Raw genomic sequence first — 144,179 nt, 5'->3', positions numbered from 1 at the left:
CTTACTTATGCCGACTCCTGATTGGTTAGTTATTTTTTCGAGTCAAGAAATAAAGCAATCTTTTAAAACCAGTTTGTTTAATCTGAAGAGAGTAATGGATGGCACATGAACACATTGTTTGTTTAGTTTTTAAGTTGTCTGATTATTAAAGGCGGATCATGGCTGCTTCTCTCAGTTTAATGGAAGTCGCCTCTGAAACAGCTGATCACTGGGTATCACGATCCTTCAGAGGATAAAAGTTTTCTGGGATGATGGAACTGTGACATTTGTATCACAGAGTCGCTCTACTTTATGTATGGACGTGCAGATATGCTTCTGTAGTTTGGAACAATAAACATCAAACCTGTTCTGTGTCCTTCCTTTTTTCATTTCTGCCCAAGCCGTGGTCGTTATGGCCTGCAGAGTTTGGGAGCGCTCGGGTGTAAGACTGTGAATCATTCCTCCTGTTAAAATCAAGAAGGTGGCACTTCCATCTCATCTGAAACTAGAGATCACATCTCTGCCTGCCTTCTTACAACATTAAGTCTTTGTCTTGATATTTCATAGACCCTTAGATAGAAAGCCGGGCCCACAAAGAAGCTGTTGATTAAAAAGAAAAAAAGTCAGTGCTCCCCTTCAAGATTTAGCCTGCGATGAGTTTCAGTTTTTAAGTGACTTTATGTTAAATTGGATTTATGGTGATTCTCGGTGCTACAGCAGAGCCGTCTGTGTGGAATAAGTAACAGCGTATGAAGGTGAGGGCATGTCACTGCATTCCTAATGTTCTGTCTGTCTGTTTGGTGGCTCCTCTGGGTCACTGTAACCTTCTTTCTTATTCAGAGTTTGATGAATCTATGTGGAAGTTGTTGGTTTGCCACGTTCCTTTGTCCAGTTCCTCTTCCTGTAAGACATAATCAGTAACCACTGAAGAACAACGTGCTTTCATTAAAACAACAGAGAAGAATATTGACCAGGCTCTTGACTGCTTGGAGCTCTTATCTCGACATGATCTCCACAGCCTCATTTCTCATACTGCCACTGTTTTTGTCTTTTGGCCTCTTCCTAATAAAAAAGCCACTTTTGTCTGTGTTGGTGATAATTTATTCATTTTCTCAATCAACTCTCCAACTAAGGTGCTGGTTCGATAAGCTGTAGATGCCATGAACATGTTTCATGTCCTGGTGGCCATCGATGGCATCTTCTTATTAATTAAGATAAGGCCTGCCCCTCGTTAGCCTGAATGAATTACCCAGACACTGCCCATTACAAACCATGGTGCTGACTGGCAACGACCGACCACAAGGATTTTGTAATCCGATTATTAAGTGATGACGTGACGAATCCTAAAGTAGTCTGCGTTTAATATGGCTTTTGTGTTGTTAACATGTTTAATGTTTTGTATTTTCTTCTATTTAATCTCAAAAAGCTCCTAAAAAAACTCAGTGATCACTGTTGACCTCCCTCGGCTTTTATTACCGCTAATCATTTATTTAAGCTCAGTTTTTAAAACCTTAGGATGTAACTACAGCCCAGCCCATGCAGCAGTATATGAATGACTAACCTCGTATTGTGGATGGATTATCTCAGTTGTTCTCCTGGCTGAAGTTTGGTCCTTTTACAGCATCCTGCCATGCGATTACATTTGTTCCTGACCACCGAGAACACTCACGTTAACTTTTATCAAGTGGAAAAAAAGTTAGCTTGTTTATATTATGCTAACATAGCTGTGTCGCTAGCGGTCACGTAGCACATCATTATATACCAGCTAGCCAAACTTCAGTAACCCTACAAACGTCACTGCTGTTTAGTTTTCTGTCTTCATTTATGCTGGAAGTGATAACAGAGCTGTACGTTTGAATTTGTTTCCAAAACCCCGCAGTCAGGACATGCTATATTGTATTTAGATAGAAGGTAGCGAGCTAACTTCCTGCTAACTTCTAACTCCGTTAAATGTCATAAATTCTGTTTTCATGGATGCCTGGATGTTAAACTCAATTGTTACACCTGGTAGAGCAGAAGGCTGATCATTTTAAGATGAAAGACTTAAGACAGTGTTTTAACTCTCAGTAATGCCATAGTGATTGTTTGATATATGGACCTGCAGCAGAGTTTAGGCCCAGACACGGCTAGTGACGTCAGACTGAACGATCGGATATATCATTTCCAGGATTAATAGCATCAGTACATCCTCTCCTAAGATGTTCAATAAAATAATATAGCGGTGTTGATAATGGCAGTATTTTTTGGTTTACAAGTGACCCTGTGGTAGTAATACTACTGATGAGTTACATTTTATTCTAATGGTAATATGGAGGCAGGTCGTGACATCAGTAAAACCCGTCCGGCTCTACAGACTGCCTTCGTTAACCATTTCCTGGCATTAACTCTTCTTTGGCTTCCAAAGTTTGGCATCACTGAGCATTAGAAAAATATTTGGGGTCTAGAAAAGCTGAGCCCGCGGACTGAAGTCACATCATGAGCTTTTAAAAATTGAACTTAATTTGTTGCTACAAGCTGCTAACTGCTTTAGATGCTAGTGTGTTGCCTTGGTCAGTACTTTGCAGTGAAGGTGCCGACTTTGCTGCAGACACTTGCAAACTCCTCACCAAGTGGTAGTTAAACTGTCAAAAAATGTGCCTTCAAAGTAACAGTTGTGCATTTTAAAATCTGGTGGTTTCAGCACCAAGGTGCAACTTTCACCTGGCCAGAGGTTGCTATGGTGCTCACCAACCAGTCTCTGGAGGCCTAATGCAATATTTTTGTTAAACCCTGGAAATAAAGCTGTAAGACTGCACTTCAACCTCATATTGATCGTCCAACTTAAAGGGGAAAAAATAGAAAAACTGTGTCCTTGTCCAAATACTCGCAGGCCTAACTTTTCCTAAACAGACACACTCACTCGTTGTGTTTGATGTCAGCATTTTTCTCGTGCAATCATGGCTGGACTTCCTAGACTGGAGGCTGATCATCGACACTTTGAGAGTCCTTGATATAAAGCCAGTGTAAAAATGGAGCAGGACACAAACTAAAAGCAGCTGTACTTTGGTTCATTTTGGTTCAGCCAACAGAGCTGAACTGCCCGTGTAGACATAATAACTCTGCCTTTAGTCATGCATGAACATAAGGCAGAGAGTTGATGCAGTTTTGCTTCTATCAGTTGTTCACTCCAACCGAAGGAGGCTGATCTGAGCAAACTGAGCACCATAGATGAAAAACCGTATGTATATTGTTTATGCATATGTAGCTGATAGATGTGCTATTATAGATTGCTGTTGGTATAAGCAGTGTAATTACTGCGTGATCACAGCGATGGATTGTTGTGTGGGTAAAAAGTCTGTGTCTAAGCTTAGAGAATCTGTGATCTCTCTGCCTTTGCTTGCTTTGACAGATCAAAGCACACCCAGAGGTGAATCTGTGGGAGTCTCCAGAGGCTTTCTTCAGATGATTCTTTTAGAGGAAACTTCTTTCACGTGTTTAATATAACATGACAATTGACCACAGGGTACAAAGGCCTAAAACTCTCCAGGTGAATCTACCTAGTTTTGTACTCCTTGTGAGTGGAAACAAGACTCCATTTCTCTGTCAGTTTAAACTCGGGAACCTTCCAGGATATAGAAACACAATCTGAAACTTCTCTTTTAAATGCTCTGTTTTCTCACTTATTTTTTATGGCTGTAAGCGGAGCAAGCTTGCCAAACAGACGCATATTTTTGAGCAACCTGAATACAATGCCAGATGCTCAACCAGTCTTGAATGAAGATCTTTGAAATGGCAGCAAAACGCAAAGATTTCTTAACAAAGGGATGCACTGTTCTTGGAAGGCAAAATATTACAGCACCTCAAGGGCAGCACTGAGAAACAGTTTAGCATTTTCCCCATATCCAAGATCACATGCCACCTTTTTTCCCCTTTCATTGCTTTATTTCGGTTTGATCTTTGAAGCTGTGTAATTATTTCAGGTGTAACAGAAAATGTCAAGGACGTTAGGAGGTCAGGAGGTCCAGGCTCCATTCTACGGGGACTTCAATTAGACAGTGGAGCACCTGAAAGGCTCTCATCCCAATATAAGCTACATATATAAATAGCAGCCTGGCAAAAATGTTGAACATGCTTTGCTGCAGCGTTGATCCATATTCAGTAAGTTCAGCCATGTTGAAAATTAGCAGTAAACCTAAATCTACTCATGCACAGAAGTACTTCATGCTGGATTATTAAATGGCAACACTAAAGTGGAAAGCATCAGAAAATATCAGCTTTAATCCAAATCTTCGTTTGACAAAGACGCACGCTAAATGGTCAAAATGTTAACGTTAAAGAAGCTTCTAATGATTTGTTCATAACCTTCTTATTTTAAACACTTTGTGTATCTCAGACTGAATTCTGCTGCAGCGCCGTTTTTCACTCTGTTTTATCTCCTGCCTCTTTAAGACGTCCCTGTCTCCAGTCAGCTTTGATAGGTCACTTAGCCCCTGCAAATGCAAGGCAAAAGAATACTGGTTATGTACTTTACCCCCAGATTCTATAAATATAAAGTAGCTGTCAGCTGGTAACATAACCCAGAGTACAACTGTGTCTTTGAAGCTGATGTATAATATGCTAACTGAGAGCCAGCAGAGTTTAGCTTGCGAGCAAAAAAGTTACCATTAAGCACAGAGAGTTGTGAAAATTTCATGACAGACTTGAAAACAAACTGAGTGTGCTACAGCGTTAGCATTTCTAGCACACCTCTGGCCTGTGTGCATACAATCAAAGCTAATGTCACATTAACCGTTAACCAGCAGCTGTCAAGGATTTTCCTATCATCCTTCGTACTGGCTTCAAAATTAAAGGTCTTCACTTCCTCACTGCCTTTGACATGCTTTGCCCTTGGCTAAGATAACAGTAATAATAATAGGATAACAGTCGATGTCGGCATTGACTTTGGAATGTGTAAATGGGTTTTTATACAAAAAAGCTATAAAACATAAACAAAATGTTAAACTTTTTTGGTTTGCAGCTGTTGAGAACGTAGAATTGCATCAGTGTTACCATCTTAGCACCAGATGTATAGTTGCTAACAGTTATTAATTAGCATTTAAATAATTGCATTAAAACTATGCCATATCTACCAAGACGCTTCACTAAATAACACGGCAGCCTCATGGTGTGATTAAATATTAATTATTAAATAATTATAAGGGAAGCATTGATGTTTGTAGGAATTTAAATTGATGGGTAAAGTCGGGAGAAGCTTCAGTAATGCTACAGTCACACTATGGACAATAGTGGCTGTAGACTGTGGCACCACCAAAACTGTAGCAACCACACTTACAAGGACTGATGAAGAAAATTAAATTTACATTAATTTACATTAAGTCAGACTTAATACTTACCAACTTTTAATGTTTAAAATAAATAAGACAGACACTATCTCTACTTTTAAGATTAAGCTTCAAACTTTCCTTTTTGCTGAAGCATATAGTTAGGGCTGGACCAGGTGACCCTGAATCCTCCCTTAGTTATGCTGCGATAGGTGTAGGCTGCTGGGGGATTCCCATGATGCACTTTGCTCACTATGTGTTAACAGACCTCTCTGCACTGAATCACACTTGTTATTAATCTCTGTCTCTCTTCCACAGCATGTCTTTATCCTGTCTTCCTTCTCTCACTCCAACCAATCACAGCTGATGGCCCCGCCCCTCCCTGAGCCTGCGTTTTTGCTGGGGTTTCTTCCTGTTAAAAGGGAGTGTTTCTTTCCACTGTCGCCAACGTGCAGTCATAGGGGGTCATATGACTGTTGTTGGGAGTGGTGCTGTATAAATAAAATTGAATTGAATTGAATTGAATAAGACTTCACTGGGCAATAAGGACACACAAAATCCTGGTTTCCAGTACATTAGACAACAAATGCAGCCACAGCTGACCTCACACTGAGTGAAAAGAACTCGATCTCAGGTTTCTCCGTATTGAACCCGCAGTGAACTTTAAGCTTATTGGCCAGTCACTGTCCATTTAACTGATGGACTCTGGGGATTAACGCTTGAGATGACCTTTTATCAAAACCCCAGTGAGACTTTGTCGTGTGCCTGTTTAGCTGAAACTTGACAGCACATTCATGTATACCAGGAGACTAATTTCCCCCGTGTCCATCTGCCGTATTTGTCAGTATTTCAGTTTAACCTCCACTGGATTTAATGAGACAAACAAACCAAACGATGAAACATGTCTAAAATTACTTACTTTAAAGAAACTTTCCAAACTCCCAACCAGATGGTTTTGCCTGGGATGTAAGAATACTGTCACAGCACAATCGGTAACTAATTGGACCAGCAAAGCTAAGTGTGCTCTAAAAGCAGATGCTCCTTCCAGTCACGGTATAAGTTTCAGCAGAGTAGCAGAAACGTTTCTTGATGAGCTTCTTATTGATTAAGGATGGCCATCACCCTTCTGGGCTCCATCTTAAACCAGGCCCTTGCAGATTTATGTCCATTTCAGAGAGGTTTATCTTTGCCTTAATGCCTCTTTGTTCAGCACTGTATTGGTGTTTCTGTCACGTTGTTAAAATCTATGGTGCAATATCACTCGCTTGGAATAGGCTCATCGAAGTGTCAGGCCTTGTAGATCTATGGGACAATATGGCTGAGAGGAAAAAGGAGGAAAAATAAGGAGCCGTAAACTCGTAAATCTATATCTTTATTCTGATTTATGCTCTTCACTGTCAGTTTACAGAACAGGCAAAAGAGATAACATTCAAGCGTTGTGTTAAATATATAATCCTGATGTTCTTTATGAAATTATTCCATTTTTTTCAGACGTCTGAGTGCTTTCACTCTCCTACGCCTGGACAATTTCCTCTGACATCTTGGCTCATCGTCCTCCCCTCGCGTCTGCATGTGATTGATATGTGGTTGGGCATCTGCAGTGTTTTTATCTGCTGCACGTAGATCCTTTCAGCTGCTGCATTCAGGACCGGGCCAGCTGTTCTAACCTGCTAACCGTTTTGGTCAAGCTTCTGAGTCAGGTACTCTCGCTGATTGAAACGTGTTCTCTGTGATTATGGCATTCAGCGAACCACTCCTGTAGTCGTACTTCCTCCAGCTGGCCCATTTGGTCCACTTCCCTGAATGTGGAATTGCGTCAAGGTGCCAATACTGAAAAGCTCTGGCTTCAAATGACTGATCTGAATATGTGAAGTCCTGTCATCTCTGATAAATGGCAGCCATTACACCAAACACTAATTATTCCAAACTGGATTTTAGTTGAATAATGAATTTTCTTATTTAACGGTGTATTGAACATATTAATAATCTATCTTTCATTTTCTACTCTGTTTAATACGGATACTGTGCTTGATTGTAACACGTGGGAGAATAGTGAGTTCACTTTACTGAAGCTGAAAGAGCTTCAACATTTTAATCTACAGTGATGTTTGCCTCTGAGCACTACAGCAGCATTAGTGCCTCGAATTGTCTACATCGCAGATCAGTTTTTGCCCTTTTGCTGATTTCTTATTTGTTTGTCACATTTATAGGTTTCAGATCATCAAACAAATTCTAACCTTAAAGATAATAAAATGAATATTTTATTTTTTATGAGGAAGGAGCTGCAAACCAACCGGAGCTACATGAAAAGGTTTTTGCTTCACCTTGTTGAATCATAAATTAGCTGATCACTGCCGGACAGTGTTGGTCAAGTTACTTGAAAAAAGTAATCAGTAACTAATTACTGATTACTTCCCCAAAAAAGTAATCCCGTTACTTTACTGATTACTTATTTTCAAAAGTAATTAATTACTTAGTTACTTAGCTACTTTTTAAAAACACGATTTACAACCTGAAGAGGTGATAAAGCGATAGATCTTTCAGCCCAATTCTACTTTTTCTACATAATCCATCATACAAAATGTAATCAAATGGAAAAGTCTCTTTTTAAAACTTGTTTTATTAGTTTTAATCTTTTAACTTTATGCATCAAGCAAAGATTAAATTATTTGCAACATTCTCTGACTGGAAGAAATTAGTTTAACATTTAAACCTATTTTCTGCACATTCCAGCACATAAAATAAAATAGTTTTTGTGTTTACACTCAGTCTTTCAAATAGATGCAAGTAAAACACAGCAGAAAATAAATAAAATTAAAGACTAGCGGTCCTGTTGCTCTATTTTCACCTGTAAAGCAGGAGTGGGGTAGGCGGAGGTTTACCCTGGTGCAGGTGTGCAGCGGTCAGTGGAAGAATCCGCGAGTTTCTCTGTGAGTTTCCCATTACGTCGTAGCTACTCGGTGCTTGTTTGGAAGTTTAGGGGTTTTTTCGCTGTAAAAAGAAGTTTTCTTCCCACGCACAGCGGACACTAATGTTTTTGTCACTTTTTATGGAATCAAACTCAAAGTAAGGTCAGTACTTCCACGCTTTAAACGCTGCACGCTCATACTCTCTCCTGCACTCGATATATGATCCATTGTTGATCTGCACACAGCTGTTGTCACGAACGTCACACTCGCTTACGTCACTGTCGTGAGACATTCTCGCAAAAAAATCACGGTTTTAGTAACGCAGTAACGCAGCGTTCCTACGGGAAAGTAACGGTAATCTAATTACCGTTTTTGCAATAGTAATCCCTTACTTTACTCGTTACTTGAAAAAAGTAATCGGATTACAGTAACGCGTTACTGCCCATCTCTGCTGCCGGACCTGCTGTAATAGAGCCTGTCTGACTAAGTGAAGTAAGCTAAAAGATGTCACAAAGCAACACGTCACATCACAGCTGAGAAACAAAGTCAGTGACATCTATCAGTCTGGAGATGGCTATAAAGCTATTTCTAAGGCTTTGGGGCTGAACCACAGTGAGAGCTGAAAACCTTGAACAGTGTGAACTTTCATCACCAAAATTAGCCCAAGAGCGCATCAACCGGTGAGATTCACCCAGAGGTCAAAAAAGAACCCAGAACAACACCTAAAAGCCTCCAGGCCTCAGTTATTGGGCAAAAATGGCATCAACAGACGAGTTCTTCTGACCAAAAAGAACAAAGGCTCATCTCACACGTGCCAAAAAACATCTCAATGATCCCAACACTGGGAAACACTGTGTGCACTGATGAGACAAAAGTTGCATCTGGTATTTCTTATATCTGGGATAAAACTAACACAGCGTTTCATAAAAAGAACATGATACCAACGGCCAAACAATGCAGTGCGAGTCTGATGATTTGGGGCTGCTTTGCTGTTTCAGGTTCTGGACGTCTTGGTCTCCAGCAGAGATTCCTGAAGCAGACTGGTCATGCCCTGATGTTAAAGCTCATTTGGGTTATTTTACTGATCCAAAAAACACCAACAAGTCTGAATGTCTAATACAACACAACAAAATGCAGTTTTTGGAGTGGCCTAGTCAAAGTCTGGACTTAATTCCAGGGGCGATCGTGGCTCAAGAGTTGGGAGTTCGCCTTGTAATTGGAAGGTTGCCGGTTCGAGTTGCCGGTTCGAGCCCCGGCTTGGACAGGTCTCGGTCGTTGTGTCCTTGGGCAAGACACTTCACCCGTTGCCTACTGGTGGTGGTCAGTGCGCCCCAGGGTGGCTGTGGCTACAACGTAGCTGCCATCACCAGTGTGTGAATGGGTGGATGATTGTGTATAGTGTAAAGTGCTTTGGGGTCCTTAGGGACTAGAAAAGCACTATACAAATACAGGCCATTTACCATTACCAATTCCAACTGTGATGCTTTGCATGACTATAAGCATGCCGTTCACCCTCCAGTGTGACTGAATTAAAACTATTCTGCAAAGAACAGCGGACACATGTCCTCCCCAGCGATGTGAAAGACTCACTGCACAACCAGTTATAAGGTTTAGGAGGCAATGACGTTTTCATGCAGGCCCAGGTAGGTTTGAACGACATCATCATTTGAAAACTGCATTCTTCGATGATCTGAATGTTGTGTGACAAAAAAAGAAAAAGGAAATCAAAGTATTTTTCACAGCTAAATCGTGTATTATTTTCTATTTCTACATATTAAATGGAGAACATGTGATGTGTGGTATCGGCTCTGAAGCTGCTCATTAACAGCGATGTGCTGTGTAAAAAAAGGTAAAGCAGCTGCTAACGTGACTATTATTTTAGTTGCTGTGTAAATATAACCGCAAAAAGTGTCATTTTTAATTATTCACATATAGCACTTAATTGAGAATTATAAGTCGTCTAACAGTGCACATTCATATTTTGAAATAATCCTTACCCATAAGGTTGAATTTACCTACACAAATGTGCACAGCTGTCAAGGATTCTTTTTAATCTGCCAACATTAACCGTGCATCACCAGATCCTTTTTTTCTGCTTCTTGGCATCCACAACAGCTTAAATTGCCCAGAGGAATGCTTATTTTCAGGCATGAGAGCACAGGCCAGACAATGTCTGTCCTTTTCAAGGGGTATCAAGGATTGGCAGGGCCATGATCTCCTCTACTTGCAGGTCTTTTGTGATTCCCTGGAGGGGCTGAGGCCTGGCGAGCTCCCTGGCGCCATTCTGCTCTCTCACCCAGTCAGCCTTCATTAACCTCCACCTAAACATTCCTTTTGCTGGAGATTCAGACTTTATGATGGAGTCCGTGTGCTACCAGTAGAACACGCTACAGAAAAAATTCAGAGCTAGTTTAAAAAATGAAGAGGGGCAAATTAGTAATGAGATAATTAATAGCTATCTACTGCTAAAAATGATTGTAATTTAACTTCCGGGACTAATCAGCAAATAACTAAGTGATGATTGGTTTTAATGAGTGGTTTTCATTGATATCTAGGAGCTACTGTAATAATTATACGGTTATGCTCATACCAAAATGAGATCTCTGGAATCAGAACAGCTATGGATATTTATTTTATCAAAATGTAATGAACATAACACCGCCAGTCGAAATAAACCAAGTGTGTTTCCTGCTGTACCTTTTCTAAATATCAGAGTATCAGATATAGCCACTAATTACTTTTCAGATTATACAGACACGGCTCAAAAAAAATTAAAGGAACATTTTAAAAACACATCAGATCTCAATGGGGAAAAATTCATGCTGCATATCCATGTGCAGGGGTAGCGTGTTAGGAATGAAAGGATGCCACATTGTTAGATCAACCTACAAATTCAAAGACAAAAATCAAAGTTAAAAAATGATGCAGCAGGCTGGTCCATGCTGTTGGGATTTCGTTGCAGCAACTCAAAATGGTACTCGGGAGTTTTTATGGCAACACTGGGGCGCGATCCTAATAAGACGACGGATGGTGTCCTGGGGGATCTCCTCCCAGACCTAGACCAGGGAAGCACTGAGCTCCTGGACATTCTGAGGAGCAACCTGGCAGCGTCAGATGGACCCAAACATAAAGTCCCAGAGCTTCTCTCTTGGATCTAGATCAGGCAAGCGTGGAGGACAGTCGATGTGTCAATTCCTTCATCCTCCAGGAACTGTATGCATACTTTCACTGCATGAAGTCAGCCACTGTTGTGCATAAGGGGAAACCCAGGATCAACTGCACCAGCATATGGCTGACAGTGGGTCCAACAGTTTCATCCTGATAATTAATGAGTCAGGACATCCCTCCGTAGATATATTGACCCCCTACCAAATCAGTCATGCTCAACAATGTTACAGGCAGCATGAGATTCTTAAACCTTCTCCAGACCCTTTCACATCTGCATGTGCTTGAGGGAAACTTGTTTTCATCTGTGAAAAGCACAGGACACAACTGTTGTACCTGCCAATTCTGGTATTCTATGGTAAATGCCACCCAGGCTCCATGGTGACAGGCAATGAGCACAGAGCCCACTAGAGCAGCGGTCTCCAACCTTTTTTGCGCCACGGACCGGTTTATGCCCGACAATATTTTCACGGACCGGCCTTTAAGGTGTCGCGAATAAATACAACAAAATAAAACTAGTACCGATACCGAAAAAAATAAGATTTATTCATAACACACGTGAAAAGACCCAGGAAAATCGAGTAAACGATAAAAACGATGACAAAATCACGCTGAAAACCGATAAAAACCCTGAAAACCAAACATTTCACACCTGAGCCTCAACTCTCGCGGCCCGGTACCGATCGACTCACGGACCGGTACCGGTCCGAGGCCCGGAGGTTGGGGCCTTCGGGCCATCCCCATAGTCTGTTCCTGATTGTTTGGTCAAAGACATTCACACCGGTGGCCTGCTGGAAGTCATATTGTAGTCCTGGCAGTGCTCATCCTGGTCCTGCTTGCAGAAAGGAGCAGATACTGGTCCCAGTGATGGTTGAGGGCCTTCTATGGCCCTGTCTAGCTCTCCCAGAGTAACTGCCTGTTTCCCAGTATCTCTGCTTTTGACTCTAGCCACATGCAAAACTAGTGAAAAAAATGAGGAGCAAACATGAGGAGCCTCCACCTGTAAAACCATTCCTGTTTTGGGACATAACACCAAAGCAGCCGAAACTGATTAACAACTCCCTCTTCTACTTAACCAACCAGATCAATATCCCAGGGGTTTAACTGACGATGCTTACTCTGATTAAAAAGTGTCCCTATATACTATCATATAACCATTTCCACAGACAGCATCACAGGGCGACGTGCGGGCTGAACCATGGAGAGGTCACCCGTCCATCGTAGGGCAATATCTTTCAGTTATCTTTTCACCTCATCGTTATTCTATAATCACTCTGATTTTATAAGGCTGAAGTGCGACATTTGGATCAATGCAGTCAATGCGATGCATCATTAGCTTGTGCTAGCTCAGCACAGATGCCGGCGATCAGTCATACTGATAGGAGAGGATCTGTGAACCTTGGATTCAACGTGCCCTCGCCAAGCCCGGCAACGGAAGTGCGCTTTGTGTACAATGTGATGCTATCAGGTAGGCCTCAGCTGCAGAGCTCGCAGTCATAACAACATTTAGAATGACTAAAAGTCATCTGTGCTGAGGCTGGATGTTATACAGACAATCAAGTCATCTCCCTTTGAACCTCCACAATGCTTCTGTTAGAGCATGTCATGAATACCAAGCCATCGTTTTAATGCATAACTTATTAATGTCTATGAATCACTTGCCTTTCAACACTGTGTACTATAGGCTGTAATTAAAGGTTAACCCAACCCTTTGCATGTCATCCTCTGCAGTGGATGCTGGATGTTGACTGACATGGCATGAAAAATGGCCTTGATCACACCGTCGGGAAGTTCAGCTGTAACACAGACATATGACTATCCGAATGGATAAACAGAAAGCCTACAAGCAAAACTAAGGAACAGTGAAGAGTGTCGCTGCTTTGAGCTGTTTATCAGTCTCATGATAAGAAAAATACTCCTTTCTGTGTGACTTTACTTTGTAGCTTCACACTTTATTGTTTCTCACTGCTCTCAGTACAGGAAAAGAGTAGCAGAGAGAATCAGTCCTCCACTTGTTAAACCCTCGAAACGTAAGTATGTCATTATCTGCCAATAGGATTTCAAGAGGGATGAAGTTAAGAGTTTGAGACAGATTCCTGCATAGACGCAGTATTGTGCTTGGCTGCTCTATTGTTCCAAGCGTTCAAGATGCAGAGCTGAATGAAATGTGCTTTACAGAATCGACAATATCTATCCAAACCTGCCCCTTTCATAATGCCCAGCAGAGAAAAGCACATTTACTGCTCCTCACACTGTCATGTCACCTCGCTTACTAAAATATTTGAGAGCCACAATTCTTCCTTTGTAATCTTATAACCATCGTGCCCATTAAACTAGTTATTCTCTCTCTTGTAAATAACAAGCTATTAAAATTTTATATCAAAGTGCTGCACTTTAATATCCATATATAAAATCTATAAAATAGCAGGTGTGGTTTTTTCTCCTAGTAAATGCTTTCAAGGTGGCCTGCATGTATATTTACAGCTCTATAATTTGTTTTTTGGACTCTACAAGAGAAGCTCTGCATGGTGTTGGTGCACAAGCAGGTTGGACTTCTTTGCTGGAAATGAGATGTTTGCTCTCACGGTCATCACAGAGAGTCAAAAGGAGAAAGAATGGTCTCAAATGGAGTAGTTATAGCACCCTGATCTCATAGACATTATCAGTACCTAATTATTATCTCATTATTTAAAACTTTCTTTAATATGAGCAGCTGCTATTATAAAAGTTTACTGTATCTATGACAGAAAATAATGTTGGTCCTGCATAGTTGGCTATGCAGGACCAACATTAGCCAATAAGGAAATGAGTTAGCAGGTAAAGTCTTACTTTAAAAAAAAGTGAGAAAATGATATGCAGTGGACATGCCACTGTGAATAAAGCTGTGTGGGAGCTTTTCCTCAGTTACAGTCTCAGGCGTTTGTCACACTGTGAGATACATGTGAAAATAGAATTGCATTAGAGTTAATGACCAAGACCAGGATAATGACCATGGCCAGCCTCCAGAGCACGCATGTGCCAAAAACCACAGCTCCTCCTGTGGCCACTTGAAGCTAGTGCCAGTGCCTGTAGAGTCGCACGGTGCAACTCACAGCATTACAAAGTGTGTTTATACCCAAGAATGAAATACAGTGGGCTCAGCCTCTGTGTACAGTTTAGGCTGGTGAATATTTTTCTAATGTGTCCTGACGCAGGCTGTTTGTGATTTTCTGACAATTAATTTAATCACTGTTGTGTACTTCAGCTTTGATGATGAAATACTAGCATTTTATTAACCTGACCTAACCTACTCAGGAACATGGATGGCACGTATCCATCTCTCTAACTGAGCCAGACGCATCCCACCCATGAGATGGGCGATTAGGGGGTATACAAATAAAATTTACATCTCATTTTTATTTGTCAGAGTAAAATATTAGAATAGAGTAGAATAGAATGGAACAGCCCTTTATTGTAATTCTACATGTACAACAACATGCACTGATGAAAGCTATGTTGGAGAGAGGTATATATAATCTATGCAAATCATGTAAAATTTACTCTATTATTGCACTCAGCCAAGGAACTATAAAGTAATGGGTTAATTATACCCTTTTCCTAACAGTAACAACATTACATTAGAAAATACAGTAAAACAATGAGTCTTATGTTCCTAATTGCGCCAGACTGCGCTTTTTGACCAAGCGGGACAGGAAGCAAATTCTGGGTCCTTTTTCCGGCTTCCAACGAACCCGATCGAACCATAGAAGTGAAGGTAATCTATTTACACAGGGTGAATAATATATAATAGCGTATGCAAATGGTAATTTTTGAAGTAATGAGTTATTACACTTCACTTGTATTGCTTACGTCTGTGTAATGCACCATTACGTGAAATAAAACTTTGAATCTGCTGCTGCCTGTTAACCGTCTAGACAACTGCCGGTAAGTTGCAATGAAATGTGTTCGTGGTGCACTTTTTATCAGTCAGCATGCATGACCAGTCCCGGACTGGTAATCGGAACGCTGAGGTTGTGTCCAAATTCATGGGCTGAATCCTCCTGAGGACCCGGCTTTCGCGAGCTATGTGGGCCGGTCCTCAGAAGGTCGGGTAGGCCGGATGTAAACCTACGTTTAACCTGAGTAGCGAAAGACCGCGGTGATCTGAAAATGATGTGCCGGGATTGTGCCGTTCTCGGCGGCTCTAGTGACCCTCGAGCTCTCGGCTTGCTATCGAGCTGGTGGGTAACAGACGTCTCCGAAAACGTCGAAGCACTTTTGCAAATATGCGATGTTTTGATAAACAGAGCAGATATTTGAAGTTTACACACCCACATTCTCGCCTGAAAATATGTTAAAAGTTTATTTTGTGACCCAGAAAGATTAATAAGAGTAATTTTAAAACTTAGCAGCGGCCACCATTGCCGGAAACTGGAGTTTGGCTGGGCCGCGCTATGAATTCTGGGATATGGTGGGCCACGAAGGACACACCCGACGCATCCTTCAAATTCGAGGAAAAGGAGGACGCATTCGTCGGCGATATTCGGAGGAGTCCACGAATTTGGACGGCCTTCGGCGCGTCGCTGTGGCGTAATTGGTCTACAAATGCAGCCTCAGGAGGATGCAGCCCATGAATTTGAATCACAGTCTTTGCAAACTACTTTCCTGCTTTGATAGAAAAGAAAATGGACGTCAGACGATTTTTTTGAGAAATGAGAGGCGCAATCCTTAAGTTGTGGTGGCTCTGCTTCTGGGTCAACACATAAAACAGGTAAACAAACTTAAATCCTGTATGTCTTTGAGATTCTATGAACACTGGGCAGATCATTCCCAGCAGTCGTGTTTTAAACTCTTAAAAATCAGCTGTTGCTTCTGTCTGCATCTCCCCATTGATCTGTAGCTCCTCATCATCGCGGAGAGTTCACGGAAAGCTTTCTCTCAGCTGTAACTGGTGGCTTTGTTTTAGCAGCACCAGAACTTTCTGAAAAGCTCTGAAGCATGCTTGCTTGTATTTAAAAATGTGCGCGGCAGTAGTTGCTTGTTCTGTCATGCAGATACAGCTTTGCTCACGTATCTGCTTCATTATCCGCTCAGATGATCGCACTGCGTGGAAACACAGCAGCATCATGAACTCCAGCTGTAGGGAGATTTTTCAGGAGGAAAACAAATAAATTAGCTTAGATCATCGAAGAGTTCAGATGCATCACCAGTTTTGTTGGTGGAGACATTCATGCTGAAACTTGATGAGTACACACCAGGTCTTTTGCAGCTTATGCCTGCTAAAGGAGGAGCTGCTGGTTCCAAGATGAGACCTCTGCTGGACACTTTGAAAGACGTATGTTATTTGACTTTTTTTCACAAATATGTAATTATGGAGGGCTGCAGTGGGTAGCAAGAAGGTCCTGGGTTCGAATCCTGGCCCAAGGTCTTTATGCATGGAGTTTGCATGTTCTCCCTGTGCATGTGTGGGTTCCCCCCGGGTACTCCAGCTTCCTCCCACAGTCAGAAAACATGGCTGTTAGGTTAATTGGTCTCTCCAAACTGTCCTTAGGTTTGAGTGTGTGTGTGCGTGGTCGTTTATCCTGTCTGTCTCTATGTTGCCTTGTGATTGACTTTCCGGGGGGTACCCAGCCTCTCACCTGTTGAAAGCTGGAGAGAGGCATCAGCCACGTTTTTGTTTTTAATTCAGTCTTAATGTAAGTAAATCACTCGACTTAGTCTTTTCACTAAATTGTATCTCCCTACAGACACAGAGCATTGAGAAGAAAAGGGATCTCCTTATCTGTTGCCTCATTAGCTACCTCGGGGAAAGACAAGAAGATCTTTTTCATGACTGCCAGATTTGTCATATTGATAACAGATTACTTATTAACTCAAGCTTTCCTAATGTTCTTCTCTCCTGTCCCATGTTCTCCCCTTCTCCATTCATCTTCTGTCCACTCCCCTCTTTAGATCAACTGAAACGTATTGAAAAAGCATCTTAAATAAAATAAAACGTGTGCATGCTTTTTGTTTCTTTCTTTTTAACACGTAGGAATGTGAGGATTACACAGACAAAATGATGAAGGTGATCGTGATCCACAACATCATGGCTGAGGAGGATCCATCAGATGTGTCCGTTGTGATTGAGGGAAACCAAGTGATGGAGGGATGTGGAAGCCGAACAAAGGCATGTGTACTGCTGATGGGACTGATATATGCCCTCAACCTCGAATATCCGAAGGAGCTGAAGAACACATTTGATACTTTTCAAAAACTTTTTTTGGAGCTTGACGGGGCCAAACTACTGAAAAAGGTCAAAAATAAGCTTGTGCAACGCACACACGTTTCCCCTCCTGTTCCCAGAGGATCTTTTGTCCAGACATAGCTTGATGGAGCTGTAATTTTTCTTCTGACAGCAAGCACAGATTTAATGTTGGTGTTAGTGTTCTGTTCTATGTATCCACATTTTTGATAACGTACATGCACAGCAACAACCTTGTAGAGTTTCTGTGCTTTTGGCTTTTAAAATGGACTAAGTGGCCTTTTTTGTCCGCATTAGCTGTTGTGTTGCACTTTATTCTGTGTTTTTATGGAATAAAAACATTGAGATGATGAACCATCTGAATGTCTTTTTTAGGGGGTACATTTTACCTTATATGAATGGGTAATGTTTATCAACTGACAATTAAATTTTGTTAGTAATTATAAAATTAATTTTACCTAATTTCAATGAGTAAGTAGCTGTTGAATATATACGTAAATATGGGGTAAATTTTACCCAATTTAATTAAGTATTTCATAGCTTTTTATTGAAGCTATTTTATACACAATATATTGACTTAAATCTTCCCCAGAAAAGTCCATGCAAATTGTTACCTCAGATTTATTGGGTAAATCCTTACAGTGGGCCCTTTGTTGATTAAATTGTTTCTAGCTTAAAAATCTAAACTGCAGACAGAGTGCAGGTTAAAGACGCTTTGATTTTCAAATTTGCAAGATAGTTCCATCCTTTATTTACAGTGAGTGTATTTCCAGATGGAAACACATCAACACAAACCAGCCAAACGTTTATAGCAGACTGAATGTTAAGGAGTGATTTCTTTCTACAAACCTCGCTCACCCATTCGCACACTTCCTGTTCCTAAGCTCTTTTAACCAACATTCAGCCACTCTGAGGCCGACTCAGGGTTCACTATGATCACGACGAGCCGGGGACTGAGCACGATAAGCAGACGATCTGCTCTACCGAATGAGCCACTAACGTCCTGATTGTTGCCTGTTGGACATGGAAACATTTTACTCTGATCGCTGCACACCAGTGACCAGAAACCCGAATGCTGCAATGATCATGCATTCGGGGGACGTAAATAATCAGGCTCCTCATTTTTTTCAATAAAAAAGTCATATTCAGAAAACGATCAAAACCTGGATAAAACTCAAAACAGGAATATTAATGTGCATTCAGCGTGAAGCTGTCACAGTGGTAGAAGCAGCAGCAACTTACCCTGATTTCACTTTCCCTCTCTGCACAGCAGCTCCGTGGCATCTGGACTGCCTCCATTTTTCTTTTTTTGTGAGCATTCATTTTAATTCTAATGCTGGAGTATATATAGAGAGCGAGCTGCAGAGGCTCAAAGGAATGACCAGCCGAATGTTCCCAGGATATCTCTCCACTGCAGAAAACTATTGATCCATCTGGTATAAAGAATCTGTTTTTCTGGGCACAAGTATTGGCTTCACCTAAATTCACTTGTTGTGGAGGTATTTTCACGGTTTGACTGGAAGAACATCTGTCAGCCAGCACACACAAACACACACACGAGCAGGCGCATAGATTCAACGCCCTCACAGAAATGAACAGGTTGTCTCCAGTGGAATAAAAAAATCACATCCAATGCTAATCAAATGAATCAGTTTAAGTGCATTTCTGCCCTCCTATTTATCAGCTGGCTCTGTCTAAACAGCCGCTGATAATGCTGTGCGGTGCACATTGAGGCAGGGGCTCGTATCGACACACAGTGGGCGCCCATTTCACGCCTGCCCAGTTCAGGGGCTAATGAGTGCAGTTAGCATCTCACAAGTGGGCCTGCACAGTAATCGAACATCATTAATTCTAGTGCGATTCATTTTGTAACCAAATCACTGATCAAAGTCCATTTCAGCCTGCTCTAATAGTGCCCGTGGAAAAAAAATAGATGTATTAATGTCAGGTCTCTGCATATCAGTAAACAAATTACGTGGATTCCATACGTGTCGGCATCCTTGATTAAATGCAATGATTACATCTGAGGTTCAATATTAGTTTTCATCTTTGAACTAAATGATTTTTGATTAGCTTAAATCGCTTCCCGTCATCCGGGGATCCGACTCGGATGCCAGAGTCTTTCAGTCAGTTTTACTAAAAGTTCTTTCTGAAAATTAAAAAGAAACACGTCAAGAAAATTCTGGTTTGTTTCTAAATATATAAAAAGTGTTAGAAGTGATTAAGTTGTGAAAACATTAAAAGTTTCTTGTGGCACCAGGACATTAAATAGTTTTTCATAACGTTTGACATTCATTTGCAGAAGTCATGCTTTGATGATGCACTGAAGGCATATTTATCAAGATACTCCCCCTTCAGTAGTCCACATAACTCCTCTTAATTTTATAGATGATGTATGTCTTTCATAATGACAATCCAAATTCATTCTTCAGACAGGTGGGTAAGACATGACAGTAACGTTTAATGAAGCTTCCTCAAAGAGCAAAAATCCCTGCATTGTGCAAGCAGGAAACAACAAATGCTCGATAGAAGAAAGTCTAATTAAAGAACAAAACCGGAAAAAGGAATCCAGAAGAAGAAAACAAGGCAGAGGAGTAAGTAGAGACTAGGGGTAATTTGGAAAACAAGATAGAGACCCACCTAATTGGGCTGGGAGAAGACAATTACAAAGGCAGAGGAAATAAAAAAGGCAAAGACAGGAAGGCAGCTGATTAGCAAAATAAAGCAAGAAACTCCAAAAAAAGACATGAAACGGAAAGTTAAACCCTTAGAAACTCAAGAGAACGGACGCCACCAAATAAAAACAGGAACCATACGAACATTTATCTTCTAAGCTAACCTTCATATGATTATCGTCACTGGCAGATGCGCACACCCACCGCTGATAACAATACGCGCTGTTGTCATAGTGTTTTTAAGTCAGGTTTGTAGGTTACAAGTCTAGCTGGTGAGAATGCGCCGCTGTATTCACTGTATAAAATCCCAATACAGAAACCTCAAAAGCTGTAGTTCCTATAGTGACCACATGAGGCAGATTCTCTAAGCATGTTAAAATGTAACCAGCCAATGTTACCAGCATTAAAAACATAAAAGCATATTGTTGTTACTAATTTGCAGGTACGTGTGCCTGTGCCACAGGGAGTATAAAAAATGGACGTACCCTCAGGGTCTCAAAAGTGATACTAATGTAGAATTGCTTTAAACTCGCCTTCTTTTTAATGGCCAGCAGGGGGCGACTACTCTGGCTCTGAAAGGACTTGCTCTGCCCAGGCTGTAAAGAAGCCTCCTTTGTTCTGTGACTTCAGTAGGTTTAAAAAAACTACTTTATGGGCTCATTCACTAGTTTTAGTTGAAATTATTATTATTAGTTTCAGGTTATCAAGAGAATGGCTCATAACTAACAGATATAAATCAGTGTGTTAAGGCACAGCGGGTTTTTATGTAGGAGCAGTTTGGTTACATAGAGTCAGTTTCATGTGATGCTACATAATGTTACTGTGTTTGGATTATTATGCTGGACTTGTTAACTTTAAAAAATCTACGAAAAAAATATAGCTAATTCACGAGTAATCTATTAGGAGCAAGAGATGGGTGTATATAAATATATCTATGTGTCACACTTTTACATTTTTGGGTAGTGACAAGCATGGATTAAGTAAGCAGTTGCTAAAGCGCTCCATTCCACCTCTTGTTTGAGGTTTGAGAAGCCACATTTTTAACACTGAGTTTCTTACTCTATTGAGAGGCAACAATTGTGTAGTTGTCTCCTACACTTTAAATGCTCATTTTACAAGTATTTGGCAGGGCAATTGTCAACAGCTTGAAGCACAATTGGAACAGACTGGAAGGAGGAGAACAATAGAAGGAAGCTACAAAAACCCATCTTTCTACCTCTGCTCTTAAAGGCCCGCAGGACCACAGAATGCACAAGCAGAGTTCAAGAGCAGCACAAGATCTGTTTTCTTCCCCTTTCATAACAGCTTTGAGATTCCTGGGTATCGTCACCCAGCTCTCTGCAAAGCCCCCTATGCTTAGTTGACCTGGTAAATATTCCCATCTGCGAGCACGGTCCAGCAACTACTGGTCAAAACCTGCAGGTTTCCATCTTACAGCTGAAACGTACTAAAAATATGCAGCAAAGGAAAACAACCCAAGAATGAAGAGTCGTACACAGAAGACCCTAAAAAAGCAGAAGACTCAATTTCATGTGTAATCTATCACAAAGGCTTCCCATGGAGCAGATAGCAGGGTCACTAACGATGACACCTCCTTCATCAGCAAGACTGAAGGAGGTCTGTTTTTGCCTTAAAAGCCATCATCATATGTGTTAATCAAAATGAGTGGTGTCGAGTTTCTTTTAAAGAAAGAAAATTGGAGCAGGAGCCTGTTATTCCCTAAATGTTTAAATGAATATTGTACTTTAGATTTTGCCTTACTTAAAATTAATGCGTTCAATTACATTCGCAGATGGAGAATAAAGGAAGGCAGAAGTGCAGGGAAGAATAAATGCTGCAAATTTTATTGTGAACTGTTTTTCTTTAGTATCAGAGCTGAAGTGAAATGATCACAAATTCCCAATTCATAATTGAAATAATAATTCATAATTATAAACAGTGTAGATATACAGCGTGTATCAAAAATAATGACAGGATTTCAAAGTGCTGTAATTCCACAGCCGTTCGCCGCTAACAATAAAAACGTGGACTGCTAGAAATAACGGATTCGTGAGTTTCAGGTAGCCACTGTTACGTGCTGGTACAGCACGTTCTCACTCCCAAAGCGTAACATTTTATGCTAGGTGATAAATCGTCAACATATTACGCTTCCGGGCACCCGACACGTCCCGATATTACGATAACGAAAAAATGAGGAAACATGAGAACCTGTTTGGAATGAATCTACACATGTATGTTCGTTTTACTTAAATCACTTCGGAAAAAACGATCTAATGTCATTAAAGTGCTGGTTAGGGTTAGAGATAAGGTCAGGGTTGGAATACAATGCTGGAACGTGTATTACTGCGGGAGCGTCATTCTGCTGGATTTCATCCATAACGCGGCGCGTAGCATAAGAACGCTGAAGGTCACATTTCACATTCCTCAGGAACGCCTCTGGATTTGACAAATCGTCAGGATGTTACGCCTCGGGAGTGAGAACGGGCTGGTTCGCAAGTACATGTCTGACTATTGTTTGGACATGTGTCGTACGTGTGGAGGGGGACAAACTGAACACTTGTGACCACAGTCAGTTTTATATGTAACACTTCATACTCAACCATAAATGTTATGAAATAGTACCATAAGCTTGTGTCCATTACTGTACTGTACACACACTTACCTATCAGCTGTCGCCCACCCCGACCCCAAATCTGACTTTATAGTCCATAAATGGACAGGTTTCTTTTCTTTTTTTTTGCCTGTCCCATTTGGTTCTTCAGCCGTCAGAATTGTTGTCTGAAGACCAACAAGGAGACCCGATGGATTTACTTTGCCAAATGGATCATCACAGTCTTGCCGTATTGGTCTATTTGATCGGCCTTTGTTGTTATTATTTATTTTATTTTATTTTCAGTTGTTACAGACGGGACAGACATGACTGAGGGATAGGAAAGGGAGAGAGAACGATGAAGGAAAAGAAAAACAGAAGGGAAGAGGGACAGTGAGAAAGAAGAGAGAAACAAATCTCCTGGATCACCTGTTGAGAGAAAAAGAAGAGAAAACAAGCAAAAAACCAGAACAACATACTAAACACAACACCATCACGTTAATCTAGCTAAGTGTAAACAGCAGTAAGTACTAAATATTGAATGTTGTTGTGTAGCAAGCAGGACAGACAGCGCACAATGTGCTTTGAGGTAGCAGCCAATAGAAGTGTAGTTTATGTCTATGAACAGTGAACACCTGTGTGGATCAGCGCGCTTGTATTCAAAAGGTTTCCCCATGTAATGGTCTGCTAGAGCAGCGGTCCCCAACCCCCGGGCCTCGGACCGGTACCGGTCCGTAAGTCGTTTGGCCACGAGAGTTGAGGCTCAGGTTTTCAGCGTTATTTTGTTAGCGTTTTTATCGTTAACTCGGTTTTCCTGGGTCTTTTCACGTGTGTTATGAATAACTCTTCTATTTTTCGGTACCGGTACTAGTTTTATTTTGTTGTATTTTTCCGCGACACCTTAAAGGCCGGTCTGTGAAAATATTGTCGGGCATAAACCGGTCCGTGGCGCAAAAAAGGTTGGAGACCGCTGTGCTAGAGGATGTAGAGAGCCATAGCCCCGTCCCCCAGGGCATGAAGCAGGCATGGAGGAGATCCAGGCCCCAGACATCCAGAGGCCCCAGAGTGCGAGAGCCCAAGGAGGACCACCGGAGGGCTCTGCCGGCAGCCAGCTGTGCCAGAGTGAACCGAGCCGCAGGCCCAGAGGCCGGAGGCCCGAGGGCCCCCTACGCCCCGGAAGAGGCCTGACTGAGCAAGAGGCACCAGGCCCCGCCAAGTAGTCACCGGGAGTGAGCTGGTACATACCTGAGCGCCCAGCCCCGGACACCAAGAACCACCAACGCACCGACCCCTGAGGGCATCAGTTACCGGCTATGCTTCACAACATGCAGCAGGTTACGCTTAGCTGTAGCACTTATGGGAAAATGCAATTATTCCATTTCATCCTCATGCAGAGTTTACAAGATGCTCCCACCTCTGAGCCTTCTTTTATAGCAGTAATTTTAACAATAAAATGTTGAGGCATTATAAAGTGTCTAGTATGCCTGCATCAATGAAAACTCTACTGGTGGGCATTATAAGCCACTTTCACGTTTTTGTTCATTTGGTTGAGAACATGATGGAGCAAAAACAGACTGAAAGTGTTAAGACAAAAGATATATGCCAAAGTCAAACCAAATATTTAAGGAAGCTTTACATGGCCTGTATTTGTATAGCGCTTTACGCTACATTCAGTCATCCACACATTCACACACTGGTGATGGCAGCTACGTTGTAGCCACAGCCACCCTGGGGCGCACTGACAGAGGCGAGGCTGCCGGACACTGGCGCCACCGGGCCCTCTGACCACCACCAGTAGGCAACAGGTGAAGTGTCTTGCCCAAGGACACAACGGACGAGACTGTCGGTCTCGAACCAGCAACCTTCCGATTACAAGACGAACTGCCAACTGCCACGATTGCCCCTATATCGCTTTAGGAAGTCCACCCCAGCCTGCATTACTAACTTCTTTTTAAGTTTGCCTTGGAGCTAGCCAAGGTGCCAACGCATAAAGCATGGTTTTAGAAGTGTGCTACTGCTGGTCAGTCAGCAGAGTGTTTGCAAAGCCTTTAAGAGGAGGAACATTACACCAGGAATGAGCTACCTTATTCTCATCAAGCAGCATGTCACAGCAATCTCAACTCAGCAACAGCAACTTCTTCCTAGGGACATCCCCAGAACCATACATCCCTACATCCATGTTTCTTCTCTCCCTACACCTAACTTGAGGTCAGGGTGTGGCTGTGACAGGCCAGGTATAACCCGGATGGGTCACCAACACATGGAGACAGACAACCATGCAGTACCATCAGATAACTTAACAAGCACTGGACTCAGGGTGGAAGCCGGGGCACCCAGGGGAAAACATTAGAGCAAATTCTATGTAAACAGCAAAGAGGAAAATTGGACTGAAGCAAAGGGAATAAATCATTCTAAATTATAAAATGTCACTGATATATGTAAAAGAATGAGCTTTTCTTAAAGGTGGAAAGGGGCCATAATATTATCATTTGGGAGTAACTGCCCTAGCTAAAAAGTTTGCCATCAGTACAGGCATTTGTGTGTGTGAGGAGTCAGCAAGAAGTGTGTCAGTTCAGTGGAACCAAATAAGCCTGTGAGCAGTCAGCAAATTATACTGGAAACAATGGCGAACAACCTTGGGGCACATCCAGTTCCCTTAATAGCTGGTGTTCAGGGTACTCGAACAAACATTAGGATAAATATGGAGTCTCACATCATGAAAGTGTTTAGTCAGGTTACTAGTCAGGTGTAGAACTCTACAAAGCTTTGTCTTTAACTGTTCAACTTTAGCAACCCAGTAGAAGCAGTTGGTGTTAACAAAGCACAGTCCCACACTGCACCAGGTAGTCAGTGAGTATTATACAGCACTGATATTAGGGCAGTCTTTCAAAGAGTTTGAAAAACATGCAGACGTAACCAAAGCCATCAAATATTAACTGGAGTAACAACAAAAGAAAGATGCTATCGCAGTTGTGTCTAGCTAAGAGGCATAACAACCTTTAAGATGTGAATTCTCTCAGAAGCAGCTGATCAGTTCTGCAGTGCACCAAGAATGCAGCCTTAACAATCTTTGGGTCCGGTACAATGGCTCCATGTGTTTGTCCTAGCCCCAACCTCGCACATTCTCCAAGTGCATTGATGTGTATGTCCTGCTGCCTGTCTAAGATGACAGAGATGGCACGGTGCCCGAAGACCCTTTGCTGCATTCCAATGGCCATTAATTGAGTACCTGCCCGTCATCTTGTCCCTGATTGATGACATAATTAGAGACGGGCCTGTTTGATGGAGATGCCTGGCAAACTCCTCTGTCTGTTGGCCTTTGTGAGGCTGTGAGGCCCAGGTCCCCAGAGCTTTGGTGTGTCGCTAACCTTGCCTCAGCACAAAGAGGACTATGCCTTCATGTGCCTGTGTGTGTGTGTGTGTACATGTGTGGACAGTGTTCCCTGGTCCTGCTCTCCTTAACAATGAGCACAGCTTCAAGCTTGGGGAAGCTGATTAAATTAAAGTGCCTCACAGGCAATCATGCCAAGGTCAAAGAGATGCTGTGCAAACTGCTTTTGGCACCAACTTTCCTCGGTGTGCGGAGACGCTTATCAGCAGATGTGTGTGGTTTGGTTTCGGGAGTGGCTGAACGCTCGTGGATCGTGGAAAATTGAATTGTCACTGTTGATTTTGCTGCTTGCATATCAGGGAGAAAATGAACTTTCAACAATAGCACAATATGAGGTCCTGGTCTGCACTTTGGATGACAAAGACGAGCGAGAGAATGGGCCCTGCCTGTATCAGTGAGATTCAGTCGAGTGTTTTTGGTTGTTGTTGGTTTCGTTTCTTTTTTTTGGTTTCCTACACCGTGCGTCTTTTGTCCTGTCTCTCTGCATTCAGCTCCAACCATTCATGGGAGATGAAAAGGTTTCCTGCAGCTTGAGTCTACCAGAGGTGTCTTCCTGTTTAAAGGGAGTTTTTCCTCCTCACTGTTGCCAACTGCTGTGTTGCCTTATTGTTGGTCTTTCTCTGTACTATTGTACCTTACATTATAAAGCACCTCGAGATGACTCTTGTTGTTATTTGGTGCTAGTGGTGCAACGGATCAAAAATCTCACGGTTCGGATTGGATTGGATCGGATCACGGTTTTAAGTCACGGATCGGATCAATTTTCGGATCAGCAAAAAAAAAAAAAAGACAAAAATGTAACATTTACTTATTTACTTATTAAAGTATTTTTTGCCTGTTAAAGACATTCAACTCTAGACTCATTCCACGCAATTATTAAAAAAAAATGATGATACAATCTAGGGCAGTAAAGGTCTTTGTATCTACCACTCAATTCAATTCAATTTTATTTATAAAGCGCAAAAATCACAACAACAGTCGCCTCAAGGCGCTTTATATTGTAAGGCAGACCCCACAATAATACATACCGCTCATTATATCGCACTCTGCTGTGATATAACGAGCGGTCACGGTCACGTAGCTTTCCGTTGACCTGGAGCTCCGCCCATTTGTAGTAGTTGGGCAACAGAAGATGCCCGGGACAGTTCAGCTATAAACTTCTCCTGCTCATACATGCTTGGAACGATCTTGCCACTAAAGTGGACGCGAACGAGATATCATAGCGTGGCTCAAGCACGTTCATCGTAGTTTAAACCCCTTGTTTTGCACAACAGAATACGGCCTCCCGTCTGCAGCTAAACACCCCAGTAGCTTCTGTAATAGCTTTAGCCCGGTCGGACTGGGCAGCAAAGGGCTGCTTAAATACCTCAAACTCCTCTGCTCCTCCACTTGGACCACTAGCGCTGGCCATAACTATCGCTGGACTGACCCAATACGCCACCATACACGTACTTTTTTTCTTTTTTTTCGAATCTTTGGATCACGTGCGTACCGAACCGTGGAGTGGGATCGGTTCGGATTACATATCAACCGTGATCCGCTGCACCACTATTTGGTGCTATATAAATAAAATTGTATTGAAAGCTGTAGTGTAGTTATATTTTTGTTAAGCAGGAGGCGCTGTGGCAGTTGCCCAGCATTACTGCATATGCTAACAGTAGCATATAGTGAGTCATAACGTTAACAAATTGATTGGAAAGTTAAAGAGACAAAGAGCTGTTTTGTATGCCACCAAAAATCAAAACCATTCGAGGGATTTAAATTAAATATCACACGTATATACGTCGACCAGCACTATTTAGAGTACTGTGATTCTTTTCCATCCCATTACACCGTCAAGCAGGTAATGCTGCAAAATTATTGTCAGACCAACAAACCTGAAAGTGGAATCATTTTTGGAGTTGAGTGCCTAACATTAGTCTGCAGAATACTCAGAAAACAAATAATCTCTTAGGGTACAATAGCTTGTCACTGGGGTGCTACCCTCTAACGTGCTGCCATTGTATGCTTGAAAGCAGGTACATGTTTTTGCTTTGTACCTTACAGCTGAGGTGGTGACAAATCTTTAATAACAATAATGATTTTTTTAAATAAGACGTAAAAATCTGACGCTTGCTTTTCATCTGGACAGATCAGAACAGCGATGTCGAATTAAAAAAGAAACACAATGTAACACAGTGCACAGCAGTGCTCAGCAGTGCCGGCAGCATCGGCGGTTTGTCTCTTTCTTAACATAGCATTAAACATGCATTGTAGAATTCTCCATCAAGGCTTTGAAAGGCATCTGTGGCCACTAAAGGGCGAAAGGTTCAGCAGCTCCCTTGTGCAGGAAGAGTGCTTACTGTAGAATTTCCTCTCAGTGAAGTGAGTGTTGGCAGGACCACAAAGTCTCACATTCAGAGACTTGTGGTGACTCTTGATCACTTCCCTGAGAGAATTTTCCCCCCGACTCTAAAACCTTGGCTAAAATGATGCTGCTGATTTGAGTGTGGCGGCGAACGGAGCCTTCAGAAAAAAGCAAAATCGATACAAAAGGTTTTCTGTCTGGTGGAAAGATAAAACAGGGGGGAAAATGCTATCGCTGCAGCAAGCTCCCTTAATGCATTTGATTACTCGTCCACCTCGTTCATATTTGCTTGTTTACCAGGAATAACTGCCTTGTTTGAGGACCTCTCCTGTGGCTCAGCTTCTTGTGGTGTTGACACAAGAAGTGGCGGCACAGTTATTGTTTGTCTGTCCTCTCTGTGGCCTCATAAATGCAAACCCTTTTCTGTGTTTCTTACTGTGATCGAGCTGGCTATTACAACTGCAACAATACTAAATATTAGGGGTGCAACGATACACAAAATTCACGGTTCGGTTCGATACTTTGGTGTCACGGTTCGATATTTTTTCGATACAAAAAAAATGTTCATGCCTTTTTAATTTGTCATTTATTATAAATATATTATTATAAATATATATTTAACTCAAAAGTACAGTTTTTAAATTTAATGTTGCTGAAACAACAAAGTAATAAAAAAATAAATCTATCTGATCGAGGAATCCCTCATCTTTGGAAAAGAGAGTTTATTATAGAGAAATGGCTCTTTCCAAAATAAAAGCTCTACTATACGCTTCTTCTGGGCTATATTCTCAGCAGCATATTAAACATATTCTCCTCCTTATTGGGAGCCGTGGGGTTTTTTTTCCTTCTCTCACCCTCTCTCTCTCTCTCGCACTTTTTTTCCGCGTCACTCCGAGGGACTCGCAGTAGCACAGGAACAGAGCGGGAGGGAGAGAGAAAGAGAGGCAGGGACAACAACGTCACATTAGAAAGGTATAGTAATCATCCACAACTATTTTCAGTTGCAGATGATAAAGGATTCAGAAAGTTTATTCATGCAGGTCCATATGACAGAGAATATGCATCTTCTTTTTGTTTTCATATTTTAATTTATATTTAATTGTGTTGTGGTTTGTAGTGTTTTGTGTTGTTTCACTTTAAATTAGTTTAAAAGGAAAAAGCTGAAAATTTAAATAGTTAAAAGTTGAAATGTGAATAGTTGGTTTTTGTATTATTACATTTTATGTGGAGTGAATAAATAAAAGTATATTTACGGTGGCCCCTACAGACAAAACACATACAAACTCAGAAGCACATAAAAACTCAAAACACTTACAAAACACAACAGAAGTGCTCCAGGATGCTAGGGGGCAGTGTTGAGCTTTTGTTACTTAGTGGCTACTCAAGCCAGCAAGTACCATCGACCGGATTTGGTGTGTGGTAGTAACAGGTATATGAACATTTTTTTTTAATTATTTGAATATATATGAGTGCCTGTGTATAAATACACAAACAACACACACATGCTTTCAATTGTGTAATTTAAGTGATCTAGTAGCTCTGCTTTGGAAGTTCAGTTCATGTTAGAAATGTGTTTTGGAGTTTGTACGTGTTTCGTCTCTTGGGGCCACCACATATATTTCTATATAAACATATATAAATAAAACCACTTCTTTTTTTTACGTTAGTAATTCCTTTTGTGCATAATTTTATATTATTGTTAATAATAAATTAATTAAAGCAACAAAACAACCTGAAGAGCCGGTTGGGAGCCGAAAGAGCCGGAAATCCCATCACTAGAAAACATGTCTCAAAGTATTCACTGCTTTTCATTTTATTTAAATGAAGAATATCTAAATGTAAAATTGACATTCATATGAATTTCTTCCTTTTCAGCGAGGGGGGCACCACAGACTGTCTCACCTTCCTCACTCTATTAATTCATTCTATAGCCCATATGTTCTTATACCTATACACCAATTTAGTGTACAGCATATTGCATTATTTATCTTGTGTGGTGAACACAGATGCTTCCATGCAGGGTACACAGTGTCACTGAGTGGTTTAATGAGTGCTAAAAGATCTGAAACATGCTGTATGCTATAGCCTTCAAAGTCACCCAATCTCCCAGAATCCAATTAAACTCCTACATGAGAATTCAGAGGAATAGGCTCTTCAACATCAAAACACCACATGAGCGAACATCATTTGAGAGACTGTTGCTTCATTCGGTCCCTATTAAAAAACTGTGTAACAAGAACACAGAACACAATTCTAAATGTCTAACCAAAACAAATTTATTAATGTATTTAAATATATTATATTTATTTAAGTTAATTAAAGTCTGTTTTTTTCTTTTCTGTACATTTCAGTAGTCATCACATTTTAAGATTAAGTTTTCATGGTTAAAAGTCTATATGAGAAAGGCACGATTAAAAGAGGCCATGTTGAGATATGGTAGCAATAGAATTGTGTGATAATAGCACACTGACTGCTACATAAGCAAAAACACTATCCCCAAAGTCTGGTGGCAGTCATTATGCTGCAGGGGAAGCGTCTCTGCAGCTTGTTCTGAACAACTTGTGAAAGAAAAGGTCAGCTAAAAAACAAATAATAATAAAGTGTGCAAATCGGTCTCTAAAAAGATAAAAAAATTAAGGTCAAGTAACAGCAAAACATTATCACACCGACTATGTGCCTGTCAAGACACAGGCACACAAGAATGCAGATGGACTGCCTCACGCAGCTTCACAGAGCTGGAACAGTTTGGCAAAGAAAAATGTGGAAATTCTGCAGCGTCTTGGCTAAAACCTGAGACAGACTGATACACACAGAGGCAGGCCTACAACTGCTGCCAAAGACGCCTCGACTGAGTATTGATTTAAAGTGGGTGAATTATGCAATCAATTGTTTTGTGTTTTTTCCTTGGGCTTAATTTAGATCAATTTGTAGAGATTTCTTTTCACTTTGAGATTTTTTTAATTCTTTAGAATAAAGCTTAATTAAACATACTCTGAGTCAATGTAGTAAACACTGCTCAGTGGCACACCACCGGTCCTATCTCTCCTGCCATGCAAGACAGTGTAACAATTTCTTGGATGCGCACATGCGCACACACATACACATACACAAAGATGTACTAAACAACCACAAAGAAACACTAAACAACCACAAAGATGTACTAAACAAAAACAAAGAAACACTAAACAACCACAAAGATGCACTAAACAACCACAAAGAAACACTAAACAACCACAAAGATGCACTAAACAAAAACAAAGAGACACTAAACAAAAACAAAGATGGTAAATGGCCTGTATTTGTATAGCGCTTTTTAATAGTCCCTAAGGACCCCAAAGCGCTTTACACATCCAGTCATCCACCCATTCACACACACATTCACACACTGGTGATGGTAAGCTACATTGTAGCCACAGCCACCCTGGGGCGCACTGACAGAGGCGACAGAACAACCACAAAGATGCACTAAACAACCACAAAGATGCACTAAACAACCACAAACAAATCAAAACCACAAGTGCACAAAACCACAAAGAGACACTAAACAACCACAAAACCACAAACAAATCAAAACAACCACAAAGATGCACTAAACAACCACAAAGAGACACTAAACAACCACAAACAAATCAAAACAACCACAAAGATGCACTAAACAACCACAAAGATGCACTAAACAACACAAACAAATCAAAAACCACAAAGATGCACTAAACAACCACAAACAAATCAAAACAACCACAAAGATGCACTAAACAACCACAAAGATGCACTAAACAACCACAAACAAATCAAAACAACCACAAAGATGCACTAAACAACCACAAACAAATCAAAACAACCACAAAGATGCACTAAACAACCACAAAGATGCACTAAACAACAAAGATACTAAACTACAAAGGAACTACAAAGGGATCAAAACTCCAGACTTTGTAAATAGACACAAAGATCCAGTAAACAGCAACAAGGATACTCTAAACAACCCCAAACGACACACTAAATAGCTACAAAGAGCTCAAAACAGCCACAGAGACAAACTAAACACCAGAAAATGCATTAAACAACTAAAAGATGCAATAAATACCAGAAGAGATCAAAACAACCACATGCCTTGGTACGAGTTGCTAAACAAACACAGAAAATGCACTAAATAGCAATAAGAAAACTCTAAATGACCACAAAGAGGCACTAAATAACATCAAAAGGAGATCTAAGCAACCACAACGGCTCCCTGAACAAATACCAACAAATACCACTATGTGTCCCTACAGATGATGAAGGCCTGTCATAGAAAATGTGACCAGAAATAATGAAACTTTATTATTATTATTATTACTAGTAGGCGTATGTCTCAGGCGGCACAGCGGCGGCGCTCTGGACCAAAATGGTGCACAACGCTCAGTGTTTTGCACATTTCTATTGCACTGTTGTGTCTGTATCGTTCTGTTCTGTCTGCTGTTGCACTGTCTTTGTTTGTTTTGCACTTTTTGCACACTTGCACTTCAGTAGTCCTGTGTTGATTGTCTGTTATATTTCATATGTAGCACCATGGTCTCATTTTACTGTGTACTGTGCCACTGCACATGGTTTGAATGACAACAAAGCCACTTGACTTGACTGGTATTACGTTTTAACATTATTAGACGTCAACACTTCCTTGTTTTACTTGATCAAATGGAGTATTTGCTCCATTTGCCTTTTTAGGATTTCACCTCAGATGCTGTCGTTTCAGTTTCTTCACTCATAAAATGTTCTGGCAAACACAGTATTAGTGAATGAGCCCCACTGTTTTCATCTTCTTAAGAAAAATACCAAAAACTGCTCCAAATTTAGATATCTGTCTGGATCCAGGCACTCAATTCATGCATTGTGCTAATGGAAGTTTGGTGCTTGGAGGGGGTATGCAGCCTCACATTGATCCTAAGACGGGCGAGGGCCCTTTGGAAGCCTGTGGCCTGGAGCGCCTAATTGGATAATCTGTTCGTGACTGTGAGATATTTGTATTAATAGCACATCATTTAATCTAATAACTGTCATACCAGAGCTGAGGACCAAAACAGGTTTCTGTTTTTCTGTATTGCCTAAACTGTGACAGTAGAATAACTGAAGCTGTATATTTCATTTTATATGCAATGTATTTATTAATAATACAGCATTTAGCTATAACCGCAGCTTATCTGGATCTCGTATGCAGTTTATAAATCGACAGCTCTTCGTTAAAACGGTGCCTCAGGCTGAAACCTCAATTCTAAAGTTTCTAAATCTACTCTGATTGTATACATGAGCTGCAAAAACACACAAGAAAACTCTGAAAGAGTATCAATGTTTCTAAAGGTAATCCATATTAGAGTGCAGTATTTTCCCTCTACATCAGTATTAACACCTCTGCACTTTAATCACAAGCCACTCAGCACTTTGCAGAGCAATTGAAGAGGTAAGGCGCTGGAGTGTTGTTTGCTTACATGTTTACAGGCAAACATCATCATCATCACCACCAAGTGTTTGACTAAGCAGATGAGTGACGAACAGTGAGCCCGTCATAAAAGGACGGCGCTGATTGAGCGGTATCCAATCAGCAGCTGCTTTTATTCCTCTGAGGTTTTCAGGGGTTGTCTGTGGCTAATGACTCACCATTGGAGTGCCTCCACGTCCCATGGAGAGATTCAGATCTGCAGGCCAAGCTTGAACGCTATCAGATGCTTGTGTGTGAACACCAGTGGCGTCTGTAGCATATGCTTAATTGGCAGTTTGAGCCTCTGCTCTGCTGTGTGTTCCAAGTCATTAACATGTAATGTGCACTCCGGACCCGGGGCTCGTAAGAACCATTCCTAGTCGCCATAACATTTAAACAGCTTTGAGGCGCACTTCCCCCAGCTGTGAGACAAAGAGCTTCTGCTTTTTGTCGTGCGCAGTCTCCTCTCCAGTATCGCCGTGTGAACTGTCACCACCTCTCCCCCAGCGAAAGCCTCCTTTCACTGCGTTTTCTCGTGGGATCGCGCTCCCGTTCGGGCCACGGCTGTTTTTTGTCTCTGCTATTTACAGCAAAAGGGGGAGAGGAAAGAGAGAGGACGGGGAACAGCCAGAGTTGTTAACAGCTTGTTAAACATGTCTGTTTAATTCAACACCACTCTCACCCCTCGGCCGGCCTCAAATGCAGCGTTTGTCTTCTCTAATGCTAATGCACTCAGCTTTTATAGTCCAGATATAGAGAAAATCAATTCATAATATCTCGCTGTTCTGTGCTTTGAGTGGATGTGTGAGACCCTAATGAGCTCCCAATTTAGACTGAAATGTTTGTTTGGGGCTGGAAAAATTTGAGAGGAAGTAGGCAGGTTCAGGGAAAAGACAAAAAATAAATAAAAAGGCGTTTAAGAGAATAAAACAGGCACTTTAATTCCCAACAGGTTTAGATATTTTGTGTGTGCAGGTAGTTAAAGAGTGGTGGAAACCTCAGCAGGACATTTACTGTATTCCTCAAAGTAAAACGAATGCTACAGGAATCATCAATAAAATCATGCACTGTAGCTAACACGCACTCACTGACACACATACTTTGTTAAAAATCATGTGACGAGCTTAGAGCTCATTAGGTACTGCAAGCTCCGGGGAAAAAGAAAACAACTATTGCATGACAGGAAATGAACAAAAATAATATTCTTCAATTATGTGGAAACCAAAATTTTCCACATGATTTAGAATCAACATGATCACGAAGAGATAAATATTTGGAAACAAGTGTCTGGATTTTTCCCTTTTTCCCTCTGCTTTGGGGAGAAAATATAAACTCTGGTATTCAAAAGAGTATGAGGTCAAATTAGGGATACAGAGTATTTGTGGCAACAGTGTTACATGCCAGGATTGCTGGATTACCCTAAGACCCTCCCCCAAAAAACTGCCTAAAGTTGGAGATGTGTCTTATAGAGATTTACATGATAATGTTGAATATTGGAGAGACTCATACATTTGTATTGTTCATGCTATGAATGTTAAGAGACATAAAAGTATAGGTGTCTAAGCCTGCATTCTTTTAAATGGTCAGCAGGGGGCATTAAAAAAAGACTTCTGATTGTATAGAAGTATATGGACAAACGGAACTCCGCCCCCTGCTCTGTGACTTCCTTTACAGCTTTATGGGCTCAACAGCTAGTTTCCAGGTAATCCTGAATAAAACCTGAGTGTCATTTTTTAAATTAGCGTCATTTTAGAATCATAAGGAGGGCTATCCAGTGTATACTTTGATTTTAGATCAGATCAGCGCCCAATGGGAATGGAGAACACGCTTCAAACTGGGTCGTCAGTAACCAGTGCATGAGATCATGGTGGCGCCGTACATAGTTTTTACTGTCTACATTAAGAAATCTAGCTGTAGTGCGTTTTCCTGTACGTAACCTACAGGTGTATTTCAACAAGATGAATGTATTTATAAGCTTGTGCGCTCTTGGCTACCTAGCGCCCACTTGCAAGGTGTTAGCATAAATATCCTGGGTGTAATGTAATGTTTACTGTAAGCTCAGTGACTGCATTGTCCAAGCTGACAGGAAAGGCTAAGAAGTGTAACCATGACCCTTTGTTCATATCCAGAATTTGATTCACAAACAGCAAGGGTGTCATGAAGGAGTCAGAGAGCGCGAGCTTGCATCATTAACTGCTACTGCTGCCAATAGGATTAGAGCATCGAGAGTGGACGTGATGCGGACGGGTGTTACAAACTGTTAGCCAATAATGTGCGTCTTCATACCACAGATAATCCTCCAATCTGAAACACAGCATGATCAAGATTTACAAAAGAGATTTACTTTATTTATTCAGTAGAACCCAAAATGAGAGACTGAGCCCATAACCTCCACAAGACAGAGCATACAGAGGTCAAGACAGAAACCTGCTGTCCTATAGACTCCTGCACAACATATTCCACATGTTCTCCTTAATGATTCATCATTTTTTTTATATACTGAAAACAAACACTGCCAGTCAGAACCAAGCTGCCATCCCACAGAGAGCGTCAGCGATGACGGCACTCTCGCAGCTAAACATAAATAGAATTTCTCAAAGGTAAATCAAGTGAACGGTATTTATTTAAGAATTCCTTCTTTGGATGCAGTTTTGGATCAATTCAGTGAAGTCGATTAAGGACGTGCACAGCAACTCGTGATTTCTAACAGACTGTAAATGAGCGCACATCAAAAGCAACTTTCCTGCGTTACATCGACTGCAGATGTTTGCCTGGCGACAACCACTCAGCACTCTTTCCATCACAAATGGGGGAATGTTTTGCTCATCAAAGCCGTGTTTCTGGGCCAGCAGTACTGCAGCACCACGGGTTTTACTTTCTCCAAGGAGGGTATTTATGACTTCGGCCTGAAGAATGCAGCTGCGAACAAGGAGTTCATGACTCGGGGAGATTATGTGACTCGCAACGATCCTCGCTGCGGTCTCGCATCGCAGTTGAGCACTTTCTCATGTCGCTGTGGTGAAACTTGGAGGCAGCTTTGTATGCAAACCTACATTTGCTTATTCGATAAAGTACATAGAAAGTAGAAAGCTGACAAGATGAAATGAAACACAACCAGCACAGGTTGCTAGTCATTCACCAAGCTTAATTGTCAGTTAAATCAGTTTGGTTGCTGACGTTTTATATATCACTATTGGACCATTTCAAAGCAGTGGTGAGGTTTGACCCACGTCACACTCGGGTGGGGACGATGGATAATTATCATCATATTTTAAATCTTGTTCTGAGGAACCTATTATAGCTCCAGAAAGGGGCAAACTGGCTAATATTATTTCTTTGTCTTTCGATTGGTCAGATAAACACAGCTGAGGTGAAACTCAAACAACGGCTAGTTAATGAAAAGTTTAGTCTCAGGATTTCCTTCCATTGGTGATATTCACCCTCATAGATGCTTCAACCCTACAGACGTTAGATTTTTTTGCTTCTTTTTAGATGTTTCTAAATGTAAGCAAAAGAATAATTATAACACATTTTCTTTTGTTTTCTCTAAAGCAAAACTTCACCCAGTCGTCCTGCGTTTTGAGTCTCAGCAGAGCTTCAGTGATGTCGGTGAACCTCTCTGGGCTGAGACCTTGCACACGCTGAACTTAGATCTAACATGAAAACAAAGAGAGAGAGACCATTTCCTCCTGGTCACCTCCAGAAAGCTGGGAGAACTTTGCTTTCACTATTCATCACCGTCTCCATTCATTATGGGCACTACCAGACGGCGAGTAGCACTCAAGGTCACAGCTGCTCCGTCCCACCTGGAACGGCGACTCCTCTGACCCACTGGCCCGGCATATGGAAGTGCTATCTTGCTCCGTGTGCTCCAGGAGAGAAAGTTAAACTTTAATCTGGCTGGCTACTGGGGAATTTGCTCAAAGTTTCCTTGGCAGGTGGCGTTTTAATTATTTAAAATGTTCACATTTAGTCTTGCCACAAATGACTTCTGAAGAACAACAACTCGAAGCCAGAACGACCAATTTATTCCATTTCGCCCTTCCTCCTTGTTGTGATTGCTGCGCATGCATAAACATCTTCTCTATTAAAAAAACCTCATCCAGCTCAACATCATTAATATTGTATTTTTTTTTTAATTTCAAGCGTGCCAGACGCACAATTCCTTTCAATCAAGCAAACCAGACAGAGACGAAGTGCTGTTCAGGTCCAAGCCAATTATTCCTCTATACTTGTGTTAGAAGACATCACCTTTCTTATGATAACAGGCTCCCCGAGGAACCCAACACCGCAATGTAAGCTAGACAGAGAAATCACCAATTAGCATACAAATGCGCACAAGTTCCACTCTGCACAGCTTCATGGAAAAAAGACAGTGAGGACATGTACATATATTGTGAGCTTGAAAAACAAGCTAAATTACCAGGTCAACGTGAGAGTTTTTACCTGGCAGTACGACACAGAGCCGTGCTGTTACAGGCGTCCAATCAAAAGCAGTTTAGGCAGCGTTTCAAATACTGTGCATGCTGCAGTTTGTAATAATCTCTGTAAACTCATTGAGCTAGCATGGCAGGTTACTTATCTTTCTATGAAACATTAAAACCAACATGCTACACTTCATAGATCTCAATAAATATACATGTTTTTCTTTCATGTGAGGCGCACATCCTGAGGGGGGTGCAAGTGAGTTGGCTATAGAAAGTTGAGACTGTGAGTTAAAAGTGCATTCAAACCTCTCAGCACACAATATGCATCATTAATACTTCCACTTTAAAAGACGGGGTTGGATAAAGTGGGCCTACGTTTGTAAAATGTGCAACTTTATACTTCCTATTGATGCACAAAGTGTCCAGATTATGGCAACAGTAGTTTTAACACGAGGCCAAAATAAGACGAATAATATTAGTAGATGGCAAAACCTATTAAAATGATTACTAACCATCTTGATTCATACCTTAGATACAGTTCACTGCAATCTGCTACCATTGGCCGGTCAGCTCTATTATTGCCTCCAGGAAACTGCCGCAACACAAGCTGACCATTATAAGCTTCACAATTGCACCATTTGTTGCAATTGTTGTCTGGTTGTGGGTTGCATCACACTGTAAACAGCGGGGGCTGCTTTTTAGTGTGTCTGCACCTGTAAACACCACCCAGGTCAGGCAGCCAGACAGCAGTTTTCAGTGTAACCCCTTATCTTGTCACCAATTACAGTGCTCAGTATAGCCGGTGGGCAACTTTTCATAAGTTGTAAAGGGGAAGAAAACAGTTCATATTATGGAGAGTGCTGCAGTTTTTAAAGGCAAGTCTCCTCGCAGACACTAAACAGCTTGTCAGGCCTGATTTAATGCACTCATTTCAGTGCTGAAAATATCTTTCTTATTTTAATGGTGCCGAGCACATTTTCTGTGCTGAGATACAGAGAAAGAAAAAAAAGGCTGTTCGCAGCTCACATGGCAATCTGGCGCCGAAAAATCTAAATTCAGAAGGACAAATTGAATTTACATTTCAAAACGGTCCACTGATCGACAACCGCTGAAAAGACCACCCCGCGTTCAACCCTTAAACACTGCCAGAGGAATTCCTGCAGTGTCAGTGCTGCGTTTGCTTTAAACTCAGAACATCACATTTTAATGGCCGGCATCAAAAAGGGCGAGCACCTTCAGCAAACAGTGTCGCTTCATAAAAGGAAAAGTCGCCGGGCCTTTTTTCCTCCTTCACCTTCACGCAGGAATAATCACACACAGTGCTGCCTGTTCAGACCAATTTTCCATTCATTTACTTTCCATATAATTTCATCACACAGCAAGGTGATCCTAAATTGATTTGGGTGGTTTTTACTTAATGTTCATTGTGTCCACTCTTGGCAACCAATAGGCGGAGTCCAGTGACCCATTGTGACACACAATTAGCCCGACATATTGTGAAAGAGGCAAAGGCTTCACCTGCATTCAGGCTTTAATTAAACACTACTGAGGGCAATGAAAGACGGGATAACGCTGGAGCGCAGCTTTAAACCAATCAGTTCAATGTTAATTCTGCCAGATGTCGACGTTTGTAATACCTGGAATAAGATTGCTTTAATGACTTTTCCACCATATTGAGGCTGATTAGAAGATGCTTAAATGTGGATCACAAAGTAAGGCTGTTATGGAGCTTTTACAAGGCACAAAATTGAATATTCCTTTAGGAGAGTGAAAAAAATAAAGCTACTCGGCGCTAACACCTGTTCACGGAACGATTCAAAGGCGGAAATTCACATTTGATTAGTTGCTGCCATATGGAATATGACAAACCACTTTCTTTGAAATGATTTACAGCATTCACAAAAAAAACTGAGCGTACCAACTCTGTTCCTAGTGAGTACTTATCTCTGGGTTTTCAGATAAGTACTCACTGGGTAGGTGACTACTCAGCAGAGCTTACCAAATCAATAGATAAGATGGGTTGTAGCACAAATAAGAGTTTTTAACAAGAGATTAGTTTTCACCAGACTGTACGCAGAATAGTCTGTCCTTTACTTACAATACATAAGAGCATAAAAGAAATATATAACAGTGAAATGCTACTTAAGCAGCACTAATATTAAAAAATTTAAGTGTTACAACCCCATAAACTAATTATTATAACTAATGGTTAAGCAGCACTTTATCATAATAATACATGTTATAGGTTTATGCATATAAACGTCCCTCTATAATGCAGAGCAATACTGAAATTAGCTGACAGCTAAGGGAAATAAGAGATCATATAATTAAGTTAGCGAATTTAACAGATTCAGGATATTGTTGTTCTCATTTGCATAGCCTAACGTGATAATCGTGTGGTTAAAAATCAGATCAATTTCTACACTTAATTATGTGTGTTGCTAATTTTAGCAGCGTCTATTTTATACTTCAATGTAAAATATAAAGCAGCAAGAAAACGATAAAGTCAGTACTTCAAATATACCTGCTCGATTAAATGTAGGTTTTAAGCTCCAACACTGACAACGGATGAAGCACCGAGTAACGTGTAACTAACACAACGAACTAGCTAAAGTATCGTTAGCTAATTTGACCAGGTTCAAATTAAGGTCATGTGGTTGATGCATCTGGAACCTGACATTTAATAAAATGCTATTTAATGTCATAACCAGACCACTGTAACAGCTGTAAACTGTTTTAAGTTATATAACAATAAAATTAGCCAAAATGAATTAGCTTAGCAAAATTTGACAGTTCTCGGTTCCATTTTTATTTACTCTGAAAAGCTGTTTCTTAACTTTGAATACTTTACATGGTTTGGACGTTTCTGTTAACATATAATTTTCCCTCCTGAAATTGTACTTTTAAACATTTGCTACAGTTTGCTACATTTCTGGATGGCAGTTCTGATTTTCTTGCAAACATTTGTACACATCACTAAAGATTTTAATGATTAATCCAAGCTGCGTGAATAATTTCTTTATGACTAGCTTCACCTCAGTGAAGAAGCCAGTCCTGGTAAATGCACAGGGGGGAGATTATACACTAAATCTTTCAAAGCAAGAGTTGCACAACACAGAAAGAGGGAGGAACAGACAGCGGATGATCCGAGTGCCAAAGCCTCGATTCTTTTAACCACTTGGCCTCCACGTAAAGCCGACAATTCCGCAATAACAAATCACATTTTGACATTTGGGGATTTTGAGAAATATACCCATTTCCAGCTCAAAATACCAGAGTGGCACACCCTTTTGTTTCAGCTGTGGTTAATTGTCATAGTGAATTAAGACTCGGCTAACGTGGGCTTCTTAGCAGGCTGGAGGTTACAGAGGCCACACTGGGATTCGGTCACGTGGAGGGAAAAAAGTTGGACTTCGAGATCGAGCCCATCCTGGGGTTTAGTTGTGCCATACAAGCAGAATAAGAGAGTCTCCTGGATTCTCCCCAGCTGAATGCTAAGCTGCAGTGGCTACGCTAAGACGGCACAAGCTTCCCATATAGAAATAAGAGGATAACTTGGCATGTTGCGCACAGCACAAATCTTTGACACAGTATTGCCAGTGTCTGACCCAAAATAGATTTCGCTCCGAGTGTGTTTTTGGGGAACATGTAGAACAACAAGAATGCAGGATCACTCCAAAGAACACATTCACTTCTTTGCTGGATACAAGGAAACGAGTGATCGCTCAAATCCAATGGCTCTTTTATTTTCAAAAAGCTTCACTTAAGTATTTACAGTTTGTGCAAAAACATTTAAAGGTTTCAAGGACTTTACATTGTAAGTTCAACCTCAAGGCACATACATGGAACAACATCAATATTTCATCATGAGAACAGAAATTTAACTTTGGTTCCTAAGAAAACGTCTCGGTGTGGATGGCTAACGTAACACTGTGTCTCGGATGAGAAGCCAGAAGCCAGGATGGCGACGTATCCCAACATAGCCATTTTACATGCACTGTAAGTTTCCAGCCTACTTCCTCTACACCAAAGAAAATCTCTGCGTGCGGTTGCCCGCGCTGCATCTCAACCGCGTGTGGCGATCGACTGGGAAGAAGAAATATTTGAAAGTCCAAACCTCGGTGTGATAACAAATGAAAGGCTATGAAGCTAAATACAGTACATGCAAAAAATTCTTGAATGAACATCACTGGCTAATAGATATTTGCAGCAAAGGTTCTGCCTGCAGGAAGAAAAGGGCGACTTTCCACCTTTTCAATTTCACGTGTTCTGTCTGAGGTGACCTCTCAATGATTAAACGTAATTATTCCAACGTGAATCAATGAGCTTCTCGGCACCCTGAAACTGTAATAAGCCGACATTCGCAGCCGTGTGTAAATTCCATTGGCTATGGCACTGCAGTCTCTTGATCGAAATTAAGAGTAATGTATGCTGCAAAACAACCACCAAAGCCTCTTCCCAGTCTGGCTGAATCATTAGCAGTGCACCGCTTAATTTCTGGCACTATGGATGAACAGTCTCTTCGTTAGCTAGTGTGTGTGTCACGCTTCCTGTTAACGCCGTTATTGTTGCTGCAGTCGATCGGAGAAATGTGCTTTCTGTTCTTGCTGCCGTCTCTTTATGTCTCATGTTTTCTACTCCCCTTTCTTCCTCCCACTTAACTCCCTCGCTCTCTCTCCCTCTCGTTAATTATTCATTCCTGCATAAAAGGTAAGGCAAATATCTGTCTCCGTTACACATTCACAGACAGGGGGAGATGCTAAATGTTGCAATGGATTCACCTGGCTTGCTTGATCGTGGGACTAAAATAGGGCTTTATATCTAAAATGAAAGAAAAAAAAATCCCAGTGGTAGCATGTTCAAGTGCTGCGTGGGATTATGGTCAGCTGTTAAAGCATGTAGCGAACAGTACATGGTGAACTGTCGGTTAGGTACCCAGCAGGGGAAAGCCGAGCACAGGTCAGGGCAGCCTGGTGTGTCTCGATGGACAGCATGTATTGGGTTGGCTGATATGTGTATTAGTAGAAAAAGATTTAAACAAAAAGTAGAGATACTTTGATAACCACAGAAGATGTAGAACAACTTGAAATAATTTTTAAAAATGATTTACATACTTGAATAGGAGCTGAGGAGTGAAAGAAGGCGTTTGCCGTTTTACAAAGTTCACTTTTTTTGCTGAGATTAATGAGAAGACTCACATCACTTTCATGTCTGTATAGCTTAATTCAGTGATAAGCTAAAACTGTTATGTTCAACTCACCATTTACCAGCACCAAAGCCAACACCACTAATGAGCACATTGGTTCACATTTGTTTTTAATCTGTGCAAAAAAATGAAGTCTAAAAACAACATTTTATAGTAAATTTTTTTAGCGTTAGCCTGAGCACGCTAGCTATTTTCCAGTTTTCAGACTTGAAGCTCAACTATGATAATAGGCAGCCAGTGACAGTGTCCCTTATAGTGAGCAGAGTAGTATGATTGTTCCTTTTTCACATGATTGATATTGTGATTATTTTGGCTAAAAATATTCACAAAAAAAATACATTTGGATATGATGACAAAAAAGAAATTAAAAAACCCGACAAACCAATCATCGCTATCAATCATCCTTAGCTTTAAATAAATTATCTAAACCACCTGCATATTAATTTAGAAGTTGGGTAATAATAGGTGGTTTCTTACTAAAGTAAGGAGAAGATTGATGCCATAGACACGAAGTCGTAGTCAAGAGCAGATGAGCTTAGCTTGAAACAGACATGGCTACGGCTAATCTCGCTATGTCCAATATCTACATTAGATCACATTTGTTCAATCTGTACAAAAATTAGAAGTCTAAAAATGACCTTGTGGTTTTACAGCGTAGAAGACTTCATAGACTTGTTTGCGAGTGCAAACAAGCTGTTTACAAGCTGTTTTCATGTTTTTACTTTCTAAGCTAGGTTAGGCTAGCTGGCTGCTGGTGCTAGCACCTTTTTTTTTAGCATGCTAACAGTAAAGTGGTGTTAATTAGATGTTTTTAATAGATTTTACTGCACAACTATCATGACCAAAAAAACAGAACTGACAAAAATAATGTTGTGATAGCTATAACATATTTGCTATTGATCCTTGTTCAAATATTGCTATGCTAGCTAAAACGCTTTTCTGAGAAAACAAAGCTACTGATTCAAATCTTGCTAAAATTATATATCTTGGGTTTTTGTTTCTTTTTTGTGCAAATGAACAAAGAGCTGCAAAGAGTAAATCTGTGACCTAAACACACAACAACTGTACAGCAAAGAACAATTAGGCTACATGATAATATACGATATTCTGAAATGTTACAAAAAGTTTTTATGATGAAACTCTAGTAGATTTTTTTTCCAGCTAAACACTCAGAAAAAAAATGTCATTAAAATCTCTGTCATTAAAAAAAAATTAATGACAGAGATTTTATCTTTGAAAAAAAATTACCACTTCCATCTAAAAAACAAATGAATTTTCAATAAGTAAAAATAATTTTAGGGTGACCTTAAATTACATTTTAAGATGGATGATGGATGATTTAATTCATTAAAGTATTCAATTAAAGGTTGAACAGATTTTAAGCACTGGAATTGCAAACAGGCCAATTTATCACAAACTGAGCTATTGCTGGAGTCATAGGAAGAGTGCTTACTTTTAATCTCAAAGCTTCGCACGAGCCCTTAAAAAATCTCTGGATTGTAAAAAGTGATCTTAGGTTGTGCCGACTCTGTCGGGTACAGTGCATTTGAACAGCTGAATCTGTGTGCCTCGCAAAGAGTTAAAAACTACCTCTCAGCATGAGCTTCGGGCAGCCATGTGAAAATAAGGCCTACATATTTCTCTCCCTTTTTTGGTTGAGGATTATGCGAAGGGGGGAAAGAAAAGGGAAGGAGCTCTTTAAGCCTGGCCCCTCAAAATAAAATCTTGTCAAATCAAATAAAGCTTCCTTAAGAGGTGCATAATGAAGACCTCACACTGGCACCCTCACATTCGATGCAAAGAGAAGCCACCAACGCTTACAAGCTGAAGGGCAGGGAAAGCGTTTTAACTGAGCCGTGCACAGATCGGAGTGAAGAGTTGGACGCTGACACGGGAAGGCAGACAGAGTGGCAATCATCCTCTCAGAGATGCTGTTGTGAAGTGAGCAGCTGCATTGTTTTGGCTGAGCAAAGCGTGAATGAAAAAGGCCACACTATAAGTGCGGACAAAAGGATAAATAATGAGAAGCTAGATGAAGCGCTCGGTCGCAGCGCAGTGTGCGATCATGGGCGGGGTGCGAGTCCATTGTTGTAATTTCCTAATTTATCACAAAGTCTAATGGACGATGGGACAAGGTTGAGATAAGTGGCTGTATAATTAGTGTTATGTGTGAGCCATATCAAAATTCATCATGCTCTCCACACACACACACACACACAAATCATCTCATAATGGACCGGAGTGGTGAAAATCCATATCATTTAGCCAGCAAACACAGAAACACTGTTAGTTTTAAATGATTCCACATCATTAAGTAGCCCAATGAGCAAAAATACTCGACACAATGCTGTTCAAGCATGAGTAATGTTGTCTGGGTAATGGGCTCGGGGGAAATGGTGGAGGTAAAGTGATCTCTCTGGCCTGTCTATGTACCACACACACACACACACACACACACACAAAACGCTGAGGAAAACTGCCCCCTTGTGGCCTCACTGGCCCAAACATTTGGGGGGAAAAGAAGCTGAGCGAACGAATGTTTCTTCGAAAGGAAAGGATCAGCAAGAATCAGCACATTCAAGCATGATTTTAGAAACAATAATTTTTCCAGAGCTGTCCAAAACCCACCAATTCTACCTGGAAACAAACAGAACAAAGATGCTTTTAGTGTTAAGGAACTTTCAGCCCAGGCTTTTCAACAACACCGATGATATTCCCAACCTGCACGGCCGTGCACAACCCCCGTCACACGCCACCACCGCCTACCTCTGCTCATTTCCTGCCTTGCTGCCATTAATAAGAACGTGCACTTCAATTCTCACGTTTTCTTTTTTTCCTTTTTAAACACGCCGTCACTGAACCAGCGCCATATTTCCTCTAATCAGCAGTGTTTGGATTTCCCCGTCTGCTGTGTTGTTCTGGGGAGGGTGTTTTTATTATTCTTTTGATTTTTTTGCAGGGTTTCAAAGTGTGAGAAGGTCCTATTTTTGCTTCTGTGGTTAGCAAAGGATCCCAGCCCTCCTAAAGCGCCCCCTCCTCCAAAAAACATTTCCAAGGCTGACAGCAAATTTTTTTTTTTGTCAGAAGCTACACCCAGGGTGCCGTGATTGTACAAATCCATGTTCATGTACAGTACTGACCGTTAAAACAACTTCCAAAACCCTGCTGGTTATAAAAAAAAAAGAAACACTTGTATCTGTTTTTCTAGGAATAAAAAAGATAGCAGAGAATCCCACATTATTATCCACAGTATAAATTACATCGTAGACAGAACTTGGAAATATATATAATACAGTTATATTTCACTATAATTTTTTATATTTTTCAATGTCTAGACAAACAGTGTGTGTGTGTTTATGCAAGTCTTTTTGCTTTGTGTGTGTGTGTGTGTGTGTGTGTGTGTGTGTGTGTGTGTGTGTGTGTGTGTGTGTGTGTGTGTGTATGCTGCTGTACTGAGTGTCTGCAGCATCACGTGTGGCAGAACTCTGTACTGGGCACGTTGCTGCTCTTGCAGTAGGCTATGCTGTTGTTACTGAGGTGACAGTCTCTAAATCCAATGCCCCCGTTGGGAGTGTAGATGGGCTGGATGCGGAAATCTCCCTTGAGCAGCTGCTCATTGTTCAGCGCCACTATCTGGAAACTGGTCTCAGTCATCTCCAGAATGGAGTTATCCTTCTTGGTTCCAGCCTCGCAGTAGTCGTCTTTTCTCCTGCCGCGGTTGTATTTCCACTTGGTCGAAGACGACCGGTTCTTCCTGTGCATGTGCCAGCAGAACAAGCTGAGCAGCGTAACCAGGACGATAAGAACAGCCCCTCCTATGATCCCAGCCATTAGCAGCGTGGAGCTGATGCTGTCCTGAGGAGCCTGCTCTCTGCCCGGAGGCTTGGTGGTCACTGGCGGCTTGGTCCTGGCCTCGGAGCATATAGTATCCTCCCCAGGCCTATAGGAATTAAGGGTGTCCAGGACGTGCACGCAGATCCGATACACAGACCGGGGATCCAGGTTGGTGAGGCTGATGCGCCGCAGGTCCCCGCTCACCGTCCTCTCCTGCATTCCTTCGTTGATTTGGCTTTGGCCCCTTTTGACCCAAGTGACCTTGTAGGCGGTGACAGTAAAGTAGGAAGCCCAGCTCACGTCGATGTTGGTGGAGTTGACCACGTGGAAGGAGATCTGAAGAGGGTCCTCGTAAGGAGGCAGGGGTCCGGCTGGGTTGTTAAGTAAGGGGGGCAGCGTGGGGGAGGGGGAGTCAAAGTAGTAAGGGATGGATGAAGTGATGAGGGTGGAAATCATGGTGGTGACAGGGGTGGTGGTGGGTGGGGGAGGGGGTGTGGAGCGGAGGGTGGGCCAGGGCGGCTGGTCGGGTTGAATGGGGCACTCGATAATATCCAGCGTGAGCTCTCTGATTGTCATGCCACGCACCTTCTCCGGACTCGAGCACGTAAACCCGCGGGCGTTGACAGAGGAAGGCAGCGATTTGAGCCACACCACCACCCATTTTATGGTGCAGTCACAGCGCCACGGGTTGTTTCGCACTATGAGGTGCCTCAGGCTGGACAGGCCATCGAACACACCTTGCGTTAGAGTTTGAAGCTGGTTGCTGGAGATATCCAGTCTTTCCAGCCTGTTTAGACCCGCAAACGCCGCCACGGGGATCTGGTCGATCTGGTTCTCCTGTAGGCTAAGTTTGACCAGCGACTGGCTGGGCAAGAGAGGAGGGGGGAAAGTTAGTGAATTGCGGGCCAGAGCCAACTCACGGAGGGTGGCCAGGTCCTGGAAGGTCCCTGGTGCGATGCCCTCATCTGTCAGCAGGTTCCCGTCCAGCAGGAGGCGCTGTAGACGTGTCACATTCTGGAAGGCCTCCTCTGCAATGACAGCAATGCGGTTCTCATCTAACCGCAGCTCCTTCAGGTCTTCGGGAAGACCAATGGGAACGCTGCTTAAGTGGTTCTTGGTGAGGAAGAGGAGTTTGAGGCTTACCGCCTCCCTGAAGGCCCCTTCTTCCACCCCTACTGTGGAGATGGAGTTATCGTCAAGGTGTAGTTCCTCTAGTTTAGTCAATTGGGCAAGAGCTGCCTTGGAGATTGTTTGGATATTGTTCTCCTGGAGGTGCAGGACCTTGGTGTTTTTGGGCAGATTCACGGGGAATTCGTCCAGCTGGTTGCCGTACAGGTACACAGTTTCTACGGAGACCAGATTGTGAAGTTCCACAGGGAAACCAGCATTGTTGATCTGGTTGTTGTGGAGGTAGAGGACCTTGTAGCCCTCCTGTATCCCCAGAGGCACTGATGTCAGGCTGCGTTCGTTGCAGTACACAAACCCTTTGTCACAACGACACTCTTGCGGACAAGAGGCACCTGGGCTGAATTGCATTTGGAGGCTTAGGATGACAGTCAACCAAAATTGCAAGAACGAAGCCCAATCTTTATTCCAGGGTCCAGCCAGAAACTCCATAGTGGAAAAACAAACAGGGGGAAAAAAGGCAAACCAACAATTAAAAAAAAAAAAAAACTGGCGGGAGGGAATAAAAAAATGAAAATCAGAGAGGCAAATGACGTATATATCCACCAAAAACCAGACCCATGAAAATATATAAAAAAAGTCCAACTAAGATTGTTAAGTAATGATGCAGTTAGCTGGGAAAAGAGCAGGAAACTGTAGGAGTAATCCTGTAAATGCTAGTCCTCAGCCGAAGAGCGATGGTCTCATTAGTGGTGGCCAGGCCTCCGACTGACTCCATCCATGCTGAGACATCAGACCATAGCAGGACTCTTCTCTCGCTGCTCCATGCAGAGCTCAGCCAGGGCCAATTTGAGTGCCACCGCAGGCTCCGCTCGCCTGTCCGTCACACACTGCTGGTCCCAGACCAGGGCAGAGTCCAAGGGGGGTGACATTTGGATCCAGAGACCTGCGGGAAAACAAAGAGAAGCTAGATGAGTATTTTCAGAGGTGGCCTGTTCTCGGAAAAAAAGAAAAGAAAAATAGGGGGCCTCCCTTTTCCCTCTGTCTCTTTATTTAAAATACAAACACATACCAACTGACTTCCATTTTGCTCCCACTCTTCCCTTCTTTCCCAAGACAGACAGAGGCACAAAACATTGCACTGTGGAATTATGCACTGACTATGTAAAAAAAAAAAAAAAAAGAGTCTGATAAATATTCTGAACAGCTCCTGCACATCCGGTTTCACAGACATAAAGAAGGCTTTTATCCCTTGCGCTCTATCAAAGGCGGTAATAGAGCACTGCAAGGACACACACTCGTGGATTCACAGGGTTTCTCAGCAACATCAGCGCTGCTTAATGGAAAACATGCTAAAAAGAGGCGAGGTTAATAAAGATATGAGCTGTCTGTGTGCCAACATGGACACGGAGGATATTTCCTGGGAAAAGAAAACAATGCCGAACAGAAAACAAGCTGCAACAGCCTCTTTTCTGCTTCCCAGCTGCCTGAGCAGATTCTCGAGCAGAGGTACACGGGTAAACACACAAGTGCTTACAGTAAACACAGCCAATTGTTTTTGCCGGTGGCCCGAGGAAGAGCTCGTTATTACGTGCAAGGCCTGAACCTAACGTGGCCAAACTGGAGATTTTGAGGCTGTGGATGTTTGGAAAACAAAGACGAGGCAATCGAGGAACAGAGGCGCTGCATATCAGCTCCACCTCCCCTCGCGCCCCGGATGGAGTGACAAGCACAAGCTGTCAAAAGAAATGGGATTGGAAAATAATTTAGCCCCTCCACCTGCAACAAATGATCGATCCAGGCTGTTTTTCACCTCGGAGAGGTTTGCAGTGAAGCACAAGGCCACTGGATAACAGTAGACCACCCCTCCCTAAAATCCATTATTCCAACTTTTATGAGCCATCAAATATTTCCCTGCCCCCCCCCCCCCTTTTCTTACCATAGGTAGCTTTCAGCTTAACTGAAGCTCCACCCGAAGTCAGCGTTGGATGACACACGACGGTGGGAACGACTGGTTGAATGTTAAGCACTGCAACGGCCGTGACTGTGGATTAAGGAGCCTTGCAGGGTTATGGGGCCCCTCATCATTCAGTGAGCTCAGAGGAATCTGTTCAGTTTAGGGGCCGTGTTAAACAAATAAATCCAGACTTGGTATATCAGACAAGCAGCTATATTTAGTAGAAGGAGGGGGGAAAGAAAGAAGAAGAAATCTATACGCCTTCACGGCACCGCTTCCTTAAATTCCTCCGTTTGTTTGTTGACTAGATGGAAGCCCGCATGGGCTCTTTGGGGCGGGGATGGAGAAACAATCCTCTGACACACATCTGTGATCTACTTTTCTAAATTGAAAGAGCTAAATTTAATCAAATAAGCTTGTGGTGGTGGGGATAAGCAACCACATGAGGTGATAAAATGTGCTGCCACAGCGACAGAATCAACAGCAGAAGGCAGCAGCATCAAGATTACGATAGGTGCATAAATAAAATGTCACCAAGAATCCAGATTCAAAGAAGCACAGTGTCGAGTTTACTTAACACCACCAAAGAAACACAGATCAATGAGCTGCAGTGGCTTGATAAAAAAGGAGAGAAAAAACTACCCCACCAACACTCTGCTTTTTTCCGTCTTGATTTTCTTTTTAATTTAATTTTCAGCCCAGGGAGCACAGTTTCTCACCACCAGATGAACGCTGTGATATGTGGCCAGGACAATCCGATTAGAACTGGATTTAGCCCCAGAAACGCAATTAAAAGTTTAAAAATGGATAAGGTATTTAAGAGGCGATAAGAGGCGGATCAGGTACACTTCAAAGGCTGCCCAGTGAGCGGTGTTCATTTGAATGAATTATTTCAAAGCGGGGAGCGGGGAGGGAGGGGGGGGGTCGAAAACCGTGCAGTGCACAGAGGGTGAAAGCCCCTCTACAAAAAGAAAGAGGAAAAGAAGAAAAAAAAACTCAGGTTTTCACTCGAGTGGGAAAAATGTGGAGCTGCGTGTTTTGTTAGCGCCAAAAACTCGATGAAATGTCTCATGAACCGCACAAATATAAACTGAACAACCGTTTTTCCTTTGCTTTTTCTCTCTAAAAGTGTCTGGGAACCCGAACGCCTTTCCTTACCATACGTAGTTCTGCTGGATGTGGGTTCGGTTACGCTTTCTGCGCTGGAATAATGAATTTCGAGTGAAAAGTGGTTCGTTTAAACGCAGCCCGGGCCCGATGTAAAGCTGCATTTTAACACACACTTTCATTATTGACCGAAAAGCATCCATCGTACCTTTGCTGAGCCTTTATCCATCGCAAACCCCGCAACCGCAGTCAACTTTTCCCCCGTCTTTACGCCTCCGTCCTTCATGCGGTCCTGCTGCAAACCCGTGCGTAAAGCTCTGTTCGGCGACGCTTGTGCGAGTCGGTTCCTACGAGCAGCTCGAACCCGGCGACTCTACGGAGGAGCATATTTGCCCGCATGGGTTATGTCCCCTTCTGCCTCCCCGTGTGTGTCTCTCGGATGTGGCTGCGAGTCCGTCCGCACTGCCGTCGGTACTTTTTTTTTCTCCCCTGCGTTTTCCCAGCTTCTAAAAGGAGAGCTCCCTCCGCTTCGACTCAACACCGTGAGCGGCGCAAAAGCACCGGAGACAGCGGCAGGGGGCACTTCTCTCGCCTTCCACACTCTGGCCGAACGGTGAGGACGCACTCGCCGAACTGTCCGCCGCCTGATCCGCCACGGGCCATGACGGCCAGCTGCGTCCGTCCTGTGCGCTGTTTTTGGTGGGGAGGTCAGACTTGCCTTTCAGTGCCTGGCGCAGCTCAGACCCGGACTCCCTGCGAGTTGTTTTCTTAGATGGATTCAGCTGATAGTGCGACGTGCCTTCTCCGCTCACCTCTCTCTCTCCCTCTCTCTCCTGTCCCTCCTCCCCTCCTCAGAATAAAGAATGCATCTCCTCCAGAGCGGCTCCGTGATGGCTTTAAGCCACAGATCCTCCCCGCTGCCCTCACACTGCAGAAAATAGTTTGTCTCTCAAACACACTTTATCCCCACACACGCTATTTTGCCCGGCCTACCTTAACCCTCGCCACTGATGTCAGATCCGAGCTCCCCAACCACACACACACACACACACACACACACACACACACACACACACACACACACACACACACACACACACACACATTTACATTTTAATCACAAAATCCCGAAATTAGTCCTGGAGTCACATTCCCGCTGAATAAAAGCAAAAGGAAAAAAACCAGCCTTTCCTTCTATATCATCCTGGATTTTAATTTCCAGTGTCAGGGAAATGGGGCTTTCTCTTTAGCTACGGTGCTTCTGTGCTGTTCTGTTGGCCCGCTGTAATGTCTTAGGCCTCTTTAACCCCTGTTCTTTTTGTGAAGTGCTCTTCTAATTAGCTTAAAGCTGGATAATTAAGCCCAAAAGTACGGCTTCATCTTTGCCCGCAGCCACTCTCTTGTACTGCCTCAAAGCTTCCAGACAGGCGCTGACAGCCACGGTAATTTCATCAGACTACATTGCACCCTGGCGTTAATACCGGCTCACCGGCGCACTGCTGCCGTGCCCGCGCACGTCCCCGGCGTGCGCTAACGCTCCTCGTGTATCAGTGCGCCAAACTTTGCCTAATTGCTCACGTGACGCTTCTCCCACTCATGCCCACGTAAAGTGTGCATGAGTGAGGACGTTTAAAATATATGAAATTCATACGTCACACACACTCATAAGTACAGTGAGTGTGTTGCAGCCTGGCTAGCTGTTAGTGACTAACAGCTTAAAGTGGCTAATGTTAGCAAACAGCTGGCCTGCTGTTGCCACACTCAGGTCCTGTTGTGAGATGAGCTTCTGACGCCATTTTGCTGAAGAGGTCTGATTCAGGGTTGTGACTCATTCTCCTGTGAAAGGCCAACTTTTGTACTGTTTTTATGTTCGGATGAAAGAAATGTCAAAGCTACCAGAGGGAATAACCTTCCACAGACATGAAACGATTCCACGTTTTTCTGCTTCAAATGTGTGACATGTGACTTAGCATAATATGTTTAAAGCTAACTCAGTGTGAAGTGATTGACATGAAAATAAGCCAACTGCCATGTCAATCATTATTATTATTATTATTATTAATGATAACTAATAAATGTATCACAAATAGCAACGATTTAAATGTGTCAGTCAGCTTGCATCACTCCACGTGTTATTGTCGTAAGAAGGCCTGATTTACCTGTCTGTGTTTCAAATATATTTTTCAGGTGTGCACCTGAAGCTAGGAAAACATGCAAAGCTGCAAAACGCTCTTTAAATGGTTCGGGTTTGTGGTTAGATGCCAAAAGATAAAGTCAGAAGACGATAATGGACGGCAGAAACGAGGAGAAGCCACTAAATGAATCATGTCGACTCTCGCTTCAAGTCAGCTTTGACAGGACGGGTTAGGCAACTCACAGACGTGTTGGGAGTAACTTTAAGTCAACAGAAGACAAGAAAGGCAGCAACAATAATATTTAAACAGTAGTTTATGTAAGTATTATAATTACAAACAAGATAAGAATTTTGTCATGGAATCACATGTTGTAAAATGAACGATCCCGACCTTTCAGCTCATTCTGTAAATCCTTCCAGGAAACAGCAGCAGCACATTTAAAAGCTTTTTTTCTTCCCTAATTCTGACTCTGGGGACAAATGTTTGTGTAATGCTGGGAGAGTGCAGGCTATACCGTTTATGTTTTTGTACACATATATGCAGAGATAAGGACGAACCAGCCCCAGCAAAGATGTACAGATAAAAACCAACCAATGGGAAACTTTACAGAGACGGTCACTCAGCAGCAGCATACAGGCAACTGTGATGTACTCGAGTTCCACGGCGTCGTAAAACATAGACAACATAATCGTAGACAGGCTCCAATGATGGTTTTGATCTTAGGAAGCGCAGACAACTCCAATCCTCTTTGTATAACATCCCAAATAATTTGCTGACTTTATGACTCTGCGCTACTGTTAGCAAACGCCACAATGCTAGGCATTCACAACTGCCAACATGGCTGCAGCTAAACAAAAATATAACTACATGCATATATGTGGTATAATTTTTAGTTGAATTCCATTCAGTTTTATACATAAATCACAACAACAGTCATTCCAAGGTAAGATAAAGACTAACAATCAGACGACCCCCTGGGAGGTAACACTTTCTAGACTGTAGGAAGGAAAAACACCCTTTTAAAAAGAAGAAAATGAGGCGCAGCCATCGACGGTTGGGGATGAGGGCAACGAGACAGGACAAAAGACACACCGAGGAAGGGAGCCAGAGATTTATAATAACTAATGATTACCTGCAGAGTGGTGTCTAAACACAGAGAGAGTGAAAAGAGGTGAGTGAAGAAGAAGCAGTCAGTACTTCATGGGAAGCTCCCAGCAGCCTACAGCTATTGCATCGTAACTACGGGAGGACTCAGGGTCACCTGATCCAGCCATAACTATGTGCTTTATCAAAAAGGAAAGTTTGAAGTCTATTATTAAAAGAAGAAGAAGGACCTGAAAGCCGAGGGCTCGGCCTCCCGTTCTGAATGAAATATTCTAAGTAAACCAGCAGTCTGACATTGTTACAATTGTTACTATGTTACCATGTGATGGGAAGATGGGAACACCTACGTATAACTCTCCTTTTGCCCATGTAAGTATTGAGCCACATATACAAAACCATAATATGTTACATTCCAATTATTTATCTACTGGAATTTATCCTGTAGTGTCAACTCTGTGTTCTCCAACCTTGCAAAGGCAGGCTGACTAGCAGTAGTTTGCTAGTTTCAGTGAACTGCAGTCTAAACAGCAGAGCGCTGAAAGTCGTAAAAGGTTTGACAGCTGATTTGTGCCTAAGAAGGTAGGGAAACATGCAAACAGCATTTGTAGGCTATGATGTGTGTCTTTCATGAACGGCAGAGGTTTACAGTGCGTCGCCTCGGAGGGCTAGCAAACATGTCAGAGGCAAAACCGCTCTGATCCTGCTAGGATGTCATTCTAATTTATATTAGCTTTCACAGGAAAGAAATATAAATTACTAACAAAAGAGGAGGGATTTAAATGTCAGCTTTTGCCTTAGAAATACTAAAAGCTGTCATGATCTGTGTGCTGCGTGAGGCGGAGCCGGGGTCAGGAAGCCGTTCAGGTCAGCAGGTGCGCCTGCCTTTGATCTTTGCCTCCATTTGCCAGAGAGCATTAATGATGGACTTGCGGTGACCCATTTCAACAACGCACATAAGTCATGAACAACCTTTCCAACAAATCGGGCAGCTCGAGCTTAATCACCCCCGTCATATCGTCCAGTCAGGCCTGTCCGGTGAGCACGTGTCGCTCAAGTCTTCTAAAAGCTACAGCCCTTCCACGAGATGATTCGCTTGTTCTCGCGTTTGCCTTTCACGTTTAATTTTGTCCGCCGCGTCCCCGAGACAGATGGGCGGCCGTTGCGAGGCCCAGTCCACAACATTTAATTCCTTCATAAATCAAGCGTCTCCGCACGCCATGAATTATTGATAAAGTGAATTTAGAGGAAACAGCCTATTTTTATTTTCTCCTTGATGGACGTGTTTTGCAGCAGTGTGCTACGTTCACGGTCGCTGCAGCGCGGCGGTATGTCTCGTTCTCTCTCGAGCACACAAATGGGGATGAAATGACAGACATTTAGATGAGCAAAGGAAGGTGGGGGGGCTATGGGCAAATACGCTGAAGCCATTATCTGGCTTGTTAATTTGGTTTTGCTCATTGTTGTCAAGCAAAATAACAGAGCAGAGGTCAGATGTAAAATGACCTGCAAAATAAATAAATAAGAGTCGCAGCGGATCAAATTCATCAGGATTCCTTCTGCATGTGTTTGAAACTATATCGGACAAATGCAGGAATATACTGGAAGTGGAAATTCCCCTTCACTTGCCCAGAGACCTTCCCAGGGACTTTAGTTTTTTTGGTGTGGTGTATTTACTCTGCACGCTTGTGTACCTTGATAAAACTGCAGATACACACATGACCCGAGCGCACATCAAAGCCTGCTCTGTCCATCTGCTCCTGTTCAGGGCCCCTAACAGTGTTAAAGGAGGGCAGAGGAAGAAGAAGCGTGGGGGGAAAGTCCACTTAGATATGCAGATATGTTTATCCCACGGTTATGTTAGCTGCAGTCCCCGAGAGACATCATTAGCTTATCACGTTTCTCCCTGCATGAATTTACATCTGGACACCGAAAGGCACTTCAAAGGTGGCAACAACATCAGTGTTTAAAAACCTCCGTGCACGTATTGGCAGGATCTCTGAAAAGCACTAACTGTGGGAAACCACAGTAATATTGGGAGCTGTGATGCAATCGGGGGCCCGCCGCTCCAGATTCCAGTGGCTTAAAGAAAAATATGCTGATTAGGTTTAGAGTGGGAGATCAATGCGTTCATTAATTTCTCAGGCAATGTAATTATGTTTGCCCTCGTCGATTATCAATCCACATGCATCTAACAGCACGGCGCGACTCCTAGAAGGGCCGCTTTTTCACAGCCAAGGGAAATAACTTGGCCGACAACACGATGTATATTATATCGCCAAGGAGTGAGCTGAGAGGAGGCAGGGGGCTGTGAACAAACTCTTTAACCCCTCCAGATTTAGTGCGTTTTTTTTACCACTTTTAATTTTTTGATCTTTTGATTTTTTAACAGGCACAAACACAAAAATAAGCACACACACACACACACACACACACATAACTATAACCACAAGCTCGTGTATCTTCTACTCTAAATACTCCATTTCCAACATTTTTTTGTTAAATTTGTGCCTTGGATTATGTCATTTAGAGCATCCTGACATCTGAAACATGGGTTTCTCTTTGCCAGGAGCAGCCAATCAGAACAAAGGTTGGAAGATTAAAGGAAAGATTAGGAAACCAAAAAAGCTTGTTTTTTAAATAGCAGATGTTGGGGCGCACCAAGGTCTCGTATAAGGTAATGGGACTTCTTCTCATATAAAGCGTTTCTACTTTATTCAGTCAATAATTCACACACACACTCATACAAGTATTTTTTTGTACGCCCGAGTGCTTTCAATCAGTGACATTCGCACTCATTCATACTCGGATGAACTCATCAGGGCTCAGCATCTTGGCTAAGGATACTTTGGCATGCAGACCGGATCAGCAATTGAACCGCCAACCTTCCGATTAGCCACAGGCACCCATCATAAAAACAAAAGGTGAAAAAAAGAGGATTATTTTTAACTATGAATCATGCAAAGCTACTCTGGTGCAGTCCAAGAATGAAACTATGGAGCTGGAAACGAGCATAATAACAGGCCCTTTTTAAAAGCGGAGGAAAAAGTCAAGCCCACAGCGTCCTGTACGAATCCAGCTCCACTCCATCTCCCTCTATAATGTCATGGGGGCTGTTTCGTGTTGGCATTTAAAATGTAAAAAGATTTATCAGCGAGGCATAAAAGTTGCTTTAATAAAATGAGCAAAATGGTCAGCGGAACTGTCGCGGCTCAATCAGGGTTGTTTCACGAGTAGCACCGAAGGCAGCGCGCTCCAACGTGAGCATGTGAATTATAGGGGAGCCAGAGTGAATGCAGGGTCCTGACTGAATGCTGCCCTGTGCTAATGCCAGGCTGTAAAAACACTGACTTGACAACAAGCAAGCCCCTGTAGTTCTGCTGAGGGAGGGATGGGGGAGAGAGCAGCAGAGGAAGGGGGAGCGGAGGGGGTGTAGAGGGAGAAAAGGGGCAGAGTGGTTTGAAATCAAAGGAGGTCAAAAGAGGACTGGTTCTTGATATGTGGCTGCCATGTCATCGCTGCCCTTCTACGATTTAATACCGCTGACGAGTGCCGTGCAGTGTCTAATTGTGAAGATGAGTGGCGGCTTTTTTGCTGACGTGTGCTGCTCTCTGCTGTGAAAAATATCTTAAAAGGTGCCGTCCACCCTGGGAAATCTTTACTTTAGTTTACACAACAGGTCTGTGTTATTTATCTCTGCCAGTATGTTGCAGTCAGTGCGTCTCAAAGCACTACAGCAGTGCAATCTGCTCACAGAGTGAAAATACTTTGTTTTTTTCTTTATTTCTTCAATCCTCCAAAGCCTTCAAGACCATCCCGATTAAAAATATTCTGTTGAGCAATAAAGACATAAGTAGTTTTCCAATCATTGCTGCTTTTTTGGCCTTGCTATGGCCTTGTTGCTCCAGCACTTTGATAGCTGCTGACATATTTTTGTCTGGAGCAAACAATCAAACTTTAATGGTCCTTATTATTAAGATTAATCATATTCATATAGCTGACTCGGGCTCATCGGCACAGACTCACTCCAATTGACTGCAAACTATTACGAAACTGTCTAAGAGTGACAGCAATGAATCCAAGTCAGACCGTGATTGTTTGGAGACCGGTTGACCTTTTCAATCAGCTCGAGATCAAAAGTCGCCCTAGGGGTGGAGTCAAAGGAGCTTGCAAAGAAAAGCGTCTGGACTTCTTTAAGTTGCTTGAAGACGTTTCACCTCTCATCCGAGAAGCTTCTTCAGTTCTAAGGTCAAATGGTGGAGAGTCCCAGATATAAACCTAGTGGGAGTTTCCCCCCACAGAGGGACAAAAGGACCCCCTGATGATCCTCTAATCGCCTGAGCCAAGGTGTGAAACTGGGTGTGGGTCCCAATCAGCCAGGGTTGTCAGGGGTGGAGTGTGTCGGACACTCAACTTCCAGGTAAACATTTGTAATTGCCATGAACATATTAAAAGCCAAACTAGGAGAGCTATTCCAGTAATTCCTTAAAAACTGAAACAAAACTAAATTATATTCAATCATTTTTTCCAGGGCAAAACGTGCCTGAAAGGCGAGTGTTCTGCTAATCTATGCTAACAGGTCAGTTAAGGATTTATGACACGGCTCCCTTAATGGCACTCGTTTGTAAACCAGAATAGTTGTTGGAAGTTCAGCCACAGAGAAACTTTGTATAAGAAGATGACTGCAGTGGTCAAAGGTGATTGCTGTCAGGTTGCTGCTGCCTGAAATTCTGATGCTCCGATCATCAGTTTTTTTTCCACAACCTGTTAAAAATATGAAATAAAAAAAAATTAAAATTGAACTTTATCTCAACCCTGTTTATAAAAAAATGCGTCACATTTCCATGTATTCTGAATGATCCCTGTGAAACTACAGATCCACGGTGTGAACAACAGAACAGTAATCACGAGTACGTTAGCTTTGTCACTGTGACGCATGTGAGCTTTGCCTTATTAGCATTTCGTGTTTAGGCGGAGCCTCGCGGAGCTGCTAGTATTTGCATTTTTAAAGATGACGTCAGGCTGTCATGGAGTAAGGAAGTTACTAAGAATTGAAACTGGCAGGAGAACAGTGCACTGTCATACCAGAGCGTTCAAAACACATTTAAAGCCAAAAACTGTCATTTTAATGTAAAAAAAAAAAGTTTCTTTTTTTCTTCACAAGGGAAATAAAGAAGAACGACTGCAGAATTTTTATTCTGGTATTTCATGACTACATATGTTTTATCTTCACGTTTGAACCTTTTCTTAAACATCCCCCACAGCTCGTTTGATATTTCTGAGAAGAAATAAAATACCCGGCTGAAAAGCGTAAAGCAGGCCAACTTCACGTAGCTGTTTTTAGCTAAAAGGCTTGAAGTGTGTTCAACTTTACAAATCCTGGAATTTCACTTTATTTGGTGAAAAATGTGCTTCCTCGCAGGATTTCCTTGACACAGCGCAGGCTTGTTAAAAACAGCCAGGATGTTTAGGAGTAAAAGTAAAAAGACCCGCGAGAGAGAAACTTACAAGAGATCAGCAGAGAAAGAACAGTAGAGGAGAAAAATAGACAGATGCCAGGAAGGAGCAGGTCTCGGGGTCACGCGAAAGATGGGCCTGATCCCACCTCCAATCCCTGCAGCTTTTCTTTTGTTTGAAGTCACATCTGGGCTAAATTTCCCCTTCTGCACGGAGCATAGAGGAAGTCTTCTGGGTGGGTGGAAAAGGGTCTCAGGGCCGCTCCTGCCTCCCAGGCTAAACACTTCTAAATACCGTACATCTATGAGTCACTGAACCAGGCACTGCACAATCCCATAGCCAGAGCCTGAATCAGTGCTCATCACTCCATGATGACTGATGCAGGCTGGTCACTCATGTGACACGTTAGCAAACGCCTGTTTTAACTGAAGACAGATGCAATCAGTTCAACAGGTTCAAAAGATCACAACAGTTACCACACCAGAGACAAGGTACAACTCGTGACTTATTTCATCACACGGGTCATGACGGCCTTACTGCCTGCGAGGAGGAAGTCACGTGCACATTATTCTGTACACAAAGGGTTGCAACACTGATGAAACAGTTTGAGCTGCTTCTCTATGAGGTAATATTTAACTGCATTATGGGAAATGTAGGTTCATTTCATACTAAGGACTGAAAGTCTGCTGGTGATTCAGTTTCAGCCAGACACATGCCCACGTGAGCGGAGAAATAACTTTGTAGAAGTGCAATAAAATTAAAAACTCTTAAGAAAACAGTTAAGGCCACTCCACTGATTTTACATAAGAGAAAACACTTGGGTGATGTCTTTCAGGGTCGCCTCGGCCTTCGCCCAAAACATACTCTTTGTTTTTTAAAGAAGTGGACATACGAATGATATTATTGGGTTGCATTATGGGAAATGTAGGAATTTTTTTGGCTGACTCATAAAAGTTAGAGAATCTAGACTTTGATGTCAGCAACGATAAATGAGTGCAAAGCCAATGAACAAGTTCATCGAGCTGCCAAAACACAATTACAAGCTTGGTTTACAGTAAAGATGACAAATACTTTATGTCATGAAACACAAGGACTGCTACGCATCCAATGAGCCCCGCACATATTTCTCTTTTTCATGTTGCACGTGAATAAAATGAAACTTTCAGTGTCTGAAAACGAGGAACTCGGCAATAAAACACTGTTTTGCCAAACTGGATCGGCAACAACCTAAGAAGATGAGTATGCGCTGCAGCGCTGCACTGCTCTGACCACCAACTTGATTTGATCAGGTCTCAGCAGCTGCTTAAAGGCTCTGCCTGTGCTCGAATGACAATCTGTGTTTATCTTTGGCTTTCCCCTCCAACTAATTAACTAAATCCCCGGAACACCAAAACACCACAGTCCCCTGAACCTTTTCCTCTTCTGACAGCTGATTTATTAATGCACCATTTCAAATTAGAGCCAAGTGGAGGACGTCTCGAGACAATTTATGCTCGCACGACCTGAGACACTTATTAATTGCTATATTTTAATTAAAGATAATTACACTACCTAAGCATATAATGGGGGTTTCATTGTAAACCTTCTTTATTTAAATAACCCTGAGTAAAATGAAGAGATAATTGTTGTTGTCGTCCTTATTACGATCATTGCTTCCTTTTTTTTTTAATTCAGCAGCTTAAATTATCCAAACAGTCGCGCACGCCAGACACAGACGCACACGCGAAGGCTGTTCTTCACTTCCTCTTTGCTTATGTGCTCCCACGTCTTCACTTTCAGATTAAACACTCTGCCAATCTCTATTCCTCGTGGAAATGTTTAATTGCCTGGGAAGCGAGGAGACACTTCAGCCTGCGGTACGTCCAAAAAGCAGGCATTGCGGTGGATGTGCGAAAGGCTCCTATTATCCGTTTTAGCCCTCCTCTCGCCCTTTGGGTGTGAAAAATCCCCCGATGCGTGAGGCAGGACTTTGGATAAATCCAGATTACATCAGAAGGCAGGTGAAACGGCTCACAAAACAGTCAGCTAAAAATATAATTACGCTGTCAGACACCACTAAGCTACAGCCGTTAATCCTCTGCCACGCCGATGCCGTTTGCTTGTCTTTTCCTATCAAGTGCCGTAATTTAATATCCTTATCCTGTGTCTTAATATACGTTTCTTTCCTCTGGTTAATTCATCATCATCACATTTTTTTTTGTTCCACTTTATTTATTCTTGCAACAATCACACTATTGGACTTGGCGAGCTTCAGCGTAACCTCGTGCGTTATGGTATTAAAAAGCCTGGCAAGTGTTCTTTTGCTCTTATTTTGGAGTTGAAATTAAACAACATGAGATATGCACATGACCGCTTTTTTAAATCTTCTTCTTTGCAGGATCCCAAAGTGCTGCTCACTATGTCCTAAAACACAAACATGAGATTTCAGTAAACATGGTTTTGCTGAGGCAGTAGCCCCTTGAAACAATCTGCACTTCCATCTGGTCGCTGTGGTTTTTGCCCCTTGGTCTGGTTGCCTCCTCTCCCTGCCTCCCTGCTCTGCTTTCACTAACTGCCGCAGCGCGCCCACCCCACTCTGAAAGCCGGCTCACGAAACATCCCGAGGGCGTCTCTAGAGGTGAACGCCTACACGAGAATTAGCACTCCTCTCAGGGTGCTTCAGGGACGCCCGGTGATTCAGAGCGTCTCATCGAGCCTCTTCTGGCCTCGCGTCCCGTGAAGAGGGAGAACAAAGAGGCTCAGCGAGAGAGGAAGAGCAGAGCGATCGATTCGAAGGGATCTGTTTTCATCGCTCATCCCTCGCTGAGCAACAGATCACTCCTCCTTTCTCGCTCAGGTGGCACGGGGCCCAACCCCGGTGCTGCCACCCTGCCCAGATTAATTGAAGCATGCTGTTGTAAATGAATCACATATGGCTAATATCTCCCCACTTTACCCTCTCTCCGACACACACACGCCTAGCGTCACCTATCTTCATTGTTTTTCTATTTCGGGAACAGGCGACTTCACCGGTGCCTCTTATTTTCTAAGGAAGTTCTCGATGGAGGTGTGAGTGTAAAGGTAACCGAGGTCAGGTGCTCGTTGGGTTGAGTTCACTGTAAAATTCATGACTTTCCCTTTTGGTTTTTCATTTGTCTCTTTCCACATCCCTCTCGCTGCTCTTAACCTGGCACAAAGCAGATTAATTGCGCTGTCCTACAAAAGGTAGAAATAAGCCAGCACACCTGCCCCTGTTGCCACTGTGCATTAAGATGAATACATCACGGATTTGTCTTTATTAGTTATTTATAAGACCCACTGCCCAGAATAACAGCGGTAAAGGAAAGGGACGGAGCGAACGGGCGCCAACGGCGTTTTTTAAGTAATACGAAAGCGTTGACCACAGTGACATCGGCCACAGCGTCCTGCCAGCTGGCTGCATCGGACTCGTGTCGACGCGGTGGATCACGTAAACGTCAGGCGTCATTGAGGCGAGGTGACAGGATTCATTTGTCTGTAGACACGAGTTTGTTTTTGAAGTTGCTGTCGGCAGTAACACTGTAACGTGTATTATTATCCATCTGTTCATATGTAACAAACATCCTGAGAGTTGTAAACAATAACAGATCAAATTAGGAGCAACATTAAAGGGGCAGAAAAAAGCCTTTTTCCCCAATTCTGTTCTGATTCTTGGGACAATCAATTATATGATATTGTGAGAACGAAGGCTGTATTGGCTGTGGTTTTAATAAGATAATTACATTTAAATGTTACTAAACTGAATCTTAGGACTTTAAAACTAAAATAATAATCAGAAAACATCAGTAAAAACAACTCAGTCATGGATCGGCCTCCCCAGAGCCCAGGCCTCAACATGTAGAGCAAAAACGGGCAGTCAACCCATATGGAAAAGAAATAGTAAAAATTAATATGATTTACTCATGAAAGTGGCCACTTTCTCATTACTTTCATACATTGTTTTACTAAGTATCCAAAACATACAAGTTTCATTATATAATTTTTCAAGGGATCTTATATCTGTTTTCACTCTTGTATGCTTTTCATACAAGTTTCATACAAAACAGACACAAACTTTATAAGATTTATATATATCTTTTCCATATGGGAACGCCCAAAGAAAATTCCAGAATGCATCAAATACCTCGACTGTAAAGTGCATTTCTTTGAGATAGATAATATTTTATAATTGTAAGGTCTCAGTGTGACTGCGATGTACATCCTGTCACCAGTGAAAAGCTGCTCTTGCGAACAGTTTAAAAAAACCACCATTCCCACTTATCAAATTAGATTTCCAGGCTCTGCAGCACAGGAAGTGTTTACTGCCTGTGAGCTAATATTTTATACCGACTCGAGATGTTTGATGGCTAATGAGAGCGCAGCCTTTCACAAAAGCCACAGTGCCCCGTTGGTCCCCTCTTATCGTCACACTCATCACGGCGTATTCACTAACTTGGCAAAGCCCCTGATTGCATGGTTAGAAATTCAAATGGTGGATGTATCGGGTTTGATATGAATATTATGTGGTTTGCCCATGGGGACAATTCCATTTGTAAGATCTGCTGCCTTTCTTTGTTTGAACCCCTTTGGATTTGTCACTTTGCATTAGCCTTAAGAGGTAAAGCTTTTAAATGCTCCCAATAATGGAAAGCATGCTTCGGCGGTGACACCGCTATGATCTATATCAAAGCCATCTGGAAAATAAAACTTGCCCGCTTGCCTTTAAAAGTGCGTTTTGTGCTCAGTAAATACTTAACTCGTGATAAACGGGCAAGTTAGCAAAAGTGTAAATGTATTTACAATTTCAAACGATACGAGGATGATGCTAACGAGCTAAATTTGGGCTGCAGTACACTAAACCCTTGTGTGCGCACCAAACAACAGGCCTCTTTTGAATACGCTCCCCTGTGTCCTGTATGAGAGCGTGCCTGTTTTTTATTAAACGCCACCTTGATGGAATGTCATTTGTACACTAAATACTATGTTTCGCTCCCAGCGGCCGCTGCCCGCATGCATTTGTCAGGGCGAGCCACTTGTTCAACACGCCGATGTGATTAATTGTGTGTCTCTGCACAGATTTACACTGATAGCCCCTGCTGTCACAGACCGCGTGCACGGACATCTCTACAACATCCACAGTGGCCTGGAACGGTTAAACAAATGGCCGCGAGGCAGAGCGTGCTCGCTGTGCACCGGTGGGAGTTTGTAGGTGCTTATTCCGCACACTGAACTTCTTTGTTCTCCCGCCGACCTTCATCCAGACACTTTTATTTGACAACAAGGTGTGCCCCGCAACAGCCGATTGGAGCTGATGTCCCTATGCAGCTGCCAGGGGTGGTGATTATGACTGTCATAAAACAGCCTTGGCTCCATCTCCCTGGTGTATAAGGGAGGAAAAACAATAGCTGGCACATGTGCCTGACCAAAAAAACAAGGAAGGCAAAAATTCCCCCCGTGTTATTTAAAACTGTTAAGAGCTAGCAGGTATTTCTCATGACTATCTGCTTTCCCCCGGGTATCGGGTATCTTCAGGCATAGTCTCGGAATGATCCAGAAAGGTAGGCGGAATGCAGGGACTGCACATGGAAGCATTTTAGACGGCTGCAGAGCAGGCGTCCACCGGAGAGATGTAAGACGAAACATTGCTCAATGTCCTCTTCAATGTATCTCTTGGAAAGAGTGTTAACACATGTTTGGTTCCTGGGCTATCTAGAACTCTGTGTGTGTGTGTGTGTGTGTGTGTGTGTGTGTGTGTGTGTGTGTGTGTGTGTGTGTGTGTGTGTGTGTGTGTGAACAGTAACTGCCGTGTCACAGCGGGGGCTGTGCAGAAATACGCCCCTGGGACTTCAGCTCTGGCGTGGGTCCAGCTCTACTGATACATTAACAAGAAGAACTTGTTCTTATCAATGGGGCGCTTTATTCCTGCTGTACACACACACACACACACACACATGTGCGTCCTCCCTGATCAACACACACAGAGAAATGCAAACATCAAACATTCCAATAAAGACACACACACACAACAAATACACCCAGCTGACTGATACACTCGCAGACAAACAGACAGTAGAGCAAATAAACTGGTCTCAGACTGATAAACACACACACACACACACACACACACACACACACACACACCGCCTGCTTGTTGTTATTCCCAGTGAGGTGAAACTGAATCTTTCAACTAGAAAAAAATATGCAAAAAAGACAAAATGGTAACAAAAAGTGCAGATTTGCATCAGTTTACACCAGCGGAGTCGTAGTGTTTGGGTCAGTGTGCAATAGCAGAGCCAGAACGCCAAATAATTCCACCCATAATGTTCTTTTGTTTGTAGCTAATGCGCTGTACTGTTGGTGGACACAGCCTTAGATCGATCCATTTTCTGCTACTTACCCTAATGACGGTGTCAATACTAAAACGAGACTTTAGTCATCTTGAAACATTCAATGTTGATCCATCCTCCGCTGTTTTTCAAAGACTATAACACGAGGAACAAAGAACAAGCTGGCTGTTCCTCTCCTGGGAAAACAACCCTTGACGGGCTTGATGGAACAAACAATTAACCCCATGAGACCAAAGTGCCCAACCCTAAACACAACCTCATGCTTTGGGCAAAAAAAGGACTTTTTAGGGGTAAAAGGTTGAAAAGTTATTGATGTCTTTCATATGTTGTAATTCAGCAAAGATTAAAACATGTACTGTTAGAAAGACGAGCTAGCATCACAACATCGACGGCCTCAGTGATTCCAGCCATGGATGTTTACTGTGCACCCAGATGTGAATATTGTTTTGTATGTAAAACTTTATATTCAACTTTATATAATACTGCATAGAAGCTTGCAGTATTTTTTACTTTAAAAAAATGTAACCTTTTAGAAATCGGATGATTCTTTGTGACAGAGCTACGTCTGACTTCGACCTCTGTGTTTGTATCTGTCAGTCTGGTAGAAATCAACTGTGTCAATGCACACAAAATAAAGGTTTTCACTTTTAAATGGCAAAAACATCCACAGTTTGAGACAAGAGTGCGAGCTTTGTGATTTGTATGAATTAAGTTGGCCGTTTACCTCAGTTTGAATCCCACAGACAGATTTTTTGTTAGGGTCCCTGGGTCGTCGACCCAGTGTTTTGTGTTTTTGGTTCTTTGATTTTGTTATTTCATTATATTCTAGCTTTGCTTTATGGGTTTTAGGATTCTTCTTAGTTTAGGTTCTCTGGGTGGGTTTGGTTAGAGTTTTAGTGTTCTGGTTTTCTGTCTGTGTTCCATAGTTGCTGTCTCCCCTGTCTGCTGTATCCCCACGTCCAGTCAGTGTCTGCCCTGGTCCCACGTCTCTGTTCCCTTTGTTATAGTGCCTGCCTGTGAGTCTGTGTTATGTTTCCTGTTTTACTTTGAAAGTCCATGTCTCATGTTAATGTGTCTGGTTTTGCTTCCTTTGTCTCGTCAGCCCTGATTTGTCCCAGCTGTGTCTCCCTCCTGTTGCCCGTTCCCTGATTGTTCCCTCTGTGTATTTAAGCCCTGTGTTTCAGTTTGTCAGTGTCGTGGTCTACTCTTATCTACCCTCCCTTATGCTGTGTGTTTTGGGGTTCCCTGCCTGCGTTAATGTTTGTACTTTGTTACTTTGAGTTCAGCATTAAAGCTGTTTTTTAAGTTCACGTCTGTCTCCGCAGTCTGCACTTTGGGTCCTTTTCCTGCCTGCACACAGTCGTTCCATAACATTTTTATAATTCAAATGTGTTATTAGTTGTGACTGAAAGAGTATCAGTTAAATAAAGAAATATGATCACTGCCATGACATGAATCATTCTTCCTGTTGAAATAAATTAGGTTCAAAGTCTTGCTGACTCTCAACAACACAAACAAATAATTGCTTTTTGTGACTATTTCACATTTTTCCATGAGACTGTTGATATTTAATGTGAAAGAGAAAGAAAGGAAACTGAGATCAGGTCACGCTTATATATTTACCATACACGTGATGGACGTGATGCTGTCCACACGCACCCCACTATGTGTTTACGTGTTCTGGCTCTGTTGTGTAAACATCAACGCCATTTTACACCAGTGAAAACGGAGCTTTTCAGAAAATCCTTCCAAAGTGAAAACTTTCATAAACTTTTGCATTTATATGTTGACAAGGAAAAACTGATTTTGGTGCTCTTGACGTCATTTTGTGTTTTCAAAAACAACCGGAAAAAATAAAATTGTGGTTTAGAAAAAGAAAGCCGTGTGCGTGTGGAGGTAGCCGCAGTGCTTTGTTGCTCTTGGCTGGTCGGAGCTGGTCTATCCAGCTGTGTCCAGAGGCATTAAGGTCCTTGCACATTGATAATACCCTTGGAAAGCAAATGGCATTTGCACATTTGTCTGCCGTTGCCGGGAGTAATAGGAGTAAAAGCAGGGAGAGTGCACATCTCTGTCACCTCCTTGGCTGCCGCTGCCTTTAAGGTGAGAAAGTGCGCAGCCATCCGCTGCCCTGCTAATGTCTCGACATGGCCTACCTCAATGACAAGGCTTCCTCTCAGAATTTAATTATAAACCTCTGTTTTTTCTTCCTCTCTCGCTTGTTTGGCGGCCGACCTCTCATACTTCCTCTTCCTCTGCAATCAGCCCTCTTTATTCATGCCAATAAAAAATGTTTTTCTTTTTCCACAGCTCGGACTGCTGCCCACGTGCAGCACAAACACAAGTACACTGGTGTAAAATAAAGCTACCACTCTCAAGCACCAAGGCCAAACGCTGCATTACTCACACTCTGGCACTTAATGAAGAGTACAGGTGTGTGTGGAGGAAAGGTGCTAATACCTTTTCCTGCTCTATTTTTGCTGGAAAACGTGTGAAGGTGCTGCTCTGCTGTAAGAAACCTTTTGGTTTTTTATCTGTTCCGCTCGGCGCCTTCCACCCCGGATCTCACGTTTCTTTTTGTTTTCAGAAAGCGTTTAGAAACCGCCCGCCATCGCTCACGCACGCCATCGTTTCTTTAAACAACACGTGTATCCTATTTTCCTTTCTTTATGTGACTTAATCGCACAGCTCATTATCGTATTTAATGCGGACTGTTTTCACTCGTTCCGTTGCGGAGCACTTTTACGACGCACATACTTTCAGTTCGTCTGGTGAACATAAAGCGTTTGGCGATTGCACACAATCTCTGCATCGTCTCGTTCCACTTCTATTGTTGCAGCACAGACGTGGGTTTGATATGCAAACTCAGCGCAGCAGTTGTGGTGCTGTGAAGCCACACCAGCACACAGTACATGTGATGCTGTAAATGACGGATTAAATTAGACATTTATGGCCAGAACAGTTTTTGAACAGGAGCCTGTTTTCTGGGAGGTACGACGACCCACACGAGACTTTCTAACTGATGTGCTTCTGTTTGAGCACTTAGACATAATGTTCAGGTCCTTGACCGTCTAGATGATATTCTGCCAATGTCCACATGTATCCCTCTGCAACAGTTAATTAAATGAACTGATTACACACACACACACACACACGGCTGCCGCTCTTTCTTCACTCATGAAAGAATACATAAAAACACAAGTGGGAATCAGATTTTCACTTTCGTGTCTCTGTGCAAAAACTGTTGTTTCTTTTGACAGTCAAGCGTAAGCTACATTATAACTACTGCCATGGCAACACAGATAGGTCGCCTCATTATGGTGTGGTATGCTTGCTGTCCTTAACAACATTTTTAAGTGTTGAGGACCAGTGGTGACATTACGCTCGTTAGTCCAAATATGTTCCTTCACTTCACCTTAATTTCAAGATTATCCTGGTTTTAAGAGGTGATATAAAATGAAAAGTTCAGTGAGAGTCTGGGTCAGGTTAGCTTCGTGTCAGAGTGAAGTGACTATGATGAGGCTCGCCCAATCCACAAAATTCAAAATGAAACACGTGCCAGCATTAAGCACATGCTTGTGGACTTCGATTAGCCCCAAGAAGACTTAATTTATGAATCACCTTCGTTAAAGTCTGGACTGTTAGTTCCCTTACCAAAATTTTCAGTGTTCCCTTTTAGTCAGCGTTGGCAACTGGAGCATTTCAGCTGACTTGCTAACAACAAAACGCTGGACGCTTTTAAGTGACATGCTAACTTTAGCTACTAATTAAGAGTCCTTCAGGGATTATGTCGATTAGAAAGAGTGGAGGGTTTGGGTACCTCCACATTTTCAAACTAAAGGAGCATCTGTTGTTCAGTATATGCTTCCAAACATGTAAGTTAACTTTTTGTTAGCTGCTTATTAAACATCTTTAGCCAATCAGTATCTTGTTTCATGGTCAGACTCACCTCACGTCCAGTTTCATAACACCAAGATCTCAAAAGAAGAAAAGATCATCTCAAGGATTCAAAGCAGGACAAATCAGTGGCTGATGCTGCAGCAGACAGGTCCATGTTTTACACTATAAGAGATGGACGGCCTTTGGTTTCAATCAGCTGAGATTTAATGGAAACATGTAAAGGCAGCACCGTGCGCCAACTCAACTCACTGGAAAAAAGTGAAAAATGCTGAAACTAATTTACCTCAAATGTATCTGTGAGGTAGTTACTTGTGCCTCCCCCGGTCAGAGAACAATGGAGAGGGACACAGAGTGGCACTTCTGCCAAAGGCCTCTCTTGATGGCTTTTGCCCTCCAGAATTTCCTGAAGCTGCACTGGTGTGGTGGAGGACCAGCGTGGCTCTGCATTCATTCAAACCATGCCCACAGCCCCAGTAATGCCTGAAGCCGGAGTTCTTACAGCCAACTGGCAACATAAGCACAAAACGTGGGGACGTCTCCGAGTGTCAGTGTGATGTTAGCAGCAGTGGCGTTGCTGCAGGGAACATCCTGCCATCTACAGCCACTGCAAAGCTAGCTTATATCTGCATCTGCAGGGGACAAATAACCCCTCAGTCTGATGTCACGATGTCGATAAGAGTCGTTTGACAGCATTGGTCTTGGTTCTGCATGATTTTAAACAGTACATGTTCAGATCCATTTTCACCCACAAAGAGTCATTTTTATATATTTCAGAGGAAATAAGAACACCGGCTTTGATGTGGTTTCTTTTTTTTCTTTTGGTCCCCCGCTGTGGTTGATGGTTTCCCCTCCCTGAGCTTGGTTCTGGGAGAGGTCTATTCCCGTCTTCCTTCCCATTGTCACCAAGTCCTGCTGACAGGGATCATCTGATGGCTGGGGTTCTCTCTCTCTGAAGTTGTATCCCCTTTACAAGATAAAATACGATGAGGAAGTTGTTGGGATTTCATTCTTTCGGTTTCGTATTAGACATTTAGGTGATATTTATTAAACATATATATTTAATCATTATTCCAAGAGCCCGGCGTGCACACAGTTTCTGCCTGGGGACACATTTTGCTCGTGTTATATGATTTCCGGGAAAAACAAACCAAAAAACATATAGCTGACCTGGTATTTGTTTAAGTACATTTCCAATTGAGTTTTCCTTCTGAAAAGCCACTTAAGGCTTTTATGAAGGCAACTTGTCATGCCTCTAATGCCTGCAGTGCTTATGGGACAAACTCCCCAAACTACACCTCCTTTGAAACAGTTTAGTGCAGCGATCTCTGCAGCCGAGTCAATAAATAGGAGCATATTACTTTCTCTCTCTCTCTTTTTCTTCCTCGCTAACTCTCGGCTCCCAGAGCTCCCTCCTCTCTGCACGATCCAATTTCAGCCCGACGGAGGAGATCCTTCCTCGGGGCTCGTTCAGATGGAGGCCGCGGGGCCGTTTACACACAGGGGCGAGAATGAGGGATTTCTAATGACTCTGCACTCTGATAGTCTTCCAGTGGTGCCCAAGGCCTCTTGCCAAGGACCTTCCAACTTGACACAGCTACTCATCAACTGGTCGCATAACTCCAGAGTGTAGGCAGAGCACAGGGAGGGCTCTGAGTCCTGGAAGCTCAGCCTCGATGAGAGTTGGGGGTCGTATAATGATCCCAGGCTGCTTCAGAAAACTCTCAATGGCTTTTTTAAAAAAAACCTCGTTGTTTAAATGTCTGAATATTTTTGGAACTTTTTATTCCATAATGTCCTATTCAAAAGACAAAAAACCTTTTTCTTTTTATTTAGCGGGGACTTAACTTCTTATTGCAAATGTAATCCATCAATACTGAGGACTGTGTCCCAAATATTAACGTTGACACTGTCCTGTCGTTTTAAGTAACACTGAGGTTGCAATGGCTGTCCACAGTGGTAGAGGAGGGTGGATGCTCTGTTTGCTTAAGGTTGTCAGATTCAGTTATAAACTTTGCAAGATTTCAGTTTTGCAGATTTTTGCAAAAAAAAATAAAAAACATCAGTATTTGTAAAAACACCTGAAACAATCCTGCGTGACCGTGGAAAGATTCACCGTAAACTGGAATCCATGTCGGTGTTTAATTTCACGATTCTCATCTTTTCTCTGTTGTTTTGATTCTTTAAAATACAAAAGAGGTCAGCAGAGCTGTTTTTGTGTGATTTCTTTCACTGCATTCCTGGTGAAGTTCACTTTTTAAACTTTTATTTCATTTTAGTTTGTTTTGGTCTAAAAACCTGAAGTATCAGGATTTTAATTGATTAGCTGCGGTTCCACTCACATCTCTGTCTTTCTGCAAGAAGCTTAAAAGATTTTTTATTAGTTTGTTTTTCTTGTTTTTTTATTAATTTCCTCATTTGCGTGTTTGGTGCCGTGTCGTTGAAGGTCAGCTGCTGTTGTGCTGCACCTGTCACTGATGACTTTGTTTCTACGACTTTATTTTCTTTTGCATTGTAATGATCATTATTTGCACCACTGTCCAACAATTTGTTGTTTTAAAGGATCATTTTTGTTGCACTGTCAGTTACATTTCCAACATTTTCACCATCTTCAGCTGCTTTTCACTGATCACACTCAGTTTACAGCTGTGTTTATAAATCAGCGGACATCTTTCAGTTTGTGCCCTCAAACTGACATCATTTCATTTAGGATTCAAACACCCGACACTTCCAGCTTCATTCACACTCACACGCTGACGTAATGTTCAACAGACTCGTTTTTAGCACTTGTGCATAAACAGCTATTTTTCCACTGTTTAAGCAAAAACCTGAACTTTCACTGATACAACGTGAAGCAGAGTCAAAGGTTCAGATTTTGCCTTTGTATCAAATTAATGGTTATTTTTATTTTTCCCATGCAGAAAATTTACTGTCAGTTTTGCTGTTAATCAGATCGTCCCAGCTACTGAATTATAGAAGGTGGGAAAAAATAATGTGTCTCTTACGTCTGATCAACACTCATAAATGTGAAAATAGTCATTTACAAAGTCACTGATCATTTTTCAGTAATTGCTCTTCAAATTGTTTTCATATAATAATGCAGTTAGCTCATCCTGTCATACCGACCAGCTGCTCTGATCACAGGAAACCACAAACTTAGTTTTTCAAACGAGCTTTTTTTTATAAAATGTAAATTTTATAACGATAGTTTAATTCCATATAAATAAGGTGAAATGAATTCATCACAAATTAATCAGAATATATATATTAGGGGTGCAACGATACACAAAATTCACGGTTTGATATTTTTCCGATACAAAAAAAAAATGTTCATGCCTTTTTAATTTGTCATTTATTAAAATTATAAATATATATTTTAACTCAAAAGTACAGTTTTTAAATTGAATGTTGCTGAAACAACAAAGTAAGAAAAATAATAAATCTATCTGATCGAGAAATCCCTCATCTTTGGAAAAGAGAGTTTATTACAGAGAAATGGCTCTTTCCAAAATAAAAGCTATACTATACGCTTCTTCTGGGCTATATTCTCAGCAGCATATTAAACATATCAGGTCCCCATAAGGAGAATCATGTGCTAACGGCTGTCTAAATGACTCGGGTAAAGTTTGTAGCATGCGTGCTTGTTGTTTTTGTCTGCTTCCACTTGTCTTTGCACTAGGATGATGTCGGAGTAAATGTGCAGTCATATTCGTTGTGTTCCCACTAGTGCTGTCAGCGTTAATCTGAAATGACGTTAACGCCACAACACGGCAAATCTCCGTTAACGAGCTACCGCCGATCGCCCCGTGCGTGGGGCTGGACGGCCAACACGTTAACGAGCTAACTGCGCTAACACACTAGCTCCCACCCATGTAATTGAGCATTGCATGGCACATCCAACATACTGTTTTACTTTAGTCCATGACTCGCTTACCTTCAGGGTCATACGTCACATGAAGACCAAAATAATTCCAAACGCCAGATCTGAATGAGGGTGGGGGAGGTTCAATTTGCCATGTTGCAAGGATAGCTTAACTTCTGTCTGCTAACTTGCCCTGCGCTCTTCCTTCTGACGATGCTGTCTGTGTTGAACGCTCAGTGGATCTGCGCTCGACAGTGCAGCCTAGGCGGAGTAGTCGAACGCAGTTTCACTGAGCGCTCAACACAGACAGCATCGTCAGAAGGAAAGTTGATAAAATAAATTACAAATGTTGTATTGTTCGATACATATGCGTACCGAACCGAAAGCACTGTATCGAACGGTTCAATATGGATACGAATATCGTTGCACCCCTAATATATATGTGTGTGTGTGTGTGTGTGTGTGTGTGTGTGTGTGTGTGTGTGTGTGTGTGTATAGAATGTAGCAAAGGAAAACTCAGTTCTTTTCCCCAGAAATACTTTTAGTCAGTTTTCACGTATTTGATACTTAGTAACTTTGAAAAAAAGAGCGCAGTATCAAACACGTGTAACTGAGTGAAACTTCAGCCTTGCACTGCTTTACAAAGAAGAAGAAGCCATCACATGGATACAATTTGATACCATAATGTTACAGTGCAGTGACGTTTCTAACATGTAGGCAACAAAAGTTTTTACAATTCAATTAAAAAAAAGAAGGCGTTTATTATATATGCATTATAATTCATACATGGCACTCTGTATGGATTAAATGGTGCTTACACAGTGTTTTTATACTTTTATTAAGCACTCCTTTCTCACACACACCCAAGGACACCTCAACAGATAGACGGGAGTAGCTGGAGGTCGAACCCCTCTATGTGCAGCCTCACCAAAAAACACAAAACAAAATTTGTGTGAAAATCTGCACTTTACGTAACCAAACCCCTTGGATCAATGACACGTGGGGCAAACAAACTAAACAAGCAGAAAAACTCAGCATGAGATGGGGCGGGCACAGTGCTCCCATGAATGACAGTGACCAACGAGGAATCTACGGGGAGGCCCAACAATGTGGCTGTGGACCACATATCTGATGGTGCTGATGGGCCTGACGGAGCTGAAAAATGAGAGAGATTAACACAAAGGTCAGCACCACCATTTGTTTCTCCTAACCTGCATCAGTTGTGAACCTAGTTACACTTCCAGGCTTATTACTGTGACACACGGGGCCACAGACCTCAGCTTGTGTGCATGAATAAGTGTCGAGTGTTAGGGGAAAGAAGAGCAGCACTTGACCCTCCGTCGTCTCTGGGTTTAGTCATATTTCCCCGTCACAGTCACAGCCCGAGCTGAACTCCTCCTTCCTTTACTACATCAACGTGTCAGAGTCAAAACATCACACCGCAGGCACGCACAAACACACACACACTTAGACAGAATGTCACTGTGATGTGGGTTCATCACCTCGATCAAGAATGCTGCAGCTCATCCTTTCAGGGAGGGAGTGAACACACACATCTCAGTTTGTCGTCTGGGCATACTAAGATGTACATGTCTCTACAGCATTCATCCCTTGACAGTTTGGCTCCACTGACATTTAACCAAAGCAAAACAAATTCCACTCATGAGTGCGTTTTCAGTACACATGGAAAAAAAAAGTGTAAAGTGATACCCGGAGTAATGTGAGTGTAAAAAGTCCCCTGATAATAAATACAGGCAGGATGGGAGCAGCAGAACAATGCTTCTCTCGCCGGCTGCTGATGTGTGTGCCTGAAAATGAGGCCGTTTTGTTGCGAATAACGATGCGGCTTTCCACAGTTTACAGGCTAATTTGAAAAAGGACTATTGTGAAGCACGACCCACTAGGAACCGAGTGGTTTTATTCCTGTCAGAGCTGCTTTTTAAAGAAACGGCTTCCCTAAACCGCTCGTTACTTTTACATGTCTGGGTCCATTTATACGAACGGTCCCTGTTGTGTAATTTTTCCAGTTGTTCCCTCTCCTTTATTGCTCTTTGCCCCCCTCCCCCCTCTTTTTTTCTCAACACCATATGCGAGACACAGGCGCGTCTCGGGATGGAAAATTGATTATAAATAGCTGATGTGAGGGATCCACGGTAATGATGGCGGAGAGTGTTCTGTCCCACGGCACGATGTCCCCACAAGCTATCAGCTGCCGCGGTGCAGCACTTTGATGCCGCCCAGCGCGTATTCTTACGCTCTGACGCTGGTAAGTCTATCTGCCTCCAGAGGGCTCGCCTGGGGGTCAGCTAATGGGACCACTGCCATCCTGCCTCTAGGCTTTGGAAAACCTCCCCCCTCCTCCCCCAACCCGCCTTCTTTCCTGAAGACTTGGTTCCAATAACTCCAGCTCTGACGGGAGGGAGCTCTGTCTGTGTGTGAGGAGACGGAGTAAAGGTGTAAGCAAACGGCCCAGCGCGCCCGGAGCAACGCAAACCCACTCGCGCCTTGGAATCTTTCAATTTGCCCGCAATAAATTGCAGTAGGAAGCAATCGCATCGCCGATGTGCTGAGAGGGTTGAAATTGAAACCTATGCAGGGACAGCAGCACACTCTCAAAGAGAGCAGAGCCATGTAGTCTTGGCTTTGACTAGTTGAAGAAATGGAAACAATTCCTGAATCCCTGCATCTCTCCCTCTTGAGAATATGCGTATTCTCCGGGCCACGAAAAAAATGTTTGTTAGGCTGAGCACGATCGCCGACTGATTAACGTGTCAAGTCGCTACCTCGGCTTGCATATTTTCTTGCAAAAAAAAAAAAAAAAAATACAGCGGCAGCAGCAAGTCTGGCAATTATAGAGGCAACAAAACGGCTTCAGGTGGAGGCTGCTGGAAAAAATCCGTACGACACTTAAAACACGCATGAATGTGCACACGTGCCTCGCGTTTCTATACATGTACCCTTTCATCGACGTGGCCCGGGTCAGTTGACGTAGTAATGTGGAGCTAATATTGGACTTGCTCCTGTTCCAACCTCGCCTTCTTTGTGTGGCGCATTAGTGCCCGGCTGAGTGGTGGTCAGCTCTGTTTACTCTAACTGCAGGTGGCATCGGTGACATGCATTAGTTCCCCCCTGCCCCCAGAATGGAGGAGCAAATGTGAGCGCAACCCCCCCCCCTCAGGCTTCTTGTGAGCTACAAGTAAAAACGTGGATTGAATATAATAAGCGTCCAATCCGCTGCCACGTAGCGCCCTGACCGGGAGCTCCGTCTGTTCTCGCAGATACTTTGGCCTCCGATGGGCCCAAACTCGTGTTGTTGTCGCGTTCCCTCACGCTCCCCGTCCCCGCGCTCTCTTTTACGCTCAGGTTCGCCGCTTTTACGAGACAAAAACAGGCGTTTGCGACCTTACAAATCACAATCTCTCACAATAAGGCACGGTCTGAGCTGAGAGCTGATTCGAGATTAATAACACCGTCAGTAACATCTTGTTCTTCAGAGGGGAAGCTATATCATATTTTTTTGCGTCTCTCTCACAAAAACAACTTGCATCAATAAAGGCTTGCTTAATAAAAGACCCTTGCTTGCTCATGCAGCGTGCGGGTATCAGATAATGCCGTGCGTGTTTTATTGGGTGACGGACAAATAAAGAATAGCAGAGCGGCGTGTGGGAAGGCAGACACCGGTCTAAAAGCCTCCATTCATCCCTGAGTCATGTTTCACGGGGCCTGCAGTTTCAGTTTGGAGCGTAATCTCCTCCAGATGCCCTCGCGGGGGGAAAACAGCCCCCCCTCCCCGCAACGCAGCAAAAACAAGAGCCAGACCTTGATAATGTAATTGATTTGCAAGTTTTCTCTTGTAGCTGTTTTGACTCTGCGTCCGCGTGTTTACTCGCGGCGTCCGCTCGGTTTGGTTTCTCCTGTCCTCGCGCTCCAGCCCCGATCACAACAGCGTCTCCTTCCAGTCATCAGCTCCTGCGCTCGCTCCTGCTGCACGGGAAGAACGAGGGAAATATATGCATAACCCTCCGCTGACACGGCGCCTCCTTTGATGTGGGATTCGCAAACAGATGCCCCCCCCCCCCCCCCCCCCCACCCCCCGTGCGTCATTATTGAGGATATTAAAGTGCTACCTCTCTCTCTTTGTCTCTCTGACTCCTTAACACAAACACTCGAGCCGTCATTTGCAAAAAAAAAAAAAAAGCCAATTCCATTTCCTGTTTTAGAAACCGGCTTTGGAGCTTTCTCCTGGTTTTTTTTTTTTTTTTTTGGGAAAACAAATATAAACTGGGACTTGAGAGGAACTTCTCGATTATGTGAGAGACTCGCAGCGCAGTTTGCGGGCCTGCAGATAATGATGATTTTATTGCTAATAATAACATGTCGCTTTTTCAGGGAATAAAGGAACGGCTTCTTGTTTTCTAACCAAGATCGTGAGGTGTAACATTTACAGAAAGCTGAACATCCTCTCATTTAAGAAGCTGAATTAGCAAGTTTTACTTTTATTTATTTTTTCTTAATGAATGCCTGAGGAGAAAAGTTTCAGACTTTGGAGCGAGTTGGATGAAAGGCCACAGCATGAAGATTAGAAAGAGCGAGCAACTTCAGCCTCTGAGAACCTCCAAAGCTTCGCTAATTATACTCCAACAGCTTCATGGGCTAGTTTTTCAAATTTGACTGAATGGCAGAAACAGCGAGCGGTGCTCACTGGTGCCTCTGAAGTTATATCATGTTAGTAAATGTGAGGGTCAGCTGAGAGAAAGCTCTTCCTTCTTTACAGCAGCGGCTCAGTGCAGGATGTTTACAGTGTGGGCCAGTTTGGCCTCTACTGAAGACAAAGTCGAGCCAAGAAACAGCGGTGAACAAAGTCAAAGTGAAAAATAACTTCAGCCTAATGATGACAATCCAGTAACAAGCGAGGAAACAGCTCTGCACTGGGCTGTAACCCTGTGGCCTCCCCACCAACACAGCCAAGCAAACTGCCAATCATGCAAGGAGCTGCGTCTGCTGCATGTATATAGTAGTAAATAACAATTATATACTTAACACGTGTCCTCAAAATAGGGTTCAAAAGTGCCGAAACATATCTAGCCCATCCCTTGGTATCACATATGGAACCAGAGAACCAAAGGCAGGAACACCTTCTCAGTGCAGCAAAGACTGTGGACGATGTTGACACGATAGCAGCTGCACATCCATGATGCAAATCTCCCAGTCCACCACATCCCAAAGGTGCTGTACAGGACTGAGATCAGGTGACTGTGCAGGTCATCTGAGTCAGCAGCAACACTCGGGAAGGCTATGTTCAAACAATGCTCCCTGATGGTTGTGTGGGAAAATCCCAGCAGGTCAGCAGTTTCTGAAATACTCAGTCGTCTGGCACCAACAACCGTGCTGCGTTCAAAGTCACTTAAATCCCACTTTTTCCACATTCTGACGCTCGGTTCGGACGCTGTGTTCCTGCCACTTTATTGGCTGATTAGATATTAACGTTAACAGGCAACGAAGACATGGCCCTAATAATTTAACTGATGTTTGTATGTCACACGATGAGTTAACTAGCTGGTTTTTACTAAAATGAAAGCTAACTTAGCGTTAAGACTTTAAACTGATTCCTCACGGTGATCGCTGGTTATCACCAGGGATGAGGTAATCCGATTACTTTTTTCAAGTAACAAGTAAAGTAAGGGATTACTATTGCAAAAACGGTAATTAGATTACCGTTACTTTCCCGTAGGAACGCTGCGTTACTGCGTTACTAAAACCGTGATTTTTTTGCGAGAATGTCTCATGACAGTGACGTAAGCGAGTCGGACGTTCGTGACAACAGCTGTGTGCAGATCAACAATGGATCATATATCGAGTGCAGAGAGAGTATGAGCGTGCAGCGTTTAAAGCGTGGAAGTACTGACCTTACTTTGAGTTTGATTCCATAAAAAGGGACAAAAACATTAGTGTCCGTTGTGCGTGGGAAGAAAACTTCTTTTTACAGCGAAAAAAACCCCTAAACTTCCGAGCAAGCACCGAGTAGCTACGACGTAATGGGAAACTCACAGAGAAACTCGCGGATTCTTCCACTGACCGCGGCACACCTGCACCAGGGTAAACCTCCGCCTACCCCACTCCTGCTTTACAGGTGAAAATAGAGCAACAGGACCGCTGAGTCTTTGACTTTATTTATTTTCTGCTGTGTTTTACTTGCATCTATTTGAAAGACTGAGTGTAAACACAAAAAATATTTTATTTTATGTGCTGGAATGTGCAGAAAATAGGTTTAAATGTTAAACTAATTTCTTCCAGTCAGAGAATGTTGCATATAATGTAATTTTTGCTTGATGCATAAAGTTAAAAGATTAAAACTAATAAAACAAGTTTTAAAAAGAGACTTTTCCATTTGATTACATTTTGTATGATGGATTATGCAGAAAAAGTAGAATTGGGCTGAAAGATCTGTCGCTTTATCACCTATTCAGGTTGTAAATCGTGTTTTTAAAAAGTAACTAAGTAATTAATTACTTTTGAAAATAAGTAATCAGTAAAGTAACGGGATTACTTTTTGGGGGAAGTAATCAGTAATTAGTTACTGATTACTTTTTTCAAGTAACTTGACCAACACTGGTTATCACTGATATGTTAAATCATCTAGAGAGACAATCACGCTGCCATGCACAACTGCACTGATTAATTAGAGATTTAATAAATCAGTTTAAAGTCTTTGGTGAATTTTTATTCCATCGTTTAGGTTTTCTACCTTTTTTCATTAGCCGAGTGTTTTCGTGTATTTTTCGAGCTTAAAGAACGAAAGCAAACAAAACGATCTTGATCTTTCAGCTGCTGCCTTTAGGGGTCACCACAGCGTCTGCATCCATCTCATCCTATCCCAGCACCCTCTTCTGTCACATCTGCATGTCCTTCTTCTCTGTGGTCTTTTCCTCCTGCCTGCCAGCTCCATCTTCAACATCCTTTGTCCAATATATCCTTTCTCCCACGTCCGAATCATCTTAGCCTTGTCTCTCCAACTTTGTCTCCAAACCACTCGACCTGAGCCGTCCCTCTGATGTATTCATTCCCAGTCATGTCCATTCTGGTCCCCTCCCAGTCAGCATCTTCAGCTCTGACTTGCCACCTTAGCCAAACCATAAATCACAGCAGGTCTTGCTAGCCTCTTGTAAACCTTCCCTTTCACGCTCGCCGTTACTCTTCTGTCACAAATCACCCCTGACACGACTGCATTCCCTAAATATTATCTAATCAATTAAACTGCTCGGCCACTTTGCAGCACTCAAACTCTCCAAACATGCATGTACACAAACGGGCTGAAAACCGCCTGCACCAGGCCCAATTTTACACTCTCCCATCCTCTGAGAGGGATATGAATCTGTCCTTGTAAAACACAACTGTAAATATACATAGATGAAATTTACAAGCCAATTGCCTCCTTGGACTTGAGTCAAGCTAATAAACACAGAGAAGGAGGAGAAAAGACGAGCAGGCCCTCGTCCTATCTAGGCCAGTCGAACGGGAGGCGTGGCGAGGGGTGGGCTGCGTGGCTCTCGCTCCGGGCCAGGTCTGTCGAGAAGGTCATGTGAAAGTGGAATGCGGCGGGGTCGGTTGCTCGCCAGAGGCTGCGTTCAGTCACAAAAGCTTATTTTTTTAAAACAAAGTGAAAACTGTATGCCACCTGGGAGAGATTATTCCTCACTGTTGTCCAGGTTTATTTGAATAATTGAGTTTCTGAAGCATGCGAGGCTACATCGCCACGGGGCAAAGATCTCAGTGTTTTCTGCTTTGTTTGTTTTTTTTATTTGGCAGTGCATTGTTTCGACAGAGTTTAACTGACATAATGTGAGGCTGGGCTTTTGCATGCTGCATAACTGGACAAACAATTACCTAGCAATTACTGCGAAGCTTTTGAGATAGAGAGGAATGCGTCGCTCAGCAGGCAGCTGACAGCGTGCGCTAACTCAGCAAGCGACATGCAAAATAGGAAAATAATGGCGTAGAGTGCCAGAAGTGAAGAGCGTCGGTCCAACGCAGAGACACACGGCAGACATGAAGGCTGCACACGAACAGGAAAAAGCGATTTATGTAGACAGGGAAAAAGAGCACGTGCAAACATCGAGACACATCTAAAGAGAAGTGAACATGACTGAAAGCAGGGCTGGAGGGGGGGGGGTCTCAGACTAGGTTTGGTTTCATTGTGAGTGATTCCTGCATATAAAGAAAATGATTCAATGTTTTTCCCACACGACAGGGTTGCTTCAGTTTGCCGTGTTAAGCTGCAGCGTCGTCATAGGTCACAAAGTTTAATAAAGACAAAACTTTAAGGTGAGTAATAACAGAAAGGTGACGCGACGCCTGTGAGCTGTTTAGTTTGGAAAGATAGACGGCGTATTGTGTCAACTGGACCTTTGTTCTCACCCGCATCGCCCAGTCGAGGGTTTGGGTGCTGCAACAACAACATGATGTCATGTTGACTGGTAAGGAGGAAGAATGAGGGGGAGGGGGGGGGGGGGGGGGCAGAGGTGATAAAAATGTGGGAGGTGAAGAAAACGGGTGAAGACGTGGATTTGGTTATGTTTGTTTTTTGGCATATCCAAATTGGAATCAGATTGCAGATTGTAAAAGTCACGCTGTCGGTGGTTAGGAATCTGATTCAAATCAAATTTTAAACGACATCGTGCCCAGAGCCACTCAAATACATTTCCAACTGTCCTTTACGTCACTGCCAGCGCCTAACACAGAACACATGACGGTAACATCACACCTGGCTGCAACTGCTGGAGACCAAGGAGGTCTGTGAGTCTTTTATTTAAGTAAAAATACATCTCTATAAGTCTTGGAAACCACCTACTGCCTTTGGTGTACTGTGTCCATACACACAACAAAATAGACCCCTGCTGTGCTGAGATGTTGAGCTTTTTGGACGCCCGGGCGGTGATGTTTTGGCCAGATGTTAAGATATACGGCGCACTATAGTTCTGATCTTGCCCGCTCATGCAGCTTCAGGTAAAATCGCCTCCTTGATCGAGGAAAAAGCAGAGTGGGGCCTGTGTTATTGTCATTAGTGGTGCCTCAGTGTTACCGTTAGCATGTTACTGGTGGAAATGGAGCCAATTTGAACAGCTTTAAACAAATGATGCAGTGAAGTGGCAAATAGTCTTTAGGTTATCAACAGGATACACCCTGGAAAACGCTGCCAGAAATGCAGTTGGTTTCAGCCGATGCTAAACAGCCTCAAAGTTACAATGGCATCGACTTTGGGGCAACTTTATCTTTGATAAAGAGGCGTCAACGCCAAATGGCGATGTGGCGACCAGAGCTGATGGGATGTCGATGAGATTTCGGGAGTGAATTTGTAAGTTTGCTGACTTACAAAGAAATGAACAGCCTCTAACTGGTATGGCATTAGTACCAGTTAGAGACTGGCCCCCGCCCAAACGTCCACACAATCAAGCATGAAGGTGCTTCGGGACTGAGGGCACAGGACAACTTAAACACAACAAGGAGGCCATGAACCGTAAAATCTTGGACAGAGCAATGAAGATGGGTCATGGATGGATCTTCCACCAAGACCCGAATCATGAGGCCCAGGCAAAAATGAAGTGGCTAAAGAAGAAGAACATTGAGCGCATAGAGCGGCCCAACAAGTCTCCAGACCTTAATCCTATAGGACAGCGGTCCCCAACCCCCGGGCCTCGAACCGGTACCGGTCCGTGAGTCGTTTGGTACCGGGCCGCGAGAGTTGAGGCTCAGGTGTGAAATGTATGGTTTTCAGGGTTTTTATCGGTTTTCAGCGTTATTTTGTTATCGTTTTTATCGTTAACTCTGTTTTCCTGGGTCTTTTCACGTGTGTTATGAATAAATCTTCTTTTTTTCAGTACCGGTACTAGTTTTATTTTGTTGTATTTATCCGTGACACCTTAAAGGCCGGTCCGTGAAAATATTGTCGGGCACAAACCGGTCCGTGGCGCAAAAAAGGTTGGAGACCGCTGCTATAGAAAACCTGTGTAGAGAGTTTAAGCTGGAGACTTTAGAGCAGGGGTGCCCAATCCCAGTCCTCGAGATCTACTATCCTGCAGCTTTTAGATGCATCCCTACTCCAACACAGCTGAATCAAATGGTGTGATTACCTCTTCAGCATGCCATCAAGTTTGGCAAAGGCCTGATAACAAGGCATTCAGTTGATTCAGGTGTGTCAGAAGAAGGATGCGTCTAAAAGCTGCAGGACGGTAGCTCTCGAGGACTGGGATTGGGCACCCCTGCTTTAGAGAGTTTGTAAAGATTAGTGAACCAAACCTTCATAAGACGTGTGCAAAACTGTCGACCAGGTACAAGAAACATCTTGCTGCTGTACTTGCCAACAACAGTTTCTCCACAAAGCACGAACCTACATTTTGCGAGTTTCAGTTGAAACTTGTTATTACAACTTTAAATATAAAGCCTTGAGCTGTAGCAGGATCACTGCTGTTAGATCAGAGGAGAGAGGTTTGAATGAAGAAGAATGACGATTTTAACCACGTTCTTTGGAAATATAAACATTTTTTATTTTTTGTCATCAAAAAAGGAAGTTTTGCCACATAAATGTGGGTCCATTTTTGGAGTCTAATGTAAACAGTTATTTTTAAAGCCTTCTGGGAAGAGGTCTGCTGAAACAACCCAGTAAATGTGAAAAAGAACCAACGCCATCGCATGAAGCTGAATAAAAAGATTTCATGGAATGAACTCGGCGTTGAAAGAAGCAGAAACGGAGACAAACATTCCTGGTGTCTGATACGACCCGCATCACCACGACTACTGTGGTGTGAGACGATTCATCGCCCGTATTCATCTAATCTGCAGCCTTCTGTTTTGGTTACATTTGAGAGAAATACCCTACCAGTCACTCTCACACTTGTTCACTGTGTGTGTGTGTGTGTGTGTGTGTGTGTGTGTGTGTGTGTGTGTGTGTGTAGCAGCACTGCTGCCACAAAAATAATGCTGATAGCTCTGCGATGCCTGAACACCAAATGCAACATCGCTTGTAAATGACAACAAGGATTTCACAACTAAGGCTCAACTTTGAGGAATAAATTGAGTTTTTATGAGGTGTGAACATAAAATCTAAGATAAGGGGGAGACATGAGGGTGGAGGGGGGGCGGCTGAGTCCTGAATGCGTCAGCAGCACGAAGCCTGTTAAAAGTTCAGTGTGACTGGAGCAGAAAATCAAGGAGTGCAGCTCCGAGTTGTGTTATGTACGCCTGCTGGCAGCCCTTCTGGCTGGCATTCGCCGGCGCTTTTTTGGCCACTTTCAGAGGTTTCCAAAGCAAACAGGAACGGCTCTGCTTACGCGCCATAAAACCTGTCCTCAATTATAGGCAGCGCTGTACTCACAGGGTAAGAAAATGTTCAAAGTACTTCAGTAACTTCCAAATACGCTGAAAATCGATCAGTTACATTTAAATGTGGAGTATCTGTTTTGGCCCATAACGAGGTATCATGATGCTGGTTTAGGCGATACTCCGAATGCTGTATATATTATTATTATCATTATTATTATTATTATTATACATTATCTGTAATTTAAAAAAAAATTCATCAGGTATGGTAGCACCAAATATACTAGATTATTGTTAAGACAGGGGATACGATCTGTGCTGTTTATGTCTGTGGTATAATACCATAATAGCTATACTGCCTGTTCAGAAGCCAACATAGCAGTAAGCAACACAAAAGTACCGAATGCATTGGCACACGTGTTGTCCCATCACTTGCTGAAATAATAGGTGCAAGTGTCTGAAGACTTCCTGCCAACTCTCTGTACTCATACTGCAGTTTAGAACCATCATTAAGTGTTTTACAAAGGAAGCAAAGGAACAAGAAAAAAAACTGATGTAACGTCCATATCTCAGCTTCAACACGTCCAATTTTTCAGATCAAAACTTATTTTGTGGTGAACAACTTCACTCTCAAAATATCCGAGTCGCTCCAACAACTATGACTGCAGTTAGATGTTGTGCTTTTCTTACAGCAGTCAGCTGCAACATGCGTGCCTTGTCATTCACTCTGTTACTCCGTTCATTTAAAGATTGCTGGGTTTCTATCGGCAGCACGATGCACAAAACACAGAATAAATGGAGGTCTCACCTCAGAGGTCTGTAGCCCCACAGGATCTGCTGCCAGTGTATCATTGCCATCACACGATACCCCCAAAGGGCCCGTCCTGATGTCCTGATGTGTCCGAGCTGCTTTGGTCTATACGCTCGAAGGTTCCAGCTTTAGACAAAGCAGCATTTGCTGAGTCCTCGGGAGGTTTTCATATTCTGGCTGAACTCTAGTTATGCATTACACGATGTATGCAAAAAGTCATTGTGAGGATGTATAATGGTAATTACATTTTTCAGTTCAAACCACCAAAACTGACTCATCAGAATTAGATTTATGCAGTAATAACAATCAGCTGGTGGATGGATTTAGGTCCAAGAAGAAGGCATGAGGAAGCAAACAGTCCCTCAGGGCTACGCTAAGCATGGCACATGTATCCTCAGACACATTAAGACATCAGGGGCGGTAACGAGCCAACAACCAAAAATCGCAGCTCTTGAAGAAAACTAACAAAGCCGGTTATAGAACGAAGGACTTACAAAAACAAGTCTTTCTTTTCCTTGCTAACTACAGCGTGTGACCAATCAGCTTTAATCCAGAATCCATGGTCACATTTTCCACAACTAATATTCAAAATGCCTTTTACAGCGTGGCGGCTCCTGGGTCTCAGCCACAGAGCGAGAAGGAAGAAGGGCCAGACTGAACTGACTCTTCTGGGTGTTTACGGGGTTTCTTTGTCCGTAAGTGGTTTGAGTTGTTTTTCAGGACATTGTTACTGCAGCAAGCAAAGCTGTGATTTTCCGTTTAAACTGCTCCGTAAAGAACAATCAAAGGTGCAGCTAAATGTTGAGTCGCTCACTTTGTGAAAAAAACAAACCGCGTTGGTCACCTCCAATCGTCAGATACATTTGATGCAACATGGCGAATGTTAGCGCCCCCCACCACCAAAGAAAGAAAAGAAAATCAGCTGCTGTTCCCTGATTGGTTCAGTTCTGGTCGAATCTTTCAGAGGTCACGGCTGCAGCGCGTCTCTCTCTGAACGACGGGTCCCACATTAATGGGGCGCCAGCGGTCACAAGTGGGAGATTATGAGTGTTTGATGAAAACAGCTATTGGTGGGATTCATCATGGCTGATGTTGACTCAGTTCGACCTCCAGACGTGCGCGTGAGGTCACTGTTGCAGCTTTGTGTTTTTGGGGCTTTTTTCAGGTACATCGGTCTTTATGGTATGTTAATGTCTAAGCCGTCGACTATAATCTAATGACTGCGCGCAGGTATTATCTTCCAAAAATATACATTCACAACATTCTTTCTGAACTACCGAGTTATGTTTGTTTTAATGGAGGCAGAAAGAATTCGAGCCCGTCGATGGGACGGAGGCTGAAATGCAGATGTATACACAGAGACGTTTTTTATAGACACTTAACTCTAATTAACCTTCGTTCTCCTATTTGCCTATAATCACATTATCCTCTGGTATTTGACTCTATTTTCCTTTCGTTCAGGAGAGGCCATGTCCTCCTGCTACATGCCCAGAACAGTGAGACGGAGCGAGAACAAGCTTCTCCTTGTGTCCGATCTCCCAGTCGGCCATAGAAGCAGCCTACGGTCTTCCTTCTCCCTCCCTCTCTTTCTCGCTCTCGTCTTCGTCCTTTCCTGCTCCTCCATCACTGCATATCTGAGCTCTGCCCTCAGGCTGCGTCCAGCAGTCGGCCGCTGCCGTCAGCTGACTCTTCAGTGCTACAGGTTTGGGCTTGTATAGGATTCAGTCTTCTGTCAGGATGTTAATAAACGAGAGTCTAAATAAAGTAATTCAAGACTTCTTTAAAAAAAAAGATCAAACTGTTTTTCTTCACTGTCATTTCTAACAGTCTCAGACACAGTGAGACATTCCTAATGCCAAAGTCATGTGAAATGATTTTTTTTGCAACTAATTGTATCAAAATGTTTAAAAAAATAAAATAAAGGTTGAATCTATCCGTCTTTTATCCCCCATGTTGTAGAAAACACACTGCAGCTGTCGAATGTGTTCATTTCTATACTGGTGTGTAAAACCCTTCTGCCTGTGCCCCAAAGCAATGATAGGTGGAGGTGAAAGCTCTCACTTTAACCTGAGCTCCAGAAAGGTGCCTGCTGAGCTGTCAACTGACACATTACACAATGCATACTTTAAAGAACTGATGCAGAAATGATGATGCAGAAAATTTGCAGATTTGGAAAGACGTCAGTTCCTTTAGACCATAGGTGTCAAACTCTGGCCTGCGGGCCAAATCTAATTACATTTGGCCCTCGAAGCCATACCAAATTATTATCAGAGCTGGCCTACTGGTATTACACAGCTAATATATATTGTTTAGTATTAAGCTTTGCTTGTTCCATATTCAGTTTTTCAGCAAAACGTGTTTGAGTCCATAAGAAAAGATTCATTCTTATATCTGGAGGAATAAATATATTTCAATAAATATTAATGTTAGCCCGCGACTTTGTTTTAAATTTTGGCCGACTGTGTATTTGAGTTTGACACCCCTGCTTTAGACGGACACTTTACACTTGCGCTTCATTGCATTTAACAAAGACATCACGTACAAGTTATTTTACAGTGTAAAGATGATATGGAAAAATTATGGAGCCTCAAAAATGATGTTTTGTAAAAAAAAATTAAAAATAAGGAAAAAATGTTGAACTAACACCACCTTGACCACTAAAATATGAAACTCGTGGTTACATGTGAAGCCATCTGTAGTAGTAACTCAATAATAATCTGCATAAACTACAGAAGGACAGACAGTATAAAATACTCAGTAACACTCAACTGTCTTCTTGAAGTTTGATTCTACTTACTTGATTTTTGTTTTGAGGGATTTTTTTCTCCATGTACTGTTAAAACGTCATAAATCATAATGAAATAAGATTTCTCTGAAATGTATTTTCAGATGTGCCGTCTTTGTTTGGCTCAAAGATTGTTAGTAAACCAGGAACAAAACGTTAGCTAAATGTAAAAACAAGAGGTAATATATAAAAACTGCTGAAATAATTAGCAAAGAATTTTAATTGTTTATGTAAAAGTAGTTAAAAATTTAAATAGAACTGTAAAAATAAACAGAGCACTAAAGCTCATATTTAGTTTAAATAATTAGCTAAAAATAGGCTAAATACAATAATTGAAATGGTAAGCTAAGAACGCATTCACGTTTCAAACACTTGGTGTAATACATGACGTTTTAAATGGTTAACCCAAAATAACAGATCAGAGCCGGTAAAGACTTTGGCTCCAAGTTCAAACAGTTAAGAGAGGATTTGCATTTTAAACAGACACTTTCTAAAATTGTTACTTAAACCCAACAGATGAAAAGTTAAAACAGCAAAAAGTAGCGTGATGAAAAAAAGCTCCAAATCAGACGCAGCCTCTCAGCAGCAAACTTGACCCAGTGACTGTCTTTGAAGCATTACTTTGCAGTGAGTTAAAATACATATATGTGGAGTGTTTCCTGCGAGCTGTTTGATGACTCTGTATGAACAATACGATTCTGAAAATAAAATCTACAGGGACAAAAACAGCAGACATATCCAGGCTACTGCTACACAATATGGAACAACTGTGAACATGTTAGGAAAATGAAATATTAGAGGTCATATGTGGATGCTGGAGAGGTGTGTGTCACTACTCTCTGTATGCTGTAGCCTTATGTTTCCTCATTAATCACGTTCATTGGCAGGTGTGGTCTGGGACTTGGCGTTCTGGAGGTTTGTTAAGTAAAAGCCGGTGAATAAAACAGCTTTGTAAATGGAGTGTAATCAGGGCAGCTTTCCCCAGTAAAGAAGAGGAGAAAAGCTTTTGATCACAGAGATGTCATTATTTCCAAAGAAGTGTGGAGTGTTTACCTGTGAGAGGCAGAGGAGGACTTCACACCCATTTAAATAATGAGACCATCGCGAAAGATGTTAGAGATAATTGTTTCTATTTCACCTCAGACATTTTAAAAGTTATTGCTGGTATGCTCACAATTATTTTCAATCGCTTTCTGCTGGAAAAGGAAGAAGAGCTGGTGAGGTTACACAACGTAAACCGGCCCTTACCCTGTTCTGAATGCTTTCTTCTTTTTCAACCACCCCTGCAGAGGCTGTGGGTGCACTCTTTTCATCACGCTCTTTAAAGACAGTAATAACAATAACGTGTACTCAACCTTTTATTTAGCGTCTCCTGTAGGCCACCCATTAAATTCATCAGCCCTGTTTAAAACTTTGCTTCAGAAGGCATTCGTCATCGCAAAGGTTGACAAGACAAGTGCAGCAGGTCAGGAAGAAGCACAGTGAACAACGGCCAGTGAGAAACAGGCAGCCGTGAATAATGCATGCGTGGAAAAAAACAACAACAACTTCTGAAAGTTCATTTTGGCTTTCAGCTGAAGATGCTCTCACATGAAAGGAAAAAAGCGCCTTTTTGCCAACTTCTGTGCAGTCGTACTCCGAGCTCAGCTTGAGATAGACACTGATTAGTTTAATTATGTGTACCGTGATTAGGCATCTTAATGGTACTCATCACAATATGAGACATGACTTACAATGATTTAGAGCTGTGACATTTGCGATAAAGCTTTGGGAAGAAATCTGCTATTTTTCTTCTTTTCTTTTTTGTTTACAGACACTAAAACACATCCGAACACAGCGGGCAATTTAAAACGCACACACACACACACACACACACTTACCGTCTCTAAGCACTCGGTGGTCGTAGCGGGGTCAAAGGAGAACAGAGGCGAGGAGCCCTCACGGCGTTACGCTCTCATGTCAGCCCGGCTCACAGACACCGACGGGCTCGTTAACTTGAGAGCTCGCTGAAGTGTGTCAAGAGGAAACTGCAGGCACAAGTCAGTCAGGCCGGCGAGGAGCAGGCAAACGAGGCAGACACAAAGCGGAGAGAATTCAAAGACGCCAGCAGTTTCTTCTTCCTCTTCCTCGCTTTCTCTGCTGTAACTTAACCCCCCCGAGGAGCTCCGGCGAGCAGACACACACAACCAGTTCCAGACCTGTCCTGCTCCGGCGGCGTGCCTCTCCCCTTTTCTCCCTCTCACATTTCTCAGGGTTTTTTGGTATCATTTAACTCTTGATTTTCGATGAGCTCACCGCGGGCTCAGGTTTCAGCGCCTTTTGCTGGAATGCGAGGGCAGTCTGGAAGAGGCGAGAGGTGGCGGGGAGGTCAAAGGCTACCGGGCTGCAGTGCGGAGGAATGGGGATGACAGGGGAGTCCGTCGTCCCGGGGAGTTCCAGCGGATGGATATCTCGAGAGGGGGCCCCGGAGAGCCGAGAACAAAACAGGAGTCTCAGGGGTCACGGGTTACGGATGTTGAAACATTTGACATCTCTGGAGGCTACAGACTTCAGGAACACCGAGTACATTTACACGCTCACATACACACATATTCATGTCTAGGTGCCAGATTTATTGCTCACTTAGGGGGTCGGGTGTTTTCCTCCGGGACAAACGCTTTGTTTCTTCTGCTGTTTTCATATTTTGATTTGGGTCAGAGGCACGAGTGTGACCACAATCAGGAGAATAATACGGTCATTTGCATAGTGCAACTTTAGCAAGGATTATGAGGAGCAGGGATTTGTTTAATGGCGCCCAGTGCCCCCTAGATCAGGCAGCTACACCGAAGATTAAGAAGAACAGGTAAAATATCACCGTGGCTTAGCCAATAAGCCCAAAATGCATATCAGTGTTTGTAAAGACTCCACCATAATTCACAATGATGTTGTGCGGTTAAACAGAAAGTAGTTCTGTCCCTGCCCTGGATTTTCTCAACCAGATGTGAACTAAACCCCGTTAATGTTGTTTTTCACACATGGCTTTACAACAGTAAGGTGTGGGATTGTTACAGACCCAATAATTCACTTTGTTTCTGAAAATATGCAACCACTGGGTCTTGATGACTACTTAAGAGCGTGGTAAGAAATCAGGTCAAACCCTATTTTCAAACTCCATAATGGAACTAATTTACAAACCCCTGGAGGCTGAAATCCCCCCTTGACACGTTCAGAGTGCACTCGGTTGTGTGTTTGAGAAATCTTACCCACATGTGTCCAGAGTATCGATCCACCTGCAGCTTTGATAGAAGTGTCGTAGCTGCAGGTATGAATCTCGCCACATTAAGGTGATCCACAAGGCAGCTGAGGTGGACCACTGCCCTGCCCATCCCTACAGGAAGCACACGCATAATACTGATTTCTTAGCTGTGCTGCTGCCATGCAGTCGTGTACGTCTCTGTGAAAGCCTCTGAGCTGACATCCTGTGAGGTCCCTGATATTGTGCCTGGATACATTAATAAATTAATGGGGAATAAATTATTAAAGCTGTAATCAAAGTGAGAAATATTTAGCAAGTGGATGAAATCTGTCTTGTAATTACAGAGCCTGAATTGATTTTCACCTCTCGCATAATGATCATAAAAACTCTATTTTTAACCTTTTTTTATTCTTTCTTTATTTTATTCCTTATTTAACAAACAAAGGACCCCTGTTATCATATTGTAAAGCACTTTGAGGTAACTGCTGTTGTGATTTGCTGCTATATAAATAGAACTGAATTGAAATGTTCTGTTTAAACTCTCTCATATTGTAAGTAAATGCCAATAATATGCCAATGAATAGATTTTTCTGTTGTCAGGATTTCATATTCTTCGGCTGCCATAAAAAAGGAAAAAGCCACTTTTAGCTTGTGGCCAACTTGAGGGTGAAAGCTTTGGCCATATTGGTGCAGTTTCATATGCAAATGCAGAGCTGCTGACGATCACCGGCACCTGTTTGGTGGCACGTTACACTTTGTGCTAATTATATGCAGTTTGCTGCACCTGGGTGATGCTGCAGAGGTGTGAGCAGGGGTTGCACTGATAGCTAAATGGACAACACACCAGAAAAAAAAAGAGATGGAGAGAGCAAAGTAATTCTCTCAGAGATGATCAAACTATATTCCTGTGTAAAACAAAAATAATCATAATAACGGTGAATCACAGATGCAGCCTGGCCTGTTTTTCCTGCTGTTTACTCTTTCCCCCTCTTCTGCCAGCCCAGCTAACTTTGAACTGCAGCCCTGGAAGCCCCTCCAGTCGCCGGGAATGTGTGGTCTTTATTAAGGAGAGGAAGTGTGCGAATGAGCACCGCGGGCCCAAAATCTCAGGAGTCTTGATCCTTTCCCCCTTGTGGCACTTTTCACAAGCGGGGTCCAGCTAATCGCTTATACTGATAGCAAGTTTGTGTGTGAGGCCCCGCGTCTCAGAGAAACAGGCTGACGGGACACACACACACACCCCTCCCGGTCTGTGTAACATGCTGAGGACTGAGCTCATATACTGTTTGTGCAGATGAGTGTCGGAGCGGGCACACCCTCTGCGGGCCTGTTCCCATGGGAACAGCAGTGATAGCGAACAGCTTGTTTTTGTGGTTTTTGGCAGTGTTGCCACTGCTGGAATACTGACAGGCGCTGGGGAGGTCTGATATGCAAAATCTCTGCCAGGTAGGCTTTATGTGAAAAGAATGTTTTCTCTTTGACTTTCTCCTCTGTTTCTAAAGCCACGCTGAGCTATTCGGTCACACGGCTTCGGTGGAATTCCACTTTTTTCCTTGTTTTTTTTTCTTCCACCTATCGTTGATCAAACGGCGCTTGTGTTTCAGAGCTCGCTCCACGCCACAAGCTGACAGACTGAACTTGTTCTTGAGGGTTCACAATCCCCCCCCCCCTCAAGGTGGATGCGAGATCAGTTTTAGTCAAATGACTTCAGGTTAGTGTTACACGTCTCTGCACGCTTGGCCGACAGACACTTGGCTTCGCTTCTGACCTTTCTGTGTCTCGGAGGGAATTCCACACAAGCTGAACAGGAAAATGTGTTTTGGGTTTTTTTTTTAAATCACATAAAATTTTAAACGATAACATCGCCGCATGGGTTAGCTGACTTCATTAGCATATTTGTAATCTGAAGCCTTTTCAGGAAGAAGCAGAAGAAAAAGAGTGAAGAAGTGGACAGGTTTAAAACTCATCTGCATCTCAGCACTGAATTTGGCGAGCGTGGCTGTGCCCACGTACTGACTTAAGAAGTCAAACTGTAACTGTGATGGGAAAAAACGCTTCTGTAGGTTTATGAACAGCAATAAAAAGGAATCAGTGTTGGCTACACAGAAAAATCACTCGCCATCTGTGTCCAGGAACAAAGAACAAGCATCCCCCGCTGACCTTCATACATCAAACACAACTGCAAACCTATATTCAGGCTTTTTTTGCTTTTGTTTTGATGTGTTTTCTTTAATAGAAGACCCACACTGAGCTTGAAATGAAATTAAAGCGCCGTATGTTTATTGTGCAAATGACTACCTCGCTTTACGGTATTTGGATTCCTAAATGAAAACATTCTCCCAGAAACTCTTCGCCAGGGTTCTCGCTGAGAGAGCGAGCGGCACAGAGGCCAGCAGACCTTCCTCTCCTCTCCTTCCTCCCTCTCGCCTGGGACGGCTGGGTAATTACATCATTTGGAGATGGAATGAAAGCAATTTACAAGCGAATGTAAGTGAAATGCTTTATTGCTTGTGGAATTGCCAATTAAAAAGCAACACCTGGAACACTCAGCTAAAACAGCCTTCTCCCCCCATGCAAGGCCCAAACCGGTCGGGCCCCCAGAGAATGTTTTTCTTTCCGTCCCTCACGCTGTCGTTATTGGTGAAAAGGTGCCGACAATGCACCTTCACATTGGCTTATATAGACCATAAGTCACCAAAGCCTGACGTGCTTTTAAATGTATTAATAAAGCCCATTTCCTGGGTAGAGCGTATGGCAGGGCTACAGTGTAAATCTGCGTGGGGCACGCTACTGAGAAAGAAAACAGTGGTGATTCTCTCCAGCACCCAGTCTACAGTAGGCACCCCCATCCAACACACACACAGTCTGCACCAGGCCAGTCCCAGATGTGTTTCGTGCTCTGATCTGTTTCCCCCACGAGAGCGAAACTGAACAAACAGAGAGGTGGAGAAAAGAAAAATGTCTTTCATATTCCACCGCCGCTCCTCCAGACCAGAACAGACCACACTCAGTGCTTTACAAGGGACTCTTGTCTTATAAACCTTGTCACCTCTTTAGATGAACAGAATTACTTCAAGGCTCTTTCATCGTTACACAAGCCATGCTTTTATCTGCAGTCCACAACCACACCGTGCTCGGGGCTTTGGGCGTTTGCTGTGGTTTGCTTTGAGCTACATGCTACAAGCTGTCTAACATACTCTTACTGTGAACATTGGAGCATGCTAACTTTGGCTGCTCGGCACCATTTTTAGAGTTGTTAGTTTTATTTACTCCCTGAACTAAGTAATACACTACTCTTTACTTTTGTGTTACATGCCATCATGGCCTGTGTGATTGCCGGGTAAAAATAGAGCAATAAACTCGTTGTGTCTGCACCCTTTTCTAAAAAGCACACTTACAAGAGCTTTTATTTATAGCCTGCTAAAGTACATCGTATGGACAAAACCTCAGGGCCACACTTCTTAAACTTTGAATGCAGGTGTTTGCAGTCTCATGCTTTTTGGCGTGAGTTTCCATGGCAGCAGCTCCCATAGGTGTAACGTGTAGACGGCCCAGTACCTTTGCACACGCAGTGTATTACCACAAAACTGAAAGACCATAAAGCACAAAAGCTGCGGTGACAGCAGTGTGACTGTAACAATGAGTTTAGTTCAGGTTTTATATATATATTACATATATTTTTAAATAACTCACAACAGCAGCACAGCCTCTTTATTTTGTAAAGACCCTACAACTATAGAGCAGAAATCCAACCAATCAGATGGCCCTTATGAGCAAGCACTTGGTGATAGTGGGAAGGAAAAACTCCCTTTTAACAGGAAGAAATCTGAACCAGCCTCAGCCAGCTGGGCTGTGAGGGGAACCTGTTCGTCTCCGCTTTTGTTACCTTTTGACGCTTTGGCTGATTGGTGGGTTGAGCGCACACTCTGTGTGTTGACATAATCAATACAGGAAGAGTCTGGACGTATCCTCAGGCAACCATGAACGGCTTTCTGAACGTGTGGATCAGCTCTGGCTGGTGCTAAAGGAAGATTTACCCTCTGTGGAGCACGAGTAAGTACAGTGTTGTTGACATTTTAGCATCATTAAAAGTGTTTTTTGTAAACATGCTTCCCCCTCAGCTTTGTCTTGGTCCTTTGCCTGGACAGTAGCTGACACATTTACCACATCCCTGCTTCTGGAGCTCCCTCTCTGACCACGCGAAGTGTCACACCCGCAGAAAAGATTAACATCAGCCCATAGCGCCACGACGACAGTGATGCTGACAGTCGGTACCATGGCGACGGCAGTTATAGGCAGACATTTGCTGTCAGAAAGGAGGCCCTATTTACTTTGCAAATGTCTTTACCAGAGGCGCTGGTTTATTACTTTTGAGCCTGACTGACATAGTCTTATGGAAAAATAAATTGGCAGAAGCACACTTGAATCATGGCGCGGCGCTTATGGTGCCGGTTTGGTCCCCGAGGAGAGACATGAAAGGAGATGGATACTCGACGATAAGATGTATTGTCATGAATGAGAGCAAAACCCTGAATAGGGCTCGTAGCCCCTTTGTAGCTGCAGTCAAAGTGCCTCTTGCAAATTCAGAGCCGATGATAATGTGCTTCTCGTGTCCAAATAATGGCTGCCGTGCTTTGCTTTCCTTATAAGAATCTGACTACACGTTTCACCAAGTCCAATGTTATCGCTTGTTAAACCTGCATACATTTCATATGGTTTTATATAAAAGCAAAGTGTCATGTTTCCTCCTCGTGCATTCTCTTTCTTTAAACGCTGCTGGGGGAATGAGGCTCTTTCATGGATGGTTTACGTCAAAGTATTTGTACAGTGACTGGTTTAAGGCAATTCCTGTGCAGTGGGAAGCGCGCTCTCAGCTGAAATGCAACAATTGTAAGAGGAGCTTATCTTTTGATGAGCCATGTGAGAACTCTATTGCCCAAAACCATCTGGATGACACATAAATGAGGCTGAAAGCCAGAAACCGAGTAACCTGAAATCTAGCATTGACATGCCCGTTGTATCGCATTTTAATCACACATAAGCAGGTGGATGCATGGATGTGCTTTTCAGTGTTTTGTCGAACGAGTAAAACAACACAATTAAATAAACATTGAGCAAAGCAACTACGATTTGTAAAGTCATCGAGAGGGACACGCACATGCTTGGAAATGCAGAGCAGCATGTGCTTATGTTAGGCGAAGATTAGCAGGATGTTTGCGTTCCAAATGATGGAAGTCCAAACGTATGTTGCTGCATCCATCCATTAGAACTGAATATGCTTCTGACAGCAATTCCTAATCTTTCTCAAGTCTCCAAGTGTGGTGAATAAAAGAGAAACTGCAGTGACCCAGGCCCATAATGTCTTGATACATTAGCCCTGCACTCTGAGCGTGCCTGGCACCATAATGCCCCACCTGTAGCGCTGCAGTCTGTGCCAGCAGGTCTGACTCAGGAGTAATATCCATTTTGACTTGCTGAAATATTCATTGGCACACCTCGGGTGTACCGGAGGTGTATAGTGTGTCAAATAAGGATATGGCAGCAGTGTTCATCTAACCCTGTGGAAATGCAGGCTAATCACAGTGAATCATCATAAAATTGGACTTTGAATGTGATAGCAGGATGGAGGGAAATCTGTTTGACGCATATTGTGAAAAATACCTTTCACATTTATGTTTTTAGTCACCGCTTTCAGGAGCAATTTAAAGGGTTCATACAGGATACATTATGGCAGGAACTGAAACAGGTATGTATTTTCTAGAAGCCAACATCCACTATTTACTCTGACTTAGTGGCTTTTTTCCTCCATGTAAAAGCAGCTGTGACAAAAACTAGTCACAGTAGTAGACAGCAATCAGCCACAACATTAAGACCACCTGTCAAATATTACATCGATGCCAGGAAAGATTCAAACCGATTTAAATGATATAGCACCAACTCACAGCAGCAGTCAGACCCTACGATAATACAGAGAAAAGGGCACGAAGCACTTGGTGACAGTGGGAAGGAAAAACTCCCTTTTAACAGGAAGAAACTTCCTGCCATCTGCAGTGGCTGGTTGGGGGTGAGGCTTAGCGTCCGAGGGGTCTTATCCTATTGTGGCTGTATTAGATCTGCATCAGTGTTTAGGTATCTGTGTAGCTTTCACATGCCAGGAGCCAAAGTGCTTTTCAAGGTAACAAAATGATTAATAGCAGTGGGTTTAATCTTTTGGCTGCCTGATGTACAACAGAGCCAGAGTGGATTTTACCCTTACTCACTAAAGTAGCTAATATTAGCTTTCAAGTACCAACCATGAGTTAATCACCTGAGAATCCTTTGAAGGAAAATCTCTGATTTGCATTGTTTGCAATCCTTCTTCTCTATATTCACCAAATTAATTGCTGCCCAAGGGCAGAGAACTAAAAGAAGAAGAAAGTCTGAAGAAGTCAAGGGGTCGTACACCGGGGTTACACCGGACCAAAGGTCCTCCAGTCATATTGCAAAGGGTAAGTTTCCATCCAACTCTGTACTGCAAACTGAAATGTAATCTACAGAGAATCTAGCTTTTCATTCACTGCTATGCAAATAGACTGGACTGATAAACAACAGTGCTAATGCTTCAGTTTGGTGCCATTAAACCACAGCAGGAGAAGAAGATGTAATTAGATGACACAATAATAAAAAAAGCTAGACCTCAAAGGATGGAGAAAAAAATATGACGAAAATATTTCGATTTGTTTCATCTGAGGAAAGTTGTGCTCCTCTCATCGCTCCACACATCTCCACATCTCCGTGTGTGCCAAAATTCTTCATCCCAGCAGTGAGGCAGAAGCTTTTGTGGATGTTGAAGCAGCATTCATGTCTCGACTGCACTTTGTTAGATTTAATTTATATTTACTTATAAATAAAGGGGTGGAGCCAAGCTGGTGGCTGTCTTCTAGGAGATCACGGTTACATTTCCCATACAGAGATATCTTTATCAACAATTAAATAATAATCTGTTAGCTACTATTACAGAGGATTCATCTGAAAAACGTATATATAGTATATACCACATGTGTCTTCTTGGTGTATAAAGTAAGTGAACTATAAAAATGTAATATTTCGACTGTAGCAATTTGCATTGCAAAAATAAAAAAGAATAAGAAAGAAAGACCACCATGAAGTCACTTATGTATCGTAACAACTCTTATAAAACTAGTCTGGCTCTGCCTCTGCACACACGCCAGTGTTTCCACCTCTGCCGGCAGAAGTTAAAGGTCAAAAACACCTTCGAGTGTCACACAAGATTATTGTTTAAATAAAACGATACAACGTTTCAACGGATGTTTTAGTAAAGCAAACAAACAACAAACAGATTATATTAAATATAAATAACACATTATTCTACTTTCAGTCTTTTTCAGTTCAGTTTATTTTACATAGTAAAGTAAAGACCCTCAAATAACACAGAAAAAACCTGTGAGCTTGGCAACAGTGGGGAGGAAAAACTCCCTTTTAACAGGAAGAAAGAACCAGGCTCAGGGAGGGGGTCATCTGGGGGGTGAAGGAGAGGAAGATTGAATGTTTGGTCCAGTTTTCCACAGCTCAAGGAAACACTGGCACATCTGCTTTAATGAAAGTGGAGCACCCGTGTGAATGTGTTCCCATTATATTATTGTGCTGTCTTGAAGTTGTTAAACCATCACATGTATCATTATAATAATAACAACTAGGCTCAAACTGAACGTTTGGAGTCAGTGAAAATTAGAGTGAAAGTCACTGTGGAAACCAAACCAGATTAAAGACGAACTCGTAGAACAAAAGAAAAGAAAATGATAACAACCATAATAAAAAGTATGGAGTCACAGCTTGAACAGAACCATAAATAACGCTGCACCTGTGTTTGTCCTACAACAAAGTCAAAATATGTGTTGTTAGAAAAAACAAGCCTTTCATTTCCATCTTTGTGGGTGTGCTCATTTTAATTTTACGACCCTTATAAAGTGGTATCAAATATATGATTACACTGCTAGCTTGTTTAAACCCGTCCACCCGACAGCTCGTGGTACTCGTCACAGTGTTGCCCTGATCTTCACGGTTATTCCACCAGATAGAAATGATGGGCGGCGGCTGAGCGTGCACCTGTTTATGGGGTGAGCTCGAGTAATCGTATCGCAGGTTTTGATTGGGAGGCCTGAATCCGAGCAATCACACAGGACGTTTTGGAGTTTGCGATGAAATGCGAGAAACTCTGGAGCGCTTTTCTGAATTTGAATGCTGAGAAATGCATCAAACTGTAGCACCGTGATTTGTCACAGTGCCGTCTGGACACTGCTCATCATCCACCTGGTGTGTCCTGTCCAAATGTTTATCTCTTCCTTCATTTGTTCAGCTGTCCTCTCATCTCCACAGTCGCTTCACCACACACACACACACACACACACACACACACACACATGCGGAGGCCTCATCGTTTCTGAGGACGGGGAGAATCTCTAAGATACACAGCAGGTTGTGTGATTGAACAAAACATAAAAAGAGTGAAAATCTTGCTCGGGTGTCAGCAGGGACACAGGAATGATCTTTATTTGAGGAAAAAACAACTTAACAGTAAGACTCGACCTTCACGCGGCATCCTGTCTGCTTCATTCTAACCGCACCAGCGCTCTCTGCACGCCACCACACTCGAAATAGTTGAAGGAAATAAGAAGAAGAAGGAGAAACACTGTCAGTCTAGTGAAGAGGTTTGAGATATTTCAAAACAGAGGTCGTACCTCTCTAGTATCTCTCCTCAGTGCATGTAAACATTCAGCCCAATGGAGATTTTTCCAGTACCTGACACCACCAGGGATGATTTATGGAAGCACATCCTGGGACTGTAGGAAGAGGGGGATACCATCCACTTTGGATTTCTTTACACTGCTCTTAAGTGAAGCTCAAGTCTGGAAAAAAAAGAGAAAAAAATCCACAAGCAGTGCATTGTCTCACTGTGTCCACACACACACACACACACACACACACACACACACACACACACACACACACACACACACACACCTGGCCCAGGAACAGAGCGATGAACCAAAACCAGCTCTGGGGTTTGGTTCCTAAAACATGCGGCATATGGGCGAGTTACACAGTGTTCTCCTGGAATGCATTACACAGACGTTTGAGTGATGGGACGCTTACAAATGTGATTTTAGGTCGGCGCTGGATCCGAGGAGGAGCGACGCGGGTAAAGTGGTGTCGCTGTTCCTCCTGCAAACCTTGTTTTGCCATTTGGCGGCTCGCCTGCCGACCGACATGCTCCGAGGCCCGTGCTTCCACGGCTCGGTGGGCAGGTGACCTCGCTCTCCCCCTCTTCTTCTCTCTCCTCCTCCTCCTCTCTTCTACGCCCACCCCGGGCTTGGCACCACCAGCTGTTGAATGCATCAAGGCCCCAAAATGGCTCCTCAGCTGCTGCTGTGGTACAGAGCAGGAGAGAGAAAAAAAGCCAGACAGGCTGCAGCTGCTGGGCTCAAATCTGGTAAGGTCACTCTCAGAATGAAATGTAGCTTTAGTACCTGCTCAAACACTATTTGGTACCGTGTTATTGAATCAATCCAGCTCGAGAACCGGACAAATTCAACTGAGAGTTATCAAAAGAGGCACGCAGAGTCATCACACCGGTCTGAGTGACACTGTCGATACGTGCATCCATGAAACATCTCAATCAATGTGCCTGTGGCTCCAAATATGAGTCACTGACTGCTCTAAGCATCTCCTCTTTACTCAGTTACCACTTTTTGTAATAGGATTAGCATCATTTGTAATCAGATTGATGTAATTATGCTCCATAGGATTTGTCACTCTCCAATCTCGTTAACTGCCGTGTCAGTGGTGAGATAAAGAGCGGGCAGCTGATTTACTGTTGGTGTTGACACGCAGCGAACGCGGCCCTGTGGCAGTATACGGGGGCACCACTCCCACATTAGGGTCTTAAAAGACGGCTGTGTCTAATAAAGCAGCCGGCGGTGTCAAGTTCATGGAACATGTGGCATGAAGCGGTTTCATGTCATCTGCTCTTTGCCAATACTCCCAGAGGGCGAAGCTCCGAGTCGGGTTCAGTTTGCTCAGTTGGTGGATGGATTAATAGTTCACAGCGAGGGGGCGGCGCCCCTCAGGGGGTCGGCTACTCCTGCAGCAGACGGAGGGCACAGAAAGGACTCCTTCAATTTATAAAAAGAGAAAATATCATTTAATAATAAAAAAAACCTCCATGTTTTCTCAAACAATAAGGATGACAGTTAATTAAAAACTGTGTCTGACTGAACTCACTGTTGAGAAAAACAAACAGCCTCCACCCCACCGAGTTCTGCTTTCCTCACAGTGTTTGGGCTAAAACCTGAGAATAATAATATCAATAAACATTTTTATATAGCACTCACACATGTGAGGCTTTCAAGGAAAGTGTCAAACACGGTGGTGGCATCAAGCTCTCTGGCTGTTTTGTACATTTGATGGAAAGGAGAAGGAATAATGAAATCAGCAGCTACACAGGTGAAACTTGTAGGCAGCCAGGATCATGCCAGATGCTTGCTGATGGCTACCTGTGACTTCTGGTAAAGGTTCAGCTTGCTAAAGGAAATTTAACTAAATATAAACGGAGCGGTATGTTGAAGTAAAACTTGAAAAAGTGCGATGCAAACTGGAAATGCAGAATTTTCCCCTTCAAAGTAAAAGCTGTCCTTTGGCTCACCGTTTCCTCTTAAGGCGAGCAGCCTTTGTCGGCAACTGCAACTGCAACTGCTGGCAACCTCAAGTTACCATTTGCAGAACACACATTTTTCCCAAGTAGCTGGTGGTTACCAGCAGGTCACCGATCAGTCTGTAGCTGTGCTACTAGGGGTTACTGGGGCTTTAGTAAAAGCGGTTTCACAGCGACTTCCAGCAGCTTCCAGCAACCACTCCAAACCAGTTGGGAGAATACAAATTTATCCTTAGAGACCAGTGCCAGGCAGTTACCAACCAGTGTCTAGCTCTGTGTGACTGGGATCTTAGTAAAAGTGTCCACACCTGTAAATTTAATCGCTAACAAATTTGAACAAGTGATTAAAAAAATTCCCCCATTGTACAGTTGTCTTGAAAAGAGTGATAAGCTGAGACTGAAACTGCTGTTTGTAGCCGGCTGTAACTATGTTACCTTCATAGATGACGTTGCACATTTGACCATGGGAGCCAATGAGGTTTCACTTTCTTAGTCAGCAGCTGATTAAACTGCACTTTTTGGCATTTCAGCAGTGGATTATCTTTCACCTTTTATACTATTCAAACCAAGGGAGCTATAAAACAAAGGTCTGCCTCTGGCACAAAATAATAATAAGAAGAAAATAACATAACAATATAAGAATAATAACAAATAAAATACAGGCATGCTACCAGCTTGTAGCAGGAAATACAGTATCTGTGTTTGGGACAGCATCCAAACATGATTACAAATCGCTGTGATGCTGATTGCAGTAGATGGTGCATGTCATATTTAAGCTAGCAGCTATGACTGTAAAGGACAGATGATGGAACGAACAGTTGAGCTGAAAAGCACAACTAACAAAAAGCCAAAAAGAATTAGCCCCAAATACTGGATAAAGACGTGTTGGGCGGGTACGTCAGACAAAAAAGGTCTCAGCTAACATCCAAATGGCCCTGAGAGCTTTAGACCGGCTGATCCACTTATTAACGAACACTAAGCAGACCGACGGCTTTCCTTCTGAGAAAGGCCTGATCCTTGGAAAGTCCATTTGATTGACTTAAACAACCCCTTCCCACCCACCCACTCCATCTAGCCGGTGCTAAAAGGGTGTTTCCTGACAAGTGAGGTCGTTTTACATTTATGCGTAAAGGTTTTAAGGCCAAGGCTTAGGTTCAAAATTTATTGGCTATTGTATAATGTTTCACGTGGGAGACTGGGCGACTTTGCCTTGTGTTTTGCCATCGGCCCGCACTCAGGAGAGAGCCCATGTATTTTGATAGCAGTGAGAGCTGAAGCTGTCAAAGGCTTTGCCTGAGGGAAGCTCACCTTTTGCATTTCTGACTGATTGCGTAAACTCCTGTCACACAACAAAAGCAGCTCTGTGAGGTCTCCGCCACTGTAATTAACTCTGACTCTGCCTCGGCGGACTGCTTTTACACGAACCTCAAGGTAGCAAATGTATCAAATATTAACCCGCGGTGCGGCGCACACAGATAATTAATTATAAATGTGTATTTGCACAACACGGCACTCTGTTGAAAGTATCCAGCAAGGAAAAATTGATAAACATTGTTAAGGTCGTTCCAACAGCTTCCAGAAAGAGGGATGGCTCGGCTCGATTCAGGTGTTTTCGCTGATTTCAAAAGACCGGCTTCAGGTAGCAGTTTCACTTAAAGGAAATCTAATATAACCTCTGATTGAAAGTCAAGGGCGAGTTTGAGAGTGGGAGGTAAATAAAGTGATGTGAATAGTTCTGCTGCTGCTGTCGCGGTGTCAGCGATAAATGTTTTATCCCTCTGCACTAACCTGCTCGTCACTGAGACTCCCGGTTTAGTTATGGCTGCTTTGACCTTAGTCAACACTTGCGCTCGGCATTTCCTTTAGGATGTACTTTTTTCTTTTTCCCCTTTAAAATGACACCCACAGAGTTCATCAAGCATGAGAAAGTGCCCCCGGAGGTTTTCCTGTCTACGTGTTCCTGCAATAAACCCTGAGAGCCAGTGTTCAAAAATGTGGACAGACGCACGCACGTCGCACCCTGACAGAAGTTGGCTCATGAGGTCAGCAAGCACACACCGTAACCCTTTAACCCAGCAAACACACACTAATGAGTCATACGACCGGCCGTGTGGGTGTGTGTCACCGCACAGATGCAGAGTCAGTAAAAAGTCTCTTGTTAAAGTCAGCTGAAATATGGATTCAAATTACGCCTTAAGACTCCTCTACCTTCCCCATCTAGATAAACAGGAAATCAGCTTTTGCGGTTCCACAAATGTGAAACGAAGCCAAGCTGATCTGTAATTTTGTTTATTGCAGGGCTGCATTAGACTCGCCGCAAGCCGCTTATTTTGGCTTCTCTGGGGCTTCTCGTGTTGCTTTTTTTTAATCTTTCCACCGACTCCTTCCTGCTGACTTTCTTGCATTATCATCACGCTTCATTGACTGAACGTGCAGTCCCAAGTTGTATCGAGCATTTTTTTCCCCTCCCCTTCCTCTTGTACTCAGATAAACAATTTACAAACCTCGGATGTGCCGCACACACATCGGAACAAATTACATGGTCCGGGTATTTGCACGCTCCTGCAAAAGCAGCCATTATGGCACAATTTTTTCATTGTAAACACAATTATGCAAACTGAGTTGGATCTATTTATCTGCTGCTGGGAATTGATGTGCAATTTTCCAAAAAGTGTTTGCCTTGCATTTTAAAAAAAATAAAATAACATCAGTTGCTCTACAGTTTGTATATGCATCTCATTCCTTGATATTGAATATGTGTCCGGTTAGGATTGTACAAAAAATGAAAGACAAATAAACAAATGCAAAAAAAGAAAGAAGGAACCGTCAGCAGGGTGTTAAGAACGAGGCAGTTAGTACTGTATATGTATGTAAGCTAATTATTTTGTTTGGATGTGTTTGTTAGTTTAATTGTGAAAATGCACATAATTCACTCTGTCGTGTCGAGGCATTAGCGCAGTCAGGCGTCACTTTTACCGGCGGAAGTAGCTCTAAGAAGTCACAACAGCTCAAACTGTGAGCAGGGTGTGCAGTTTCTCAGGCTCTATCACTGACAAGAGGACATATCCGCAGGTTCTGAAAGCTGTCAGCACACTTGTAGAACAACAGTGCGTCTCCCATAGTTTCTGTCTGCAGTACATACATAATTGACAAATACAACTAGAAAGCTTGAGTTCTTGCTCAGCCCCGTAGCGCTGCTGAGCTCTGCATTAGGAATCATTACTTTGCTAAAGAAATAAAAGGATCCTGTTTTTCGTTATGAGTATGCATGTTCCAAAGCAATCGAATCAGTGCCTATGAATGAGCCCAAAGCCAAAACATTGTATTTATTAAAAGTAAAGAAGCCAATACAGAAGTGCCTTGAACCTGCATTTTTCCCCTCCGATGGCCCCATGGACCGAGTCCTGCCAGTGACGTAGTTGTGTAGAAGTCTTTGTTAAATTGCCCAACTTCTTATGTTATGTATGACCTCAGTAAATATTTTCTTGATGACTTTATTGGGTTTTAAGTCTTTTGGAACAGCATGACTTTTGTATATAAACCGGGTATGACTTTGTGTGCTGCTAGCATGTGACTCACAAACTGCTATATGACCATAACAGATACAGACGGCCGAAACGAGGAACTCGAGGCTTCAAAACGGAAGCAAATGGGTGACATCACCATGACCACATGGATATGATCTCAGCTTTAGCTATTACAGAAAGATGCGGCAAGCTAAAGTTAGCTTGTGCTGTCAACTGAAGAGTTGGTTCATGTCATGTGATATTAGCTACGGACTTGTGTTTAAGACTCATAAGACAACATATGAACAAGTGGTCAGATAACTTCACTCATTTCTTTATTATTTGCTTCAAAAGAGTCAAAGCTTCTGCTAATGTTTTTCACTTTCAGTCAAGTCCTTGTTTCTGACTGGTTGTTGTTTGTTAAGCCAGTTATCGCTGATCTATGAACCATTCAAGCAGGAAGGCACCAAATCCAAGAGATGAACCAGTGTTGCATCTACACAAACATCAAAAAACCAGTTAGACTAAAAATGCCAAAGATAACAGAGTATGAGAGACATGGAAAAGTATTTTTTTCACCAAGATGATTCCCAGAGAGGGATTAGCCAAACTCTCAGCAGACTGGACAAGTGGGGGACAAGAGAAGAAGAGTCAGGCCTAAAAACTATCTACAGTAGATGAACACTATCTAAGGTCGCGTCCTTAAATAGGGAAAGAAATCCAGCAAAGGCCTGACACAGGCCCTTCAGTTGGTCCATCTACTGTTTGGTCTCTGTGGAGGGTGGCTGTGAAGAAGTCGTTGTTAACAGGGAAAAAAAGGCTAACATATGCCACATTACCTGTTTAAGGTATACACATTACATACCTGTTATTAACCTCTGTCTCTCTTCCACAGCATGTCTTTATCCTGTCTTCCTTCTCTCACCCCAACCAATCACAGCAGATGGCCCCACCCCTCCCTGAGCCTGGTTCTGCTGGAGGTTTCTTCCTGTTAAAAGGGAGTTTTTCCTTCCCACTGTCGCCAAAGTGCTGCTCATAGGGGGTCACATGATTGTTGGGTTTTTCTCTGTATGTATTACTGTAGGGTCGATCTTACAATATAAAGCACCTTGAGCCGACTGTTGTTGTAATTTGGTGCTGTTTAAATAAAACTGAATTGAACTGAATTACAAAATAACTGGACTGAAGATGAGTGGCAACAGTAAAAGGCCCTCACTATGTACCTGTGGCACTTCTTCCTTAACTTTAGTGTATTTATTGTAGACTGAACTATTTTTTATTCTTAATCTTGCTGCTGTAACACAGTAGTTTTCACCTGTGGGATCTATCTACGGGCAATAGCTCGTGCTCATGGATTGACCTCCCCAGAGCTCAGACCTCAATTGTCTTGAGGCAGTGTGCGATCGATTTTGACAGAGAAAAGAACAAAAGCCTGAAACATCTAAAGAAGATCTTTGAACGTTCTCCAAGAAGCCTGGAGAACTATTCCTGAAGACTACTTAAAGAAATGAGATGAAAGCGTCCTTTGTTCAGATGTTTTAGAGCTCAGACGTCTTGAAAATTTGACTTTCAAACAAAATATAAAGAAATGAGGCTACCTCAAGATTTTTGGACATTACTGTATGTCTACTGGTGATTATTAGTGCCATGGAGGCATTAATGAAGGAAACCCACCCGGCATAGTAGCTAAAGAGTCTGATGTCCTTGAGAAGTAAACAGCTAAAACGAGAGTAAAATTATGAGGTGGCCTCCTCCAAATGAATCCTAACATGGCTCTGAAAGTTTGGGCATATAGTCAGGCAATGTTTTGCTTTGCTGCCAAAAAACGTGGACATAGCAGGTCTGTTCACGTTCAGGTTATGCTGCCTGCCGCCATCTCTTCAGCAGCATCGTGTCTGTGGGTCATAGCTTAGATCCTGTGCTGGTTGTCACCTGTGCGTTTGACTGGACAGTGAGAGAGAAAAATAAGAGGGCCTGAAGGAAATGAAGAAGAAAAGTATATGATATCAGACAGTGTGACATCATCATATTTCTTTCCAGGAGCTAAAAAAAAGAAGAAAACGCAGCAAACCTGTTCCAGCAATCCTGTAAGCTTGGGCATAAACACTAATGCTTCTCTCCTGACCTTTTAACTTACCTCTTCCTGGCCAACTCGCTCTTACCCGCCAGGTAGTGCCATCTCCCACAGATGGAGAAGAAATGCTGAGACAGGCCTTAGCAGCTGGGGGCCACAGAGCAAAACCGAAAGCAGCATCATTACAGTCAGTCACCCACCGTTTAGCAGACATGCCCTGTGTCTCCTGTACCTGCTGCTGAACAAAGCAGTGAGGCCGAATCAAACCGTTCAGCGCCTCAGAGCCGGGCAGGGAGTGAATGCACCGTAGCTGCAGTAATGGACACGCAGCCGAGTTTGTACAAAAACTTGACAGACACAAAGTTAAAGGGCAAGAGCTCCACTGCGCCGAGTGTCCCTCTTCATGAACTTTAGTCGGGCAAAGTCATATCCTTTAATAGCCTGTAGGATGTTGATGCTTCTTTCGCATTTTTCCTGCTAGCAGAGTAAGAAAATCAGGGAAAAAGAGAAGAGGAGGCAAAAATGCTACACATTTTTAGCTGCTTTGGCAGGATGACAGCTGGTCATTTGGGCTTTAATATGTTCCGCCAATTCTTCCGTGAGCTCCAGTGAAATTTCGTACACATTCAGGGTTCCAAGAAGATGAATCACATTCAGTCATCTTCATCTGCTCGATGGACTGGCACAACGTTCAGCAGTACTATTCCCAATTACATATTTTTAGAAAGTTGTATTTAGCAGTACTGACAACTCCTGAGTAGATTGCCATACAAGTTGATGTCACCCAGTGCTGACAAGCCAAACGTTGAATCCTCTGCTTGATGACGAGTTTGATTTTAGCTGTAGTCTTTTTGTGTTTTGTTCTGCTGAGAAAATGTTAGAATGTTAACACACGCGCACAAAAAAACAGTAATTAACATCATCTACCTTATACATGCTAAACATTAGCATGCTTATGTGAGTATGTTAGCATATATGTCTTAGTATTCTGGTGTGCCCAAGTATCTCAAAGCAACCCATTTTAAATCCCAACAATGTTATCAAGAGAACCTCAACAATCAATCCCCTGGAAGTAATGACTTTGTGACTGTGGCAATGAAGAAGTCCCGTTTAACAGGAAGAGACCAGCTCAGGGAGAGAAAAATGTTACACTGGCTCTGCCTACAGTGCTGATTATAATTAATATATAGCTTTAGGAGCAACACCAGGCTCTTCACAGAGCTGTTACCACGGCTGCCACAAAAGACGAGGAAGATGTTGTCACGATGCGTTAATCACGATACAATGATACAGCGATTTTGTGATGTGCCGTGAACTGCACGAAACTATATTGCAATAAACTGCGAGTTATATCCGCAGCATCTGCTTTCTGTAATACAATAAATTAATTTGATTTGGTTCAGTTGCTTTTGTTGGTGCACAGTGGGACTGTGAAGCAGATAAACTGACCACAAGTGTCATTAAAACTTGTGTATGTGCATGAACATGACAACCAAGTTAGTTGTATTACAGTCTAGGTCAGCTCAACTGAAAGCACAAATGTGTGGACTGCTGTACTGCCAGTGTTGGGAAGGTTACTTTTAAATGTACTCCACTACAGATTACAGATTACATGCCCCAAAATGTATTTTGTAACGTATTCTGTTGCGTTACTCAATGAGAGTAACTATTCTGAATACTTTGGATTACTTAATATATTATCATGCTTTTTACAACCACATGAATGTCCTATTGCTGTGTGATTTATTACTGAAGGTTACTCTCCATACCAACACCAGCTACATGTTTAAATCTTAATATAAATGAGTAACAGTAGGTGGACATTAGGTAAGGCTGCACTTTTTGCAGCGATCTCGTATAGAAAACTATTCCGCACGTATATAAAACAGGTCTGTGGCTCTGAACCGTAGTAAAGGACCTCTGGCTGATACGTCGGGTTCGTGTCGGGCTCGTAGCCAAAAACTAGCTTTACTTTGTTGTCTGGGTCAAGTTTGGTAGCAGAGACAGAGAGAGGCGTTGAAAGGCTGCTGCAACAGAACTTATTGTTTGGGAGGAAAACAGGAACACAGTGTACAGTCGAGTCTTAACAGCTTACTTACAGCTGGGCTCGTCAGGCTCTCTTTTTGGCTGCAGTGGTTATTATTATATTTACATGCTTCCAGCTCCCGTTTCTGCTCGGTGACAGCTCCTACTTTTCCTTTTTCTCCCTCCTCGCTCACAGACACATCACGGGTATGGCAGTCCATTCTCCCTGCAGCACGGACTACACTGCCCATCAGGCTGCATGCTTTAGGGCGATGCCTGTAACACTCTGCTATTGCCTTCATATTAAATCTTTTTTTTGAATAATTTTTAAAAATATTTCTTCACGTCATTATGCGGTCGTAAGTAGGGGCGACATGGGCCGCGAGATTGAGACACAGACATGAGAGCCTCTGAATGTGTGTTTTGTTTGTGTTTGTTTGGAATCACCAAAATTAGAGAGTGGACAGCCTAACATGAAACAGGAAAAGACCGCCATGTAATCCATTTATTTCAACAAAGTAACTGTATTCTGAATACCACCTTTTTAAACGGTAACTGTAACGGAATATAGTTACTCATATTTTGTATTTTAAATACGTAACAGCGGTACATGTACTCTGTGTACTGCTGCACTGTGACCGTGAGACAGCAGGCTCCTCTCGTCCTGTATGAAGTAAATAGCTGTTATAATCACATATGAATTCACAGCCTGTGATACCCACACATGTAACTCGTCACCTTTCTCTAGAGTCGGGGTCTCTGCAAAAAACTGCAGTAAAAGTATCAAGTAACAGGGTTCCAGTGTCTTGAGTAACAGAAGCCCTTGATTTCCACCAAGTTGTATAGACACGGGTCATTTCATATGAAGAAGATGATAGATTGTACTATTTTCTTAGCTCACTCTTAACTGTCAGGTAGCTTTGTCAAGCTAAGTGTCTCCAGTGTTTGTTGGTTTTTCAGTTGCGTTCATTTAAGGTTAGCTTCCATAGCTAACATTATCTCAGGCGTCCTTGCAAACCACACATCATATCTACATCAGAAATGCAGCCAAGAGGCCCATGATGACTCTGGACGAGCTGCAGAGATCTACAGCTCAGGTGGGGGAATCTGTCCACAGGACAACTATTAGTGGTGCACTGCACAAAGTTGGCCTTTATGGAAGAGTGGCAAGAAGAAAGCCATTGTTAACAGAAAACCAGAAGAAGTCCCGTTTGCAGTTTGCCACAAGCCATGTGGGGGACACAGCAAACATGTGGAAGAAGCTGCTCTGGTCAGATGAGACCAAAATGCAAAACGCTATGTGTGGCGGAAAACTAACACTGCACATCACTCTGAACACACCATCCCCACTGTCAGATATGGTGGTGGCAGCATCATGCTCTGGGGGGGCTTCTCTTCAGCAGGGACAGGGAAGCTGGTCAGAGTTGATGGGAAGATGGATGGAGCCAAATACAGGGCAACCTTGGAAGAAAACCTCTTGGAGTCTGCAAAAGACTTGAGACTGGGGCGGAGCTTCACCTTCCAGCAGGACAACGACCCTGAACATAAAGCCAGGGCAACAATGGAACGGTTTAAAACAAAACATATCCATGTGTTAGAACGGCCCAGTCAAAGTCCAGATCTAAATCCAATCCAGAATCTGTGGCAAGATCTGAAAACTGCTGTTCACAAACGCCGTCCATCTAATCTGACTGAGCTGGAGCTGTTTGCAAAGAAGAATGGGCAAAGATTTCAGTCTGTAGATGTGCAAAGCTGGTAGAGACAGACCCTAAAAGACTGGCAGCTGGAACTGCAGCAAAAGGTGGTTCTACAAAGTATTGACTCAGGGGCTGAATAATTACACACACCCCACTTTGCAGTTATTTATTTGTAACAAATGTTTGGAATCATGTTTGATTTTCATTCCACTTCTCACGTGTGCACCACTTTGTGTTGGTCTTTCACCTGGAATTCCAATAACATTGATTCATGTTTGTGGCTGTAATGTGACAAAATGTGGGAAAGTTCAAGGGGGCCGAATACTTTTGCAAGCCACTGTATCTGATTTGTCCCATCATTGTTAAAAAAAATGCAAAAAAATTAGTTATTTGATTTTTAGAATATGAAGGATTTTTTGAATATAGTTTTTGGCCTTTTTGTGGCTTTATTGGACAGATACAGTGAACACTCACAGGAAAGCGAGAGGTGGAGACATGCGGCAAACGGCCACGGGTCGGATTGAAACCCGGGCCAGCTGCTCTCAGCCATACGGCATCTGGTCGCTTTCTCATCCAACTGAGCTAAACCAGCACCCGAATCTAAAGTGATTTAAAGCAATGCCACCATGTTTGTTTTACCAACTTCCTTCTGCACACTTTATCACCTCTGCTGACCTACCAGCTGGATCCACATGTTTGATGTGGCACAGATTTGATGCCAAATTGAGTTCCTGACACAACCTTTCCATTTAAGCTTGTGAAGTTTACTAACTTCAGACTCTTTGAGGTTGTGTCTGCTCCCAGAATCAAATCAGACTTCTGCATATGATCACTGTGTTAACAGCTACCCAACAAAGTACTAATACGTTCAATTTATACGAGCAAATGATATTAAAAAACAAAATATTGCAATGTACATTTTTTAAAACTCTTTTTTTTTTTGGTCTTACAAAACAATTAGTAAAATCATGTTGTGGTAAAAGCTGATGGGTAAAAAGTAACAGATGGTTTAAACACTGCAACATAAAAAATTCTTTCACAGTTACACTCTTCAAACTTTGTGATTTGATGCATTTTTTTAAACGCAGCAGTTGTTCCAATCACGTGAAACGACCCTTGAAACACTCTGAAAATGCATTCGAGTACCATATGTTTGATGTGTCTCCAGCCAGTTTTTACATAAGCAGTCCTCGCTAAATATTCCCAAGGTAATATTTCATTTCCACAAATCTCATGAGTCTTAGCAGCGAGGAGACCTTGATTCTCCCCACTTTGAATAGACCTTCATGTGAACATTATTATTAATTCATCAAGCTGCCAGGCCGGGCTTTAGCCTTAATACATTTTGAGATTGAGCTATCTTCCCTGGCAAGGCTCGGAGTGATTAATGATTGAGGAGAGGTGAGAGCATCAGCTTAGTCCACTACAAACGTATGAACCCGTGAAGAGTCTGGGTCAGAATTCCAAATGATCCAAAACATTCCGTTACACCGCTCCGCTTAACATCAAAGTGTTTGCATAAGAACGCTAAAAACGGCGTCTCTCAGGCCGCCCTACAAAGTCGAGCATCTCCGACAAAGCCGTGGGATCAAATCTGGTTACACACAGCTTTAAGCTTATCCTGTTTGTGTGATGGTTGCTTTTGTCAGGCCTCAAAGGCTTCTGAGCTCCAGAGTCACCTCAAATAAGAGGGAGAGAGCTTCAGAGAGCAGAGAGTATCAGCATATGCCCCAGCGGCGAATGAGATTCTGCTTAGATTATTCAGCGGGAACACCAGCTCAGTCCTTATTTTTCCTCTGCTTGGCTTTTTTCTTTTCGTCTCTCTTGTTTTATCTAGTCGGTTGAAAAGCACACACTCGCTTGCAAACGGCGCACATCCCTCCACACTCCAAACTACCCGACACTTTGTAGACAAAAGATAAAACGAAACCTTTTGAAGGTCGACACGCAACAGGTGAAAGATGTTGGGGTCTTGGTGGTGCGGCGCGATTGTTTTGGTGTGCGCGAGATGTCTGGCCTCTTATCTCTGTTGATGTGATACCTACTTTCCACTCTGCCCCTATGTTGCTCACACTCCACCTGCTCTATGATGTCCTCGCCTCCATCTTCCTCTGGCTGTGTTGGTAAAGCAGCCGTACTGCGCGGCCAGCGAAAAGCCCTGAAAGCCAAGACTCAAAAAGCTTTGGATAAACACACTTTCTTTCTTTTTCCTTTTTTTTCCCAGTTGTGCGACATTCTCAGAGGCAAACGGAGGAGGAGTTTGTCAGATAAATGTCAAGGCTGATGGCTGGCTGAGCTTAGTCATCGAGCAGCAAGCAGAGACTCGCACTGCGGTTTTAGTTTCACGTAAAAATCAGTGTTTTGAAGTCTTAAACTGCCGGCCGGATGCTGTTGCAGTCCAAACCGAACACAATCTGTTCTCATCAGTGACGAGTGACGATACAGTCCCACCGTGCAAAGATCTGTTGTAACTTGACTTAGCCCCAACGTCGACCTACCTGCCGCAGTTCACTCTGACACCTAAAACCTGAGCTTGCACTGTTCATGAGAGTAGTGTGAGATTTCTCAGCTATTTCTGGCCCTTGACCTTGTTTCTATAGGTTTCACAGTTCTCAAGAACTTAGCAAGTAAAGAGCTGTCAAGTTGTCATGTTAATTCCACTGCTGCACACCTTTGTCTTTGTTTATTTTGTAGTTTTTTAAAGAACTTGGATGCGGTTTCTCCTGTTATGAATCATTTGGCAGACAAAGAATGCCACTGAGAGCTGTCCACACATTCTCCTGCTAATAGTTTAGTTTGTCAGCTTCCTTTGGGGCGAGATTGTGAAACTTTCGAAGAGTTAACAGTGTAGAATTACATCTATGAATAAAAAGCATAAGCAATACAATATATCAGACTCCTTTCTCGGCAAAACATCTATGGATTTTGTTACTGGAGCCTTACTTGGTCTGATCGAGAAGCAGCCAGCGCCAAAAACTAGAATACATACATGTTCTCAAAATGAGCTCCGTGTGTTACTTTGTTTCATGTCACTGTACTGCTGCTCACATAAAAGGTCTTAAATAATCAGGCCCCATCTTATCTTAATGACCTTGTAGTACCATATCACCCTATTAGAGCACTTCGCTCTCGCTCTGCAGGCCTACTTGTTGTTCCTAGAGTATTTAAAAGTAGAATGGGAGGCAGAGCCTTCAGTTTTCAGGCCCCTCTTCTGTGGAACCAGCTTCCAGTTTGGATTCAGGAGACAGACACTATCTCTACTTTCAAGATCAGGCTTCAAACTTTCCTTTTTGCTAAAGCATATAGTTAGGGCTGGACCAGGTGACCCTGAATCCTCCCTTAGTTATGCTGCAATAGACATAGGCTGCCGGGGATTCCCATGATGCATTGAGTTTTTCCTTTCCAGTCACCTTTCTCATTCACTATGTATTAACAGACCTCTCTGCATTGAATCATATCTGTTATTAACCTCTGTCTCTCTTCCACAGCATGTCTTTATCCTGTCTTCCTTCTCTCTCCCCAACCAATCGCAGCAGATGGCCCCGCCCCTCCCTGAGCCTGGTTCTGCTGGAGGTTTCTTCCTGTTAAAAGGGAGTTTTTCCTTCCCACTGTCTCCAAAGTGCTGCTCATAGGGGGTCATATGATTGTTGGGCTTTTCTCTTTATGTATTATTGTAGGGTCTACCTTACAATATAAAGCGCCTTGAGGCGACTGTTGTTGTGATTTGGTGCTGTATAAATAAAACTGAATTGAATGTCTTGCACCTCTTTGGTGGCAGATGGCCCCGCCCCTCTCCGAGCCTGGTTCTGCTGGAGGTTTCCTCCTGCTCAAAGGGAGTTTTTCTGTCCCATTTCTGGGTAACAGCCATAAAAACTGGAGTTAAGGCTTCAAAACAAAAGTGCAGAAATGAATGCATGGTTATATTCATGGCACAATAGGATATCACAATATTGGCGTCCTCCCTGCAGCTTTGTGATGAGTGTTGTGTTACCTGTTGTGTTCCTGGTTTTAATGAGTGCACTACCTTCAATATTTTTGCCTATGTCTATAGTCCCAGCCCTCAAAGTGTGAAGAATCACATACACCATGTTGGTATATGTAGTGTATCATGAAGTGGGTAAATCTGATCTAAGTTCAGCAAAGATTTAGACACATCCTGTTGTCTATGACATAAGCAAGTTTCTTTACTGACTGATACATCGTTCATGCGACTCGTGAAATTTTTTAAAACCCCGAGTAAAGTCATCGCACTTCTTGACCTTTCTCTCTGAAATAGTCTACTGACAATGCAAACGATTTAAACCAAATGAGAAATCAAGGAAAATTCATTCAGTCGTCATCACGTAACTTTCTGGAAGTTTAGCAAACTGCTGCAGATGCTGCAGAGCAAACATCCTGCTGCACGCTCCTCTGTGATTAGTCTAAGTTAAGTTGCATCCAGATGGCTGTCACTAATTACTTGCACAGAGAATGTTAAATGTTGTAGAAAAACATCTCAGGATTTAAGAATAATGACAAACTTGTCAAGTGAATTATGACAACAAGCATAAATAGACCATGAGGTATTGCAGCTGAGCACAGAGCAGTTAATGTGCAAAATGTGCCAAACCAGGTCACCATGGAGATGCCTTTTTCCCCACTGATAATTAATTGTAATTAATTGTAAGGGTGGCATTGCTGTCCTTTCTGCTCTTAAAGACTGGGTTGCAGCGACACTAGAGAATAGTAAAACACTTTAATATATATATATATATATATATATATATATATATATATATCTATTATATATATATATATATATATATATATATTGTTTTCAGTTTTTGCATCTATGCAACAAATTAAAATTAATAAACTGTGTTATGTTTTGGTGATATCCACTATTCTTCAGTTCTCCAAAAATAAATCTGCCATATTTTTGGATTAATTGACTTACATTAAAAAAACCCATTATAGTATATTTCATCCACTTTTCTAAGAGACAAACACAGGACACTTTTCATAGTTTTCTCTTCTCCCAACCTTTTCCTTTCTAATGCATGTAATTCACTGGTACAGTCTGGTGTTTGTGTTGCTTTAGCTGAAGCTCATAATCATTTATACTTAGTTCCCAACATCTGTTTCAGTCAGCATGTCTAGAATCAGATGTGTCAATAACAAAACGTTTTTAATAAGATATCTTATGTGTTTAATCTCATTAGATCTTGCTTCTTTACGTTTTCCTCGTGTCCTTTTCTCTTCGGTTGTTCTTCAAAGACTCATTTGACTGAAAAACCAGTGAACAAGAATTCTTCATCTGAAGTTTCCTTGTATAAAAATGGATTTTGTGAAATTTGATCATTTCCACACTTTGTAGGCCGGGGCAGGGATAAGGACACTTTTCTGTTTCTTAAACAGCTCCAGGGATCAGAGATCAGAGTGATTTGTTGCTTCATAAGCAACGAATGCCGCTGCCCTTTTGGTCTGTCAGTTCAAACGGATGAGGTCAGGGAAACTCATCAAGCTACGGTCTCTGTTAATCACTCTGGTTCAGCTAAAGTCATTCTCTCCTAGCAATCTATGTGTGCAGAGTTAACTGGGCTAACTGGGAAAATGTTACCACTGAAGTTGTTGTAACCAATGCTCTGCATTCACAGCTGATCAAATGAAAGCAAACACTGCAGAGAGGTGGTGCACGTTGGCAACAGACTGGTTTTTGACCTTTGGCAAACGCCCCTGTAGTAGCAAGCATTTTTTGCAGGTTGTATCCAGGTGAACTCAGTCGCAAAGAAGATGCGTCACTAAAGTCCTCCTCGTGATTGCTTTGGTCGCTAACGTTTTCTGCATTCGTCAATCGTTTGCATGGAAGACACAGACTTGTATGTAAACAATGACCAGCTAACGCTCCAAATTCAAACTGCAGAGATTGGCCAGGCCACACCGTGACCTTGATGTGCTTCTTCTTTAGCCACTCCCTTTGTTTCCTTGATGCTATGTTTTGGTTCAGTGTCACACTGGAAGACCCATTCACGACCCACGCGGTCCATCAATCTGCAGAAAGAAGTCCCCCCCCCCAAGAATTTACAATGCACGGCTCCGTCCATTGGCCCTTCAGTGAAGTCGTCCTGTACCCGTAGCAGCAAGGGCTTCCTTAGGTCATAGCAACACATTTTTCTGGCACAACTTCACCTGTTTCAAGGTGCATGAAGAAGACAAAGATCTGATGACAGCAACACTTAAAATAATAGGGAATAACTTTACTAAGTGACCAACGTGTTTCAGCCTGTGGCCTTTATCAGGGTCTACTCAGCATTTATCTTCCTCAAAGACTGAGGACGACTGATGATCACTGTGTATTTCTTCTGCACCAACAGTTGTCACCTTCTCATCAAGCCTCTTTCTGACGGCCTTGTAGCCCATTCCTGCCTCGTGTCTACAGTCTTTTCCCTGATGTCCTTTCACAGCTTTGGTGGTGGAGAGGCTGGAATGGAAGACGCTGATTCGGTGGACAGATGTGCTCTATACACATAACGAGTTGAGATCAGGAGTATTTATTCAATTCAGTTTAGTTTTATTTATAGAGTGCTAAACCACAACAACAGCCCCTTCAAGGCTTTGTATTGTAAGGTAAAGACCCTACAGCACAGCCCTATGATGACAGAATATATAGAACAGATGTGTAACTGATTGTAATCAGTGTGGCACATCTGCTTCATCAGCTTCGTTCAATCATTCCTGCTGGTTTGTGGGTGATCAAATGAAGAGTTCACTCAATGACACGCAAATCAGTTTCTAACTTTTATGAAATGTGCTTATGTAACCTTTATTTTCTGGATTTTTGAGTCTCTCTACCCCTAAAACGTAGAGACTCTTAGTTTCTTTGTAAGTGAGCAAACTTACAAATTAAGCAGGGGATCGGATAATTATTTCCCCCGCTGCATAAGGACCAAGTATGTTTTTGAGTACGACACATTTCAAAAGGTGCAACTATTCCTATGGCTTTCACTCCCAGACAGTTAATACAGCGCTTTTGTTAAAGCCCTTGAAACGCAGCTTAAAGGCCGTCCTTCTATCACATCTCGATTGATTTAAAATCCATTCTGTTGGTGTGCAAAGGCAAGATTGCGAAAAAGTTGTGCCATTGTCCAAATCCTCATTGTTGGTTTGATTTTGTGTACAGCAGGACATTTTTATTACGGAGCCATTCAATACTCTGAGGGCTAAAATGAAGTTCCATTTACATCCATTGTGAAGGAAACAGAATGAAACTAATATAAGCACGACTAGTTCAGGCAGAGATGGCTACAGGATACGCTTTTGTTACTGTTAGGCTGCGTTTTATTTGTGTCTGACGAGGGCATCTATGTTCTGTACTTGCTCTCGCTCTCATGTAGCTGTTCAGTCAGTCTACATAAATATCCAGTGAAGCTAAAAGCACCCATTACTCGCCTGGAAAGTTGACAGACAATGGCATTTGGCTGAAAAAGCAGCAAGCGGCAGAGTTTGATTGTCACGGGGGGATAATGTTTCATTTCTTTTGTTGCGGCGCGGTGAGCGACCTCTCACCCCTCCGAACCGCCCCCTAAATCAGTTGCTCTGATGTAGATCACATTCCTGGCTGTTTACATTACCCCCCCATGCCAGACGCTGCCACCAGCCTTTCACACCTGTCCCGTCACGTCCACGGAAAGGAAACTGTGATACATTTTCAGAGTAGAACAGAAAGGCCTTTGTGTGTGTGTGTGTGTGTGTGTGTGTGTGTGTGTGTGTGTGTGTGTGTGTGTGTGTGTGTGTGAGTGAGAGAGTGCACAGACATTCACACTGAATCAGAAGTGCCTGCATCCATAGGCAGCTGAGAGCTGGCCCACACAAATTCACCAAAAACTCAATGAGACGCACATATTTGTGTGCACGGAGCTGTCAAAGCGTCAGCTCAGTGAGTTATGGAGCTGCAGGATGCGTCTGAACATGGAGGGAAGATTCCACTGCTGTAAGGAGTGATAAATTAGGGAGAAGTGAGGAGTACGAGCTCCTAACTCCGACAGAGATGCCACAGTCGCTCACTGGAGAGGCCAGGGAGGCCGACATGTGCCGTCACCTCAGTGCCATGTTTTCCCACCCCACACATATATACTTACACCAGCATGAAAACTGGTCAGTTTTAAGAAAAGCTGTAACAAAGCTGCTTTTCTTCTGCTGTAACAACAATCCTTCACATGTTAAAAAAGTACATTTTCTTTTCACGCTTGCAGCTGCTGCAGGTAAGATAAATACAGCTGTCCATACAGCAGCTTACTGAGGTCACTGAAGGTAAAAGACAAACATAAATAAGGGACTACGGGGGGGGGGGGGTGAATTTCAGAGAGAAACATCATTAAAGTAGCAAATTTACACATTTTTCTATCACTGAGGAAGACAACAAAGAAGCTAAGCTTATTAAAACGAGATTGTTGCAGCATCTGCAGCGATGCGGACACTGCACCAGTCTGTTGATATAAAGAGGGAGCTAAGCGTAAAAGTGAAGCCGTCAATTGACCAGTCGATCCACATTCTCACCTCGCCTACAGCCATGGGCTCTGGGTAGTGACCAAAAGGATGAGATCACGGATAGAAGCAGTGGAAATTAGCATCTTCCTAAAGGGTGGCTGAGCTCAGCCTTAGAGACAGGGGGAGGAGCTTGGTCAGCCAGGAAGAGCCTAAGAAGAGACACTAGTCCACTACACTGAAAGCCAGCTGGGGTGGTTCAGGATTTGCAGTAGGATGCCTCTTTGATGCCACCTATGTGAGGTGTTTCTCCCCTAAAAGATCCAGAGCAGGTAGCTGGGGGGAGAGTCAGGGCATATATGTCTGAGCAGGACCTGGATACGTGGCAGAAATGGTTGGATGATGTATCAGAAGGTGCTGTAACATATCAGGAAGTGACTCCATGAATATTTACCTCAGTGCTACATCTGAACACAACTGAGGAGTGGTGCTACACATATGTGAATATGTATTATATGCAGACTGTTTTTTTCTCATAAATTAGTTCAATTCTTTTTATATAGCAGCGGATCACAGTAACAGTTGCCTCAAGGCCCTTTAAAGATCATACATGGCGACAGTGGGAAGGAAAAACTCCCTTTTTACAGGAAGAAACCTCAAGCAGAACCAGGCTCAGGGAGGGGCGGGGCCATCTGCCATGTTGTCTCAGTCCATATAAAGCAAATGTGTGTTTTCATGTAATTCCAACAATTATCCAACAGCAAACTAGTGAAACCAAACACAGAAATGTTTAAAGCTTTTTATCGATACATTTCTTTCTCTTAGGACATTTTGTATCATAAGGTCTGTTATGAGAACCTCCACACCTTGTTAACAATAATCACCCCTCACTACAAACAACCTCCTGTGTAGATCAGTAACAAATGAGTTTTTTCTCCTGTAAAAAAAAACCTTGTTAGCATTGATGAGTGTGCTAGCAGAAAGTCTTCCCAAGCCCCCAAGTTTTATTATTGTTCTTTTAGGCACTGCATTTATTTAATAAATGAAGAATGGGGGGGGGAAAGGAATAAATCAGCAGCTCTGCACTCCATTTCAAACAAGTAAGAAGCTGCTAATGTTAGAAGCAAAGTGTTTTTCTGCTGCTTGTAGCAATAAGTGATTGATGATGATGCATCTGAAATACTCTTCAGTGTTTTTCATCTGAGGAAAATGCTGATTTTCATCTTGGTTTTCTAATGATGATGATGAAGACGCTATCATTTTGCACACACATTCCTTCCTGTTAGTGGAATTTTCCTTCCAGTTTCTCTCTTTGTGCTGGTACAGCATTTGTGAGATCTTGTATTTTCTCTGGTGTTTAGTTCAGTTATTCTAGTTTGGTTTCTCCCAGCGCTTTGTCAGATTTGTTTAGTAGCTAAACTAGACGCGGCTCAAAGGAGGGCGCCGCTCACCAGTCAGCCAGCTTCTCCGGCTCATGTTCAAGTTGTCTTATTATTTTTTAAAGGACCAATTATGAGCATTTTTACCAACATTCATGGTCTCCAGATGATCCGTTTTTTTGCACAGTACTGAATAATGTCAGTAAGTGCTAAACTGACTGGCATAAATATAGAGAGTTATGTTACTATGTATCCCAGTCACCCTGGTGATAAGTCATGGTAACTGCCAAACAACAGAAGCTAATCTTTGCATTCAATGCTCATTAAATATTATCATGCTTACGTGCTAACTAAGGCGGTGACCAAACCTTGGTGTATGACTAGTAATATTTTCGTTTGTTAGGTAAAGATGTGTCTGTTCAGGTTTTAAATATGTCTTTACTCACACATTTAAAGAGAATAGTTGATGCACGCTGTTTCAGCTTGTTACTAAAAGACAGTTTAAAGAGTCGTCACTTTAGTTCTTCAGTACACATCAAGCATGTTTTTGTTATTGAAAACTCCATTCTGTTAGTGTGACAGTGAATTACAGATGAACTTCATTAGCTAAACCCAGCTAGCACTCGTGTAAGCTCCTCTGTTTTTGTCCAGGCTTGATCATATCAGCCAAGATTTCACACTCAAGGCTTCAAGTCCACAAATTATCTCATGGGTGACATCTGGGCGACTGTTTCATCTTTTATAAGCACTCTGTGCTTTTTGAGTGATAACATACGTGTTTCCATGTTCAAGCGTCTTCTGTGTTGGCTGAATCTCATCTCTTTTAATGTGTTGCAGAGTTTTTGGAATAGACACGAACCTCCCAAACCTATCCAGCTGTCATTCTAGGCACCTAAAGCTTTTTATTAGCACTATTCATGCGAATCACACCTTTAAGCTTTAAGTACACTGTGGCTTACTGCGCCCTAAATACCAATATCATGTACTTATTGGTCTTTGGGGACTAAAAGAGCATTTAGACCCAGAAACAGCAAATAACTGCTGAGTTATTCAACATGATGTGTGGTTAAGCCAAACTCTGTTTAGCTAAGCTCATCAAAGAGGAAGGGCTCTAGCACGTTTTTGTTTTTGTAAGATAGAAACTGGTGAAATAACCTCACAGGGGTCTCTAATAAACTGTCCTCACATTAACAAGAATAATTTCTCGTCCTGGCAAAATATGCTGCCGAGTAAGTACAGCTAGCTTGTTTGCTGTGAAGCAGCCATTTTGAAGCATTTATATAAACCACAGCTGCAGATACAGTCCCCATCAAAAGTTTAAGACCACTCGGAAAATCCTATTTTGCATGGTTGGATCTTGACAAGGTTCCAAGTCGAGCTTCAACATGAGCAAGAGACAAAACAAGGCTGTTTTACAGCTCGCTCACAGGACTGTAAGGGCATGGACAGATTTGCCCAACACGCTTTTTATTTTTTCAGTACGATTCCTATGATGTCACAATGATGCCATGAGGTTTTGTCATACACTGCATGAATACAGCAGCCGGGCCCTGAGCTGCAGCCTCCGGTGTAGAAGCTCATTTTCATCTTCGCTTTCTGATGTCAGCTTTGTGTTCATACAGAAATACTAAGAGAACGATTCTAGTGTAACGAATTACTTTCTCCTGGTAAAGTACTTACTTGTACTGCATTACTCAGTGTTCAAGTACATATTAAACATGTAATATGTATAATACAGTACTTTTCTGAACAATGACCCCAACACAGATCACAACACGATGGGGATATACCTTCAGCTTTGCACACCTGGACTGTGCTGTTATGGTCTCTTCAGCCTTTCCAAACAAAACATTCTTATTCAGCCTTTTTCTAATTCTTATGTTGTGAACGTTAGCATGTAAGCTCCTCACTGAGGCCTCTAGAGGCTCACAGATGCAGCTCGTGGGCTTCCTGCTTTTTCTCTGAGCACTGCACAGTCTGACCTCGGGCTGAAACACACCTGGATTGACTCTGCTAACACGTATGCCTGAAATGGGGCAAACTGCCCAAATTTCTTCTTTTATAACGGTGCTCACACTTGCTGACAATCAGTTAATCAAGTGTACTTGATTGGCAGCACCTGGCTGCTACTTACCCTCTTCATTCTCTGGAAGCACCGAGGAGATGCTTGGGTTTCCCACATGACCGTACACGTTACTGTATGTTGGACAAACACTGACATATCTGTTATCTTGTTCTTTCTTCCTCTCACCACACAGGTTTCAAAGCCATCCATTAAACCACACAGTCATCACATTCATCACAGCCCACGCACGCACACACCTGAGATCAGTCCACGCAACCCGCATTGCTGCTATTTCATTTCTCATCTTCCTCTCTCAGCACCGGAATATTGGACTAATGGGCCTAATAGCACGCCCACTGCTATTCAAAGAATCGGCGGCTGCACTGGAATAAAGGATTATCTGTGTGTGAAGAGGAAGAACCTGACACAGCGAGAGGACCAGGAGACCCAGTAAGAGGGGAAAAAATGATGGTGAGAGAAGAGGAGCCATGAAACCGACATGCTGAGAGACAGAGGCGGGATGACGGGGCCAGACTGACAGGAAGCACCAGCAGAAGGAAAACGTGAAAGTGCATCCGACTGCAGTCACACAGCGCTGCTTAGCTGTCAGCACCCCGGCTACAATCTAAACAGCGGCACCTTTGATTGTGACATTTTTTGTTTCTTTGTAGCTTTTGTCTGAGCTCAGAGTAAGTGAGGTCGGGTAAAATGAAAGCATTGAGAGGGGAAAAAAACAACAACACTGTCTCGCCAGTCACGCACAAACGAAAACACTTGTCTGTTCGGACTCTACTGTTCAAAAATGTATATCCCCGGAGCTTGAGTGATGTACGCACATCCTCCTCACATGCTGTTAGACTGCTGCTGAAATCGAGACGGGAGCAGTTTTCTCTTCCTGACTCACATGAGTTGATGGATTTTCATCTACCAGGAGGAAAAACGAACTGCAGCGTGTTTCGGCTCGGCTCTCCAAATGATTTTTTTCTGTCTGCATGCACACATATTTCTGTACGAGTGGTTATTGGAGAATTACATTCCTACAAATGTACTCATTACTGTGTAAATTAGCACAGCTACAATTTCCTTTTGTCTTTAGTAGCCCTGATTTAATAAATGGTAATTATCTCCAGGCATTTGTAATAGAAATAAAAAAAGAGGTTTAGGAATGAAAATGAGATTGAATAGGAATATATATTTTTAATGAATTTAGTTTCCTGAGGAGGGAAACTCACAACGCCGTGTTTCAGCTGATAAAAGCTATTTTTTTCTGTTCACAGCAGAAATAGATTTGTTTATTTGGTGAATCTGCGAGCGAGACGCTTTATTCTTTCCCTGAAACAACCTCTTCCTGCTATTTGCATGTTGGCACTGACGACGTGACAGAGTTTAAATCTCACTTTAGGAAAAAAATAAAGAACCAAAGTAAATCGAAGTGAACACATCTGCAGATCCTTATGACCTTTATTAAATCTTACAGCTGACTCTCAAACAAATGCATGAATTATTCATGTCTGACTGACTTGATTGCTACAAGGGGCACAGACACAGCGCTCTTTTTTCTTTTTAATTATCCCCCCCCCCCCTTTTTTTTTTATTTCACTGCAGAAGTTTCCAGATAAGGTTCAAGCTTTCCCCCCAATCAGGCTAATGTTAGCTCCTTTTAACGAGCCCGGCCTCCCCCAGTTTGACTTCTATCACTTTTAAACTTTATGTGTCTATTAACCATTCCTCCGCAGGAATGAACATATCAGCATTTTGCAGTTACACGGAAGTCTTCATGGATGGGAGTAATTAATAACTACATCTAATTAAAATGCATTCTAGAGGGGGTGGGGATCGAGATGTTTGCAGAGGTATGATGATGGCAGCTCATGTGAGACCGCGTACGCCTGTGAGCAGCTGATTTCTTTGTTGTCTTTGAAAACAGTCGGAGTAAATTTTGGACTGATTTTCTCACTAATGCTTCGCAAGTTTTGTTATTTTGCAGCTGATGTTTTAGGGTAAATATTCAGCAGCTGTCGAGTCGGTTCATTCAGCTTTAAATCTGGGGAGACGTGTGGCATAATAGACTGAAAGGTTAGCTAGTGGAGCAGCGAGAGGCATGTTCCACTTGAGTCTCTGCTTTAAATTGCTGGTATTCATCAAGTTAAGTGATGAGTCCGCATGATGAATGGTCTCTCATTAATATCATTATGCTATTAGGCTACATCTCTCACACTATGCTCTACCTAGAATATGCACATGCTTTGCATTTGTGTGCTCTCTGTGTGTGTGTGTGTGTGTGTGTGTGTGTGTGTGTGTGTGTGTGTGTGTGTGTGTGTGTGTGTGTGTGTGTGTTTGCACATACCAGCAGGGTTCATTTCTACAAGAAGTCTGAAAAAGTTTTTCAGTGAGCCACACATTTTAAACCATTGTTTAGGCTCCTGTTTTTAAACAATTTAATTCATTCCAGTTTCATTTATATGGAGTCAAATCCCAACCACAGTCACCTCGAGGTGCTTTGCATTGTAAAAGACAGACCCTGCACACACAAACAACAATCAGAGCAAGCCTTTGTCAACAGTGGGGAGGAAAAACTCCCTGTTAATAGGAAGAACGCCCCAACAGATCCAGGCTTGTGGAGGGGCAGCCATCAGCTGGGGGCAGAACAAAAGATACACTGTGCCTTATTTAGTAGTTATAGTAATGATTCACTATATATGCACATAACACAGCTATGTGTAGCTAGAAAACATGGTTGAAATCTCAATATTATCTTCCTGTTATATATCGATGTCCTTTCTGCCATATTTGTCCTATACGTCAAATAAGCAAAGAAGCAATTAAACATATTTGTCTTTTGCTTTCTTTTGCTAGAAAGTCTGAGAAGGACATCTAGAAGTACCAATGTTGATGCATTTTCTAAAATCTTTGGATTTGTTTTTCAACCATAACTAGAGATCGAGAAAAACCCACAGGTGGGCGGATATTCAACGTTGAAATGTTTGAACAAATGTCTATTGAAATGATTAAATACAGGAACAGGAGAATTATAGATATAATAGTTCACATACAGTATAAAAAACCAACCACAGCATCAGCGCAACCTGCACAACCTCTATAAGCAAACACTGAAAATAATAATAATAATAACACTGTAATAGTACAAAGTACATTTCTACATTTTTTGTAACATGTCTAACTTTTGTTTAATGTATAGGATTATCCAGAGGAGGGGAATATCTCAGTTTAGTTATGAATTGCCCCCCGAAAAAAAACTCTTCCAAATAGAAAGCCAGGGCAGGGTTAGGGTTAGTACCTATGACGTCATAGTAGGACTCAAATGGTGAACACAGCTGTTTACTAGAGATCTCGTTTAACCTCCTAGGACCTGCGTGAATGTCCTCATATGTGGATCTATTTTTCTCAGAAACAAAAATCAGGTAAAAAAAAAAAAAAATCTGGTTATTCTTTGTTTTTACATTCATCAGATCCCAATCAGCCTAAACCCAGACCCGCACTACCAGACACAGGGACAGTTTTTACCCACGAGCCTTTTGAACTGCTGACATTCCACACCCACCACTACAATTACAGGACTCTGCACACGGTCACTTACACAAATGCTACTTAAATGCTCACTGCACAACTTTGTACAAGCTGTAAATACTCTTGCACAAACTTATAAATACCAACTTGTCTTAAATGTAAATACCAACTAAATTCTCTAACATTTACTACTTTTTCCTCTCATTATTATTATTATTATTATTATTATTATTATTATTACCACTGCTAATTTCTGTTATTTTCTTCTGTAAAAAACTGCACACTCTCTATATGCTCATGTAAAGCTGAGGACTTTCATTGGATAAATGTGGCTACACTGTTTATCTGTACATGACCATAAAACTTGAAATAGCAAAGAGAAATTAAAAATGTCTGCCATAAAAGAGTTCGGGTCTTAGGAAGTTAAACATGGGCATGAATGTTTAGAAAAAAATATCAATGGAAAATGCAACACAAAGCAACACTGGGACATTGTTAAAAGAGTTGCTATGAAAAGCAGCCACAATGGTGCGAAAGATATTTGTGTGATTGAAGTGAGTCCAGGTCATGAAATTGTAGCTCGATTTGTAGCTGATCATGTAAAGAGGCCTGTGAAAGACTCCAGATAGAGACATGAATCCTGCCTCTTAGTACCTCTGTGCCCTTGCACACAAACACACCTAATATGTCTATCGCAGTAGATTTACTCCCACCTGATATAAAACCACAGACCTTTCCAGCTACGCCTGACCTGCTGAATTTCTCCAAGCAGATGTTCTTGAACCCTCACAGCACATAGGCAGGATGATGCCTTATAATTATAGATATAAACAGATTGTGCACATGGTTTAACCTGCCATGGGTGATAAATTGCAGCTCGGTCTTGCTGTATAAACTGCCAATGCCAGAATAGAGTCCTCTCGGCTACAGAGGGTCAGCTGCAAGAGGAGGATTTAATGAGGAGGGCCACCCAAACAGTCTGGGTGTCCATCTGTTTGCTCTCTCTGCTTTTACATGTCACACATCTTGTGATGGCGGCAGCAGCGCTGGACCAGCGGGGCTGCTCAGAAAGGTGTAAATGCATCACCAAAAAGTGCACTTTCACTGAAAACGGGGAGAGTGAAAAACAAACGAAAACCTTTCAAGACTAAAACAAGAAGATCAAGACCTTTAAAAGCCAGGAACCAAAAAAACCTCCATTTTTACACTGACAAGGTTGCCAGCATACCTGTTAACCATGGAGGCTTTATTTGTTGTACACTGTGCTGCATGCACACATGCAGTGTCTGCTTGTAGGCAGAGAACAGAAAAGCAGTTTAAATAGTTTTATTAGTTTTAGTGTGGCGAACGTTGTGAATTTATAGTTTGAATTTAAGCAGAAAAACTACAAATAATTAAATTATCAAGAAAAACATTTTGATTTTTGTTCAAGGATCACATTTTCACTAACTGTTAAAAATTCCCAGCATTCAGGACTACTGCTGCGTAATGATTCAACTGAAAAAACTGTAACTAGGTTTAACAGCTTACTTGTTTAAGAATATTGATCATTACAAATAATTACCAACAACTCTCATTCAACAATAAACAAAGGGAAAAGACTCCTACAACCAGCTGTAGGCAACACGCCCAGCTAAGCTTTGGTTAATATTTTGGCACAGTTGAGTTCTGATAGGTGTCATAATGTCTTACAGAAAGGTGTCCGTGTGCCCCCAGACACCGCTTATACTTAAACCGTGTGTTTCTCTTATCACTGTAGATCAAATATCGAGATTTGTAGCTACTAGGTAACAGCTTACACTACAGTTACAATTAGTCTCAAATCATCAGCCCTTTTCATTTGCATGAAAACAGAATTTAGTCATAGTTTGAACTGGTCTGACCAAGAATTTGATGTTGAAGTGTCCTGTGGATGTCACATCACATGGCTGATTTTCTACAGTGAACTGTCTGTTGATGAGAACCACAGATACTATAATAGATGGACCTTTCCATTACGCCTTCACCCGGAGGTTTTTAACTCTACACCCTGAATCTTCAGCATTAACTATGTTAATGTTGTTTTTTCTTTGGAGCCAAAAGTCACATTATATGGATGACTGGCTGCAGCGCTAAGTAATCAGTTAAGGCTTGCTAGCACCTGTCAGGGTTAATGTGTTGCAAACCTGTCAGCTAACAGCCACAACTCTAACTCAGTTAATATGTGTTATAATTACTCCTGCTCAGAGCTGTTATGAAGCAGGAAAATATCTATGGAGACCAAAACCATTGTTAATACCAGCTTTGAATTAAAAGTTCATTAATGTTGTAAAGCTTAATGTGGGAGTCTTATGGGAACTGACTCCATTTTCGAGCAAGCCTCAAGTGACATCCAGAGAAGTCGGTGCCTCAAATTCGTTGTTGCTCCTCAAAACAATTCTGAACTTTTTGCTTCGTGGCAGGGTGCGCTATCCTGCTGAAAGAAGCCACAGCCATCTGGGAACGATGTACGTGCTCTGCAACAATGCTTAGGTAGGTGGTACATGTGATAGCAACATCCACATCAATGACCCAAGGCTTCCCAGCAGAACATTGACCAAAGCATCACACTGCCTCCCCTGGCTTGCCATCCTGATGCCAGGTGTTCCCCAGGTGACCCACAGGTATCTGTCATTTATTGGAACCAACATTCATTTTTCAGGCAGTTTGACCCTGTCGCAACTGTTCCTTTCACTTTTGATAGATACGGACCATCGCAGACAGGAAGCCCCCCAAGAGCTGCAGTTGTGGAGTTGTGCTGACCCAGTCGTCCAACCATCACAGTCTGTCCTTGACGTTTGCCCAGTTTTCCTCCTTCTAACACACTAACAGGAGCCATGATGAAGAGATAATCAGTGCACATCAGCTGTTGTTGGTCGTAATGTTTTGCCCGATCGGTGTTTTACCAGAACCAGCATACAAATTTAAATAAAATGTCCTACTTGCAGTAACGGGTTCAGCGAGTTTGAAGGCAAATGCACACATGATTGCAATTCACTGGCACAACCATTTATTTTTGTTTGTTTGTTTGCCAGCTGGCACGAGGATCTTATAATATATACTAATCACAATCGGCCAGCAAATCTAATATTGCTTTTTTGCATGAAAGCCTGACAGAAATCAACACATTCTGTTACAACCTGAACCTTCCCCAAATATTTGATTTGTTCAGCTATTCGAGGTTTTAACATCTGAGAGTCATTTCTCGACAGACGGTGATTCTTCACTTTTCCACGTTGTTAACAGATGTCTTTTCACAATAATGAGACAGTTCGGCAGTCTGTTTGTTTATGTGAGACGAAAAAAAGACCAAAAGTTAAACAGCAAACAGTATTTCTTAAGAACAACTGAGTGAAGAGGGAGATGAGCGACTGTGATGATAATTAATTGCATATGTCTGTACATTTGGGGAGCGTCATCATGAAGTGTTATTCTTTAAGTATTTTCTGTGATATATTAGAGATGTTAAAAATGCAACTGCCAACAGTATTTCATGAGAAGGAGCCAAGAAACAACAAAGACGGAAATGATTTTGGACTCGGAGCAGCCACTGCTGATCATAACCAGCTTCGTGAGGTTGTCACCTGACCCCCTTGAGAGTTACCAGGCAAGTCTCGCCATTATGACTTTTGTATTTGAACTCGTCAGTATTATTAGCACAAAGCAAACAGCTCTGTTCAACTGCTAAAAAAGTCAAGAGAAACAGGAGACAATGTTGGTTTAGAAGATTCAGTCAATACAAAGAAATATCAATAACTTTAAGAGTGAAGCTGTCTCACTCCTAGAAAGGACGACCAAGACGCTCCTCTGCTTTAAGGAATAAAAATATTACTCACCATCCTCTCAGATGACAGCCCACATCAATACTTGCCAGAGTTCAACTAGCAGACACAACTCAACAGCAACTGTTGGGAGGAGACAGTGTGAAACAGGCCTTCATGGTTGAACCACTCCTGAGAAACCACTACTGAGGAAGACCAACAAGAGGAAGACAACTTCTTGAACCAAGAAAGAAAAGAAGCGGCTGTTCGACCAGTAGACATCTGGACTTGGATACGATGAGTCTACAGTATTATGTCAGACCTTTGCTTCCAGTTACCTCGTCTCTCTGAGATAAAGAGAAGAAAAAAAGCTGGAGAGATGGCTCTGACTGTAAACGAGGAGGAGGTGAGTGTGTTTACTGAGACCTCAAGGCCAGACTAAAAATGTCATTGCTACAAGAGCGAATACAACATTCAGGAGAGACGCACCATCCCGTCTAATTTGAGCGTAGTTGGTCTAACAGGTTTCAACATCATACAGACGGCATATAAAAGATGCTGCTATCCGGTCGTTAAGTGATGACGTGACGAATCCTACTTCCGGGCCTAAAGTAGTCTGCGTTTAATATGGCTTTTGTGTTGTTAACATGTTTAATGTTTTGTATTTTCTTCTATTTAATCTCAAAAAGCTCCTAAAACAGTCAGTGATCACTGTTGACCTCCCTCGGCTTTTATTACCGCTAATCATTTATTTAAGCTCAGTTTTTAAAACCCTTAGGATGTAACTACAGCCCAGCCCATGCAGCAGTATATGAATGACTAACCTCGTATTGTGGATGGATTATCTCAGTTGTTCTCCTGGCTGAAGTTTGGTCCTTTTACAGCATCCTGCCATGCGATTACATTTGTTCCTGACCACCGAGAACACTCACGTTAACTTTTATCCAGTGGAAAAAAAGTTAGCTTGTTTATATTATGCTAACATAGCTGTGTCGCTAGCGGTCACGTAGCACATCATTATATACCAGCTAGCCAAACTTCAGTAGCCCTACAAACGTCACTGCTGTTTAGTTTTCTGTCTTCATTTATGTTGGAAGTGATAGCAGAGCTGTACGTTTTAATTTGTTTCCAAAACCCCGCAGTCAGGACATGCTATACTGTATTTAGATAGAAGCTAGCGAGCTAACTTCCTGCTAACTTCTAACTCCGTTAAATGTCATAAATTCCGTTTTCATGGATGCCTGGATGTTAAACTCAATTGTTACACCTGGTAGAGCAGAACGCTGATCATTTTATTAAAGATGAAAGACTTTAGACAGTTTTTCAACTCTCAGTAATGCCATAGTGATCGTTTGATATATGGACCTGCAGCGGAGTTTAGGCCCAGACACGGCTAGTGACGTCAGACTGAACGACCGGATTGGTTGGTGAGGGTATTAAACATCTCACTGAGCTTTTTCATCGTCTTGAAACAGAGCGTGACGACACAAGGGCGGATCTGACAAAACAAGACACTGACCACACACAAGGTAGCCACACCCCTGCTTTAGTCTTTATTTTTTAAACTCTAATTGGGATCATCATTTAAACTCATCAAGAAAATGTTTCCTGAGGATCAAACGAGCCAAAACGTCATTTTCCCAAAGACTGGTGTTCAATTAGATGTTTTGCCACCATGGGAATCGTCCCCTGCTGGCCATTTGTAAGAGAGCAAGTGTTTCCTAACGGCTTCTCTTTTCAGACGTGGAAATTACATTTTGTTTAAAAATATACAATATATACCCAAAACACACCTCCAGGGTACATTGTACATTGTTTTCATCGAGAAACAGAAAGACGGTAGAATAACAATCAAAAATCACCAAAGCTCAACTGCAGACTTAAGGAACAGCAACCAACATGTTCCAGAGAGGGGTGGGGGCTTCTTTGGGAACATAAAACTTCCCTTATTTTGCTTTATTTACAGCTTTTTCACCAATGAAATAAATCCAGATGTTTCATTTTATAGTTGTGATGTCTTCAGTACTCAAGATGAAACTACTTTTGGCTGCTCTCGTATTTCCCAAGGGTTCAACACAGCAGATGGATCCGCATGTTGATTTGGCACAGATATCACACTGAGCTTGGCACTCGGGGTACACTAACCTGAGGCCCTTAAAGCTTGGTTTGTGCCTCCTCCAGAGCTCAGATCAGGGATATGTTAACAGCCGCACCACAGAAGACAGTGAAAACAATGAAAAGCCATTGAACGAGAGGGTTTATCTTTAATCTGACAAGTAATGTATGTATAGGTAATGGTCTACCTATACAAAGCCCCAAGTATTTAGACTGTTATCAAAACCAAGAATGTAATTATAATGAGTACAAAAACATAGATTACATATAGACTGGAGCAAACATTTTCTATACTGGGCTGGTGTCTGTATTCTGTACATAAATCCGAGTTTAATCACGGGAGTTGTCTGTTTTTCCTCAGAAATCTCTTTGATGCCTCACTTTCAAATTCCCTGAAAACCAACCTCACAAAATATGCAAACATTATCTTTACTCTAGCTCTGTTATGGTGTTATCAGGCATTATGGGTATTTCCTGAAAATTAGGGGCTCGCCGTACGTGAAAATGATTCCAGTGTATATACAAAGCCTCATTATGCACTCAGGATAACCTCCATCACCTTCAGTGACCATGATGGCAGGAGAGACACATCGAGATGCTGACGTAGAGCTGCAGAAAGCAAAAGATATTGCAATGAACACACATAATGGCAAAAAATTGATCTGCCGCATTCTTCTCGAAAACAGAAACGGAAGTTGTTTATGATTTTCAGAGGCGTCTTTGGTTTGTCCAACAATTCTCTTGCAGCAATCTCCACCGGCAGTGTGATGAAAACATCCTGTTCGAATCAAGCGGCTGACAACATTGTCTGGTCTTTATTAACAGTCTGAGGATCGCCTGTGTAGTCAGACCAACGCGCGCCTCCTCATCTAATATTCGGCCAGAGGTTGTATGACATTCCTCGGGGCATGTGCCTGACATTTGGAAGTAGACTCTTATAGATAGAGTAATAATGTCACAGGGGCTGTGGGTGTATTTTTGTCTGGAAAACACAGTGAATGAAGAAGACAGGCAGGCATTGTCTGATGTGGAGAATGATTTAATTTGCAGAGACAGACGGCGGAGAGACGGGAAGAATGTTTAACTTTTTTCCAACTGCAAATGAATGTCTGTACATTAACCGAGGAATCGCCCGAGGAACGTGCAGACAAGTCGTAGAGGCTGTAAAGTAAAACCTGCGCAATTAACTTTGTGGTTGTTCTGACATTAAACTTAAGTTTGTTTTTTCAACAGCTAATCTTGTGTCTGCTTTGTGCTAAAGCACGCGGCTCACTGAACTAGACTGAACAAGCAGAATCCAAATGTCCACCTAGCTTTCTTCTTTGTCAGCTGATCTTGTTTTTGAGTGTGTGTCACTCAGTCGTTTTCATCCATGCATTGTCCTGAACACTTATTCAATAAGGGCTGCAGGGAGGCTGTTGTGAAAAGGCAGGGTTGACAGTGGACGGGTTGCCAGTCCATCATGGTGCTAATTCCTCAGTCACACACACCTAGAAACCAGTTGGAACTGGCAACCACAGGTCATTAGAGAAAGGTGTGTTTTTCAACCATTTGGGGTTAAATCAGTGTTGCACCAGAAACTTCCTGGTAGACTGCCATGGTTGGGCCTCGTAAGACTTGTTTGGAAACACTCGCCACCTTCTTGCTGAGCAGTAGTAAATCTTAAAAAAGTGCGACACAAACTGGAAACAGAGAAGTTTCCCCTTCAAAGTAAAAGATTTTCCTGTGTTAGCAGAAAAGGTTGGCTGTTGTTGTGATCTCGACACTCAGCTGGTTATTCAGGAAGCAGGAAGGAAAAAAACATAACAGTAAATATGCACATGAGTTAAAATGTGATTCAACCACATGTGGCATAAAATAAAAAGCCTGGCAGCCCTGAGAGTCATTTTCACAACAAAATATTCAGGGCAGTCAAAAACCCACAGACTAGCAGTAAGTTGATTTTCACATGAGATTTGCTGTTGTAAAAACGAACTAGTCGCTCACTGCTGAACCCACACAGGCAACACGTGGAAAACTCAATACCTTCATGCACCGTTGGACAAGATTTATTTCTCACTTTTGTGTTTTCCCACAGATGTAAGTGCGCCGAAGCAGCCAGACTGGTGCAGAGCAGTGCAGCGTGACCGTGCAGGGCCGGTGAAGCTGCGTGCGTTGCATCTGGCTATGCATGTTCTTGTAGTTCTTGGTGGGTGTTCCTGTGTCTATCCCGTACAGGTATGTTTGTTTGTGTTTGTGTGTGCATGTAGGGCTGTTTGTCTTTGTGTATCTGTGTATTGTACACAGAAAGTGTAACGGGTAGAAATGTGCACACGTTGCTGTCGGTGGCATTTGATGGATGGGGTGGAACACCGTTTATTGACACAACACCTTCATGTTTCACAAAACCATCAGTCATACAGAGTGCCCATCTGCTACTCCAGGCCAGCAAGACCACCGATTCGCACACACACACACACACAGCTGCTGAATGTTTTTATACATTTTCTCCCAGTAGTCATGACCTTCACCAATTTCCCAAATCTACTAGCAGAAGATGCAGCAGAGAGATTTTCACAATAGAGGCCATTCAGAGTAAAGAATACATGTCAGTAATTCAAAAGGACACTTCCTGTTATTATCACCGTATCAGTCTTTCAAGACCTTAAAATGTCAGGAGGATATCTCGATAAAAACAGTCATTTCTGGAATATTGAGTAAAGTCATTCTTCCTCCCTTGACTTCACCGTATAGATGCCAGCATGTCAGCCGCCATACTCTTTTCTCCCTGCGGTGCCTTTTTGTTCACTTGCTGCACTTAATAATGTTTACATGTGATCAATACCTCAGACGTCTGAATGTAATGTGGAAAGGGTGGATCGTGCTGTCAAGCCCACTTATTTCCATTTATCTCCAGATCCTGTTAGTGAAACAGCATTCTGTCATTTCACTGTTGGTTCTTTGGCCTCCACTTTCACTCTGAATATACTGTGATGCACCCGCCGCTCACTGGCTTTGGACTCCTCATTTTGAGTTCATAAGATTTTGAAATCATATTTAGAAAACAGGACTAAGTGTTAAGTGATTGGCCAATGCTCACCTCATGACCTGTATCCATAAACTGTACAGATGCCCAGCGCTTACGCAGTGTTTTGACTTTATTCTGTATTTTTTGAGTTTCTTATGTTCGGTTTGTCATTATAAGCTCTTGTGTCATTCTTATTTGGGGTTTTTAGTTTAGCTATGATTATTACGTCTCCTTGGTTTTGTATTCTGTTTCTTGTCTGTCATGTGTTGTCATCTCCACGTCTCCATGTTTCCTGTTTTATTTTGAAAGAGTCTGGTGTGTTCCTGCTCATTGTGACGATCCCCGTAGCGTCATCAGGTTCATGTGTATCAGCTGTTTCCTCGTGTGTTCTCACTTCCCCTGATTACCTTTGTGTGTATTTAGTGTTTCTGTTCACTCATTGTCAGGTCGTCTGTTATAATCTTCACAGTCATCGTCGGCTATCATAGTCTTTTCATAGTTTCATGTTTGCTGCTGCCCTCGGCCACAATAAAGGCTCTGGGTTTTTTGGTTCTACCTGCAGCTCCTCTCTCACGTCTGCTTCTGGGTCCTTTTCACAACATGTGACATGTGCTGTAGCACACAGCAAGTCGCATTATTTAACACAATTCTGTTATTAATGACCAGAAAAAGAAACACAACCAGTCCAGCGCCTCTAGTCAGTGAAGATGAGGCCGAAAAGGTACCGACCTCTCAATGATCAGTCTACATGCTATATTTTTTACAAAGGGAGAAAACATCCATCAAAACCATCTTTTAATTCATGAAACATGTTTTAATGCAGCACAGTTGGGATCTTTTCCATGTGAGGTGGATGACCCCTGTCGGAGGTGAACTCGGTGGACAGTAGAGGACGTGCAGTTTTTGGGGTTAGCTTTACTTTCCAGTCTTCTTGGTTTTACCTTGTTCCTCACAAGCTGCCAATTTTTAAGAGTTATTTTCTGCAACTAATCAAGTAATAAACAAACTGTTTCAGTGTGATTTGAATTAAATGAGGAGAGATTCAAGCCATGCGACAAACTGGGGGGTGAACTCTGCCTCTTGGGCTACGGCAGCTGGGATGGGCTCCAGTCCACCCGCAGCCCCGAGCAGCCAAAAAATGTGTCTAATTGCAGCCGGACCCTTTGGGAAAAGTTTTCCAAGCACTATTTTTTGTAATAATATATTATATACATTGCATCAATACATTATAATTATAACCCACATAAACCGAGCAAGTGTGTTTTGCCTCTGCCTCTGTGTCAGGTGGTGAGAGCTTTCAGCAAAACTCATTCAAACCTATCTGAGTGGCACTAGCTCACACATATTTTAGTTTGCTAGATGTAGTTTTCAAATTGATATCCAAAAGATAATTTAGTTATATTTGCCTGAATATTATAGATATAAATATTTAAGCTGTAAAAATGCTTTTACACCATTTATAGATGAGAATTTGAATTTACTTCCACCCAAAAAGTTATTTGGCATCATCAAATCGCTTTGAGCAAAATACAAAATGCAAAGTAGCAAATACGTGTTTTGTTTATTTCTTCTACACGAAGCTCAGAACGAATGGATTCAGGTTTCATCCAAGCACATCAACAGAGAACCATAAGATAAGAGAGTGCAGTCCACCTTAGATTAGTCATAACCTATTTTATCTACAGCTCTGCGCTTATTATTTTCATGGCTCTCTACAACCTCTCCAATCTCCCCTTCCTGAGAATCAAATATACACTCCAAGCAAACAGGGAAGGATCCTCTCAGTCTCAAACATACAAATCTATTATGAAAAATGTTTTTTCTTTCTTTTTTTGAAGAATAAAAAGAATGAAGCCTTTGATCCAGGCGTGTGTGAGTCTGTGTCCTTACTGGTGAAATCGCTTCACGTATAAATCACAACAGCTATAAACAATCACAAATACAAGAGTCTCACGGTACGAACACGTGACTGCAGTAAGATTTCACCCTAATCTTTAATTGCATATGAAAAATGTGAGCTTTCAAATGAAATTCTTACAATTTAAACAGCAATCACATCAGTGTTAGCACAGCTCTCATTATTCTTTTCTACACAGCATGACTAACCAGTTCCTTTATTTTGACTCTAATTGTATCGTACAGACTGATTGGCTTTTCTACAGACTCACCCACGTAATTAAAACCAAACCAGCCTCGTGTGCAGTGAAATCATCGACTGGCAACCACAACCCAGTGTTTTCCACAACAACAAATGGCACTTGGACAGCAGTGAGACAGACACACGCACATACAGACAGGTAAAGGCAGATACAGATGTGCAGCTGTCGTCTGGTGAACTAATTACACACTCTGTCAACCCCCCCAAAAAACTGCCAGAAATTTAAAAAGAAAAAGCAAAATGCTAATAATTGTCTTATTTTTTTAAGTTGGTGAAATCCAAAGTCAAGTGGGCGATCGTGGCTCAAGAGTTGGGTGTTCATCTTGTAATCGGAAGGTTGCCGGTTCGAGCCCCGGCTCGGACAGTCCCGGTCGTTGTGTCCTTGGGCAAGACACTTTACCCTACCGCCTACTGGTGTTGGCCCGATGGCGCGATATGGCAGCCTCGCTTCTGTCAGTCTGTCCCAGGGCAGCTGTGGCTACAACTGTAGCTGCCTCCACCAGTGTGTGAATGTGAGAGTGAATGAATAGTGGAATTGTGAAAAGTGCTTTGAGGGTCTTGAAAAGCGCTATATAAATGCAATCCATTATTATTATTATTATTATTATGTAATCAGGGTTGCAGGAGCCTATCCCAGCTGCCATAGAGGTTGGGTACACCCTCGACAGGCTGCCAGTCTGTCACAGCGCTAACTCAGAGAGACACACAACCATTTACACCTGTTAGAATCACCGGTTATCTTAACCTCGCTAACTGCATGTCTTTGGACCGTGGGAGGAAGCTGGAGTACCCACGCAGACAAACTCCCGGCTGGTTTGGTGGATTCAAACCTTGTTTCTTTGAGACAATAGTGTTAACCACTAAAAAACGAATGTTTTCACAAATTAATTTTGCTGACTAGCTACAGTATGAATGGTTAAAGTTTTCAGTGGGTATGTTTTACAGTCTTGCTTAATCTCTTCAATTACACAAAAGCAGAGTCCAACATTTCAGCCGTGAGTTATATACAGTGTACGTTTTCTAAATGAATGAAAGTTACTGATTGTTAGTCATCAGCAATCATCTGATTACTGCTCTGCATGAAACTTATACTGAGTAATCAATAAGCATCCACAACACAGATTTGCTTTTCTATTTTTAATAAATAGCAGATCATTACCCTGCATTACTCAGAGCCCAGCTACCCACTGGGTTGGCACACACGGCGTCACTCAGAGATTTTCCACTACACCAGTGTGTACTTATTTCCAACCCTTTCCCCAGGTGACTGTCGGGGAACACACATTTTGTTCCTAACAGCCTGTGGTTGCCATGGTGTCGTCTAATAACGTCTAGACGTAAAGTATGGGGGTGTCCAAATTCACGGGCTGCGTCCTCCTGAGGCCGCATCTGTAGGCAGATTACGTCACAGCGACGCGACAAAGGTTGTCCAAATGCGTCCTCCTTTTCCCCAGATTTGAAGGATGGGTCGGGTGTATCCTTCGTGGCCCAACCGGTCCCAGAATTCATAGCGCGGCCCAGCTCAGTTTCCAACAATGGCAGCAGCTACTTAGTTTTAATATTACTCTTATTACTCTTTCTGGATCACAAAATACACTTTTAAGATATTTTCAGGTGAGAATGTAGCCGTGTGAACTTCAAATATCTGCTCAGTTTATCACAACGTCACAGCTGAGTTTATCAAACTCCACCGAGACGGCGGAAATCTGAAGGCTAGACCAGGGGTGGGCAATTCCAGGCCCCGAGGGCCGGTGTCCTGCAGGTTTGAGATCTCACCTTGGGTCAACACACCTGAATCACATGATCAGTTCGTTACCAGCGGAAATCTGAAGGCTAGACCGTCCAATTTCTCCACCACTCACTTCCAGCCTTTCGGAGGACCCGGCCCACATAGACCGCGAAGGCCGGGTCTTCAGGAGGATGCAGCCTATGAATTTGCACCCCCTATGTGTCTGAGGTCGATTGTTATAATTTGCTACCGTGAGTCCAGAAGTTGGCCGTTGCACATTTAACTTTTAGTTGTACTTCAAAAATCATCAGCTGTATCGACTGAAAAGGTGAAAAAGTCACAGAAATGAGAAAAATACCAAATAATAGTAGAATAAAGAGACGCACTCGATCTATTTTGACGATTTGATTAAAGAAAGAAAATGTCCATGTTGGATCGTACAGTAAACAGGCCGTCCTGCACCATCCAGTCTTCCTCTCAGCAGCTTGTCACAATGATCTGAAAATCATGTGCTTAGCACAGAAACTACCTCGACATGACGGACTGCACTTTGCTGCCCGGGCTGCCTCATGCCGCTGTTGGAGAAAAATGGAGTCATCGGGCAGAGAAATGAAGGAAATATAGGATGTGGGAGAGGAGAGAGAGGGAGACGGGTGAAGGCTGCTGTATTTCTCTTAAAGCCAGTGAGTGTGGCGTTCTTCAGCAGTGACACATGCTGCGACTCTTCCTTTCCTCCCCGCTGCGGTGTCCTCATTATGGTTAATACGAGGATGGTGGCAGGGGGCTGCGCCTGGGGATCTCAAGGGAGTAATGAAGGGGGCCAGTGGCCAAGAGCCCCAGGAGGGTGGCTTATTGGTGGTGCTTCCCTGCTACTTATGTAGAGGTCACGGAGGTCATCTTCACCAGCTCATGCTTGCGAGCTCACACACTTAGACAGCTGCAGCTCGCTCAATTCTCTGTTTGCCCTTGGGAGAAAAATGGGAAAAGAGAAGCAAACAGCGGGGAGTGTTTGCCCAGGCGCACACCACACCCCATCCATCTCTGAGCTGCCTCTCTCTCCATTCGCCGGGAAGACACGATCATTTCCCCCTCTCCTCTCTCTCCTTCGCTCTGTCCTTCTCTCCATCCCCTCGGGTGTATTGGTCCAGTCTCGGTCCAGCGCAGATATAATCCTTTAACGCCTCTAAATGATCCAGAGGTTGAGTGCTCCTCCTGGATGCCAATGGGGCCTGCTGGGCTCACACCTGCTGGAGCAGGTTAAGATAAATGCCAGCGGCCAGTCGGGCATCTGGCCCCGCATTAATATTTAACAGGCTAACTCTCATCTCCACGACGCTCAAGGTGTGAAGGTGCCAAACCCCAAAGACATATCGCAGCTTAATATGGATTCGTGCAAACCGCAGAAATGGAAGAGCGCTGATAGCGCGGCGAGATTCGGGCTGCATGTTAAGTTTGTGGCTGCCCACACGTACCGGCGAGAACTTTGTTCTTGTGTGGATGGCGAGAGCAAACCTGCACATGTGGCTCTCGGGGCAATTATTCAAGCATCATGTGGCTTTTAAGCTCCTCTGAATTCCCGATCGATTCTTCTCATCGTCTGTGTCGGGCTTTTTGAAATGATCCCCAGATTTACTTCAATTAGCTTGTCAACAGTAAAAGCAGGGGCGCTTTTTTAAACAATGCCCAACTCTCTCTGTGCCGCCATGACTGTTTCCTGTGCGCCGAGGTTAAGTGTACGACAGACGTTCTTTTGTGATGAAGTTCAGAAACGTTACTGAGAGAGTATCAGCGGGGTCTTGCTAAGAATCCATCCTGACAGCTTCAACTGAACTCGGGTCAGCTTGTCTTTCTGAATCACCTCTCAGCTGGATGTACCTAATTGCCACTCAACCCAGAAAGACTTTGACCTTCCTAACAGGGTTAAATAGTTCACATGTTTGCTTTAGAGGCTTCCTTCGAAACAGCTGTTTCGGGGATCAGGTGCTGTTGACCTGCAAATCTAACCCTGATTAAGATTTGAAAGCAGCTCAGCCACTGGATTTGGTTTACATGCGCACATTTGAAATTTGATGAAGGTAGCACGTTATCTCACTGAATCAGCTCGAATCCTTTTTGAACACTTCTGTCCATTATGATGTCACCACTTTACAATCACTTCTCTCCAACAGAGTTAATTCAATTATTTTTTCTCAAGAATAATAATAATAACCTTTTTTTCTGTAGAAAAAAGACAAGATCCAATCAGAAGTAATTAAGTTGAGTAGAAAGGTTTGAAGTTTATCCATCAGAGGTAATTTTCCTTAAACATGCACATTTGACCTCCCCCTGACAAAAAGGGGTTCAGCTAGCACCCACACCAACTGTTTCTCATGAAAACATGGAAAAAATGTCAACACTTGGGAGGAAGAGAAGAGTAGACATATGGACACATTTGATGAAAGTGGATGTAGCAGAACATCCACAACCCAACAGCCTCCTAGATCTCCTAGAAGCAAGTCTTCCTGCTCTGCTGCATTCTTGGCAATGACAAGCTGTTATTCTGCAGTTTTTTTTAAAGCTCCCATCTTAAAGAATGAGAAGAGATTTATACATTTGACTGGTTGAATTTCAGTGGTTACTGAGACCTAAAAACCGCAAGTATAGACTCAGGAGTCAAAGAGGAGTTTTGCATCAAAAGCTTGAGACTCGCTCCAGAGTGCTGACAGGACGAGATCAGCCGATCCCAGCACGGGATTGTGCAAACGCTATGCCAGTAACATTATGGATACAGCTAGCCAAGAAAAATGATCAGCAGCCTGCTTCTTGTGAATCTCAGACATGAATGTGCATACATTCAATAACGTGACATTTCCAGGGTTAATTGGCTTCTTTCAGGGCAAAGCTAGGACCCGCCGACTTTAGCTTTTCAGACTCCTCCCAGAGATTTCTACATAAAAGTTGTTCAGTGGCCCAGTTTCCTCATCACGTCTGCCTCCATCTGTTCCGGTTGTAGTCTCCGTTCCTCCATGACTGTCCGGACTCTTAACGTATGTAGTTACTCTCTGTGACGCTGTACTGGACGACCGGCTGCTAAAGCCACGCAGACACCAAAGTTTCATGTCGTTAATTCAGTGAAAGTGCAATTAAGACACAACCTCACTTTCCTGAGTGAATACATGTAAAAATGCAAAACAAAAAAAAAGATTTTTCAGGACAATAAAATGTCTCAGTCAAGCTGATCTCGTAGCTTTTACATGTAAAACATTATTTTATTATCATTTGAATTCTGTAGTTATTCCCAACAATATGTTTTGCAGTCACAGGGAACATTAACCTT

At 42.6% G+C, this 144,179-nt stretch overlaps 1 protein-coding gene and 1 long non-coding RNA gene across 3 annotated transcripts; one reads left to right on the top strand and one right to left on the bottom strand.

Annotated features, from left to right (window-relative positions):
• Positions 1–37,342: 37,342 nt before the first annotated feature.
• On the top strand, positions 37,343–38,222 carry LOC120724855. The gene is made up of 2 exons (XR_005694016.1): positions 37,343–37,501; positions 37,587–38,222. It is a non-coding gene; the product is annotated as an uncharacterized LOC120724855 (long non-coding RNA).
• Positions 38,223–42,186: 3,964 nt separating this feature from the next.
• flrt2 (fibronectin leucine rich transmembrane protein 2) lies at positions 42,187–91,752 on the bottom strand. 2 transcript variants are annotated; one of them, XM_040017329.1, is made up of 2 exons: positions 91,273–91,752; positions 42,187–49,572 (listed from the first exon to the last, which is right to left on the bottom strand). In XM_040017329.1, the coding sequence occupies exon 2, from the start codon at positions 49,116–49,118 to the stop codon at positions 47,136–47,138; it is 1,983 nt and encodes a 660-aa protein (XP_039873263.1). In that variant the 5' UTR covers positions 49,119–49,572; positions 91,273–91,752; the 3' UTR covers positions 42,187–47,135. The 2 variants fall into 2 exon arrangements, with proteins under 2 accessions (XP_039873263.1, XP_039873262.1); XM_040017328.1 differs by lacking the exon at positions 91,273–91,752 and adding an exon at positions 51,899–52,732.
• Positions 91,753–144,179: the final 52,427 nt, after the last annotated feature.

The sequence above is a fragment of the Simochromis diagramma genome, unplaced genomic scaffold, assembly GCF_900408965.1.
Source record: "Simochromis diagramma unplaced genomic scaffold, fSimDia1.1 OVJJ01000802.1, whole genome shotgun sequence".
NCBI classification, from domain to species: domain Eukaryota; kingdom Metazoa; phylum Chordata; class Actinopteri; order Cichliformes; family Cichlidae; genus Simochromis; species Simochromis diagramma.
Note: the sequence above shows the minus strand (reverse complement) of the source record. Positions and strands in the feature narration are given on the sequence as shown.

What these genes read in the sequence shown, in the direction of transcription:
- flrt2 (XM_040017329.1), bottom strand. Translation starts at nt 49,118, where the DNA reads ATGGAGTTTCTGGCTGGACCCTGGAATAAAGATTGGGCTTCGTTCTTG.